Source organism: Medicago truncatula, chromosome 3 (genome assembly GCF_003473485.1).
Source record: "Medicago truncatula cultivar Jemalong A17 chromosome 3, MtrunA17r5.0-ANR, whole genome shotgun sequence".
In the NCBI taxonomy this organism is placed as follows: Eukaryota; Viridiplantae; Streptophyta; class Magnoliopsida; order Fabales; family Fabaceae; genus Medicago; species Medicago truncatula.
The window spans coordinates 22,270,621-22,400,369 of record NC_053044.1 but is presented as its reverse complement, the minus strand read 5'-3'; the positions used below and the strand labels follow the sequence as shown (position 1 = coordinate 22,400,369).

At 35.3% G+C, this 129,749-nt stretch overlaps 4 protein-coding genes and 1 pseudogene across 4 annotated transcripts; 3 read left to right on the top strand and 2 right to left on the bottom strand.

The window, feature by feature from the left end:
• Positions 1–20,062: 20,062 nt before the first annotated feature.
• LOC25488939 (receptor-like protein EIX2) lies at positions 20,063–22,758 on the bottom strand. Its single transcript, XM_013604226.3, has one exon. It carries the CDS (start codon positions 22,738–22,740, stop codon positions 20,353–20,355), a length of 2,388 nt encoding a protein of 795 aa, XP_013459680.1. The 5' UTR covers positions 22,741–22,758; the 3' UTR covers positions 20,063–20,352.
• Positions 22,759–32,512: 9,754 nt separating this feature from the next.
• On the bottom strand, positions 32,513–33,970 carry LOC11406410 (receptor-like protein EIX2). Its single transcript, XM_024777831.2, has 3 exons — positions 33,346–33,970; positions 32,791–33,183; positions 32,513–32,641 (listed from the first exon to the last, which is right to left on the bottom strand). The coding sequence occupies exons 1-2, from the start codon at positions 33,923–33,925 to the stop codon at positions 32,807–32,809; spliced, it is 957 nt and encodes a 318-aa protein (XP_024633599.2). The 5' UTR covers positions 33,926–33,970; the 3' UTR covers positions 32,513–32,641; positions 32,791–32,806.
• A 5,611-nt stretch (positions 33,971–39,581) lies between these two features.
• Positions 39,582–59,220, top strand: LOC11407959 (probable disease resistance protein At4g27220). The gene is made up of 5 exons (XM_003599850.4): positions 39,582–39,671; positions 54,365–57,271; positions 57,619–58,164; positions 58,665–58,803; positions 58,889–59,220. Exons 1-5 carry the CDS (start codon positions 39,582–39,584, stop codon positions 59,218–59,220), a joined length of 4,014 nt encoding a protein of 1,337 aa, XP_003599898.4.
• Positions 44,525–111,631, top strand: LOC25488934 (uncharacterized; annotated as a pseudogene).
• An 8,905-nt stretch (positions 111,632–120,536) lies between these two features.
• LOC120579705 (uncharacterized) lies at positions 120,537–122,902 on the top strand. Its single transcript, XM_039832391.1, has 6 exons — positions 120,537–120,666; positions 120,748–120,837; positions 121,016–121,179; positions 121,333–121,437; positions 121,791–121,893; positions 122,024–122,902. Exons 1-6 carry the CDS (start codon positions 120,540–120,542, stop codon positions 122,704–122,706), a joined length of 1,272 nt encoding a protein of 423 aa, XP_039688325.1. The 5' UTR covers positions 120,537–120,539; the 3' UTR covers positions 122,707–122,902.
• The last annotated feature ends 6,847 nt before the right edge of the window (positions 122,903–129,749 follow it).

Here is a 129,749-nt window from a genome sequence, read left to right as displayed (position 1 = left end):
GTTTGATATGTTGGTCCATTCAACATTTTGAAGTAATCTAATAAGCCTTGTGCTTCGTAGAATCTTCTAATGTCACAGCCATGAAACGCTAAACACTTGAAGTCTACTGGATTTTCCTTTGAATCATTAAATCCCATTCTTCCAAAGACACGGTTCTTCCTTTGATTTCATACACAGGAGCAGCTTCTTGCATGTTAGATGATTCTGGAACTGAACTTGCAGTTGCCATAAATGAGGAAGATTTAGGGTTCTAAGGATTTTGAGTGAAGAGGAATGATCTTACTTCGCAGAGAACAGAGGAGAATAGAAAGTGTAGGTTGTGAAGTGAGTAGTATGTGTTTTGAGTAAAAAACGATTACACAGAAGGGGCAAACAAACACAACATTAATGACAATTGGGGGTGCGAGATAATACATTCAAAGCTAAAAATCATCATTGCCCTTTTAAGTCAAACACCAATACAGATAAACCACGTTAGAAGCTTTTCAGAGTAACTACTAAGTTAGTGGGACATATGTTACTAAAGAATAACTATCAACGTTTCCACTAACTATGCTATTCAGGAGCAAAGAATTTAGCTTCTGAAGTTAAAGTGTTGGCGTCATCTTCAGAAGCACATTTTTCTCAGAATCTCAGTTAAGGACATCAAATTCTCTCCCAGGAACTGACAATTACCACTGGTTGATTTTCTTTCAATCCTATCACCAGTATAATCAGCATCACAAAATCCAACCAACTGATAGTCTAGGGATTTCCTATAGATGTAACACCCCGTTACCCAAAATCAATTAAATAATAAATAAATCGTCAGAGTAATAACCAAACGGGCATATCACACTACACTTTCAAAATTTCTTAAATAGAATATAAAACAATTTAATAAACAACCAACTTTAATCATTTCATCAAAACTTTGCAGCGGAATATTTTCAACTTTAAATAACGACAACATCCAACATATTTAATCTCCAACAAATAATCTTGGCATAAAAGCCTCATCAAAGAAATTCAAACAACAATAGAGCTACATCATCATGTTCCAAAATTTGATACACAGGAATGAAAATAAACAATAAAATCTCATCCCGTACGTATCAGAGCCCTAGACACTTGAGCCACCACCTACTACTCAGGATCACCTGCAAGTTACCCATAGGAAGGGCAACATTTTCAAGCAGAAGGGGTGAGATTCACAACAATAAATATAGATAATAAATTCATCAATTGAATCTAACACCCTAACATAATAATAATTCATCAATTTATAAATATATCATCATTAACAACATCAACAACAAATGGTAATTAAAACCAACAACATCGACTCATGCAACTACTCAACGACTACACTAAGACTCCTCAACAATGCACATGCATGTGGTACCATATTAAGGGCCGGAGCCCTCACTGCTAATTGAATGGTTAAAGCATTCATTCAGGACATAAGTCCTCACCACTAATCACCGCTTTGAACAACAAAGTGTTCCACCGCTTTGAACAACAAGGCGTTCCAGGGTCGGGAACCTCCCGCTTTCATGCTTATGCAACTGACTCCACTTGTGTATATCTACATACAACTTAACCATGCATATGTTTTCATATGACTTACAACTCCGCAATTCAATCAACATGTATGATTTAATAAATATAACATGCATTATAGTCATCAACAGATCATCATAAGTAATCCAACAATCCAGAACATACACAATTAATTATAATTATGCTCATACATCAATTTCATTCAACATCATTCAACCAAACAACAAACAGTTCTGAAAACTGGGCTACTCGCCTCGCGAGCACAAGAAAACGGGTAGCTCGCCGTGGCGAACTCAAGGCGAACTCAAAACAGGTGCTCTCGGGAGTTTTGACATTTTTCTCATTAAATCTTCATTTTTAAGTTCCCTATTCATCTTTTTAATCTGAAAATTGTCCCAGACCTCTCTAAAATTATCTAGGCACTTAAAACTATCCATTTTACAGCTTATAAGAACACTTCAAAAATCATGATCTCTCAGGTACATACTCGCCATGGCGAGTGGTTCTGCTCGCGAGGCGAGCCATGAAGTTGCTCACTCGCGAGGCGGGAAAGTCTACTCGCCTAGGTGAGCGATGAATATCAGCACGACCAGAATGCAGGTTTTTCCCCAAAAATCCAATTTTTTCACTTTCACTCCCCAAATTGGTTTACAGATGTGAAATAACTTGGTGTATGCGCTCAGAACCTATTTCTAACATCAGAACAACAATCTCTATGCCCAAAACCCAATAATTCAACAATAACCTAAAATTTCCAATTCTAACATAAACCTGTTAAAATCAAAATCAGAATTAATCATCTACACTATTGAAGTAAACCTCACCCTTACCTTAGTTTTGCAGAAAAAATACACAGCAAATCGATTCCCTTGGCTCCTCTCCCTTGTTCTTGGTTTTCTCTCCCAAAGCCTGGTTTCACGTAAAAGCAGTTCTAACTCTTTTCTTTCCTAACTCCCCAATATTAACTCCCCTTTAATTCATTTACTCCCCCTTAATTCTATTAATTAAAACATAACCCCAAAAACTCCAATTAATTCAAATTTCCACTTATTATTATTATTATTATTAAAATAAACTATATAATAAAATAATACACACCACATAAATCACCAATATTATTTAAAATCATTTAAAAGACTCTAAATAAATTAAAATAAATAAAATAACGACTAGGGCGTTACAACTCTCCCCAACTTAGAGAATTTCGTCCTCGAAATTTTACCTCAAACAAACAACTCTGTATACAACTCTCGCATCTTACTCTCCAGCTCCCAAGTCAAACTCTCACCGGTTACTCCACCCCAAACAACCTTCATTAGAGGTATATCCTTGCCTCTCAATTTCTTCACCTCACGGTCTTCGATCCTCAACGGTAAGGTCTCAACTGTAAGGTTGCCTCTAACCTGCACATCATCTCTTGGAATAACATGCGAAGGATCCGCTACATACTTCCGAAGTTGCGACACATGAAACACATCATGCAAGTTTGAAAGATGTGGTGGCAAACCAACTCTATAAGCCACTGTTCCAACCCTCTCTGAAATCTGATACGGACCAATGAACTTTGGAGTCAACTTCCTCGACTTCAAGGCACGTCCTACACCAGTCATAGGAGTAACTCTCAGAAATACAAGATCACCCTCCTGAAACTCAAGGGCCTTCCTACGCTTGTCATGATAACTCTTCTGTCGACTCTGCGACGCTTTCATCTTCTCTCCGATCATTTTGACTTTATCTGTAGTCTGATGAACCAAATCCGGTCCCAACACAACACTCTCTCCTGACTCAAACCAGCATAAAGGATTCCTGCACCTCCGACCATACAAAGCTTCGAACGGTGCCATACCAATACTCGAATGGTAACTGTTGTTGTATGTGAACTCTATCAACGGTAGGTGACTATCCCAAGCTCCACCTTGCTCAAGTACACACACTCTCAGTAAATCCTCCAATGATTGGATCGTCCGCTCCGACTGACCATCTGTCTGAGGATGATAAGTTGAACTCAACCTCAACTTCGAACCCAAAGTGTCCTGCAAACTCTTCCAGAATCTATAAGTGAACCTCGGATCCCTATCCGACACAATACTCGACGGTACACCATGTAACCTTACAATATTATGAATGTAAATCTCCGCCAACTGAGCTACCGGATAACTGATATTAATCGGAATAAAGTGCGCCGAATTCGTCAACCTGTCGACCACAACCCATATAGCATCATGCCCTCTCGGAGTGTTTGGTAAACTCGTCACAAAATCCATTGAAATGCTATCCCACTTCCACTCCGGCACATCCAACGGTGTCAACAACCCTGCAGGCTTCTAATGTTCAACCTTAGACTTCTGACAAGTCAAACATGCATACACAAAATGAGCGACGTCACGCTTCAAACCGGACCACCAAAACAGCTTCTTCAAATCATGATACATCTTTGTAGCTCCTGGATGAATACTTAAGCTACTCTTGTGACTTTCTTCCAAAATTAACTTTTTCAACTCGTCATTATCAGGAATACTAATTCTTCCTCTGAACCTTAACACACCCTGATCATCAACCTTAAAGTCACTATCCTCAGTTTCATTACCAACAATCATCAAATGAACAAACTTCACATCTACTTGCTGCGCTTCTCGGATATTATTCAAGAAATCACTGTTAATCTTTAGCATCGCCAACTGAACACTATGAGGTGTCAATTCACAGACGAGGCTCAAGTCTCTAAACGGCTCTAACAAATCAAATTCTTTTACCATCAAAGCAGACATATGCAACGTTTTCCTACTTAAGGTATATGCAACCACATTAGCTTTACCCGGATGGTAATTCATGCCAAAATCATAATCCTTCAACAGCTCTAACCACCTCCATTGCCTCATGTTCAATTCCTTCTGATCAAATAAATATTTTAGACTTTTGTGATCACTGAATACTTCAAATCTGGAACCATACAAATAAAGCCTCCAAATTTTCAAAACAAAAACCACCGCAGCCAACTCCAAATCATGCGTAGGATAATTCTTTTCATGTATCCTCAACTGTCTAGAAGCATACGCAACCACCTTACCATCTTGCATCAAAACACCACCCAAACCCAACTTAGACGCATCACAGTAAACCACAAAAGGTTCTTCCGGCTTCGGTAAAATCAAAATAGGAGCAGTCGTCAACCTCCGCTTCAACTCATTGAAACTGCTCTAACACTGAGCATCCTTCACAAACGACTTACCCTTACAGGTTAACTAAGTCAACAGAAGTGCTAACTTCGAAAAACCCTCAATGAACCTGCGGTAATAACCAGCCAAACCTAAGAAACTTCTAATTTCAGTCACTGACTTCGGAGTCTCACATTGTGATACTGCATCAACTTTCGATGGATCAACTGCAATACCACTACCAGAAATAATGTGGCCAAGAAAAGTCACTTCACTTAATCAGAACTCGCACTTCGACAACTTAGCATACAACTTCTTTTCTTTCAACACTTGCAACATAATCCTCAGATGTTCCGTAAGCTCCTCTTCAGTCTTTGAATAAATTAGGATATCGTCAATAAACACAACCACAAATTTATCCAGGTAAGCATGAAAAATTCGGTTCATATACTCCATGAACACACCAGGCGCATTAGTAACACCGAAAGGCATCACCTTGTATTCGTAATGACCGTATCGTGTCCTAAAGGCCGTCTTTTGCATATCCTCATCCTTCACCTTAATCTGATGGTAACCTGACCTCAAGTCAATCTTACTGAAAACCTTTGCACCCACTAACTGATCCATCAAGTCGTCAATCCTCGGAAGTGGATACCTGTTCTTAATTGTAACTTTATTCAATTAACGATAGACAATGCATAACCTCATACTACCATCCTTCTTCTTTACCAACAATACAGGCGCTCCCCAAGGTGAGACACTTGGTCTTACAAACTTCTTATCAAGCAAGTGTTCCAACTGTTTCTTCAATTCAGCTAACTCAGAAGCTGACATACGATAAGGTGCCATCGACACCGGCTTCGTTCCTGGAATAAGGTCAATTGAAAATTCAACCTCCCTTTCTGGTGGCACATTTGGAATCTCATCCGAAAAAACTTCAGGAAACTCATTCACCACTGGAAACCTGTCAATCACAGCTTGATTTTCTAACGACAAATATGCCATCATAGAAAACATAAGAATTCCATCACGCTCCAATTGATTCAATTGTTTAGTAGTTAGCAACTCTGCTCCACTCTCTTCTTCCGCAGAAGAAAAATGCACCGTCTTGCTAAAGCAATTGATATGAACTCGGTTATACTCTAACCAATTCATCCAAAAAATAACATCCATACCCGTCAACGGTAAACACACTAAGTCGACTTCATAGTCTCTACCAAACATAGACAACAGACACCTTAGACAAACAAGAGAAGTAGTTACTGAACCCTTAGCTGGAGTTTCAACAACCGTTTCCCCTTTCATATCAGATACAACCAGACCCAACTTATAAGCACATTCAATAGCAATGAAACAATGAGTAGCACCAGGTCTATAATAGCAATTAAAGGAGTACTATTAAAGAAACAAGTACCTCTGATAAGTCGATCCTCACTAGTGGTTTGCGTACCAGTCAGAGTAAACACTTTACCACCGGTTCTAACCTTCTTCAGTTGAGTACACTGCGAACTAATATGACTTTCCTCATTGCAGTTATAGCACACTACATCCCCACGCTTACAATTAGCTAATGCGTGTCCTTTCTGACCACACCTGAAGCACTTCTTCTCATCTTTATCACAAACATTACTCTTGTGGCCTTTCTCGCCACACTTGTAGCAATCAATCTCAACAGGAGCATCTCTCCTCTTGGGCCTCCTCTCATTATTCAGTCTCTGTTTTCCTTTGTCAGCAGGAGCACTATATGGTTTAGGACGACTCTGCTGTCCTTTACCTCTCCGTTCACTCATCACTTTGTAATGAGCTTTAGTGTCTTCTTCATATATCCTACAGCTACTCACCATATCAGAGAAAATTCTTATCTTCTGATACCCAATGGCTCTCTTGATGTCAGCTCTCAAGCCATTCTCAAACTTGATACATTTGGAGAACTCAGCTGTCTCCGTGGTATAGTGGGGGTAGAACTTAGCAAGTTCCACAAACTTCGCAGCATATTCTGTAACAGACATATCCCCCTGCTTCAGCTCCAGAAACTCAATCTCCTTCTTGCCTAGGACATCCTCCGGAAAGTACCTATTCAGGAAATCTCTCTTGAACACAGCCCAAGTCACCACCGCACCGTCCTGTTCCAGCACAGGTAACAGTCTTAGCCACCAGTCATCAGCTTCCTCAGCTAACATTTGCGTTCCGAACCGCACCTTCTGCACCTCTGAACACTGCATGACCCTGAAGATCCTTTCAACTTCCTTAAGCCACTTCTGGGCCCCGTCAGGATCATACCTTCCTTTGAATGCTGGTGGATGATTCCTCCAAAAGGTCTCCAGCATCCTCACTTCACCGTTACCAGCAGCAGCGTTCGGTTGCTGCCCTATATCTTGAGCAACAGCCTCAAGTGCAGCAGCAATAGCAGCATCATTACGACAAACCATTTCAGAATTCTACATAAGAAACAATAGCTCAGAACAACAACAAAGACAACATTAGAGTTGACACTCTATCCTAGGTGGCTCAACACGACTCTACTACTTGGCCGGACGGACCAACCTGCTCTGATACCAATTGTAACACCACGTTACCCAAAATCAATTAAATAATAAATAAATCATCAGAGTAAGAACCAATCGGGCATGTCACACTACAATTTCAAAATTTCTTAAATAAAATATAAAACTATTTAATAAACAACCAACTTTAATCATTTTATCAAAACTTTGCAGCGGAATATTTTCAACTTTAAATAACGACAACATCCAACATATTTAATCTCCGATAAATAATCTTGGCATAAAAGCCTCATCAAAGAAATTCAAACAACAATAGGGCTACATCATCATGTTCCAAAATTTGATACACAGGAATGAAAATAAACAATAAAATCTCATCCCGTACGTATCAGAGCCCTAGACACTTGAGCCACCTGCAAGTTATCCATAGGAAGGGCAACATTTTCAAGCAGAAGGGGTGAGATTCACAACAATAAATATAGATAATAAATTCATCAATTGAATCTAACACCCTAACATAATAATAATTCATCAATTTATAAATAACACCCTAACATAATAATAATTCATCAATTTATAAATATATGATCATTAACAACATCAACAACAAATGGTAATTAAAACCAACAACATCGACTCATGCAACTATTCAACGACTCCACTAAGACTCCTCAACAATGCACATGCATGTGGTACCAAATTCAGGGCCGGAGGCCTCACCGTTAATTGAATGGTTAAAACATTCATTCAGGACATAAGTCCTCACCACTAATCACCGCTTTGAACAACAAAGTGTTCCACCGCTTTGAACGACAAGGCGTTCCAGGGCCAGGGCCCTCCCGCTTTCATGCTTATGCAACTAACTCCACTTGTGTATATCTACATACAACTTAACCATGCATATTTTTTCATATGACTTACAACTCCACAATTCAATCAGCATGTATGATTTAATAAATATAACATGCATTACAGTCATCAACAGATCATCATAAGTAATCCAACAATTCAGAACATTCACAATTAATTATAATTATGCTCGTACATCAATTTCATCCAACATCATTCAACTAAACAACAAACAGTTCTGAAAACTAGGCTACTCGCCTCGCGAGTACATCTACTCGCCACGGCGAGCACAAGAAAACGGGTAGCTCGCCGTGGCGAACTCAAAACAGGTGCTTGATGAGTCATTTAATATATATTTTTATATGTTATTTAGTTTAGTTTTAAATAGATTTTATTTTATTTTATATTAGTATTATTTTCTTTTTGAGTTAGTTTACTACAAATTGCATTTTATTATATTTCAGGAACGAATATTGGATGGATTGAGTCTTGGAGCAAAAGAAAGGGACTTGGAGCTGATTTAGTACGAAAATACGAAGATTCAGAGGCAAAAATATGTCTCCCCAAAGTAAGAAGCTTGGCACGGCCCGTGCTAGCATTGGCATGGCCGTGCCACCCTCTAGAGTCACTTTTGCTGCTTTTGCTTAGATTTTAAGCTACTCTATTTTAGCCCGTAGTTTCTTGTGGAACATTCCAGTAATGTAATTGCTTAGATTTTAAGTCGAATGTATGCTATAAATATAGTATCTATCCATCACAAATATTCATCTTTTCTTGGAATTCAATAAGTGACAATTGATTTTCTAATAAAAGTTCTTTTCTTTTCTTTTACTTTCTTGTCATTTACTTTTATGCCTTCTCTCTTCTTCTCCATGTCTATGATGAACATGAGTGAGTAGATTTCTCTTTGTCTTGGGATTGTTGGATAAGTCTAAATGACATAATCCTAATCAAGCCAAGCTCTAAGCCTTAATCTTATATAACCCTAATTTATTATCTAAATTTACCGCTTTAACATGGATTAACCATTATCAAACTGTGGAAACGAAAGTGGAGGGGTTGACAATTGTTTATCCATCATCTCAAATATCAATTCATAAAACGAAAGTGGAGATTTGATATTCGAACAACTGAATTTAGACAAGGATTGCAAAGGCAGCGAAATAGTCTTTGCAAATCTTTGAGACACATAGTTTCGATCTTCTAGGGAACTAATAATGATCAAGTCAGCAAAATAGACTTGGTTGTTAGAGGAACCAAAATCTAATAGTAATCAAGTCAGCGAAATAGGCTTGGTTGCTAGAGGAACAAAAGAGAAACTGTCTTGTGAAATTAGGTCTCACATAAAGTTATAAGCTTATAGTTTGGTTTGTGAAGGACTCGTCATTTAGATGAACCAACGATCCCAAGGCTCCTTTTATTATTATCTTTCAATCGCTTGAAAACCCCAACTTACAACTCAATTCTCCTCTAATCATTATCAAAGGTTAATTGAATTAAACTACTCCCTGTCGGAACGATACTCTTTTCATACTACTTCGGTAAGACCGTGCACTTGCGGTTTTATCTCATTAGTGCTCTCGGGAGTTTTGACATTTTTCTCACTAAATCTTCATTTTTAAGTTCCCTATTCATCTTTTTAATCTGCAAATTGTCTCAGGCCTCTCTAAAATTATCTAGGCACTTAAAACTATCCATTTTACAGCTTATAACAACACTTCAAAAATCATGATCTCTCAGGTACATACTCGCCATGGCGAGTGGTTCTGCTCGCGAGGCGAGCCATGAAGTTCCTCACTCGCGAGGCGGGAAATTCTACTAGCCTAGGTGAGCGATGAATATCAGCACGACCAGAATGCAGGTTTTTCCCCAAAAATCCATTTTTCTCACTTTCACTCCCCAAATTGATTTACAGATGTGAAATAACTTGTTGTATGCGCTCAGAACCTATTTCTAACATCAGAACAGCAATCTCTATGCCCAAAACCCAATAATTCAACAATAACCTAAAATTTCCAATTCTAACATAAACCTGTTAAAATCAAAATCAGAATTAATCATCTACACTATTGAAGTAAACCTCACCCTTACCTTAGTTTTGCAGAAAAAATACACAGCAAATCGATTCCCTTGGCTCCTCTCCCTTGTTCTTGATTTTTTCTCCCAAAGCTTGGTTTCACGTAAAAGCAGTTCTGACTCTTTTCTTTCCTAACTCCCCAATATTAACTCCCCTTTAATTCATTTACTCCCCCCTTAATTCTATTAATTAAAACATAACCCCAAAAACTCCAATTAATTCAAATTTCCACTTATTATTATTATTATTATTAAAATAAACTATATAATAAAATAATACACACCACATAAATCACCAATATTATTTAAAATCATTTAAAAGACTCTCAATAAATTAAAATAAATAAAATAACGACTAGGGCGTTACAATAGAGGTGTCCAAGATTTGTTGTTCCTTTCAAATATCTGAAGATTCTCTTAACAGCAGTTAAATGAGATTCTCATGGATCTGATTGGAATCTTGCACACAAGCATACACTGAATAAAATATCTGGTTTAGATGCAATGAGGTACAACAAAGAACCAATCATACCTCTATACAGCTTTTGGTGTACCTTTGATTCAGTATCTTCATTGCTTAAGGTACAGGTTAAATGCATTGGAGTGTTCATCACTTTAAAATCTTCCAGCTTGAACTTCTTCATAAGCTCCTTTGTATATTTTGTTTGATGAACATATACTTCATCTTTGCTTTGTTTGATTTGAATTCCAAGGAAGAACTTCAACTCTCCCATCATACTCATTTCAAATTCATCCTGCATTAACTTAGAAAATTCCTTGCAAAGAGATGCATTAGTAGAACCAAATATTATATCATCAGTATATATCTACACAACAAGAATGTCTTTCTTAAGAGTCATTCTGAAGAGCGTTGTGTTAACTTGACCTCTTTTAAAATCATTTTTAATCAAGAAATTACTTAGTCTATCATACCAAGCTCTAGGAGCTTGTTTCAAGCCATATAGTGATTTGTTTAGTTTATAAACATGGTCAGGATGTTTAAGATCCTCAAAACCATGAGGTTGTTTGAAAAACACTTCTTCTTCAATGACTCCATTAAGAAATGCATTCTTGACATCCATTTGATATAATAGTATGTTGTGATTAACTACATAGGATAAAAGTAACCTGATTGCTTCCAATCTTGCAACTGGAGTAAATGTTTCAGTGTAGTCAATGTCTTCTTGTTGACTGTAATCTTGTGCAACAAGTCTGGCTTTGTTTCTGGTTACATCACCTTGTTCATTCAACTTGTTTCTGAACACCCATTTTGTTCCAATAATGTTCTTCTACTGAGGTTTGGGTACCAGATCCCACACATCATTTCTTTGAAACTGATTTAGCTCTTCTTGCATAGCTAATATTCATCCATCATCTGAAAGTGCTTCATCAACTGTGGCAGGTTGAATCACTGATAATAATCCTATCATAGACTCTCCTTGTCTGAAGTATGATCTTTTTCTTCTAGGACTATCTTTGTTTCCAATGATTAGATCCTCAGGATGTGAAAACTTGTGTTTGAATGTATTCTTGGATTGAATTACTTGTTGAGAGCCATCTTGAGTTTCTTCAAATAGCATTTTCATTTTGTGCTTCTATGGTTGGTTCAGCTTCTGGAGTGGGTTGAGCTTCTGGACTTTCTTCATATTCAGCTTTCTGATCAGGTTCTGAAATGTCTTCAGTGACCTGTATATCTGCAAAACTTTCATCTTGCTCTGGAGTTTCACTTCCAGACTCTTTGTCATCAAATTTAACGTGCATTGATTCTTCAACACAGAGTGTCTCTGAATTATACACTCTGTATGTCTTTGACCTTTCAGAGTAACCTAAAAAGATTCTCTTTTGGGCCTTGGCATCAAATTTCTTTAGGTAGAGCTTGTTATTTAGAATGTAACAGGTACATCCAAATTGATGAAAGTAAGAAATATTGGGTCTTCTTCCTTTAAAGAGTTCATATGCTGTTTTCTCCAAGATAGGTCTGATATAAATTCTATTTTGGACATAACATGTTGTATTCACTGCTTCTGCCCAGAAATGTTTAGTCAAATTGTTTTCATGAATCATGGTTCTAGCCATTTCTTGTAAAGTTCTATTCTTTCTATCTATAACCCCATTTTGTTGTGGAGTTCTAGGAGAAGAGAATTCATGGACAATTCCATGTTTTTCACAAAAACTCATTTTCAAATTCACCACCATGATCACTTCTGACTTTTAAAATTTTAATTTTTTTTCCAGATTGTATTTGAGTGCAGAAGCTACTTAATACATTATATGCATTATCCTTACTTCTTAGGAATTATACCTAAGTTCATCTGCTATAATCATCAACAATGACCAATCCATATTTACTTCCATATAAGGATGCAGTGTTAATTGGTCCAAATAAATCAATATGAAGTAATTCTAAGGGTCTACAGGTTGAGATAATGTCTTTTGTTTTAAAAGATGATATCACAATTTTCCCTTTCTGGCATGAACCACAAAGTGTATCTGAATGATAATCAATGTAAGGTAAGCCTTTAACCAGTTGTAACTTACTAAGCTTAGAGATTAATCTTCAGTTAGCATTTTCCAACCTTCTGTGCCACATCCATTTCTTATCATTCACTGATAGAAGGCAAATTACCTTCTGATCAACCAGTTCAGAGAAGTTAATTTTATAGACATTATCTACTCTCTTTCCCTTGAATGTTATGGATTTGTCATCCTTTTTTTATTACTGTGCAGCTGGTCTTTCCAAACATACATCATAACCATTATCAAAAAACTGACTGATACTTAAAAGGTTATGTTCAAGACCATCTACCAGCCACACATTATTAATAGAGATAGAGGAGTTACCAATAGTTCCTATACCAATGATCTTGCCAAATTGGTTGCCTCCAAACTTCACATTTCCTCCTTCTTTCATTGTAAGGGTGAGGAACATAGACTTCTCTCCTGTCATATGCCTTGAGCAACCGCTGTCTAGGTACCATAATTTTTGCTTTACTTTTGCTCTTAGACATATCTACAATATTGACATTCTCAGATTTAGGTAGCCATTGTCTTATGGGTCCTTTGAGGTTAGTACTGGAAGTTTTACTCATCGCTTCTTGTACCTTGTGATGTGAGTTTAATTGCTTCTGGTTACTCATTGCCTTAGGTTTAATACCTTTAAGTTCTAAGTCCCAAGTAGCAACAACCGTTTTCTTCCTCTAAGACTTAGACTTTAAGGTACCAGCTTCTGACTTCATCAGACTCTGAGGAATAGGTTATGATCTCTTCATAATCTTAATCTTTGAAGTCTTAGAATCAGAAGTTATCATTGCCTTTGGCTTAGAGTTCTTTGGCTTTGAAGTAATCGTAGCCTCAGAGCTAGTAGCTTCAGGTTCTGACTGAACAACAGTTTCACTCTTAACACCTTCAGGTACAAAGACGGTTTTCAATCCTTCCTTGATGCATTCACAACAGGCTTTAAGACTGATTTCATTTGGTTTCCCTTCTGAAAATCCAATCCCTTTACCATTGTTTCTATAAATGTTATAAATCATGGAAGCAACTTTGATTCTGTCAATACCAGACATAATATACTCCTCAAGAGCAATTTATTCTTTACTTAAACACTTTCCATTAAACTTTTCTTGTAGCTTCTGACAAAGATGCTTGAGTTTTTCTTCATAAGTTCTACAAATGAAGTCAAACCCTTTAAGTTCTTCTTCAGAAGCTTTCAGATCCAATAGAGTTGATTCTTGTTGTTTCATCAAAGCAACATATTTTTATTTTAAATCCTTCAACTCATTGGTTCTATATTCAAAATGTGTAAGAATTTCTTTAAGAGACTAAATCGGTTCTTTTCTGGAAAATTTAGAATATACCTCATTTTCATCTTCAGAATCAGAATCAGAATTTGCTTCTGAAGTCACAATAGCCACTAACCCAACAACTACTTTAGCATCTTCAGAATCTTCCTTTTCAGAGTCCGAATCACTGTCTAAATCTTCCCAGGTTGCCATTAAAGTCTTTTTGATCTACTTTTTGAATTTCCTTGTGTTGAAGCTTGATTTCTTTGACTTGTCCTTTGATTTCTCCTTCTGAAGATCAGGGCAATCAGCAATGAAGTGTCCAAGCTTCTTACAGTTGAAGCATCCATTCTGATCTTCTTTCTTAGAGTTCTTATAGCCACCTCTCTTACTTAGAAACTTCATGTTCTTCTTTGCTAGATACTCAAGCTTGTTGGAAAGCATAACCATCTTCTCAGTAGGATCTTCATCAGAATCTCCATCAGATGATTCTTCTTCAGATTCAATAACTTTAAGAGCTTTTGATGACTTCCCTTTTGATGGTAGAGCAATAGATTTACTCTTCTTAGAAGGTTCATGTTCATTAAGACTTATCTCATGAACTTTGAGAGAGTTAACAAGATCTTCAACACTTAAAGTGTTTAAATCTTTAGCTTCCTCAATAGCAGTCACCTTTGGTCTCCATCTTGCAGGTAAGCTTCTAAGTATCTTGCTCAGATGATCAGAGACTACATAACTTTTCTTCAGTATTTGAAGTCCAGAAACTAGAGTTTGAAATCTTTAGTACATTTGCTCAATATTTTCATCGTCTTTCATTTTGAACAACTCATACTGATGAACAAGCATAAGAGCTTTTGCTTCTCTGACTTTCTTACTACCTTCACAGTTAGCACAAAGAAACGCAAACATTGACATAGCAGTGGATTTGTCACTCATCTTCATACACTCTTCTTTAGGTATTGCTTTGACTAGTGCTCCTCTGATTGTGTGATGCTTCTTGTAGAATTCTTCTGAGCAGGAATATGTTTTCTTCTATCAATAGCAAATCCTTCTTCATCAACGACCAAGTCACCAATACCATCTTCTAGTATGTCCCATAGTTCTTCATCTAAGCCCATGACATGACTATAGAAGTTAGTCTTCCACAAGGAAAATTCTTGAGGATCTCCATTGAACTTTGGCATTTTTCCATAGTCAGATTTCTTATTGCTACCACAATCATATGGAATAGCAGTGCTCGTACTGGATTCAGGTTCCACACCAGACATCTTTTTCTCAGATATTTTTCTGTTACACTGTTAAGTCTTTTGACAACAGACCAAGGCTCTGATACCAATTGAAGGTGAGAAAAACACAAGAAGGGGGGGGGGGGGGGTTGAATTGTGTTAGTTTTTTCTCCTTTTTCTCCTACGCTGAAAACACTGATCAGGAGCAGATAGAGTTCTACTTCTGAAGTGATGTTCAGGACTAGATGCAACAGATAAAAACAGAGAGAGAGAGAGAGAGAGAGAGAGAGAGAGAGAGAGAGAGAGAGAGAAGAAAGACACAAAGCAATTATAAAGGTTCCTTCCACAAATCGAAAGTCAGTTTTGTCCCCGTTGCACTTCCAAGAAGAGTTCACTATGTGATATCTGATTACAATTGCTCACTGCTAAAACTATCAAGAGACCTCAAATTGCTCAAGCACAATTGCAAGAGACTTCCTATGCTCCTGAACTCAATCAAGAGACTTCTATTCCTCAAGCATAACTGCAAGAAACTTCTAAATTCAAACAGAATTACAAGAAAAATGTTTGAGGTTGAACACTTGATATACAATCAGTGGTGTTCGCAATAAAAATCAGATGCAGACTATTAAGACTTTAGAATTTCTAAGATATGAAAGTTGATAAGAAATTCTAGGTGAACTTTTGAATGCAGAACAATTTCAGCAGAGTTTTGGCACTTGTAATCATTGATGTTGTTCTACTCAAAACTCTAAGTCTTCACTCCTTTATATAGAGGTGTGAAAGAGACGTTGTGAATTGTCAGCACATCAAAATAGAGTCGTTTGAAGCTTTTCAATCACCAATGATCTTTTGCCTGATATGGTTATTGTCCTATGAAGGATCAATTTCAAATTCATTCCAATTGAGAGGGAACAGATAGAGTTGTTTTTCTTGTCTTGTAGCAGAGACAAACACAGAGTAGTGGAGGTAGTGGTTGTACACTTCGTACAATTGTACTTTGTAAACGCTCTTTGAAGAAAAAGCATTCAATGCCTTTAAATCCTTTCAAAATAGTTGTTGCTTCACTCTTCCAGTCTTCTGCAATGCTCAAACGAGATTGAATCCATTGAACAACCTTTGAAGCTTTAAATCTTGCATCTCCTGATGAACTAGAGCTTCTGGTGATCTTTAGCTTATGATGAACTTGCTTTTGATGAACTTGCTTCTGATGATGTCACCACGTCAGGAGCACTTTGTCTTCAGGAGCAGTTCTCTTCAGACGCTTTAAGCTTCATTTTTGTTGCTTCATTTGCTCTCTATTGTTCTTCCAGAACCTTTTTAAGATGTCAAACTTTTGTCTATGGTCCTGTATACTTTTTTTTTTTTTTTTGAACTTCAAATGCTAATATTATAAGCAAATAGCAGATAAAAAAGATGGCCAGTCCAAGGCATATAGGGCATTCCCCACCCATGAACGGTTACCACAATGTTTTGCAGCCTGTGCCAAGACATGAGCTGCTGAATTACAATTACGGTTCACAAAACTAACAGAACTACATTCTACTAAAGATAACAAGTTCTTACAATCTAAAATAAAATGATCAATAGCAGCTATGCTATGCAAACCATTCACACAGTCCACCACCAGCTTTGCATCCATTTCAAAAATTACCTTCTCAAGAGCCAAGGCTTTTGCTTCTTGAATACACCATCTCAGTCCCAAAACTTCTGCTGTTACGGCATCCCCACTCAAAGTAGTCTTTTGTGTTGCTGCATACACCACTTCAGCTGATGCGTTTCTGATCACGAGTCCCCAAACAAATGTGCCATCTTGGGATATACCGGCATCAATATTAGCCTTCATCCACTCTACGGGGGGAGGAACCCACTCTGCCCTGCTGTCAACAGCAACAGGCATAGTTGACCGCCTGCTCAGGCCACTTAATTCTTGCACACACTCATGTGCATCATACGCCACAATCAGTGGATCAAAAACAACATTTTCAAAGACTTTTTTGTTTCTAAAAAACCAGATTTTCCACAAGGTGATGCAAAACAGTTGAACACCAGTGACATCAGAACAAGAAAGCCAATCATGTAACCATTTGTTTATATCATCTATCAACGGAACACGAATGCCTAGAGGGGAAACAAACCAAACCTGCAAGACTAGAGGGCAATGCATGAAGATGTGGGAATCCTCCTCCCTCTCTTCGAAACACAAAGGGCACACTGTATCAACCTCCAACCGTCTCTTGAGAAGATTGCATCTAGTTGGTAAAATCCTCTTTGAAAGGCGCCAAAGAAAATTGCGAACTTTGTTGGGAACGGGAGCCTTCCATATCTTACGCCATAAATTACCTTGGGAAGAGGATGCTTCAGGTTGATGAAGAATTCTTTGAGTTGTTTGCATATGATAAGCTGAGCGGACCGAGAACATACCATCTTTTTCACTATGCCAAAGTTGTTTATCATCCGGAAGGCTCCAAGGGAGAGAAATGCTAAGAATCTGTTGCGCTTCGAAACTATTGAAAATCTGATTGATCAAAACCGGCTTCCACTGCTTTAAGTCCACATCTATTAACTCACTTACTAACGCATCAGCCCCCAAAATAGAGACTGGGCTGCAAACTTTGAAACCAGCTTGATTTGGCAGCCAGTTAGCTCCCCAAATTTTGATCTTCTGCCCATTCCCCACCCTCCACCGCATGCCTTGTTGAACGAGAGATCTGGATGACAAGATACTTCTCCATGCGTAGCTGGGCTGAAAACCCGAAGTAGCATCCAGAAGAGACCCCCTAGGGTAATACCTGCTCTTAAAAATCTTCCCCATTAGAGAATTCTCATCAGTTAACAGACGCCAACATTGTTTACCGAGAAGGGCTTTGTTGAACTCGCAAAAACCTCTAAATCCCATTCCACCTTTGGACTTAGAAACTGACATCTTCTCCCAACTCAACCAATGCATCTTTTTTGTCCCTTCCCCCGAGCCCCACCAGAACCGGGCTATCAAATTCTCAATGTCCTTGCAGCATCCGTCCGGAATTTTGAAACAACTCATAACATAGTTCGGAATAGCTTGGGCCACTGCTTTAATTAAAACCTCCTTTCCCGCTCTAGATAAGCACTTCTCTTTCCATCCCTTCAATTTCTTCCAAACACGGTCCTTCACGAAGGAGAAGATAACCTTTTTTGACCTCCCGAAAACAACAGGAAGACCAAGGTATCTATTCTGAGAGTCCACAGTCTTTGCTCCCATCATGTTACTGATTATATGCCTCTCGGCTTCAAGCACATTTCGACTAAAGGTGGCTTCAGATTTGTCCATGTTCACAACTTGACCAGAAGACTTTTGATAGATGTCCAGAATATTCAAAATGGATGTTGCTTCCCCTTGACTAGCTCGGGCAAAAAGGAGGCTATCATCTGCAAATTGGAGATGCGATATATGAGGCGCGCTTCTAGCAACTTTCAGCCCATGAATTTGTTTCCCGTTAACCGCTTTGTGAAGAAGACCAGACAACACGTTAGCGCATAAAATGAATAAATAAGGAGATATTGGGTCACCTTGACGAAGGCCTCGCTCCGGGGTAAAAGACCTACTAGGCTTGCCGTTGATTAGGATTTGGTACGATACTGTTGAGATACACTTCATGATGGTTGTACACAACTTTGCCGGAAATCCCATGGATGAGATGACCATATGGACGAAAGGCCATTCTATCCTATCGTACGCTTTTGACATGTCTAATTTCAGCCCCATCATACCCTTTTTCCCTTTCCTCTTTTTCTTTAACCAATGAAAACACTCCATAGCAATCAACCCGTTATCAGTTATCAAGCGGCCTTGGACAAAACCACTTTGCTCTTCATCAATAATCTTTGGGAGAATCACCTTAATGCGATTTGCTATTGTCTTGGTGACTATCTTCATTACCACATTGCACAAACTGATTGGACGATAGTCTTTCGGCGTCTTTGGGGTTTTTCCTTTGGGAATTAGAACAATGAAAGTCTTGTTGATTGGCTCGGGTGAGAGATCATCATTAAGTATGCCCAAAACCAGCTTCTGGACATCACCACTAACAATGTGCCAATACTTTTGATAAAAGAGTGCCGGTAAACCATCAGGACCTGGTGCTTTAAGTGGATGCATTTGTTTGATCGCAGCTTCAACTTCTTCGCTTGTAAACATGTCACTGCACCAAATCTTATGTTCTTCTGAGAGTCTATCTTTAACCACTTCACAAGTCTGCTCTAAATTTATAGGGTCTGAAGAAACAAAAAGCTCGGAGAAATAATTCACAAGCAGGCTCTCTACTCTGTTATACTTGAACAAATATTAGCATATCCAATTGACAATTTTTAATACTTTGTTATCATCAAAACTTTCAAAGGGTAATGTTAAACGCGTTTTGTTCCAATATAATGTGATTCCGATGCAGTGTCTTACTAAATTTTCATAAAATCGCCGCATATCTTACAAAGTGACAAAACAAAAGCACTCTATTTGACAAATCACCTTTCTGAATAATTTTTCTCTTCAATTTTCATATAAAAGAGGGAAGAAGTGGAATTGTCGGTTATAAACCTATATGTAAGATTGTCTAAAATCACAATATTTGGAACAGTTGACAACATGTATCCATTCATTCCCAAACTTGTATAAAAACAGTCCAACAGTTGTACAGTATTTGCTCAGTTTCGAAAACTATATCCGCGAATTGCAAAGAAATGCAGAATCTTCTACATTAATAATCACCTAATTAAGATTGAAAGCCATTGAAAAGGATCAACTATTCTTTGTTTGGATATTTCTCATTACAAAGCACTATTTGCTGGTAAACATGATTTTGTGGAATGTGTTTGCAAATAAAAGTATAAGGAAATAATTACAATTTTTGATTTAAAAGTGGACATAATTGATTGATTGAAGTGACAAACATCCAAACAAGACTAAGAAAAGGCAGGAAAGACTTGGAATTGTAACCGTTACTAATTTTTTTCGTTTGCTCTTTCCTTCTGTAATGAAAATCAAATTTCATATGGGATTTAGCTATAATGTAAAATTATAAGCAACAAAGTTTCTGCACAATTTCTTATTCTGCAACTATCCGCATAAACTAATATATAGAGAGATATACATAACATGAGCAACATTAGAGAGTACAACCCCAAGAAGAGTAGTCTAGTCACACATGACCTCATCTGATACAGCTCTTAACTAACCTCAGTTTCAGCGAAAGCTATTTAACTTTACGATCAAAGTAACATAGAGATAGTCACCCACTCTATCAACTAACCGAAAGTACGCATGCCTCCATTTCCTAATAAGAAACATAGAACCACAAATCCCCCAGAAACCTACTGCAAATCCCACTCCCATGCCTAGATACAATGACTCTCTTATAGATTCATCATCTTCATTCTCTGTATTTCCAGGATTTTCTTCTTCCGTGGTACAGTTATTAAGAGGAGCGCCGCATAATTTTGGATTGCCAATGTAGCTTGATGCATTAAAACTTTGAAGTTGCGTTGCTATTGGGATTTTTCCGTCAAAATTATTGTATGATAAATTCAAATAACCCAAAAAAGTTAAGAGAGACATGCTCTGAGGAATTTCACCACAAAGCTTATTATTAGAAAAATCGAGAGATTCCATATTTTTCATGCCTCCAATCGTCTTCGGTATAGTTCCAATGAAATTATTGTGAGATAAGTTTAATGTTTGAACTTTAACAAGCCGAAATAATTCCAATGGCACTTTTCCAGACAAGTTATTAGCTGAAAAGTCAATAGTTCGCCTATCTGGTTCGATTTCATACACATAATCTTGACCTTTTGTAAACAACTCAATTGGAGCATTATTCCATTCATCCACAAAATTAGAAGTAACCATATGAGTCAAGTTATAAATGCACTCCGTTATAGATCCTGAAAGTTTGTTATGTGCAAGGTCCAAATGAAACAAATTAGTGAGATTGAATAATTGTGTTGGAATACTCCCTTCAAATTGGTTACCTCTCAGTATGACTACTTCTAAATATTGTGGTATGTTCAATGGTATGGTTCCAGAAAATTCATTTTCTCCCAAGTTCATGAATTGCAATTGTCTCCAATCGGAGAGGTTTACTAGAACCTCACCAGACAGTCTATTACTCCACAAGTTAATGTAAAATAAATATTCCAAGTTCTTCCAACTATGTGGAATTGATCCTGAGAAGGAGTTGTAAGACAAATCAATTCCATAGGCAAATGACAATATGTTTGGGAGTCCTCCTGTGAAATTATTGTGATCCAGCCTTACCACGTAACCAATTAGTGATAGGTTTGATATGTCTTCAGCAATTGAATTGTTTGACAAATAAAGTTCAACCGGTATTCTTTCTATAAGGTTCAAGAACTTCTTTCTATCTACCAATGAAATTCCCGCGCTCGATATGTCGAGATATTGAAGTGTCTTCTGTGTATATATCCAAGATGGAAAGTTTGGGCCTTGATATGTATTTCTCAAAGACAGGTGGGAGAGTTGAAAGGGAGGAACCCAATCCAAATCAATCTGGATTACAAAATCTGAATTACGCAAGTCTAGATGATCTAAACTAGAGAGTTTGGAAAAATGTAAATTTGAAATTTCACCAGAGAAATTATTAGAGCCAATAGATAAGTAATTTAGGGAAGAGAGATTTCCTAGAGTTGAAGGAATAGATCCTTGTAGTTGGTTTTCAGAGAGATCAAGTTGTTGAATATGGGCAAGTTGGCCTATTTCTTCTGGAATTGATTCTTGTAGTTGGTTATAGGAGAGATAAAGGTCTCTCAAATTTTGAAGGTTTAGCAAGCTTGAAGGTATCTCACCATATATATTACTCTGTGAAAGGTCAAGATAAGTGAGATCTTTGGTAAGATTAAAAAACCCATCAGGTAAATGAGAGGTGAAGTTGTTTAAAGAAAGATCAAGAGTTACAAGTAAAGACAAATTCAAATACTCAACAGATGGGAAGTTGTTCAGGTTACAATGACTCAACTGTAATTCTAATAGTGAAGGAAGTGTATTCACTATTTGAAGCCAATTGGTTTCCTTATGAAGATGAATTCCACTAAGGTCGAGATATTTCAAGGAAGAATGTGGAGAAAGCCAACCAAGATTATCCATGTGAAGAGGACCGTGATCATGATAACGGAAGGGGGATAAGTCAAGGTGGAAAAGGTTAGATGAATGTGTGAGGTTGTGTTGAATGGATGGAAATCTTATCACATCAAAATCATTTGAGCTCAAATCCAAGTAACTGAGAAACTCAAGTTCTAGAATACAAAGATTCATCTCACCTTTCAAAAATGGCTCATTGTCAAAATTAGATTTTCCAGTGAGATCAAGTTTTGTAACTCTTCCGGTAATGTTCTCACAGTGGACTCCTTCCCAAGCACAACAATCTATTTCGGTTGACCACGTTAATATCCGACCAAGAGTGTCATTGATTCCTTTTTTGAAGGTTAAGAGTGTCTCTCGATCTTTCTCATTGCATCCAACCACTGTGTGATTGCTGCACGAGCTTTTGTAGAATGTGGTTATAGATAAAAGTAAAAGCAAAAGAAGTGAAATTTGTGTAGTAAGAATGGTCATCATGAATGATTGTTTGAATCAGAGAAGAAGATGTAATTCAAATGAAAATATGATTTGGTATGAGATTTTAATGTGCTTATATAAGATATTGAGTTATGGGAAAGCTTATAAAAAAAAATTGGAAAAAAGTTTGCTTAAAGTGGGGGTCTGATTGTTAGAAAAATGAAATGAAAAGGCTCCAAAACTACAAGACTTTGAAAAGGCCGAGAAAAAGTAAATGAATGTAATTGATCATTGTTAGAAAGACGATGGCTTGCATAAAGCAGTGGAAGACTTTGAATTTTGAAATCATTAATTTGAATGGCTTGGTATGTGAAGTCAGTGACATGACATAACTGAGTGAGTGAGTTTGGTAGGAAAATAAAAGAATGTTAGCTATTGGAAAAAACAGTGGAAGACTTTGAATTTTGAAGTCAGTGATATTATGAATGTTTGAATCTTATGTTTTAATATTTGCTTTTTCAAATCGCCTTAAAGCCTCTACTTGTGATACTGCTTTTTCAAATTGACTTAGTTGTGGAAATTACAATCTGTCAGCAAGTGATGTAATTTTAATGAATTGAGAGTAATACATTTATTTTTACCATAGGAGGTTTTTCTTTATCTTTTATCTCCAGCTAAACTTTTTCTTTCCTCTTTCTTCCAACTTCACCTACTTGTTACTGTGCGCCAATTCGTTGGTTTCAAGGAAATTATAGGAGAATTTGTAACATTAATCGGTACGGAAGTATCAATTCACAGTTCGCAGCATATCAAGAGAATTATGTGACTATGATACTTTCGTGGCATAGAGATGTAATATGAAGATTTTAATACTAAATATTATCACCATTGATATTTGATACAGGCGCTAGATTATCATAAAAATGTGGAAATTATGTAACTAAGATTTTTCAAGCATCTATATATTAATTATCAATATGTGAATGCAGACTTCTCCATTTTATCTTATATAACAATATTGGCCTTTTCACACAATTAAGAGTTGTAAGAAGCAAAGTTTGACTCACGGAACTGATATGCTGTTAAAATTTGCGGCTAGAAAATTAAATTTTGGATCGACGGATGGGTAAAATTGGAGCCATTCATGCACATTTTTCCCATATTATATTTGGTCGTTGCCAACAAAAACTTGACAGTGGCAGAAGTGGGTTTGTGAAATGATGATTCATGGAACTGACAGCTACCTTGGCGACGATCATTATTTAGTTGGGAAGAAACTATCTGTATATAATTGTGATTATGTTGACTGTTATTTCTTTGATCAAGAGAGAAAGTGACACATATGTGTGGAAATACGACGTGCTAGGTGGCTATACTGTTAAGGCAGGTTATTCGGCATTACACCAGAACGCGTACAGCTTGGAGTATGATGATGAAGTGGGCAGGGTTATTATGTGTGTCTGGTGCAGCGCTGTACTATCAAAGGAGAGGGTGTTCGCATGGAGAATGTTGCACGATAAGCTCATCACTAGAGTAGCAGAATCTTGTCAACATCTATTTTTCGAGTGTTCTTTCTCGTATTCGATTTGGAGCTCAAGGGCGAACTTGTTGGAATAGATTCACGAATTTTACACTGTTTGGTAAGAAAAAATTTTAAAAAAATATACGTGTTATGGCTGGGGTCAATGTGAACTGCCAATAGACCATAAGTAACAAGCATAACATATATTAATATTTTAATATAAACAATTTGAATTTTAATGTATGAAATGATTGATAATAATGATCCACAAGACACTAATTTAAGGAAAATGCAAGTGAGTTGTAATATCCGCATGTGAGATTCAGTTAGATATCGATACAAGTTATTTTATCCTCGGAACTTTCAAGTGAAGAGCAAAATAGTAATTGCAAGTAAGACTTTTCATGACCGAATTATATGATTACAACGGATTACGGGGAATGAAATATGCCGCTTAAAGTTTTTACCGTATTTTTTTATCAGATAAATTAAGTTAAGAAGACCAAAAAGGGTAAAATGGTCATTTTCCCTAAGTGGGGTATATATAAGACAAAATATACAAAAAAAAGTTTCCACACTTTTCTACCACATTCTCTTACCCAAATCAGATTTTTTTCTTCCTCTTCTTCTCCCTACCTCACGCCCCTTTCCCTCTTCTTCCCTAGTTCACCAAAAATCATCACTTTTTATGCAATCATCAAGTTTTTGTGTTTTTCTTGAATTATTGTAGAAATGGAACCTTTAGACAACTCAATCTTTCTCTTATCCTTTCCTAAGAAGTTCATACAAGAGACTCATAGCATGGGTTTAAGAGGTTAAAGTGTGTTGGTAATCATGTACCAAAAATTTGAAGCTTTATGTTGTGTTTTGAGCATTAGAGGCAAGTTTGAGCAAGATTAATGCAAGACACAAGAGCTAGGGTTTTGGCTTGGCAAGAAGATTGAGGTGAGGGCTGTTAGTAGCTTAGTATTGTTGTTGTTGTTGTTTGGAAAGAAAAGCTAGAGTCTAAAAGTCATAAGTTGTTCCAAAAGCTTTCATAGTTGATTTTTGGAATTAATATTGTTAGGATTGGTGTAGAAATGGATTAGGAGCTGTGTATACATGTTTTATTTGATTCTGGAAAATTTGAATTGAAATGGAATTGTTTAGAGGTCATAAGCTGTCAGTTAAGCTGTTATGGGAATTTTGTCTTAAATGACTAAGTTGTTGATTAATTTGCTGTAAAAGTGATTCTTAGGGCTGATTATACATTTTGGAACTGTTGTGTTAATGGTTGGATCGAACTTAATTTGATAGAAGCATAAGTTTTTAATTAAGCTGGTTGGATAAAAGCTTAAGTTGGAATTTGAGCTGTTTCAGGTATAGTTTTGTGATGACCAACTTAGGGGAGGTATATTATATTGGTATATGAGTAACGGTAAAATGATAAGCTGTTTTATTAATGACAAAAGTGCTTAAATGGTAATTAAGCTGGTTTGGAAGTGCTTAAGTGGCCAAACAGTAAACTTCTGGTGCAGAGACTGAAATGAGAATTTTTGTACATGGTCGATGAAGTAAGAGTGGAACACAAGTGAGTTGAGATGTTTCAAAAAGGGTAAAAACTATAAGCTAAGGCATAAGTTGTTTTGGAAAAGTGATTATGGAGTATTGGAGATCGCAAAAGCTGCAGATTGTTGATCAGATGCTTTGCAAGCATTTCCAAAAGTATTTCAAGGTGAGTTCCTTAGTTAGTTAACTCTCCCTTTGGATAGTTTGAATCATGTCATTGAAATGGTGCTATTTACTTTTACTCAATACAATCGAGGTTTTAATGGTTATGCAAAGTCATGATAATGTGAATGAAATTGTATATGATATGAATGTTATGAAAGTATTAATCATGTGAATTGGTTCTTGCAATAAAACACTAAGCAAGACAATTGATGTATATACAAATATAAATTATTTGAAAGAAAAATTGAAATGAGTAACATGCTCAAAGAAAAAAAAAGAGAAAAGAAAAGGAAAAAAAAAATAAAACAAATGCGAAAACTCCGTTTGCTACAACGAAGAGATAATGTAGCCTATGAGGTACGGCTCATAGTAAAAAATGTGAAAACTCCGTTTGCTACAACGAAGAGATAATGTAGCCTATGAGGTACCGCTCATAATAACAAATGTGAAAACCCCGTTTGCTACAACGAAGAGATAATGTAGCCTATGAGGTACGGCTCATAGTAACAAATGTGAAAATGTTACCGTCGCTACAACGAAAAGATAATATGATCTATATGCACATAGTGAAATATATAATTAATGACATGAACTTTAATTTAAGAATTTTGATTATGATTCTGATTATGATTATAAGTATGTGTATGAATAAGAATATGAAATTATGATAGAATCGTGATAGTATTCTAGGTAGTGATCCTAGCTATCCCTGATCGTTAAATTATGTAGCAAAAAGACTGTATAAACCTGAAATGGGTTGAGATTAGAACAGATGGCGATCCTAGGTTCCCTGATATTGCCTACAACCTAGGATAGGTGGAACTCACTGAGACATCATGTCTCACCCCGATCCCTTTTATTTATTTCAGATATTCAGGTTACTATACGACATCATGGTTCGTGATGAAGAAGCAGAAGTCGATGGACCATACAAAGTTCACGCCAGTAGTGTTATTTCAAAGGTATAAGACGAGAATTTTCTGTATCTTATTCAAAGGAAATTTTTGTTGTTGAAATTTTAATGTATCCATTGCCAAGTTTAACACTCATGCTAGATATCCTAGGAAATTTCTAGTAGGGGTGTTACATGAGTTATCGCAATGATACTCTATTGACAAATTTGACTGAGTTTGGAAACTTTGTCATTGCTTCATGCACAAATGTACCCTGTTATTAAAAAAAAAAAGGACTATTTAAAAATGCATTGATGCAGAAGTCAATCTATGAAATATATGAGTGGTATAGATATTTGAACTCGAGGAAAATCAAATGGACATTAAATTATTAAGAAAACTGGCAGAACCTTCACATACAAGATATAAAACTGTTCAATGAGCAAAAACTTAACACCAAGTGAAAAATGAATTCTTTATCATATATCACTTTCTGAAAATTCTGAAAATAGTTTTATTGATGTTACTTTTCAGGACAATTAGTTTTTAAAAATTAGAAGAGAGACCAAACTAATACCTCTAGAACAAAAGAAAGCAAACACAGTACAACAATATTACTTTTTTCTTTTCTAATGCAATCAAAGTTTCTACATAAACTCAATATTCCATAATCATCTACATAAAACCCATAAACTGAGAACATTATCCAAAATCACTTTATTTAACAAAAAACTTAATGACATGGATGCATTGACCAGTTGACAGCCTGAATGAAACCATTAACTAACTTGTATAAAAACTTACAATTCAACAAAAACATTACAACAAGTGATACTCTATATAAAAACATTACAATTCTTGTATATTAACACTTGGCTCTGTTTGAAAAATTATATCAACGATTTGCATAGCAGTGTAGGATCTTCCACATACATAATCACTTGACAAAATATGAAGCAAACAAATTGGATATAAGTTATGCATAGAATTACAAAATAAAGAAAAATACTCTATCATGATCAATTCAACTTAAATTAGGTTCACTAACCTTTACTAGCAGAAGCTCAACTTCAGCAAAAGCTATTCAACTTTACCATCAATGTTACATAGAGCCTGTTACCCACTCCATATATAAAACGAAAGTATGCATGCCTCCATTTCCTGATAACAAACAAAGAACCACAAATCCCCCAGAAACCTACTGCAAATCCCACTCCCATACCAAGGTACAATGATTCTTTTATAGATTCATCATCCTCATTCTCAGTAATTTTAGAATTTTCTTCTTCCGTGGTACAATTATTAAGAGGAGATCCACATAATTTTGGATTGCCAATGTAGCTCGATGCATTAAAACTTTGAAGTTGTGTACCGACTGGGATTTTTCCATCAAAATTATTATATGATAAATTCAAATAACCCAAAAAGGTCAAGAGAGACATACCCTGGGGAATTTCACCAAAAAACTTGTTATTAGAGAGGTCGAGAGATTCCATATTTTTCATGCCTCCAATCGTTTTCGGTATTGTTCCCACAAAATTGTTGTGAGATAAGTTTAATGTTTGAACTTGAACAAGCAGAAACAATTCCAATGGCACTTCTCCAGGCAAGCTATTGGCTGAAAGGTCAATAGTTCTCCTTTCCCATCGTACATCAATAACATAATCTTGACCTTTTGTAAACAACTCAATTATGATATCTACTGGCAATTCCTCCGCATCAAATGTAACCATATGAGTCAAGTTATAGACACACTTTGGTATAGATCTTGAAAGTTTGTTTTGTGCAAGGTCCAAATGAAACAAGTAAGGAAGAATGAATAATTGTGTTGGAATAGTTCCTTCAAATTGGTTAGCTCTCAATATGACAACTTCTAATTTTTGTGATAAATTGATTGGTATTGTTGCAGAAAATTCATTTTCTCCCAAGTTCATGATTTCCAATTGTCTCCAATCAGAGAGGTGTCCTAGAACTTCACCAGATAGCCTATTACTCCAAAGGTTAATGTAATGTAATTATGACAAGTTCTTCCAACTATGATGAATTGATCCTGAGAAGGAGTTGTAAGAAAAATCAACTCTATAGGACATTGGTGATATGTTCGAGAGTCCTCCTGTGAAATTATTATGATGCAAATATAACTCGGTACAATTTAGTGATAGGTTAGATATGTCTTCAGCAATCGAATTATTTGACAAAAAAAGTTGAGTTGCTATACTTTCTATAAGGCTCAAGAACTTATTTGTATCTACCAACGAAATTCACGAGCTCGATAAGTCAAGCATCTCGAGAGACTTTTGTGTATATATCCAGAATGGGAAGTTTGGACCTTGATTTGTATTTCTCAACGAAAGTTGGTAGAGTTGAAAAGGAGGAACCCAATCCAAATCAAACTGGAATACAAAATTTGAATTACTCAAGTCTAGTGAAAATAAAGTAGAGAGATTGGAAAAATGTAAATTTGAAATTTCGCCAGAGAAATTATTAGAGCCAATAAATAAGTGCTTTAAGGAAGAGAGGTTTCCTACAGTTGAAGGAATGAGACCACTAAACATGTTCGCGGATATATCAAGGTATTGAAAATTTGGTAGTTGGGAAATTCTATCTATAATTGATCCTTGTAGTTGGTTATTTGAGAGATCAAGGTGTCTCAAATTTTGAAGGTTTAGCAAGCTTGAAGGTATCTCACCATATATATTATTCAGCGCAAGGTCAAGAGAGGTGATATCATTGGTGAGATTGAAAAACCCATTTGGTAAATGGGAGGTGAAGTTGTTTTCATCAAGATTAAGAGTTACAAGTGAAGACAAATTCAAATATCTGATAGATGTTCCAATCAAGAAGTTATTAAGGTTATAGTCAAACAACTGTAATTCTAATAGTGAAGAAAGTGAATTCACTACTTGAAACCAGTTGGTTTCCTTATGAAGATCAACTCCACCAAGGCTGAGATATTTCAAGGAAGAATGTGAAGAAAGCCAATGAAGAGTTTTATCAAAAAAAAGGCTGATAAGTCAAGGTGCGAAAGGTTAGATGAATGTGTGATATTGTGTTGAATGGATGGAATTCTTATGACATCAAAATCATTCCAGCTCAAATCTAAATAACTGAGAAACTCAAGGTCAAGAATACAAAGATTCATCTCACCTTTCAAAACTTTAACGGACGCATATTCAAAAAAATAAGTGCTGAGATCAATTTCTGTAACTCTTCCGATAATGTTGTCACAGTGGACTTCTTCCCATACACAACAATCTTTTTCGGTTGACCACCTTGAAAACATGCTAAGACTATTATTGATGCCATGTTTGAAGGTTAAGAGTATATCTAGATCTTTCTCATTGCATCGAACCACTGTGTGATTGCTGCACATGCATTTGTGGAATGTGGTTATAGAAAGAAATAGAAGTAAAATAAGTGACATTTGTGTAGTAAGAATTGTCATCATGAATAATTGTTTGTAATAAATGGGATTATGATTTGTTATGAGATTTCAATGTGGTTATATAAGATGCTAGGTCCTGGGAAAGCTTAAAAAAAGACAAATTGGAAAAAGTTTATAAGAAAGTATGTGGACAACATTCAAACGGAGGGTCTGATTGTTAGAAAAAATGGAATAGCTCCAAATTAAAACTACAAGACTTTGAAAAGGCAAGAAAGACTTGGAATTATAGAATTTCTTTCAAACCTCAAAATTTTAAACTTGGTGCCAAATTATTTGAAACTTTGGTGCACAACAGTTCTGTTATTATTTGAACTTTTTTGATATGACAAAGGTAATTGCTATAAATATATATCGTATAGACTAAAGCTAAGCATAGAATCTACGAGTGTCATCGATTGACAATAATATATGAAAGTAAAAGTGATTAAATATACTTGTATGTATTGGTGTAATTTTGTTGGAAACCAAAAATATATATTTGTCTATGAGTAGCCTGATTACAATAAACATTTTGTTAGTAGTTGAGTCACATATATGAGCTATTGTTGTTTTATTATATAAAGAAGACAAGATATTTTTGCTCATCAGAACACTAAAAAAATTTAAAAAAAATTAGAAGCTCCAAAAAAGAGGACTTGGAATTTTGAAGTAAGTGATACGAAATATGTGGATATTAGTCTTACAATTTCAGCTAGATTCAGATAGAAGATTAGTTGCATTCAATCAATTGTAAATGGACATTTCAAGGCGTTGCAAGTCCTTTCTCTCAGATGATTTCATGTTTAATACTGTCTTGTGCAATGATTTTTATTAGTGAAGAGTAATTCAAATGGTAGAGAGCTTAGAGGTTACACAAATGATGAATTGTCGCTCTGTTACAAAAACAGATATACTACTCACCAAGACTGAAGGAGTACTATGGCTTAAAATCTTTCAAGTGAGACATTGGATTAGAAATTTGCAATTAAGTGATTAACTGGCACACACCATACTACAGTTCATGTTCCACGCTTACTAAAACCAACTTTATATCTTTATTTTTTTTCGACATTTTACTTGTCTGCAACACCTATTTTTTTGTTTTGACTGAGCGAAAAGATTACTTTACTATTGCACAATAATTAAAAGATTGGTGATGATGATATAATATAGCATTGTTGTTCACAATATTATTCACTATGTTGCAAGCTCGGGTTGTTTACGACAACCGTGTTACCTATATGTTTATACAACATAGCAAGCAATGTTTGCCTTGTGATCACTGTGAGACACAATAGTAATGCCACTAGCCTTCTCTTCTTCGAGTATCAAGACTAATTGATGTAAGAGTTGTTCTGATTTGAACGAGCCTTCATTTAAATTAAAAATTGAATAAGTTTTTGCAAGTAATGAACAATCAATGAAATTTGTTGTATGATTTGAACAATCATGAGTTTCTGCATAATGATTCTCATTCACCTTTCTGCATAATGGCTTATGTAATGATATCTGATTCAACGAAAAGAGATGAAATTTCTTGAAGTGATACAGAATCTTCATCATGGAACTGATAATGATGCTACTAGCACTTTCAATGAAATTCTTTCAAGATAGATTATGATTTATCATGCCTTCAATTGTGTTCTGTATTGTTCCAGTCAACTTAATATGAGATATGTTCAAAGTTTGAACGATTCAAGATAAAATAATTCAACTGGAACTTCTACAAACAAGCTATTAGCAGAAAGATCAATAGTGAAATCCTAAACTTGTAAAACTATTGTGATAGCTATTGTCTATACTGTCTGTTCAAGATTCTAGGTGAAATTTGTGTACTTCAGGTAGAGTAGATAGATCTAGAATCCTATACTTGAGATATCAATAATTGTGGTGCCAAAAGGATAATAGCAGGTGATTTTGTAGAAGTTCCAATGCCTAGCTTTTTGCTGATAGACATGATTTTGTGGAATGTGTTTTGCAAATAAAAGAATAAGGAAATAATTACAATTTGTGAATAAAAAGTGGACATAATTGATTGATTAAAGTGAAAAATATCCAAACAAGAAGACTAAGAAAAGGCAGGGAAGACTTGGAATTGTAACCGTTACTAATTTTTTTCTTTTGCTCTTTCCTTTTGTAATGAAAATAAAATTTCATATGGGATTTAGCTATAATGTAAAATTATAAGCAGAAAGTTTCTACACAATTTCTTATTTTGCAACTATCCGCATAAACTTAATATATAGAGAGATATACATAACATGTGTAACATTAGAGAGGACAAGCCCCAAGAACAGTAGTCCAGTCACATATGACCTCATCTGATACGGCCCTTAATTGCTGGTATCGACAATTATGTCCACGATTAGATTAACATTAATAATGCCCGATCGTCACATGCATAATCACCTGATAAAATATGAAGCAAATGCAATTGATATAACTTTTAAATGGAATTATACAATAAAATAAAATACTCCATCAACTAATCAGTGGATTATGAATGATTAAATACTCTGTAGTCAAATCAACGAAAATGTGAGGTAAAATTAACTAACCTTAACTAGCAGGAGCTCAGTTTCGGCGAAAGCTATTTAACTTTACGATCAAAGTAACATAGAGATAGTCACCCACTCTATTAACTAACCGAAAGTATGCATGCCTCCATTTCCTAATAAGAAACATAGAACCGAAAATCCCCAAGAATCCTACTGCAAATCCCACTCCCATGCCTAAATACAACGACTCTCTTATAGATTCATCATTTTCATTCTCTGCATTTCCAGGATTTTCTTCTTTCCTGGTACAGTTATTAAGAGGAGCTCCGCATAGTTTAGGATTGCCAATGTAGCTTGATGCATTAAAACTTTGAAGTTGTGTTCCGGTCGGGATTCTTCCGTCAAAATTATTATATGATAAATTCAAATAACCCAAAAAGGTTACACTACTAAAAAACAAAAATTAGTGAGGGAAATTTTGTGAGGGAAAACATGAAATCCCTCTCTAATTCCGTCACTAAATTTTGCGACCATGGAATTTGTGAGGAATTTAATTTTTTCCGTCAATAATTTCCCTCGCTAATTTTGCTTTTTCTAGTAGTGTTAAGAGAGTCATGTCCTGAGGAATTTCACCAAAAAACTTGTTATTAGAGAGGTCGAGAGATTCCATATTTTTCATGCTTCCAATCGTCTTCGGTATTGTTCCAATAAAATTATTGTGAGATAAGTTCAATGTTTGAAGTTGAACAAGCCGAAACAATTCCAATGGCACTTCACCAGACAAGCTATTAGCTGAAAGGTCAAAAGTTCGCCTTTCTGGTTGGATTTCATAAACGTAATCTTGACCTTTTGTAAACAACTCAATTGTGGTAGTAAACAAAGAAGTTTCATGAATAGTAACCATATTAGTCAAGTTGTAGACACACTTTGGCATAGAACCGGAAAGTTTGTTATGTGCAAGGTCTAAGAAAATCAAATAAGAGAGATTGAATAGTTGTTGCAGAATTGTCCCTTCAAATTGATTGGCTCTCAATATGATCACTTCTAAGTTTTGTGACATACCTACTGGTATAGTTCCAGAAAATTCATTTTCTCCTACGTTCATGGTCTGCAATTGTTTCAAGTTAGAGAAGTACAATGGAAGTTTCCCCGACAACCTATTACTCCACAGATTCATGACTCTCAGTTCTTTCATGTTCTTCCAACTATGAGGAATTGTTCCTGAGAAGGAGTTGTAAGACAAATCGATTTCAAAGGCCATTGGTGATATGTTTGGGAGTCCTCCTGTGAAATTATTGTGATCCACACTTAAAAACAAACAATTTAGTGTTAGCTTAGATATATCTTCAAAAATCAAATTGTTTGACAAAAGAATTTGAAAGGATATTCTTTCGATAAGGCTAGAGAACTTCTTTCTATCTACAAACGAAATTCCCGAGCTCAATATGTCGAGAACTTGCAGTGACTTTTGTGTATATATCCAAAATGGAAAGTGTGAGCCTTGATTTGTATTACTCAATGACAGGTGAGAGAGTTGAAAAGGAGGTACCCAATCCATATCAAATTGGAATACAAAATTTGAGTTACTCAAGTCTAGTTCATCTAAACTACAGAGTTTGGAAAAATGCAAATTTGAAATTTTACCAGAGAAATTATTAGAGCCAATAAATAAGTAATTTAAGGATGAGAGGTTTCCTAGAGTTGAGGGAATTGATCCTTGTAGTTGGTTATAAGAGAGATCAAGGTGTCTCAAATTTTGAAGGTTTAGCAAGCTTGAAGGTATCTCACCATATATATTGTTATCGCGAAGGTGAAGATAGGTGAGATTAAAAAACCCATCATGTAAATGAAAAGTGAAATTGTTTTCTGAAAGATCAAGGGTTACAATTGAATACAAATTCAAATACTCAACTGATGGGAAGTTGTTCAGGTTACAATAACTCAACTGTAATTCTAACAATGAAGGAAGTGTACTTACTACTTGAAACCAGTTGGTTTCCTTATGAAGATCAATCCAACTAAGGTTGAGATATTTTAAGGAAGAAAGTGGAGAAAGCCAGTGAAGACTATCCATGTGCAGAATAGGATAGTTGTAGGATAAGTCAAGGTAGACAAGTTTAGATGAATGTGTGATGTTGTGTTGAATGGATGGAATTCTTATCACATCAAAATGATTCCAGCTCAAATCCAAGTAATTGAGAAACTCAAGTCCAAGAATACAAAGATTCATATCACCTTCCATGTGATTGTAGATAAGATTAATTTCTGTTACTCTCCCGGTAATGTTGTCACAGTGGACTCCTTCCCAAGCACAAAAATCTTTTTTGGTTGACCACGTTGAAATCCGACCAAAACTATCATTGATGCCATGTTTGAAGGTTAACAGTGTCTCATGATCTTTCTCATTGCATCGAACCACTGTGTGATTGGTGCACATGCTTTTGTGGAATGTGGTTACCGATAAAAGTAGAAGTAAAAGAAGTGGCATTTGTGAGGTAAAAATTGTCATTACGAAAGATTGTTTGAATCAGAGAAGAAGATCTAATTCAAATGAAATTATGATTTGGTATGAGATTTAATGTGCTTATATAAGATCTTGAGTTATGGGAAAGCTTAAAAAAAAAAAAAATTGGAAAAAGGTTGATAAGAAAATGGGGTCTGATTGTTAGAAAAAATGAAATAGCTCCAAGACTACAAGACTTTGAATAGGCAGGGAAGACTTGGAATAATATAATTTCTTTGAACCTCATGTTTTAAACTTGGTGCCAAATTATTCAAAACTTATCATATTACGATTGGAAAATGTTTAATTGATACTATTTTGTGGACAACAATTATGTGGATCACCCTGTCATCATTTCAACCTTTTTGATATGACAAAGGAAATTGCTATGAATACCGCACAGATTTGGCAAAATTAAATTCCAACTTTGTGATTTAAAATTAACAAAGTAATACAAATTGAAATTTATCAACTTCCCAGTTAAATGAACTAACGCCTTGTGTGAACCACCACCATCTGATATGGCAGAAATGGAAGTATCTCAACATTCTTCTATTGAAACTCATGGGGTTATTTCACAGAAAGGTGATTGTAGTGTTGCTGTATAGAGTGCATACCTTACATTATTTGTAGAGAAGCAAAATGCAAATAAAAAACGATCATTAATTTTTTTAGGCAGACTTAATTTTATGAGAGGTGTGACTTGCATTTTCCTTACATTAGTGTGTAGTGGATGATATAGAAACGATCATTGCATATATTAAAAACAGGCAACTTTTTGGTCAGAATGCTTTTCACACAAGGAATGCCAAAATAGCAAAAGGAAAACAGAATCTTGCACCTTAATGAAGCATGAGTAGATGACAGTCAAAGTTGTGGATTGTCGATTACTTCCATTTGATTACACGAAGGATCCATCCCTAAAATTTGTAGTATAAATTATCCTGGTAATTAAAAAAATAATTTAGCCGAGGCTCTCTCAAGGTTCTGCTGAATTTCTATTTGTAATCTCAGGTAATTTTCGTTAGTTGCTAACTTAGTTTGGATGAATTTAGTGTTATGTGATGGCTGCTCTTTTTATTTGACAGTAGTAGCCCCTCTCTCTGTAAGTTATTTCTATTGTAGTGGTTTGATTGGTGGGAGTCTTGGTGATTTATTTTAGTTCTTGTTGTTCCTGCATGGTGTCCCATTTTCATAATATTATTTAGAATACAACATATAATAGAAATGGAAAATAAAAGGAAACAATTTCATCAATAACCTGTAATTATTGGCACAAGCAAGGAAATCACTAATTGAAACAATGGGCATTCTTGAAACCATGTATAGATGAAATGAGGTGATTGGTAACTATGTATGTTGAAAAGAGAATGCATGGAGAAGGAGTTTGAAGAGGTTTACTGTGAGGAAATGTAGCGGGCGCAGCAGTTCAACATCGAGTCATTTTTGGGTTATGGAAATATTTTACTGAAAATGGTATAGTGAAAATAAGAAACGTTTCACTATTGAATTTGATATTGTAATTGACATGATGATGATCAGAAACGGTGAGTTTTGCAAGCCGACCAAAATCAAACTTGTGACATTGAGAGGAGCACACTCCTATGTCCCAAGTCAACACGACATTATTATCTTTGACAGGATATCAAAAAATTATATTGAAGTTATAGTTGATCTCTTTTTTTTTTACTAAAGAAAACTCAGCTCATACAATTAATAAAAAAAGATTGATTACAATGAGGTAAAACCTCAAAATTTGGAAATTAATTAGTCCAAAAAATATCCACCATTACAATTGGGCATGAGCAATCAAATTAATAAAACAATTAACAGCATTTTAATATCGGAGACTGTAGAAACGAATTCACTAGCATCACATTTGTTGCAAATCAATTCATATGACATCTTCACATAACATATTGTAGATTTGGAGGAAGCAAAATGTTAATAACTGAAGTTGCGGATCCTATTCAAGGTGCCTTGGCAGATGCCTCAGCTGCGCAACCTGAACCTCCCAAGGCCAGTGTGAATTTGGCTCATACAGCTTGACAACATCCTGAAAACAACACATATATGTTCGACAACTCCTTCCACTTTGCTATGAATAATGTGACTGATGAAATAGAAAGGCCTACATCTGAAATTTTGAAGGAAATGCGAGTTTCGGAGATTGTTACATGCGACCAGCAAGAGGTAACGTTGCAGGAGGCTGACAGTGATGTACATGCTTGTCAACATCCTGTTTTTATTTTTAATAAGCATCGTTGTCCGATTGTTAACAAAAACTTAGATATCATTCAACAAGCTTTAACAGACTCAAGCAGTAACACAGAAGAGCCTTTCACTCCTCATGTATCCAAGGCTTGTTGGAACAAGAAATATACTACTCATCCAAACTGTAGGTGTGCTATCATTTCAAATCTTTCACGCCCAACTTTGGATTGGAAATTTGCGATAAAGTGAATTGGCACACGCCATACTAAAGTTCATGTTGAACACTTAAACCAACTTTATATCTTTATTTTTGTTCCACTTCCACACCAGTATAGTAATTAAAGGATGAGTGTTGATGATATAACATACCATCACTTTTCACAATGTCTCAAGATCTGCTTGTTTACGACAATATTGTTATCTATATGTTCATACAAAAACATAGCAATGTTTTCCTTGTGAACACCGTGAGACAAAACTGTAATGCTGCTTCTCTTCTTCCTATATTGACTAGTTGATGTAAGAATTCTTCTAATTTGAACGGCACTTCATTTAAATTGATAATTCAGTAAACTTTTGCAAGTAATTAACAACTAGTGAAATTTTTGTGTCTGTTTTAGGTGTTTAAGCAAAGCTACAAAACATAAACAAAAATGCATCTATCTGTCACGTCATTTTCAGAAACACGCAGAAATACATAAAGCACATTGTGAGAGTTAACTTAAAATCAGGTTTCTGCAAAATCGTGGCACGATGGCTGGGCAACGTGGCACGATTGGAGGTTTCAGTTTTGAGGCAAGACACTGGAAAAATCGTGGCACGATGGGGTCGCATCGTGGCACGATGGTGCGCTGGCGGCGAACAATAGAAACGTATTTTTGGGTGCAGATTTGTTCCAAATTTTAAGCGAGACTTTTACTATAATATAGACCTTGTATCAGAGTAAACTTGAGAGATAGAGGGGGCTGAAACAAGGGTTTAGAATGGCAACAACAAAACTAGGGTTTGTATAGAGTTTGTCTCTTTGGAACAAACACTAGGGTTTGAGGGTTGATTCACCTTGGGAAACACTATTAGGATTGAGTCTCTTGGTTACGGGAAGAGGCTGGGACTTTGGGTAGAATTAGGCGGGAGACTTATTCTTGTAACCCATTGATTTCTCTTTTGTAACATTACTCATCATATAGTGGAACGGAGGGCTGCTCTCTCCCCTAGACTAGGTCAATATGGACCGAACTGGGTCAACAAATTCTTTTGTGTTCTCTTTTCTTTCTCTCTCGCTGTTGTTTTCTACTTTTGGCTTGTGTTTACAATTGTTCCATACACTTTGATTTTTGTTGCTTGATTATCCCTTGCTCCACACATCAAGTTTGTTATTGGTGTGATTTTTCATCGAATTCCCAACAATTGGCGCCCACCGTGGGGCAAGGGTCAAAGGATAATCAAGTACCATGGGTTCGAAGTGGGATATTGAGAAGTTTACCGGAGATAACGATTTTGGGTTATGGAAGGTAAAGATGGAAGCGGTGTTAATACAGCAAAAGTGTGAGAAAGCTTTGAAGGGTGAAGGTTCGTTACCGGTCACCATGTCACGAGCGGAGAAGACCGAGATGGTGGACAAGGCCAGGAGTGCCATTGTCTTGCGCCTCGGGATAAAGTTTTGAGAGAAGTAGCAAAGGAACCAACCGCGGCATCAATGTGGGCAAAGATGGAATCTTTGTATATGACAAAGTCTTTGGCTCATAGGCAATTCCTAAAGCAACAACTCTACTTATTCAGGATGGTTGAGTCAAAGGCCATCATGGAGCAACTTACGGAGTTCAACAAAATCCTTGATGACTTGGAGAATATTGAGGTGCAACTTGAGGATGAGGATAAAGCTATACTCTTGTTGTGTGCTCTTACGAAATCTTTTGAATCGTTCAAAGATACCATGCTCTATGGCAAAGAAGGCACTGTTACCTTGGAAGAAGTTCAAGCGGCTTTGAGAACCAAGGAGTTGACCAAGTCCAAGGACTTGAGAGATCATGAACACGGTGAAGGCCTAAGTGTCTCAAGAGGGAATGGTGGAGGTAGAGGTAACCGGAGAAAGAGTGGTAACAAGTCAAAGTCTGAATGCTTTAACTGTCACAAGATGGGTCATTTCAAGAAGGATTGTCCGGAGATTAATGGTAACTCCGCACAAATTGTCTCTGAGGGTTATGAGGATGCGGGTGCTCTGATGGTGTGGTGTTGTTTGGAGGATGAAGAAGGTGATGTGTCTCACCTTGAGATTGATGTCTAGTGGAGCGGTGGTCGTCTAGAGAGACGTTAAACACTCAACATCAGCCTGGAGAGGCGGTAGTAAGAATACTCATGATCAGTCTGGAGAGGCGGAGGCAAAAATACTCATGATCTACCTGTTGAGGTGGAGTTTGAAGGTTGAAGACATAGTGGGATGTACGCATTTTCTAGTTGAGGTAGAGTACGCTCAGCATGAGGTGGAATTTAACACACCGGTAATGGTACGACTATGGAGGACCTTGGGTGCCATGCTCTATGGTGAGCAAGGGATTTCTTCATGAAGACGGAAGGCATTCTGGAGGTTGAAGAATGTATAGCACGGCTTGCGGGATTACCCTAAAAGAAGGCCAAGGGTGATTGGATGCAAGGCGATCTTCAAGGGAGCGGGAGATGTCCTGTGTTGAAGATATTATGGTGAATGCTTGTGGAACTACATAAAACTCCTAGTGTAGTTGGACTGCAAGGACTCTTCGAGAAGACGGAAGACGTTCCGATGGCTGAAGAGGTTAAGGTGAATGCTTGTGGAACTACCTAAAATTCCTAGCCTAGTTGGACTGCAAGGACCTTCGAGAAGGTGGAAGACATTCCGATGGCTGAAGGGGTGGAGGTGTAAACTTGTGGAGCTACTTGGTGTAGTGGGAAGCAAGGGAAAGAGCAGCAAGGTGGTTGATGATTGGCATCATCCCTGATTTAAAGTCAAGGTGGAGAATTGTGAGAGTTAACTTAAAATCAGGTTTCTGCAAAATCGTGGCACGATGGCTGGGCAACGTGGCACGATTGGAGGTTTCAGTTTTGAGGCAAGGCATAGGAAAAATCGTGGCACGATGGGGTCGCATAGTGGCGGCGAATAACAGAAACGTATTTTTGGGTGCAGATTTGTTTCAAATTTTAAGCGAGACTTTTACTATAAATATAGACCTTGTATCATAGTAAACTTGAGAGATAGAGGGGGCTCAAACAAGGGTTTAGAATGGCAACAACAAAACTAGGGTTTGTATAGAGTTTGTCTCTTTGGAACAAACACTAGGGTTTGAGGGTTGATTCACCTTGGGAAACACTATTAGGATTGAGTCTCTTGGTTACGGGAAGAGGCTGGGACTTTGGGTAGAATTAGGCGGGAGACTTATTCTTGTAACCTATTGATTTCCCTTTTGTAACGTTACTCATCATATAGTGGAACGGAGAGCTGCTCTCTCCCCTAGACTAGGTCAATTTGGACCGAACTTGGTCAACGAATTCTTTTGTGTTCTCTCTTCTTTCTCTCTCGCTGTTGTTTTCTACTTTTGGCTTGTGTTTATAATTGTTCCATACACTTTGATTTTGGTTGCCTGATTATCCCTTGCTCCACACATCAAGTTTGTTATTGGTGTAATTTTTCATCGAATTCGCAACACACATAAATTTCCAAGCTTATATTAAAGTTTCTTCCATTAATTTCTTCAAATACTAATAGTGGATGTGAAGTAATTGTCATCTCTTTTTCTTAATTTCTTATAAAAGTTTTAATATTATAGATGTATCATCATTGTAAACTAGATTATCTTGGACAATCATCCAATATATTGTAGCAAGTTCTAGTTTAACTTAATATGACAATATTGGTTTTTTCTTCACGTAATTTAGATTTCGAGGAAGCAAAATGTTGATTATAGCTCTGTTAAAGTGTGATTAGATATTAGCTCATAGTCTAGTAACGAACTAACTAACTGTTTTGACTGTTATGGAAGTTACAGTTAGTTATAGTTAAATAACTAACTATAGTTAAGCTTATATATAGTATAAATAACTCTATCTCAGTATTGTGAAGACTCAGATTTTGTGAATAGATATACATCATTTTCAATGCTTTGTTTCCATGTTCATGAGGGCAAAATTGTCAATTTGTATGTTTAACCCTCCAATTTGGGGGAACTTTAAAATTGGACAAATGAAGCCCTTCAAAACCCCCCAAATCCTTTCCCTTGTTTTTTTTTTAAACTCGCAAACAAAGGTTTACCTCTCCATAAACCTTTCCTTCCCCTCCCTCCCCCTCCAAAACCCAACTCGCAAACAAAGCCTTAGATGTACCGGGTCCTCCACTTTTTTAGAACTATAAGCTATGTTATTGGACAGATTTTCCTGCTGCATCTGTGTTTTTAGTGCATAACAGAAAACAATTGCAGATGCTTTGTTGTCGGAGATGTAGACACAATATTGAAAACCTCATTTTCTACAAAAACTCTATTTCCGCCACCATCTGCATAAATTGATATATAAACTAAGATATAAGCGATCCACCAAATAGGAATTGATAGTAGCATGAACGACTTTTGGTCTTGTGCCTTTACGAATTACAGGTAATATCTGCCTAAAATCTCCACCAAATACAATGACTTTACCTCCAAAAGGGATGTATTTGTTTCTCTTGTCCATCTCCTTCGTAACATCTCTGAAAGAACGATCAAGTGCTTCAAAGAAAAATTTGTGCATCATCGGAGCCTCGTCACATATTACTAATCTTGCTTGGACTACCAATTGAGCCAACGGGGTATAAGGTTTGACATTACAAGTGGAGCATTCATCGATAATAAAGGGAAGGCCAAATCTCGAATGTGCGGTTCTACCTCCTGGTATTAATAATGCAGCTATACCACTTGAAGCAGCTGTGAAAACTATTTCCCGTCTTGACCGTATCGCAGCTGACAAAGGCAACAAGATAGGAATGAAATAAAGGCATGAAATTGATTTTAAAAAAAAAGTACAAAATATTGTAAAAAAAAAAGGCATGAAATTAGTGCAATGAATTTGTCTAGTATTGTGTACAAAATATTGTCAAAAAAAAGGCAAAAGGATAGGAATGAAATTGGTGCGATGCATTTTTTTAGTATTAAACAAGTGTACAAAATATTTCATTAAAAAAGAAAGTGTACAAAAAATTGTCAAAAAAAAAGTATAAGATAGAAGGCATCAAACGTGATCATTGATATGCTCATAGTTTCGAGACCAAACGTGCAACATCAAATAAGTGTAAAAAAAATTTCCTTAAAAAAAAAAAAGGCAAGAGGATATGAATGAAATTGGTGCGATTCATTTTTTAAGATGGAATTTGTTAGGTTAAATCATTGCAAACCTAATAAAGCAAATGAGCGGGAAAAAATTAGGTTAAATTGATGCAGACCTAACAAAATTAATAAATAAGGAAGGATGCATTTTTTTTAGTATTAAATAAGTGTACAAAATATTTCCTTAAAAAAGAAAGTGTACAAAAAATGGTAGGAGGATATGAATGAAATTGGTGCGATGCTTTTTTTTATATGGGATTTGTTAGGTTAAATAATTGCAAACCTAATAAAGCAAATTAGCGGGAAAAAATTAAGTTAAATTGCTGCAGACCTAACAAAATTAATAAATAAGGATTAAAGTTTAACTTGGATTATTAGGTTTGTTGAGTGTTTTTTTTTTAGTTTGATGGTGAAGGCAGATGATGAAGTAGATGAATTTTCTGGAATTTTGGGTTGGATGCTGAATCTCATGAAGGGAAGGGAGGAAGATTAACATTTTTTCATAAAACTTAACATAAATGATTTATTTGGCTAATAAGTTAAAGGACCAAAATGTAACCTCATTTAATTAGGGGACTAAAATAAAAACAACAAATAAGTTAAGTGTTCAAATATACAATTTAACCTAAAATCTATAAATTTTGTGTATTTTTTATTCTGTATTTTTTTCTTATTATAACTTTGACTATTTTTGGACATATTATTGATAAAACAATAAGTAATATTGTGCTGATTTTTTGTCAAAAAAAAATTATGTTGATCTTTAAAAACAATAAATAAATGAGAATATTATTCTTATTGACAAGTACAATAAAAAGAAAGGAGAGAAATAAAAATCTGCGTAGTTCTTTAAGTTTGACCATTATTCTAGATTGGTCCTTTAACAAGTTTCGGTTCTCAAGGAAAAGGGCATAGGTAATCCAAACTTAACTCGTGAGGTCAATACAGTTTGATCAAGAATTGTTCTATTCAAAAATTAAACTCGAGTTTTTCCAAACGACGTTTCCTTCATTAAAATTCATTGACCACTTAATCCAATTATTTGGTTGTAGCCACATTTTAATAATGATAATATTCACAAAAAGATGTACACTTCGCTTCTCTCTTAACTTATTCTTCCTTAAATCTAAATTCTCAAATCCAATAACCTTAAAACTAGAGTATTTAATACTCTCTTCGGTCACATTTATAAGCAATAAACAAGTTTTTAGGTTTATTGAATAATTAATGTATCTGACCTATAAATGTGACAAGATACATTAATTATTCAATGTATTTAAAAATTTGTTTTTTGTTTATAAATGTGACCGGATGTAGTATTTCGCAACAATGTCCATGTTCAAGAGCAATGTTTCGAATTCGTAAACTCAATATTGAGTTATTCATCTTGAATGTAAGGCGTGATGTAAAATTTGTGATTCATATGGTCATAAAATGTAACATAAATGATGACAAATTACAACAAAAGCTATAAATCAAAGGCTAACAACAAACTGTAACACTAACTCAGAAAAAGTGAAACATAAATTACCAATCCATAAAAGGATGGTTAAACTTAAAGAAGTTCTGTCGGCCTTTTAAGATTTATAATTTGATTCTTTTCTTTTCTTTTCAATGTACTTTACGTCTTGTAATAATATACTAAGAAGGTTGCTTACAGGATTTATATTTATCTTTATTCCATCGGTTCTTCTTCTATTTTTTGGAGTATAAATTTGTCTGTACAAGAATTATTTTTATAAAGAAAAAATCAGTTGTAAGAAATCAAAAAAGAAAGAAAAAATTGTTAAATAATCTCTGCTGCTTTTGAACACTGCAGAACTTGGAATTTCAGATTGGAGAAAGGGAAAGATTGTTCATACGCTGAAATAAGGTAACAAACAATTATATTATTTTTTTTTATTTTTTATGATTGATCAAGTTGTAGCTTTACTTTACACGATCCCTTCTTTTTCTTTTGGACCATAAATTTTTCTGTTGCTTTTGCTCCCCTAAAAAAGTAAAAAATTATTTGCAGCCAGCTCTTAAGATATTGTATTTTCTTCCCCACCACACCAAAATTTAGTACTCCCTCGTTTTCTATATAAACTCTATGACACATTCTAATACGTTGCTTAGAAATAATTATCTCTTTTAAAACCTTTAAAAATTTAAATGAAAATTTTTAAAACACAAAAAAAATATTAAATCTCTATTATAATTATCAAGATATAGATAAATTAAATGCCAACAACATAAGTGAAAATCTTTCAAGCTGCAAAAGTTGGGATGTTACAACACTTGACGTTCAATTAAGCAAAGTTACTATTATAACGACTTTATTGTGTTGACAACAAACAAAATCAATAAATAAACAGTCATGAAACAATTATTAAGTTTAAACATAGATTATTTTTTCTGTCAAAAAAATAAAAACATAGATTATTTTTGCCTTTAAAGCTTACACCAACAAGTAGATATTAGAAGGGGTTTGAAACAGAGGACCCGTTGGCTCCTTTTTAGTTCATCTTGATACTCTTATGAATAAGACAGTGTCTCCAGACTACTTAAAAGTATTTTACTTTTAAGGTGGGGAATTGGAAAGATGTGGTTTCATATCTTCAATATGCAGACAATACAATCTTTGTAAGCAAGCTTACCTATACTTTTTAAACCAAATGAATTCAACCCTCCTTTCTCTCTAATTTGGAAGGCCAAGTGTAGAGACAGAAATAAATACATTTGTTTTGGACGCGTAGAATACTACTTTTTATTTGCCAATTTTTAAATAAAATTTATGACTGGTATTCTAAAGAAAAAGAACTAAACACGTTATACAATTTATATTTTCGACAAATAAATAAAAACGTCTGAATATATTATGTATTTTATGTAAGCAAGTTAAGTTTAAAATCATATTAAACTATTATGAATTATGATTGATCTATATATGTAGTCTCTACATCTTTTTGTTTTCTGCAGAACTTGATTTGAAGTGAGCACTCATTGGAGAAAGAATAATTGTTCATTCAACGTGAGCATACGCTGAAAGTACTGCAAATAAGGTAAAAAACAATCATATAGTTTCCTTTTATTTTATATTTTGTTTTTGCTTATATATCACCTTAGAAATGTATCTTTAATTAGTGCTTGTTTTATTATGTAATCTATGTAATAACACCACATAAGTTTATGAAAGTAATACATAGGTTCACTGGACGATGAATCTTTGCCTCCTTGATGTTTACGGCAGCTCCTAGCCCTCTAGAATATATTTTATCAGCTTTAGATCATAAAAAAATATGTATTTGTGAAGAAAAGGTCGTATATATTTATAGATCCAAACTCCCTCAATATCAGAAAACGGTTATGTGCGTCGCGCATGACCTTGTGCTCATCGCGCATCACTACTAAAAAAAACAAAAATTAGTGAGGGATATTTAGTGAGGGAAAACATAAAATCCCTCTCTAATTCCGTCACTAAATTTTGCGACCAAAAAATTTGTGAGGAATTTCATTTTTTCCGTCACTAATTTCCCTCGCTAATTTTGCTTTTTTTAGTAGTGCATGAAGACGTAAATGGTAATCTGATTTGCTCCCAAGTTGCGTGATGTGCAGCTTTTAGTGGGCGTCACACATGAAGAAGTAGATGAATCATATGCTTTTCTTCATTATACTTGTCCCATTTCTCCTCACTCAAATGTTTGTAGTGACTATACCCCATGAGATCACTTGATACATCATGTAATAAGTATAGTACGACCACAAAAGTGTCTAGTTTGGGTCATCTGTCGTCCCTCTAAAGCCTTTTGTGCACTTTACTACTTCCATGTTCCTTCCTTTCATTTTTTTCCTTCCATGTTCCTTCCTTTCATTTTTTTTAAAAAACAACTAAAATCATAGATACATGTTAAAATGAATGCAAAATGACTACTAAAAGTCACTAAGAAGATAATTTGATGATATGTCATCACAACCCTACACTTGAACTGTTGTTTACCCTTAAGTAACTAACTTTTAAGATAAAAATTTACCGTAAAAGAACAAACCTCTTTGAGTGAGAGAAATTCCAAAAAAGTCTTTTGGTAATGGAGTCACCGGTTTCTATTGCATTTTCCTGCTTAGATAACCTTTAGCTTTCTAGACTTCAATCCAGTAGGTCAAAAGAAATGATCACATCGATGATAGATAAACACATTTTTTTTCCAACATCATTGATCCTCTCTTCATTCAGTAAGAGTGATCTCTTATTCTAAACAAAGAATCAAAGTTAATACAATACACATTTTTAGAGTACTTTAAGATTTTTTTTTTTTTTTTTTTTGAGGTAGAGTACTTTAAGAATTATAACATGAATTAGTTAAAGGATGGATAAATTTGAGAAAGTAGGTGAAAGTTGGATTTAGATATCCACTATAAGAACATCCACAACAGAGAGCCATAAATTAGGTGCTTACATTTATTTCGTATGCCCACATCGTTCATTTTACGGTAATACTTAATAAGTATCACTTTTCTCCAACCCAGCACCTCAAAATAAATATAATTATTAACTAGGTCCCACAAATAATTTTATATCATTCCATTTTAACAACATTTATTTATTTTATTAAGATTTATTAAATGAGACCCATAAAAAATGATGAGAGAGAGGGTGCTTCCATAGGCACCCATATATTATACATAACAATGGAGGTGCCTATTTAATGTGGTGCTAAATAGATGAAGCATCCACCATTGTGGATGGTCTAAATCCTTATATTCAAAAGACCAACAATTACCGTGAAATCACGCCATTCAAATTGGGTGCTAAAATAACTATATAATTCTTGAAGATACCATAATTTGTGGTGACAATGGTTCTATCTTTTTCATTTTGTCATTTTTTTTAAAGACCGATTCAGGTACATGTCTCTTAATTCTCTAGTACCTCACCCCTAAATTAGGCTAATTCTAGAAGCAACCACAAACTTAAAGTCTAACCATGATAAGTAATTTAATATTTATACCTAACTACAAAGAGGATAAACATGATTTAAAACTTCAAGTCAATTTTTCTTATAATGTGAATTGTCGCCAAAAAAAAGAGAGGAATGTGTGAAGGCTCAAAGGTTTAGCAAAAGATGATTATGGGCAAGGGTGGCTTAAAAAAGGCTCTTTACCTCAGTGTGTGTGTATAAAACCGATAAGCTATTAGAGAATGAATGCAAACTAAAGAAATTAAGACATGGATGGTTACATTCAACAGAATCAAAACAGTAAACAATGGATAAATTTTTTAGGCTTAAGTATCTCACCGGTCATGATTTAACGTAAAGTAATGATAGCTAGTATATGAGATGTTACTAAATAAACCAGAAAATTTCATGGAACAAGCAATATTTATTGAAAAGTAAAAAAGGTCACTAGTCACATCACATAACCATGGCAACATAAAATTGTCTTGGAGAAAATAAATTTTAAAATTGTTGAAAAATCAAGGGTTACCTCCCATGCAATGCTTATTTAACGATTGTAGCTTGACGCTTGATGATTAAGCCGTATCAGTGCACTCTTCTTTGTTCTAGCTCTTATTTGTTGCACCCTTCATTTTTGCCTCCCTCTTCTTGTGTTGTTATTTTGGTAATTAGACATATCGCATCATTTTTAGTCGCACTTAGAGCCTCTGCACGTATATTATAAACATCGATAAGAGCTTTGCAGTGGAAAAAAAAATCTCCGAATAGAAATTTTGTATCACTTTCATCTTCTATTTCCAAAATATTGTTGAAGTCGACTGGAAATTGAAGTGTACACCTGTAAGATTACATCTTAAACTTTCCCATGTGGCTACACAATAAATCCATAACATTAAAGTATGGAACACTAAAGAATCCGGGATCTAATCTCTCCCATAAATCTACCCCCAATGCAGCATGAAACACTAAAGCATCATGGATTGAATTTCTTTTATGGGTTCCTTTGAATGGAAACTTGGTGTCTTCTATTGAACTATAGTCACTCCTCCTCCATTGGCTCAAGTCTCAGTTGAAGTAAATTCTTCAGAAATTTCAAATAGTAACGATGTGGGCGATGTGGACTCCTTTAATTAAAATTGATCTCTCTCGGAGATGCTAACACTCACAAGAATATTTGGTAGTCCTTCCATACTTTCATTTCATCAGCGGTCACACCATCTTCGACTGTTCTTCTTAGTTTAACGTTCCTTGATGACTCTCACTCTCTTGGTTCTCTTTTCATAGTCATCATCATAGGTCTAATCTTCACATTATCTTGATTATTTCCACCTAATGGTCCTTTCCTTTCATCAATGAAAAGAATATTGGGCGATTCCATTATCGCTCTCTTATTATGTCCTATGAAATACAACATGGTCATTATCTAATATGAGTGTAATCTTCCATAACGCTACATTGATGTTTTTTTTCTTCTTATGGTGACAAGAAATGGCAACCACAAAATAAGAGGACACTTTGTTTCCTTGTCCACATTTGCCATCAAAGGTTCAAAGCATCGCGACTATCTAATACCAGGATATGTTTCTTCTTTGCACCATTATCTTTAAGGGCATGGTATATTCATTATGGGTCATGTATTGAAGTAAATCCTAGACTTCCATCTCAGACTTGGTCTTCATAGTTTCTCTAGCTGAGGCATCTAACAACATCCTAGTTTGAGCCATCAGCCCTTGGGTGAGTATTTTCATTAAATTTTTCTCATACGCCACAAAGAGCTTTCACATAACCGTTCCCAACATTGGTTATTTTTAACCTCTTTTCCATAAACTTGGTAACTACAAAGAACTACTCTAGAAATTTCTCTTATACCTCGTCCCAAGTTTAAATAATCCCACTTTGGAGAGCCAACTGTTGGATAATAAAGTATTGGGCTTAAGCTATTAGGCCTTTATATTAGTAAGTTAGAGTCCATTAGGTTTATTATATATTCTCTCATAACATTTTGTAATAGCAAGCTATTGACATTCTATGAAACCCTAGCCGTTTTGTTTTCCCTATTCTCTCTTTCTCTATTTTGTATTGGTATTTTTAACACCAACAACCACAACCTTGCTTTTATATTAAATTAATACATTTAAAAAGTTGAAGCCTCTTTTGATCTTTTGTGATTCCATATCTTGGAAGCAATATTGGCAACTTTCGTAGAACATCACATTTATAGACCTTGCATCATCGTGCTCAAAATTTGTTATCTCTGCCCTCTTTTCCATAAACTTGGTAACTAGAAAGAATTGCTCCAGAGTTTGGATATCATCACTTGGTAGAGCCAATATCCAGTTTCTTTCTCTTCATATCAAAGACACTAGAAAAACGTGAAGCCTTTTTAATCCTTTGTGATTCCCTCTGCGTAGAAATTTTGAAAAGTCTCGTAGAACTTGCTTAATTGTTCATTTGGATCGTGTAAACTCCCTATGTCGTTCTAGTTGTCCTTCAGGTCTATGAGAAAATTTCTATTGATGTCGAAGTCTATGCAGCTTGCTGGTTGGAACCTGTGTGTTATCTTCCCCCAATTTGTCCTTCACCCATTAGAACTTACTCCATATTGGATTCGAAAAACAATGAATGCAATTGGGTTTTTATTGTAGTCCTTTCGATTTCTTCATCAAGGAGCAGCTTTCTACTTGCTCTTTTAATGCGCATACACAAATATATACCTTAATATCACTGCACAAAATCAAGACAATAAGAAATTGTTCCTTTTTTAAAATTATAATTCCATGTTTTTATGAAAATAAAAGACAATAATCAAAAGACAAGAAGTTAAAATATAGAAAAATTGAAGTAATTTAAATCTTAATCTAAATCTCAGTTGCCTTGTTGAAATTAACCTATAATATCCAACAACAGAGAAAAAAAAACACGATGGCTGGCTTAGAAAGTTTAATAAACGGGCATCTGAGTCATAGTATTTATAAGTTTGTATCCATAAGAGGATAATGGGATTTCTACTCAACAACACGATTCTAATTAGGTTATGTAAATCGGGGGAATGCTCAGGGATCAAGTTGATTTACTATTGATGAAGAAAAATTGATAAAAGAGATTATGTTATGTTTGATTAACTTCTCTTTCGCTACTAAGTAATTGTGTCCACAACCTATAGTTATTTACTTAGATTCAAGACATTTGAACAAAATAACCATGACCTATTTCCTTGTTCATATCCCTATTTGCTTATTAAAATCCCCAATTTTCTTAGAAGAGTTCGTGACCATTGAATGTTTGATTATGCATTTAAAATATTGTTACAAAGGAGGTAATAGAATAAGTCTAATTAAATCTATTATTGATTGAACATTTAATCTAGGATTAATATTCATTCAAGACCTAGATCCATTTACAAACATTAATTTGTAAATGCATTAAAATCATTAAGAGCAAACATTAACTAAAAAAAACTAAACAATCTTGTGGTACTCAAAGGTACTCAACGGATTACATGATTCAAACTAGACAGAAGTTAGAAAACTAGCTATTAATAATAAAAATAAACATAGACAAAAGTTTGAAAAGCATTACATGAATATGATATCACCGGGTGATCACAGTCCATGCCTAATGGATGTTTTTGGCCGCTCCTAGCTCTAGAGAATCAATTTCCTCAACTTCTGGTCGTCAAAAAGTAAGCAACCGGGAAGAAAATGTCACAACTGTATATAGATGCATGCTTTCCTAAAATTTAGTAAACAATTATGCATGAAGTAGAGGACCTTTCATGCATCGCCCGTGAAGATGTAATTGGACATCTGATTTTCTCCCAAGCTCCACGACGTGTTCTGGTGTGTATCGCGCATGAAGACATAGATGGCTACTCTACTTTTATTCATTCCTTGTCACATTTCTTGTCACCGAAACGTGTGTATGACTATATCTTAGATTGAGGGTTTATGAGGGGATGGGAGGGTAAGGCTCACTATTATTTTTTAAATTACTAACAATGTAAATTGTTTTTTTTTTCTCAAATAAATTAAGTGTTTTTGAAGTATTTTATGATCATTTTATTATGTTGTTAATTCAATTTTCTAAAAAACATTTTATAATGTCTGTAATTTAAAAAAGAAAAGTAAGCTCTCCCTCCCTTCATCTCCTAAATCCTTCACCCAAACATATCCTAAGAGATCATTGATACACAATGTACAAAAATATAACACGACCACATATATAGTTATCTATTTTGGGTGATTTGTCATAGTTCCAAAGGTCTTGTGTGCATAATAATCTTTCCATAATCCTTCCTTTGAGTTATCACAAAAATCGACTAAAATATTGCTAAAATGTATGCAAATCGACTTCTAAAAAGTACTAAAAATATGTCACTAAAGAATGATTAACAAGAACACAGAAATATAAAAGCTCAAATGGTTATATAAGAAAATTTTCAGAAAAATTTGTTGTTCCTATTTATAAGAAAATATCACAATTTTAAGGTGTAGTTATTATTTAAAGGGTAATGCTAGATGGTACGAAATATTTTCGCACAAGTCACACGAAAGCCTGTATTCTTACTATACCGCCAAGCATGATAACACAATTAAAAGCAAGTTCCTTACAAATCCGCAAGTGAAAAAGCATGAACACCAGGTTACTTCCAAATCCATAAATTATTATATTTATTATTCCTCTCAAAAAATTATTATAAATATTAGGATAAAATATTTTTTAGACCTGTAAATTACAAGTTTTTAAATTTAATCCCTATAAAATTTTAATGATTATTTTAGTCATTCATAATATTGTAACTTTTGAGAACAACCTCGATTTTGAAAACTTTTTAAGAAAATGTATATTTTTAGTCCTCAACATAGTCCTTATAAAACGTAAATAAAGGGAATAATTTTTTTCGAAGGATTAAACGTGAAAGCTCATGATTTTGTACAAACTAAACATGTTTAACTCTTAGGGTCTGTTTGATAAGACATGATTTTAAGCTTATAGTTTATATCTTATAAGCTCATTTCACCGAAGAAAGATATGTTTGATAAATGTCACTTTATCACGAGCTTCTAACTTATTTTTTTTAGTTTATGTATGTTTTTTGATAAGTTAATTTAAGAACTTATACTTTAAAGATTGTATCTTATCATTATTTATCTCAACTTTACCCCTACAAATTTAATTGAAAAATAAAATTAATTAAATATATCAGTTTTATGTCATTTTATATTTATAAGTTAATTCAATCGTAATTTTACCAAACACTGCAAATTCAATCAGCTAACTTATCCGCTATCATCTATAAGCTAGTTTATCAGCTATCTGATAACTATAAAGTCATCCACAATAAACTAATGTATCAATTGTTCTCTATTTTTAACCAAACAAGCTTTATTATTATTAATATTTGTATTATTATTCAATTAAAATAAAATAATTAAAACCTTATGAACCATATCCAAATTATCTTCTCTGAACTAAAGTATAAATAACACCGAGTACACCGTAAATATTAACAACACTCAAATAAATCTACAAGCTTTTTTTTTTTTTCTTTCCTGGTGCATAACTAAGCTAATTTTTATCAAAACAAAAATATATAACAATTGTGCGTACATCGGTACATGTTTCGCGTGAAATGTGCGAAAGTATTTTGCACCATCCAGCATTTTTCTTATTTAAATGACTTTTCTACTCCATATTAGTGAGTGTATTTTTTATTTTTTTTGAAATAATTAGTGAGTGTATTTAATGCTTCACAATTTTTAGGAGTGTGGTTAGGATACCAGAGAAGTACGGTTCAGGAGAGAGAAAGAGCATTTCCATCGTTTGGAACAATGTTAAACATAAAGTTTTTTTAACTACCAAGTTTCTAAATGAATAATTTTGGATACAAACCAAACGAAACAAATAAAATAAGAGAAAACCAAACATAACCTAAGTGAATCAAACAGAACCGATCAAACTGAGCTAAATTAAACAAAGCAAAATGAAACCAAACAAAATAAATAAATGAGCAGCCAAACAAAAGAACCAATAGAGATAGAAGGAACCAAACATAAGAATAAATAGAGTAGGGATCAATGAAACCAAAGAATCAATAGGAAGAAGAGCAAACAAATATCAGAACCAATATGGAAAGGTGCAAACAAACTGAAGAACCAATAGAGAGTGGAGTAATAAAATACATGAACCAATAGGGAGAGGAAAAAACAAACACAAGATAACCCGTAAGTGGAAGACAGTGCAAACAAACTGAAGAACCAATAGGGAGTGGAAAAAACTAACACAAGATAACCCGTAAGTGGAAGACAGTGCAAACAAACTGAAGAACCAATAGGGAGTGGAAAAAACTAACACAAGATAACCTGTAAGTGGAAGACTAATCGGAGAAGCACCAATCACTAAACACAAAGACAAAAAAAATCAGATGAAATAGCGACCGAGACACAAACTACAACCACACATGATACATTGCTTTTTTCAAGACTAAGGTGTTTTGAGAGGGGAGGGTTTTGAGGGGTTTAGTTTTCTTCACAAATACAAAATCTATTTAATTTGGAGAACTCAAAAATTGTATTAATTTTTCAAATCTAATCAATGTTGTTATAATATTCTTAAAATGAATAATATTTTAATTATAACATTAACTTTTTTGGCAGACACTTATGGGGAAATTATTTAGCAAGGCAATAGAAAAATCACGCTATGTATTTTGCTTCACGTGCATTATTAAGGAATTCAACAAAGAAAAGGTGAAGTTGGAAGCAGAAATGACAAATATTCGATTTGATGCTAAATCTTTACAAGAGCAGGTGCATAAGCTCATTGAAGAGAACACCGAGACAAAGAAGAGATGTTTTTTTGGATTTTGTCCTGATTGTATATGGAGATGTAAAAGGGGAGAGGAGCTGACAGGAAAAACAGAGGTGATTGAAAAACTGATAGAAACGGCAAAGAAACTAAAAAGTGTTGAATTTGGTCGTCGTCTTCCAGAAATTGAGTTTTATTCTGGAAATTACACTTCTTTTAAAAGCAGAGAGTTGAAATACAAAGAGCTTTTGGATGCAATAAAAGATGAGAATAACTATATAATTGTATTGCAAGGAATGGCGGGCATAGGTAAAACTACATTGGTAGAACAAGTATTTAAACAACTTCGCGGATCAAAGCATTTCGAGTATGCCATCTGTGTAACTGTGTCATTTTCTCCTGATATAAAAAAGATTCAATGTTATATTGCTGAATTCTTAGGACTGAAATTGGAGGATATCAGTGAATCAGATCGGTGTAAAAAGTTGTTGACCAGATTAACCAATGGTCAGAAAATTCTTGTGATATTAGATGATGTGTGGGATAATCTTGATTTTGATGTCATAGGGATTCCAAATAGTGACAATCACAAACGATGCAAAGTTCTTGTAACCACACGCAATCTGGAGGTATGCAAAAAAATGGCTTGTAAAAAGACAATTCAACTTGATATCTTAGATGAAGAAGAGGCATGGATCTTGTTCAAATGGTATGCCCGTCTAACTGATATTTCCTCCAAAAGAATTCTAGACAAGGGACATCAAATTGCATCTGAATGCAAAGGATTGCCAATTGCAATTGCTGTTCTCGGGAATAATTTGAGGGCCGAATTAAGTCGAGAAAAGTGGGATGTTGCTTTGAAGTCCTTACAAAAGGATGCGTCCATGGATGATGTTGATGATGTTTTGGTTGACATTTATAAATATTTGAAGTTAAGCTATGATTATCTAAAGGATGAAAAAGCTAAAGAATTGTTCCTCCTATGTTCTCTATTCGTAAAAGATGAAGAAATTTCAAATGAAATTCTAACTAGGTTTGGCATAGGAGTCGGCCTTTATGGGGAAGGCTATGACAAATACAAAGATGCTCGAAGTCAAGCAGTTGCAGCAACAAAAAAACTCCTAGATTCAATTTTATTGTTGGAGACAAAAAAAGGTGATCTGAAAATGCATGGCTTGGTTCATAATGCAGCCCAATGGATAGCAAACAAAGCTATTCAAAGAGTAAATCTTTCGAACAAAAACCAAAAGTCATTGGTTGAAAGGGATAATAATATCAAATATTTGTTATGCGAAGGGAATCTAAAGGATTTATTTTCATCTGAGTTTTATGGGTCTAAACTTGAGATTCTAATTCTCCACGTGAACATGTGGGGTACTGTGGACATCCCCATTTCATTCTTGGGAAGTATTTCAGGGCTTCGTGTTTTGAATTTATCAAATAAAAGTATTAATCTGGAGCGGCCAACTCTATCATTACCACAATCAATTAGTTCATTGATGAATATTCGTTCTCTATTAGTTGAAAGAGTCTATTTGGGTAACATCTCTATTTTGGGAAGCCTGCAAAGTCTAGAGACTCTTGAATTGGATCACTGTCAAATTGATGAACTTCCATGTGAAATTCAGAAACTGAAGAAACTGAGACTGTTGAACTTGGAAAAATGTGAAATTAGAAGTAACAATCCTATTGAAGTTATCCAAAGATGCACATCACTTGAAGAATTGTACTTCTGTCATAGTTTTAACAATTTTTGTCAGGAAATAACCTTACCTGCATTGGAAAGGTATCGTCTCTCTGATGGTTTCGGTATGATGAATGATTCACTGTCAAAATGTGTGTCTTTTCACCATGATCATTTCACAGAAGCAACATTTAAGCATGTGATGCAAAAAATAGAGCTTCTTCGGTTGGAAAGAGTTAAGAAGGGATGGAGAAATCTCATGCCAGAAATTGTTCCTATAGATCAAGGTATGAATGATCTAATTGAGCTTCATTTGAAATATGATTCACAACTACAGTACCTCATATACATTGAACATATTGATTCTCAAGTACCAACTGTCTTCTCCAAGTTGGTTGTACTACATCTTGAGGAAATGGAAAATTTGGAAGAATTATGCAATGGTCCCATCTCAATTGATTCAATGAACAATTTAGAGGAGCTAACCATGGAGTGCTGTCAACTTTTGCAAACATTGTCTAAATGCAGCCTAAATCTTCGCAATCTGAAGAACATGACCCTAAAATCATGTCCAACGTTGGTTTCTGTTTTTGACCTGTCAACATCTCGAAGCCTGCTGCTGTTGGAGAGCTTGGAAATAATTGATTGCAAAATATTGGAAAACATAATTACATGTGAAAGGAGAGTGGAATATGACACAAGGGAAGAAATACTGGATGGTGATATAGATAACAAGAGTTGCAGCTCAGTGATGTTTCCAATGCTGAAAATTGTCAATATTCAGAGTTGTCCCAAATTACAATTTATACTTCCATTTATCTCTGATGGAGACCTTTTGTTACTAGAAACTATCACAATATATGGTTGTCACAAGCTGAAATGCATATTTGGCCAACACCAAGATTTCAAATTTGCTTCACTAAAAGAAATGATGATTGGTGATTCTCCGAATTTCATTGATATTTTTCCAGAATCTTATCATTCCACACTTTCATCCATTGAAGGGTCATCTAATTCCATTTCCATGCGACAGCCACAACTGGAGCCTATCGAATCCAGCATATTCTCATTGGTAACCATCTCATATTTTTCCGTTATCCTTTTATAATACTTTTCAACTACCCCAATTTTAAAATAAACTAAGAGTTTTGTTTTAGAGAAAATAAAGTAAGAGATAATAAACATTCAAAATTATTATGGGAATATTCAAATAAATTAATCAGAAACGGTGAAATCGGTATATTTCACTTATATGTGTAGATAATCTTAAACAAGCACATAAAATGGTTTGATCATTAAATTGATTGTGTTTATTCTAAATTGTGAGAGAAAAAAAGTTGTATGTTTGCATTCAATTCATTACACTAAGGAATTATTTAGCTTGATTTAAGTTCCTTTTTTATTTGGATTATATGATAGGAATCGATTTCATACTGTCTTAACATATGGGAACATGCTCAATGGCTTTCAAGACCAACATCATATATCGCATGTCATATTAAAGTGATGACACTGGTGAATGTTTCAAAGATAAAATCAGTGCTTATTTTGTCTATTGCACCAAAAGTATTGTGGGAGATCTTGACTATTAGAAGTTGTGATGAACTGGAGCAAATCATATTAGACGTTGGAGATAGCATTGGTGGAGGCAATGTCTTTCCAAACTTAAAAGAGCTCAACGTTGAAAATTGTGATAAAATGGAATACATAGTTGGACACATTAAAGCTAGTGATGATCATCAAAATCACAATGAGGTGACCCGTATTCATTTTCCAGCTTTGGAATGTCTCAAGCTCTGGAGTCTTCCAAGTTTAATCGGCATGTGTACCAAACGTTATCGCACAACATTTCCACCTTCGGCGGTACTTAAACTCGATGATTGCTTCGTGGTTGATATTAAACCTATTGGTAATTTCACTGTTCCTTCTTCTATTTCAAGATATCATGACCGTACAACCATCAAGGTACCCCTCTTTTCTATATATTTTTATTAATGTTTGTGAAATTATTAATATAAGAAAATGTCGGATGAACAAAAATTTATGTATTTGATCAATATATACACACACTATATACACAAACACACACTAAGCGGAGTACCAATGAATAAGGAGAGACAATAGTTTTGTTCCTTTCTTTAGGCGATGCGTGCAATTCAACTTAAATTGTTTCTTACACAGAGTACCAATAAAAACTCTCATGTTGGAAATGCTAAAATTGTTCCTACATTATTGAGCTTATTATCAGATGAAATAAAGGAGTTGTATTCCACTTACGAAACTTACTTGTATAGGGAGTTGGTACGGTTCAGTATCGTTTAGTAGGATACTGTTTTTGTTAAAAAAAAAAGCTTGAAACATTATTATTTATATCTTTAATTTTGTTTCTGAATTCTTTTTGCCTCATTTTATAACCATGAATTGAATTATACTACAGTCTTAAACATCCTTCTAATTTTAAGCAGGTTAACGAAATAAGTGTTGAAAAAGGAACTTCATCGGCTAATGCCAAGACAATAACATCATCAAATCATTCAAAATCAGTCAATTTCAAAACACGACCCTCTTCTATTACATGTCAGTTTCCTTCAAAGCCTTATGAAGGTATTTTATTTCTTCGTTTTATTTTTAAATAATTCTCCTGTGCTCAAAGAGGCTTAATTAATTATATTCTTTCATCTACTTTCAGGGGACTCTTCTCATATAGAAGAAGATTTAAGTTCTTCTTTGCTTGTCGCGAGGGAGCTTGAGAAACTAGTCTCTGAGAAGTATTTGAATTATGAGAACTTTTCTTTGTTGACTGATTTCTTTGTTAAGAATCCTTCAGTTCTCTTAAAGGACACTTCATTGAGTAACAGATACAAGGGTTATGCCTACAATTGCCTAGCTGAGCTATTGAAATTCCTCCAAACGCATAATGTGTTGGATGTGTTAGGTTCAAGCCATTCTGAATTTGTTGAGTTATTACAAGATTGGATGGTGTTGAAAAGATTGTTGGACTCAAAACACATTCCGACTTAAAACTCTAAACGAATGTTATTTATTTCTAGGATAGTTTCTCCTTTTCTCATCTCAAATGAAATAAACCAATATAACTGAATGTGTATTTATAAAATTCCTATTCATTGTTGTATGTTATGTTCGTCATGAAGTATTAATTTCTTATTTCATTAATAAATCATGTGAGTTGGACGAGCAATGTGATTCTGAGTTATTTGATATATGGAAATACATCATTATGCGAAGTGATTTACAATTGTTTTCTTTTATATGATTTATGTCTTGTTTTCTTAAATTGGGGTTGAATTTGGATGCTATGCAGCAACTGCGTAACACAATTTTTGATTTTGATGGTCTGATTGCAAACCAGTTATAAAGATGATTTAATAATGGCTATTGAAGGTGTAATATGAGTCGGATAATCTCAAATCGATAGGCAATATCAATTAATGTGTATAACTGCACACTTTTTCTACTGGAGTGGATCCAATGGGTTATGAACTTATGGTTGATGTCTCAATGTTAAAATTAGAACTGAAGTTGACCCTTAAACGTATATTTGAAAGACTTTTCATGATAATTGATGTGGGGTGTGAAATTACTTAAAACCGTGGTTCGAACTTGCAGGTTTCTGACAAAAGAAATTGCTAGTGGAATGCTATATATTTTTCTAAAGATGTTACCAATAAAGAGTTGGGCACGTCAAATGTTAGAGGGTCTTGTTTATCTACATGAACATGATCCACGGGTAATTCATAGGAACCTCAAACGTGATATAGTATTTGTCAATGGACGTCTTTGACAAGTGAAAACTGTTTACTTAAGTCTAGCAGGGATTCTCCATGGTTCATAGCCAGCACACAGTGTTATAGGTACTTGTTTTTATGTAGCAGGCCGTGAGCCAAACTAGTTATTGCACGTTAACCTTTTCTGTTTGGTGCAAAGAACCCCAGAGCTCATGACACCAAAATTGTAGGAAGACGAATACAGTGAACTCGTTGAAGTGTACTCATTTGTTAGGTGTTTTGGAAATTATTACATCTGAATTTTTAAATTACACTGTGATGGATAAACTTCAATTGAGAAGCGATTCACTTAGGACTTCAATGTCAATAATTGGGAAGCTAATCCTAAAGATGAGTAAGTATCGCCAAAAATTATTCAGGAATCGAACTTGAAACTTAATAAAATACAATGAAGTAATATAGTACCACCTCATTGTGTATTAAAGATAAAAAATGAAACATTTAAAGAAATAAATATTACTTCAGATACTACTTCAAAATATGTTGCAACTAATTTACGTTTTCATTTTATGCAAGAAAGGAATGAGCTTCAAAATATGTTGAAATGAAGGGTTCAACATTAGAAAAAGTGTAGCATAAACTTTGTCCACCGTTTCAGAAACAGAAAGGAATGAGCTACCTATACAATTAGTCGCTCCTAAACAAAATACATTCTCTCTCAATTTGTTTGTATTCTTTTTGACTCTTTTTCAAAGCAAGAATTGAATTATACTACAATCTTAAACATCCTTTTTATTTTAAGCAGGTCAACGAAATAAGTGTTGAAAAGGGACCGTCATCGGCTAATGCCAAGACAATAACATCATCAAATCATTCAAAATCAGTCGATTCCAAATCACGACCCTCTTCTATTGCATCTCAGTTTCCTTCAAATCCCAAATGCATATAATGTAATATACTGCCACATCATTGTGCATATTATAAAGCTAAAAAGATATGAACTTTACTTCAGTCTTCATCGAATCCGGCAACCGCTGCGGTCAGAGGATCAAGAATGTTACGGCATTGATCTTCCAATTTCAGCTCGAACGTCCTAAAGAATGTTTCCTTCGAATTTGTTTCTGCTAGCAACACCGCTCAAAGTAGCACCACCGTTTCAGAAGCCTTGCAGAGAGCATGTATAAAAGAGAGGTGCACGAAAAGAAGAAGTTAAGGAATGGAAATATCTATCATGATCCAACCATAAACACTGGATTTGGTTTCAGTGATTCTCTCTTGAGTTTTTCATAATTTGAATCAATAAAAGAATTTTTTGTTTGCCGAAAATGAGTTTTGGTCCCCGTATTATTGCATAATTGCAATTTAGATACTTCCGATTTGATGACGTGAGAATTAATTAGGTGATTTGACATGAAAACGAATAGTCTAATTGCTAAGAGTTTTTAACAATATGGTATTAAAATAAATCGTGATCATACAAAATCAAAAGAAGATCAATTGAAATGATAAAAAAGACTTGAAGTGAATTGTCAGTCATCTAATTGAATTGTCAAAATTATGTGTTGGTTAAGAATTCTGAAATAGGAAACTAAAATTGCGTAATTAAAAATAAATGAACCAAAATTTCAGTTTTTTTAAAATAGGAGAACCAAGACAACATTTAAGCATTTTTTATGATTTGGCGGGAAAAGAGATAAAGTGAAAATAATGGGATTTAGATTCTCTTATGGCGATTTGCTCGTCTTATCTACCCTAAAATATAATAGTCCTTCAAATGTGTTTTTAATTATGATACATGAATTAAAAGTTTCACGAGACGTAACAATGCAGAAAATACACAAAGCTTAAACTGCAGAAGATAAAGATGACATGATTGATAAATATCAATGAGAAGAAAATAAGTGAAACTTAAATATTTGAAATTAAAGTTGCAGATAACATAAACATTGAAATTGAAATGAAACTAAAGTTAAACTGACATAAAAAACAAGTGGCATACTTGAAACAAAGATAATCGACGTCGTTTCAGTTAGACATGGATTTCTGAAATCAAGTGGTCCTTAGTATTACAGAGTTACATTGCAATTGTACATTTTCTACAGCTGACTGATTGTCAAACGTATGTTTCCTTAACACGTCTTTTTCCTTTCGTTGAACATCAGTTGATGTTGAAGAGCTTCATGTTCCAATTTGGATCTTTCGTTACTTCTTCATTTCATCACAACACGGGTGTTTGACTCTTTTACCTTTTCAAAATATATAAATTTGTCATCCAACAGTAGTCAAACATATGCATATGAAATCAAAGTGTGTTCAAGGCATGAAACATGGTGATATGTTTGTGGCAGATATCATAAACATTAAAAATTGCAGATTAATATACCATGGTGATGTTTCAAGGCATGAAACATGGTGATATGTTTTTGGGAACAACATACCAAATCCCTGAAAAGCAGTTGAACATCACTTTATTAAAAAGTATAAAAGTGGAGATTTCAAGTAGCACTATTTTATTAAAAAAGCAGTATAATTTGGTAGAAAAAAGTATAATTAGTTTAGAAACAAATTCACGCACCATTCCTTTGTGATAAACAAATGAAAAAACAATTTTGAAAGTTCTTTTTTTGGCAAAACTGTTCTTATACTTCCCAACATCAAGAATAGAGGGACATTAACGAGGCCATTTATCCGTTTTTATTGACAAAGAACAATAAAATAGTAAAAAGAAGTGGTATTGGTGAATCAAGTTGTTTTGTATGCTAAGAGTGTCATTGTAAGGAATAAGTGTATATCTGTGGGAAAAATTGTCAAGGAGGAGTGTGGCTACGTAATAAGTTTCATTGAAAAATAACTTGAATCCTCATATAGGGATTGAGTGTTAGATTAATTGCGTAATTGGTCTTAATGTATTCATGTGCCTCGAATCACCCGAGCTTAAGGGTATATTCACATGCTTAATTAGCTTCTTTAAGTTTCATTGAATAGACAAGTAAACATATGGGCGATTCGAGGCGTGACTGCATTGAATTGAATGAGTATATAAATAGGACCTATGTACTACTTAAATTATAAAGATAAATAAGTAAAAGTAATACAACTTATTTTTGACAAATTTACTGTTACTATACTTTTTTTAATACCCGTAAATTTTTAACCAAATTAAAGTCATTCTTATTAGGTGACATAAATTTGCAATAATTTGGACTTACAATGAACTGAGCCAACTCGAATAGAGTTCGAGACTCGATTTGATAATTAATTCGTTGAATTTGTTTCATGAACTAAATGAGTTGAATTTGAACTGAAAATTAAGTTCGTTAACTAAATGAGCTGAAATTGAGCTATATATAATTCAACTTGTTTAGTTCAAGAGTTGACTTGATTAACTTTATATATAATACTTAATTTTTTTCATTTTGAAATTTTAATAACTGACTTTATATTTTAAATTCTAGTATTCTAGTATTGATGTACGTTGAAGTAGCAGCAACAATTTAACAAGTATTAATTAATACAGGAGGTATTAATTTAACAATTTAAAAAAAACTACTATTAATTTGATTAACTATTTAACATTTTTTTATGCGACTATTTAAAACAAACAATTTAACAAGTAAAAATTCTTAAAAGTAGCAGCAACATGTGTGCTCTAGTTGAAGTATACAATACCTAATAGCAATATTAGAAACACGCATAATAGCATATTATGTCCCACATCATTTGGTTGTAAACAATAGAGGAAGAGTTCATCTATAAAAGCAGAAGCCTAAGACGGAGGAAAATAAAAGCCTAGTACTCGCCAATCAATTTAATTTGCATTTTCAATGTTGTTTATCGAGTGTGGCTATTAGTTTAAAATTCAAGGGTTTTGCTAACCAGTGTCCGCAATGGTTAAAGATTGAGCAAATAGGTAATGTAATTGTAAGTTTCATCAATTATCCTCTGAAATTAAAAAAACTTCAATTATCCTCATGAAATTGCACAACGTTAATCAATTTACCTCCTCCGTCAAATTTTTCTGTTAGTGAACATGACGTTTTGCAAATACCCCCTAAAGTTTTTCACTTATGCGCAAAATGCCCCTCAAACTTAAAAATTTATATTATTTTTTTTCTTAAAGGCTAACAATTAACAGTTAAATATTAAATTATAACCACGTACTTAATTAATTTAATTATAATCTAGGTAGTCGTAAAATGCTCTTTGACTCGGGTTCTTCCGAATGACTCGTCTTTTGGTGAAGTTCATTGACCAATTAAGTCTAATTATTCAGTTGCACGTGTCAAGTTTCAATATTAGGTGTGATGAAACAAAAGTTGTGGTTAATACGGTCATAAAATAAAATATTACATTAATGATGACAAATTACAACAAAAGCATAAATTAATTAAAGGCCAACGATTCAAACAAACTGTAACACTAACTCAGAGAAAGTAAACATAAATTACAAATGCATAAAAGGAAAACCAGCTCATATTTTCACCAACTGTAATTTGATTCTTTTCTTATCTTTGTAATGTACTTTACGTCTTGTAATAATATACTAAGGAGGTTGCTTAAAAGATTTATATTTAACTTTATTCCATCGGTTCTTATTTTTTTTGGAGTATAAATTTGTCTGTACAAGAATTATTTTTATAAAGAAAAAATCAGTTGTACGAAATCAAAAACGAAAGAAAAAAGTTGTTACATAATCTCTGCTGTTTTTGCTCACTGCAGAACTTGAATTTCAGATTGGAAAAGGGAAAGAATTGTTCATACGTTTGAAATAAGGAAACAAACAATCATATGCTTGTCTTCTTTATTAAAAAATGTAATTTATCAAATTGTTGCTTTACTTATACCATCCCTTCTTTTTCTTTTGGACCATAAAAATGTAAAAAATTATTTGCAGCCAGCTCTTAAGATGTTGTATTTTTTTCCCCCACCACACCAAAATTTATTACTCCCTCGTTCTATATAAACTCTATGACACATTCTAATACGTTGCTTAGAAAGAATTATCTCTTTTTTAAAACCTTTAAAAATTTAAATGAAAAATATAAACTCTATGACCCGTTTGGCCCCTTTTTAGTTCATCTTGATACTCTTATGAATAAGACAATGTCTCTAGACTACTTAAAAGTATTTAAGGTGGCGAATTCAAAAATTGTGGTTTCACATCTTTAATATGCTCACAATACAATCTTTGTTGGGGAGGCTTGTGTGAAAAATCTTTGAGTGTGAATGCAAGTAGTACTTTTTTTGGAGAAGGGGAATATAATTTCTTCCAATGTACCCAATCGTTTACCACTTATTTGGGGCTTCCATTGTGGGAAAATCCCAGAAGAGTTATAACTTGAAATCTCATGGTAAATGTTATTGATAGGTTGCATTCGTGGCGGAATAGCTATGTGAGTTTAGGAGGTCGAGTTATATTCATTAATTTGCTAGGATGTGGCGGTTGTTAGCTGAAGATGATTATCAATGGAGTCTAGTCTTGCATGCTAAGTATGGAAATGAATTTGTGGTGAATCTGGTTTTATATATTGCTCAATTTCAAAAATAAATAAATTTGTGACTTTAAAAAAAAAAAATTATACATTTGCGATTGTTCAAACAGTCGCAGCATATTAAATTATATATTTTTAATTAGACATTTGCAACAGTTAGCAACCGTCGCAACACCTATTGTGTTTGGTTCGACTATTCTATGAAGGGTCACAAGAGACACTTGCGACCCCAACATCCGCGCCTATTGAGGAACAATCACAATTGTACATTTATGACTTTCTAACAGTCGCAATCAGCCATTTTAAAATTCGCAAAATGTAGTTTTTCTTATAGTGTAAGTCCATATTTCTGTGGTTTCAAAAGTATCTCATATTTCTGTGGCAATCTTAAAATATGAAATTCTAAATAATTCATCCATCTTCCGAGCAGATGCAAGAATACTTTTGGCCTTTTTGTCATATAGGACATTTTTATGATCATCATCATCTCACGATGTTTTTGGTTTTAGTGTACTTGTACCATTTACAACGGTAACAGGAATGTGAGGACCATTCTGACCGTATTCCAGATTTTTGAGTCTTGTGTTTCAAGAAATATCTGCATGCACGAATTTTCCAGAAATCGTAATTTTTTAAGCTTTTTTTTTTTTTTTTTTGTGAAAGATTTTCAAATATTCTTCTTCTTTACAACTACAAATGTTAAATTCTCCGTTGCTTTTCATTACCGTTGAACTTCAATACCTTATTCTTTTTGTAGATTATAAAAAGTGGAAAATTATTCATAAGACTTGAGCATGCACTGAATGTACGGAAACCGAGGTAAGAAGAATATCCATATGGTTGCGTTTATCTATTTACTTTTTAGTTTTTACTGCCGTAGATTTTATTTAGAAACATAGAATAAGAGATTATATATATATATATATATATATATATATATATATATATATATATGCTGTTCTCATATGATCATATTTAGTACAGTGAACCTTTCTTAAAAAAAGAAAAAGTACAGTGAAACTTATATAGTCATTGAGAACTATTAACTAGTCTAACTAACTAGCTTAAAAAAAAAAATAGTATAACTAACAAGTATGACTAATATCTGTATCTAACAAGATGCAATGTGCTTACTACATTTCTAGCCTTAAAAATACAAGAAAATAATTGTAAAAAGAAAAAAATAGTATTAACTAACTACTATGGCTAATATTTGTATATATATATAAAGCATATAAAGTGTGAGCAATATTTATTTCGAGAGATGAGAAGAAAAATTAATAACCATCCGATTCAAATCAACAGCTGACATTAAATTAGTCATTACAGTTTTAACGTGCACACTAGTGATTCTCAATCCCTTCAATCTTCATTGCATGTTCATTTTTAACCCCTTGTTTCTTCAACTCACGATAAGCAGCCACCACGTATTTTTTTTTTTTTTATCAAATCCAAATAACAAGTCCAAACCTAGTTTGGTTTTCTAAATTATAGACCCTTAATTTTTTTTCTCTTCAATTCCAGATCGGGAATCTGTGATTTATTTCTATCAAGTTGAAACCCATTTATTATGATTTGTAAACAAAGAAAAAAAATAAAGAAAAGAATAAATAGGTTTGTTTGCTCATGCAAATCTTCAACAAGCATATTCTAGGAATATTGTTCTATATGTGCTTCCATTAATCATTGTCGTCGAGGAAAAACACAGTCATATTCCTTTTATTTCATTAACACGTCTTTTCTTGTGGTTTTCTCAAACAAAACATACGAGGAAAACCCCAAGCGATTAAGAGGACGAAAACAGACCCATACAAGCCGCCACCCCCCCCCCCCCCCCCCCCCCCCACCCAAATGCAAAAGTGCCAAATCCCTTGAACATTTAACCACCAACAATCAATATTTCCCCCATTCACGATTTCAACTCCGACAGACAAATAGGAAACAGAAACGCAACACCATCAACACACAACAAAAAACCACATTCATCTATTTCAGCACACTGATATGACATAATTTTCATTCAAATCAAGCTCCATCATATAGATAACACTTTATTTCATCCACCATTCCTTCAACCTTATTAACCCGATTGTTGTAAATCCTATCATTTCTTGACCTCCAAATTACCTAAATGACAACATGTCAAATTAACCACTGCCCCTTTTTAATCTCTGCTTCTTAGTCTTATCCAACCAACAAGTGAAATCCATCCATCTCATCACCTTTTGTCAAACCTTATCCAATAGGTTACAAAGTAAAACGAGGTGAGTTGAAGTAGTAATAAGTTCAAGTAGCATAATCCAAGAGAAAGGTACAACTTTTGAGAGAGCTGGGCTCCTCCAAATGAACTCAAACACTTGTTTCTCCATACCATTCAAACATCCATCGAGAAGCAACACATCCTCTAAAACCTTGTAAATCGAGCTAACCGAGAACTCACAATCCTCCTCCGGACTCCATAACCATTTATCCTCCACCTCCACGCCTCTAAAACTATTAATGGTAGCAAGAAGATTATTAATTTATTCACATCCCCACACAAACGGAGTTCTCCAACAAATTAACCACCACGTTCCTCCTATTTCACAATTCTCCAAAATTTCTCCCACCTTAGTCTCCCTTTGATTTTAAATTAAGAAAAGTCTAGAAAACCCGGTGAAAAGTAGAAAACCTTTTAAATTATTGTTACACCAATTTGATCCCACCACCTCTTCTAAAGGCATTATATCCTTCTTTCCACCCTCTACCACCAAGTTACCAATATTCTCCCCATATTTAACTTAGAGGAATTATTTCCACAACGGCTTACCATATTGGATTAACCTCCATCTCCATTTTACTAAAAGGTTCAAATTAACCACCCTCAAGTTTTTAACTCCCAAACCCTTTTTCATCTTTTGGTTGACACACTTTCCTCCAACTAACCCAACAATCTTTACCGCTCACCTAAATAGGTAGAAAATAGGTACCTAAACTCACATATTTGTTCCCCCATGAATTTAAATTCCTCATTAATTGATCCAAGAACGGTTCCCAACTGGCCAATTTTCTTGGATTTGCACCAATCGGAAGACTGAAAAAGAAAAACGGTATATGGAACCTTACTTGCAATTCAAAAAACTACATGCCATCTCCAGAAAAATTCATTGCACATTAACTACCATCAAACAACTCTTGGAAAAATTGACTTTAAAACATGACACCATCTCTAAGACTCTGAAAAAAGTATTTAGTATCCAAATATTTTCCACCTTTTCCTCGCCTACACAAAAGTGTCATCGATTCGACATATTGAAGATGAGAGATAATTCCACTAGTAAAAAATTTAAAGCCTTTAAACAAATTCCGCTTCACCGCATTTTCCATCAACCCACTAAAGCCTTCGGCCACTAGAAGACACAAAAAAGGTCTCAATGGGTCTCCTTGTTTGAGACCCCTTTGAATATTAATCTCCTCTATGGGAATTCTAATGACTAGGATAGGCGCAGTACCCCCAAAAACACAAGCCTTCATTCATTCCACCCATTTCTCACACGACCTCACTCTCCTCATCAAATACTCCAAGAAACCGCAATTTATCGAATCGTAAGCCTTCTCAAATTTCACCTAAATAATCAAACACTCGTGTTTCCTCCTTTTAGCTAAGTCCACCACCTCATTAATACTTATGACCCCATCCACTAAATTACGACCTTTAAAAAAAGCCGATTTGGATTTAATATCATTCATAACCCTGGAAAACCTTGCCACCAAAACTTTGGAAAGAAGCTTATACAAACTCCCAAAAAAATATATATACCAAAACTCTTTCAAAGTGAAGGGAGACTTTACCTTTGGAGCCAAGGCCACAAAGTATGGCAAAAAACTCTTTGGAAGCCTCACATTACCATCAAATTAATCAAACAAAATGTGTATCTTGTTCTTAAATAAATATCAAAACTCCTTGAAAATAGCAAAATTAAAATAACCCGGACTTGCGCTCTTATTCCCATCACTTTCCGTCACATCTTTGACAGTACTCCACCACGACCCTCTCCTCAAATCACTAGGATTTACAGCCCAAACCTCGTCACTTTTAACTCGTTTATCAAATTTTGATGAGCTCTAGCTTGAACACAACTATGAAAGTATTTTGAATTTGCATCAACTTGTTTGAGCCAAGTTTCCCCCGCCCTGTAAACCATGCTGGTATTCTTGATCTTCAAAAGTCTTCACAAATTCTACAAGCTTTCACTTTCTAATTTCAACCTCTTCGGTATTTAATTCCTCTTCTTCCCCTTTACATCCAACTCCGCTATGTCTTCCAATTACTTTTCTATCTTCACCTTCATAGTCTCGTATCCTCTCTTACTCAAATCTTTAATTTCCAATTTTAAACCCTTAAGATTTGACTTCAAAACCACTCTCATCCTGCCATTAGATCTTTGACTCCTCCAAGCTTCTTCGACCACCTTTTTGAACTTTCGATTTTCAAGCCAAAAGTTATTAAAATGAAATGATTGTGAGCCCTAATCAACCTCACAACCCTATAGGACTAACGAATGATAATATGACACGTCTCTTGGTAGAATCCAAAGCTTAACATTCCCCCATTGTAGGACCCATTCTTCCTAAATAAGCATTCTTTATATTCGACTCATGGCCCTTCCATTTGTGATACCAAGTAAACTTCCTCACCAAAATGTTAGCATCCGCCACCTCTAATTATTTTCAAAATGTATTAAAATTTCCAAGAAAGCACCACACACCATCCCCCAAACCACCCTGCACCTCCACTAACGTATCCCACAACCTCTTTGCCAATAAATCACACATGGAATAAATATTAACTACAAAATTCATCTTTTTGAAAACTCCATGTTCCAAACAAACCCCCACAAAACCTTCTCCAAAAAATAAAAAAGGATATTAGAATTCTATTTTCACTGTATGAATAGAATTCCCCCACTATTTCCTTCAGATAGAAGGTACATCCACGAAAAAATCGTCATTCCACCAAATATTCTAACACAAGCTATTTGTTACTACTTCAAATTTAGTTTCTTGAATTGACATAAAATTCACACTATTCGAGAATCAACTCCTTAACCTTCTTTTAATTCACATGACCCCTAATTTATGCACATTAAAGGAGCACCCTATAATTAATAAATAACCCTCCATCCTCTTCCTACTATCCTCTTGTAGTACCTCAATATCTTGTAATTCCTCTAATTTATCGGCTATGGGCCCCTCACTTTACCCCCCCTACTGCCATCGCCAATTGAGTGTATCTTGGCACTCCTAATCCCATCAACTGTTTCCTGTTATGTTTTTACCGACTTCCAACAAGAAAATGACTCCCCTCCTCTTGAGAATTGGAAAATGAGCTTTAGTCTCTGTTTACTCAGAAAGATCAGAAAACATAAGCTTATTAAAATTCTGATTGTGATTTTTCTACACCCGCTTTTTAACTCTAGTTGGATGAAATTTGCAAGTATACCAAATTTGTAACAAGTAATAAAGTAGTAAATTTATCGTTCTCCATAGGGATTGTCGTCAACTTAGTTATTAGTAAAACTTATTCAAAAGAATGAAATAAAAAACGTGAATAGAATTGAAGGCTTGAATTCCCCTGACCAATGCAAGATTAGATTTGTGATTTTAGATAAATAACGGTGATTAGGGAATCCTTGAATCCCACCTTCATCTTTGTTGGAAATTAATTTAGAAAACAATCGGTTATGTAGTGTCTACTCATGATTTACTGAAAATAATATTTAAAAACTCGATTAAAACATCTTACGACAACATATTTTCCGAGTTAACCTAGTTTACCTGGTTATACTTCGGCGTTCCCCAAAGAAGAGAGTAAAAAACTTTAGAATACAAACTTGAATTTCAATTACATAATTATGAAATACGTAATTAGAACAGCCATAAATGGATAAAGAATATCGGGTTGTCAATCCTAATTTTAATCTATGGATCAATTTTCAAGATTACGACTCGAAGATCTCTTTTTAAAAAGCATTAAGAGTAGACAAGAACTAATTTAAATCGGACACAAGAAAAGAATAACTGAATGAAAACTTTAAGGGGTTCATAACCCTAATCAAAGAGGTTTAGTTGCTCATGACAATATACGTCATAACAAAACAATAGAAAAAGATACTCTATAGAGAACAAGAGGAGGAGGAAATCCTACTTTGAACCTATGATGCTTGAGCATTGCCTTGAACTTCTAGCTTTCTAAGTTTTGTTTCTGGACGCTTCTAGGTTCAGGGAGCCTATAGCTAGATGCAGGCGCAGGGGCGATTGTGCCAGCCCCTCCTGCATGAATTCTTGCGTTTTCATCCCGTTCTCGAGCGTTCTTTGGTTTGGAAACTCCTAGGAAGTTGAAATGAATTTTCTTCACTTTGTATTTTCTTCAAAAAACTTTCTAAGAACCATTGGTCTTTAATTCCTTGTCATTGATCCTTTATGTGATGTCTTGATTTGTCTATTTACATGATTTCTTACTACAAAACACCTATATGATTTAGGATAAAAGTGAATTACGACTCGAGTGAAAACAATACAATATGTTTCTCAAACCATTGACAACTCCCATTTTGTCTTTAAATGCAAAGAATATTACCAAAAACATAGCCAAAAATGTCACATAATGCCCCGTCATCAACTCCCGTACTTCCATCAACTATAGTTTAAAAAATGCTCACATCAATTTCGCCATGGCACAAAGGAATATTTTTAGAACTATTTATTTGGGCTTGCTTAAATCCAGGACAATGCATAAACCTCTAAAGCCACCTCCACGCTTGCATGGTCAACACCTTTCCCCACATTACGCACGTGGTCCTCACCCTAGCCCACATAACATGGAGCCTCCTGCTCCTCCGACTTCTCCATTTCCAAATCCTTTCCAATCATACCAGAAGACACTTATCTCTCTCCCATGTGCTCATCCAGGATTGAGACACCCTATTGGCCCATCCTATCTTGGGATCCTACAAAAATGCTAGTATCACTTTCCTGTTGAGCCCCACATATATCCATTGACCCTATGCATAGCCCTTCTCCTTCCATTATTCCACGTATGGATTTAGATGACATATCATTGTCATCATCTTCAATCAAGTTTCTCTCCCCCTCACTAGAAGAATCTCTGGCCACCGCGAAAACCCAACTATTCTCGCCAAAACACAAAAAAAATTTCTCCCTTCTCTCTTCTAGTTCTTCCTCCACTCAAACCACTCCCACTTTAGTATCTTCCACAACCCAGATTTGTAGACTATCCCAAAATCTAAATTGAGACCTAATCATCAATTATCCCCATTTTAGTTGTTGAAATTAGAAATAGAGCAACATAAAATCTCTTCCTCTCTATCGTTTCTTCATTGAAATCTAAGACAACGCCTAAAAGTGATATAAACAGTTTAAAGAACCCATTATTCCATACATGGAGAAAGAACCCTTTTAGTTGAACCCAAACATTTCTCTTCCTTGTAGCCAATTGGGGTGCCCAGAGATTCAACACCTGGAACGTTGAAAACTACTGCTCCCTCTTCTCCTTCCTGGCTCTAACAATCTCCCTAACCGTACTTCAGCAAGCTTAGCCTCCATATCCTCCACATCTAGCACCTCTTTAAACTAAACAAAGCCAAACATACTCCCCCATTTGTCCACCTTCTTTTGAATGAAAACATCTCTAATTATGTTGTATCTAGCAAAGAGTTTCAAGAGATCCCAAAGTCTTCACATCATTATGGAAACTCTTAAAGAAGAAAGATGTTGTTATATTATTTCAATTTTTTTTTTCAAAATATCAACTTTGATGATTTTTCTTTTCTTTCAATTTTTGAAAATATATCTTTATTTGGCATGAATATATCTATCCACAAAATAATTAATTTCTATTTTTGAAATTCAAGCGCACTTGTTTTAATATATGTTATGTACGATGTTTAAACGTTTGTAGTGTTCTGTTTAATATTTCAACATCACGAGTTATAACAGAAATAAAAATAAGAAAATAAATGACAGGAAAGTAAAAGACACAATGAGTTTGTTAACCCAGTTCGGTGACAAACACACCTACTCTAGAGGCTACCAAGGCAGGAAGGAAATCCACTAGTGTAGTCCTTATTCTATAGCTCTCAACAAACTCCTCGTTTACACTAAAGACCTAGGACCTAACCGTATTGATTTCAACCTAGGAACTCCTAGATCTGAGATCTCATCTCACTATCTAATGGTCAGTCACAGCCCCTGCGACCTATAAGACCTAAACAAACACAAAGTTGAAGTTACCTTCGAACAAACAACTAACACCGTGTTTCACAACTTTGGTGTAGTACACATGAGTATCAAACTCACACACAATCCTAAACAAGTAGCACAAACGATACAAGAAGGAACACAATAAGAGGTTCTAAACTTGCATCACAAACGATACATGAGTAGAGCACATAAAGACTCAAAACCGTAAAAATCTAAACTTTTTAGTATGACGGCTTGAATGAACAATTAGGTATTGAAGTCTTCCTTATATACTGAAGCAGCTCGGGCCAAATATTCTAGTTGGGCTTCAGCACAAAGCAGATCGGTTTAGCTAATCTGCAAAACAAGAATTAGAGACAAATATGGAAAGTCCTAAAATGTCGAAACATCTTTAGAAACGTCCAAAACAATATTAAATATTTCCTAAAATATAAATACTACTTTAGAAATATTCCTCAGCTGATTCTGTAGAAATATGCGTGTTGCTTGGTCAATAAGATAAGGAAATATTGTTTCCTTAAACAATGAAAGGCGCACGTACATATAGGCAAGAACCAAGGCACACTGAACCGTGCCAGGATGTTGGAACGTCGTATCCAACATCTTACAAAGATGCCTAATCATACGTTGAAACATTGGTTCCAACACCACATACAAGGATATTTGTTTTAGCAACTATGTAACCAATACAAATACGCAACTGTTATCGCGATTTTCGGGTGTCAAGTCATAAATTAGGCTTGAACCTTTCAATCTTTGATATTCTCTATTTTTTCTTGGGAAGGGCAAAATTGAGAAAAAACCCTTAGATTCTAAGTTCGGGGGTCGTTTTCACTACGGGAAGGTGTTAGGCACCCGCGGTGACTATAGTACTCTATAGGAGCCGTTCTCTTAGTTTATGTCTACGCTTTATTTTTAGTGCTATTTATGAAAAAGGAAATTTATTTATGTTAAGAATGGGGGGAGAAAGTGTTTGAGGTTTTATTTTAGTGGACTTGGAGAGGTTTTGACCTCATGCCTACATACCCATTTAAGGGATCAAACTCCATGTAGTTCTCTCTCAAAAAAAGCTTTTTATGTGTTTGGTTGATTTTAATTTTTGTTGGAAAATGGTTTTGAAGAAAAGAAAGAGGCCTTAAAGGCATAAGAGAAGAAAATGGTGAATGGTTGGTTCAATTGTTATTAAAAAAAGTCTAAGTAGGGATTAGGATTCATTTGGATTTGTTTAAGAAAATAAAGGAAAAAATTCAATGGAGTTTTGACTCCAAGGTTTGTTTGGAAAAATTTGAGTGATGGAATTGGTTTATTATTTTTTTGAAAATTGACATTTGTCTAAAAATTGCGTTTCCTAAGCATACATCTAAACGGTAATCATGCAACGTGTGTGCGTGTCGGTGCTTGTGTCGGTGTACATCACTTATAGTGTCCATAGTCCTTTACATTGAGTCCTAAATACATGCTATGGTCTTGCAAGGAATTAAAAAGGGAACTAATCTACCTAAAATTATTACAAACCCATTTGATATAGAAATGAAGAGAAAAAAAAAAAAATAATGCCTAAACTATGAGATGGATGAAATATGAAATGAAATGGTTAGTATCATAAAGCATAAAAATGGTAAAAAAGGTAAACAAAATTGAATAGAATAGCAAAAAAGAAAAGAGCAATGAAATGAAATAAAATGGCAAAATATACCTAGAATTAGGTATAACACTTAGACATGCATATGGCTTATAATTCCCTCATCATAGCCATTTTTAAAAGAGATTTGATTTTAAGCTACAATGTGAGAATCATAAGAACACACACAAGCAAAGCATCATACCATATTCCTAGAGATATTTTTACACATTATTTAACATGTAAAAAAAAATAAAAATATCACAAAATGCCAAAAAATGCACCAAGAACATATAGGAATTTAATGAGCAAGAATTGAAAAGAACAAATGAAGAAAATAAATGCAAAAATAAGCAAGTAAATTCTAACATTTAGAGAAAAAATTAAAATGATAGGGAAGAATTTTTTTAGAAAATTTTTAGGAGCATAAAATGCCAAGAAAGTGTAAAAAAGTATTTAAAACACAATAAAAAAGCAATTAAAAAAAAACTCAGCAGGATATAATCTGGACCGTTGGATGAATCCAGAGGTCCAGATCTAACTCCCAAGATCTCATCACAGCCACTGGATCAAAGATCCAAGGGTCCAAAAAAAAGCACAAAAGATAGTGTAAAATTGCAGGAAGCACAATGACCGTTAGATCAAAGATCTAACGGTTCAAACAGAAGATATACCATATTTCACACAGAAGATCACACACATGATTCAAAATCAAACACACAGCAGCCATCAGATCTTGGAACAATCCAGATCTGATGGTTCACAGAGCGAGGGAACACCACAGAAACATGCACGCGCGCGCGTGGGAACGGAGGGAATATATATAAAGGAATTTTCACACAAAAAACACATAAACCTCTTCTCCTTCTCTCTCTAAAACTCAAAATCACAAAATGCTCTCCCTTCTCTCTAGAAACTCGCCGCCGGCGAGCTAAGTGGTGGTGGTGGCCGGAGCTGCTCCGGCGCGGTGGCCGGCCGTAGCGCCGCCGCGTCGGAGCGTTTTTTCTTTTTTTTTTTTTTCGAAATTTTTACATCAAAAGTTCCGTCACCACCTCCTCTACACAAATTCGGCGTTAGTTTTAGCGAGAACGGAGCGATTCGGACTAGATCTACGTTTTTACTTTAAATTTTTTTTCACACTTTTCGCAAAAAAAACTACGGATCTAGATATCCTTTTCTCTATAGAGTCCGAATCCGGTCTCGGAATTTCTAAAATCCGAACGTACAAGCCTAGATCTACAAATACATATCCGTAACAAACTTTTTCACACTTTTTCTACACTATATGCGCGCGCGAAAATGAAGAAAAAGAGGAGAGAAATGCGTTACCTCTGTCGTAGAACGGAGAAAAATCTTCGGAAAACTTCGAATCTCCTTTTTTCCCCCTCCGTGCGCGCGCGTTTCAACTCTGTTTGTGGTTGTTTTTGCTCAAAAATCCGGTACGTTTTGGTATTGATGTGATGATTCGCGGTGGTTTTGAGTGAATCCGGTTCGGATTTGTTGATTTTGTGGTGATTGGAGTTGATTCTGAGCAGATCCGGTTTAGATCTGTTGATTTTGGTGACGATGTGTTCTTGGTGTTCTTCCTCTTTTTTTTTGAGATTTTTCTGTTTTGATTCTGTTATGGATGAGAGAGAGAAAAAGATTCTGTTTGAGACTGATTGTGATTGATTCTGATTTTTTTTCTGACTGATTGTGATGGATCTGACACATTTACTATTTATAGCCTGCCATGTGTATTGGAGACCCAATGGAAAATTGACACCTGGACTGTTTTGGACTTAAGGACTAATCTGCAAAAAAGTTAATATGAGGACTAATCTGCAATAAAAAAAAAAGACTAAAAAAAATGCAATTAAAAAAAGTATTGGACAAAAATGCAATTTTGGGACTCTTTTGGGGGACCGAAATGTAAATAAAAAAATAAAATGAATTAAAATTGGTAATTGGTAAAAAGGTAAAGTGAAACGAAAAATAAAATCAACAAACGAACTAAAACGAACAAATTACCGACATGAGGTATTTTAAAATACCTCTCTGTCGAAATTTTGACAGAAAAAGACCAAAATGCCCCTAGGGACTAAAATGACCCAAACTGACTCAAATGCAATTTTGAAATGATTTTAAAAAGAGATTCAACAATGATTTGTACAGACAGATTGAAAAGACTCAGAGGCAAACACAGGGACTAAAATGGGTTCCACTGCAGGAAATGACCAAAATACCCTTTTGTATGATTTTTTGAAATAAAATGCAAGAAAAGTAAAGCGACGTTTCAGAGAGTTCTTAAATGACTTGTAATGTCAGAAAAGACAGAGGCAGTAAAATACGTTTAAAAAGAGAGTAAAGGTTCAGAGTAAAATAACAGAGAATTGACAAATATCAGTGTTAAAAAAAGAAATTTGAATGAGTATTTTTAGGTCCAAAATCAGGGTATAACAGCAACAATCTCCTCCTTTGACAAATTTTTGGCTAAAACAAATTAAGGCCAATACTTATAAAGCAGAGGGATACAAAAACAACCATTTCTTCAATCAGCATGAACACATCCTTATGAAGAAACAACTAGCACACAAAATCTAAAAAAACAACCTTACATACACTTCCTCAAGTCATCACGAACACATATTCAAGAAGAAGGAGTAGCATGATAGTATCACTAATGAATTAACAGGCGTGTGCGTACAAGAGTACCTCAAGAGTCTTCAATTACAGCTTCAACTGTTAGAGGTATTACACTTGATCAGAGACATGCAACAACGGATAAGATATATGCAAAGTCTCACAATAGCAGATGAAAAATAAATTCCTATGTTACAAAGAGGGAACATGAATCCCCACAAAAATTAGAGAGTGATAAATTCTCACAAGAGCAGAGGAAAAATAAATTCCTTTGCTACAGAGTGGAAACATAAGTTCCCATACACATTGGATGTTCAAACATCCTTCACCACAAAAGAGAAGAGGAAAAATAAATTCCTAAGCTACACTTAGGAAAAATGAATTCCCCCATACTGGATGTTCCAACATCCTTTAGCACAAAGAGCAGAGGAAAAACTTCCTATGCTACAACCAGGAAGATAACCTCCCACAGACAGTAGTACCTGCCACACATAGAGGTAAAGAGAAAATAAATCATTTTCTATACCTACAGAGTACTGTCACATACCAACCATAGAAGTAAGAGAAAAATAAATTCCCACACTTACAAGTGACATACATGGATGTCTTACATAGTACTGTCACACAACATAAAAAGAAGCATGGGAAAAATAAATTCCCATACTTACATGTGACAGACATGTATGTTTAAACATCAGACTTGACATCCTATCAACCAGCTTGAACTAGCGCAAGCAAACAAAGAAGTATCACTCCCCCTGAATATGAGAACATATGAGTGACTACTTATAGGAATATTCCATTACTCCCCCTGAACACATGCATACAAATATTCTAAACAATCATAAACTCCTAATGCATAGATAAAGAATATTTCAGGTCCTAGGCATAAAATCTTTGAAGAAATATTCAGTAACTAGCAAAACTAAGCTAGAAGACCTATCAAGGTCACACAAACAGACATAGAGATGTTCCAATATCTTATAGCAGCATCAGGGAACATGTACACTTAAAATTATGAGAAAAATAAATTGTTCTTGGATTCGAACTGGTCACTCGACCGGGGACATAGAAAAGGTAGACAGGTACGAGTTGTTCTTGATTCGAACTGGTCGCTCGACTGAAAGCAAAGGCAAATAGACAGGTGCGAGCTTGTTCTTGGATGCGAATTGGTTACTCCACCGGAGACAAAGACAAAATAGACAGGCGCAAGCTGCTCTTGGATCGAGCTAGCCACTTGAGCGAACAGAAACAGATAGACGGGTACAAGCTGTTCTTGGACTTGAACTAGCCACTTGACCAAAATCATAGACACATAGACAGGTACGAGCTGTTCTTGGATTCGAACTGGTAACTCGACCGATAACATTGAAAAGTAAACGGGTACAAGTCGTTCTTGGATGCGAACTGGTAACTTGACCAAACAGAAACATATTGACAGGTACAAGCTGCTCTTGGATTGAGCTGGGCACTCGACCGATAACATAAGCAAATTGATAGGTACAAGCTGTTCTTGGACTTGAACTAGCCACTTGACCGAACAGAAACAAATTCACAGGGGATTAGTTTTTTTGACAAAATATAGGTTGAAATTGACTTGACGTCAATTTGATTTGAAAGGTAGAAATTGACCAATATTATTGGCTCACAAGGTTTGGACAGAGAACCCGACATGAGTATTGAATTGAGACTGATGTTGACATTGGAAATGCAACATGCATGAATGATATAACAATTTCATTAAATGCATGGGCACGTAATATGCATGATTATGCATGTATGAATGCTTGTAATGCATGACTGTTGGCGATTTGTAGACACAGTTTCGCAGAGACAGACAAGACATTGGAGTATTGGGCACGTAGTGGCTCGTGCTATATTACACATTCTTGGAAATCCTCTTTGGAGATGACGTCGTTGGGAGACGTATCGGGACCATGGCTGAGGGCAGGTAGCTATGCAACTTGCTGGGGATAGAATCTCGGGAGACTCTACTGGGAATAATGCCGGATGTATCGTGGACGTCGCATCTGTGGTCAATGCTTTTTGCATGTTATTTTTTCAATTTTCATTCATCATTATTTTTTTTGCATCCCATTTTTTCCTGGATCGCCCTTTCGGGTTTTCGATCCACCAGGGAAATAAATTCTTTTCAATGCCCCATTTTTGCCTGAACTGCCCTTTCGGGTTGTCACTCCAGCGGGGTGCTCCTTTTTGCCTAAGCCGCCCTTCCGGGTTTTCAACTTAGCGAGCCTACTCATTTTCATGCATTTTCATTCTGTTTTTTCATTCTTGCCATTGACCACAGACTATCCTGGGGAAGAGCCTGCTTGTAACACATATTGAAATAGACATCAACATACACTCGCTCATGCATGTTTCATTTGAATGTACCCTGTTGCTCAGGTTTGCTTTCAAAAATAGACAAAAACTTTTTCAATTTTCAAGATGTTTGTTTCAAGCATTGTCATTATCAAAAATAGAAGGAAAATGTTTTTGTACATAACTTTGAAAGTAAAAAGAAAGCAGAGTTTCAAACAAAAGCACGGGCTCAAATTGATGTATAAGAGTGGTGGTCAGCCGAAGGCGTGACTCCACGGATTTACAAAGCTTGGAAAATGGTAATTTTTATTGGTTGGTGGTACATTGAACACAGCAATCATTACATTTCCTAGAAACTTTGAATTCGCAAGCGTAGGAGCTTTTGATGAAGATAGTCATTAACAGCTGCAGATGCCCCAAGGGGGACGGTGGTTGGCCGGATATAGTTACTTGCCTTTTGTTTTAATCTCATTTTTGCATGAACCGCCCTTTCGGGTTTTCGGCTCATCGAGACGCTCATTCTTGCCTGAGTTGTGTACAATCTCAGCGAGCTTTTCATATATATTTTTTTTGTCACTTATTTTTGCCTGGACCGCCCTTTCGGGTTTTCGATCCACCGGGAAGCGCATTTTTGCCTAGGCCGCCCTTTCGGGTTTTCGACCTACCACGCTGTTCTTTTCATATTTCTAGGCAAAGTATTTCTTGACTATATCAGCATTCACTGGATTTGGAAGTTCTATACCATCCATGTGTGTAAGGATTAAAGCACCACCGGAGAAGGCCTTCTTGACAACATAAGGACCTTCATAGTTAGGCGTCCACTTGCCCCTTGGGTCGGGTTGCTGGCTCATCCTCCTTTTCAATACAAGTTCTCCTACCTTGAATTCTCGAGGATGGACTTTCTTGTCAAAGGCAGTCTTCATTCTTGCTTGATATGACTGTCCACGAGCCATGGCATCCATACGTTTTTCCTCAATCAAATTCAACTGATCATACCGGCTCTAGCACCATTCAGCCTCAGATAACTTTGCTTCCATGATCACACGGAGAGATGGGATCTCCACTTCCAAAGGAAGAACTGCTTCCATACCATATACAAGAGAGAAAGGGGTTGCCCCGGTTGAACTGCGCACTGTAGTACGGTAGCCATGCAGAGCATAGGGTAACATCTCATGCCAGTCCTTGTAAGTGGTTACCATCTTCTGGACAATTCTCTTGATATTCTTGTTGGCGGCCTCAACTGCACCATTCATCTGAGGTCTATAAGGAGAAGAGTTATGATGTTCAATTTTGAATTCTTCGCAAAGAGCTTGCACCACATTGTTGTTCAGGTTTGTACCATTGTCGGTAATGATCTTGCTGGGAACACCATACCGACAGATGATGTTATTCTTGATGAACTTAGCTACCACTTGCTTGGTCACATTGGTATAAGATGCTGCTTCAACCCACTTGGTGAAGTAGTCAATTGCCACTAAGATGAAACGATGACCATTTGAAGCCTTCGGTTCAATTCTTCCAATCATGTCGATGCCCCACATTGAGAACGGCCATGGGGATGAAATAACATTGAGAGCGTGCGGAGGCACATGGATCTTATCAGCATAGATTTGACATTTGTGGCACTTTCTGGCGTGCTGGTAGCAATCATGCTCCATGGCCATCCAGTAGTAACCTGCCCGTAGCAACTTCCTTGACATAGTATGCCCTGTAGCATGGGTCCCGAAGGTACCGTCATGTACATCATGCATTAACTGCTCTGCTTCATGTTCATCAACACATCTTAACAATACCATGTCATAGTTTCTCTTGTACAGAATATCTCCATCTAACAGGAATCTACTGGCCAATCTTCTCAAGGTCTTCTTGTCTTGTTTGGAAGCACCCGGCGGATACTCACGACTCAGCAAGAACTGTTTGATGTCGTAGTACCAAGGTTTATAGTCAACCACATTTTCGCCAGCCTGATCGATCACATCCCCAATAGCAAACACATGTGAAGGTCTTTCAAGGCGTTGCACTTTGATTAATGGCACATCATTCCAATGGTTTACTCGAAACATGGAGGATAGAGTAGCAAGAGCATCAGCCATTTGGTTCTCATCACGAGGAATATGGTGCAGCTCAACCTTTGTAAAATATGTCAGCAGACGTCTCGCATAATCACGATAAGGAATCAACTTAGCATGGTGGGTCTCCCATTCACCCTTTATCTGATTGATGACGAGCGCAGAATCTCCATAGATGTCGAGGTGTTTGATTCTCATGTCAATTGCTTCCTCGATCCCAAAGATACATGCTTCATACTCAGCCATATTGTTGGTACATTCGAACAGAATTCGGGCGGTAAAAGGAATGTGATGCCCCTGCGGGGATACAATGACTGCCCCAATTCCTTTACCATAAGCATTGACAGCACCATCAAAGACTAAACCCCACTTGCTATTGGGATCTGGACCTTCATCAATCAACGGTTCTTCGCAGTCTTTTGATTTTAAATACATGATCTCTTCATCGGGGAAATTGAACTCAATTGGTTGGTAATCATCAAGAGGTTGGTAAGCAAGATGATCGGCAAGAATGCTACCTTTGATTGCCTTTTGAGTTTTGAACACAATATCGTATTCAGACAAAAGCATCTGCCAGCGTGCAATCTTCCCAGTAACAGCAGCTTTCTCAAAGATATACTTTATCGGATCCATTCTGGATATCAACCAAGTCGTATGATTCACCAAATAATGACGCAGGCGTTTAGCGGCCCAGACCAGAGCACAACAAGTCTTCTCAAGCATTGTATACCGAGTTTCACAATCGGTGAACTTCTTACTTAAATAGTAGATAGCATGTTCTTTCTTTCCAGTCTCATCTTGTTGACCAAGTACGCATCCCATGGATTCATCAAATACTGCCAAATACATAATCAAAGGCCTTCCTTCCACGGGTGGGACAAGGATAGGTGGTTCCAGCAGGTAATTCTTGATGCTATCAAAAGCTTCTTGACATTCATCATTCCATACAATAGGCTGATTCTTTCTGAGTAGCTTGAAGATCGGCCCGCAGGTTGCGGTCATATGAGATATGAATCGGGAGATGTAATTCAAACGCCCGAGGAAACCTCTGACTTGCTTCTCGGTCTGTGGAGCTGGCATTTCTCAGATGGCCCGGACTTTATCAGGATCGACTTCAATGCCCTTTTGGCTGACAATGAAGCCTAATAACTTCCCGGATCTGACGCCGAATGTACATTTGTTGGGATTCAATCGAAGCTTGTATTTTCTCAACCTTTCAAACATCTTTGTCAAATATTCAACATGTTGCTCCTCATCTGTTGACTTCACAATCATATCATCCACATATACTTCGACTTCTTTGTGAATCATGTCCTGAAACAGAGTAGTCATCCCTCTTTGGTAGGTAGCACCAGCATTAATTAGACCGAATGGCATCACTTTGTAGCAGAAAGTACCCCATGGAGTGATAAAAGACGTCTTTTCTCTATCTTCAGGAGACATTTTGATCTGATTGTAACCGGAGAAACCATCCATGAAGGAGAACACCTTAGACTGAGCATTATTATCAACAAGCACATCAATATGAGGTAATGGAAAGTTATCTTTTGGACTAGCTTTGTTCAGGTCTCTGAAGTCAACACACATCCGGACTTTACCATCCTTCTTTGGCACAGGTACAATATTGGCAACCCATTCAGGGTACTCAACTGTCATGAGGAAACCCGCATCAATCTGTTTTTGAACCTCGCTCTTAATCTTGAGAGCCATATCTGGATGAGTCCTTCTCAATTTCTGCCTGACGGGAGGACATTCAGGCTTGGTGGGGATCCGATGCTCCACAATCTTAGAATCTAGGCCTGGCATATCTTCATACGACCATGCAAAAATATCCGGATATTCCCGGAGGAGCTGGATGATCTTCCTTTTAACCCCTTCCTCTAGAGCAGCACCGATCTTGATTTCTCGCTTGTTCTCCTCGGTACCTATGTTGATAAGCTCAATCTCTTCCTGGTGAGGCTGAATGGCTCTCTTTTCTTGCTCAAGTAACCGAGTGATCTCATATGGTATGTCACCACCTTCCTCATCTTCGGTCTCATACACTGGGAATTCAAAATTCGGAGGGAATGCAGGGTTACTGTGCCCAACGGGTTTATTATAGTTCAATCTGCGTAAAATGATTGGATGATTTTAGAAGGAGGTTTTTTTTTATGCAGATTTTTAAAATTAATAAGAAAATATAGATGTTTTGGTTTTTTTCTGGCATTACCATTATTTCCAAGGGAAAAAGCACTAAAAAAGCAGTCGTGGAAGAAACGACAAATTTTTTATTAATCAACGGCAATGCCGAAACAAACATGCCCTTACAGAAAATATCACTCTCGCTTTGGGCAGAGCGAGAAGATTGTTATTTTGAAAAAACAAGATACTTAAGCAACAACGTATATTACTCAGAAACATGCATGGTTGAGGGAATGTCAATGGCATCCCAATCTCTCGCAATGCCTCCTGGTGTAACAAATATAGGCCTCGGGCCAAATCCAGTTGCTTCTTCTGTGATTGCGTTGACAAACCCAGCACTATAGAATGCCCCTGTGGAAACTCCTGAAGTTGGGGAGAAGCCAAGACCTTCCTTATGCTTGTTCTCACGAAGCTGTATTAACCTGCCCCAGCCGGCAGCTTGACCCTCTTGGACGGCTCTCTGTGCATCTTTCAAAGAAGCCATTGCAGTTCCATCCCTCTTGGGCTCCGTACCTTCGACAGTTAATCCTTGAAAAGCGGTCCCCTCTGCAGACCCTGCCTCTATGCAAGAGAAAGATGATAGCTGGCTAACCAGATATGCTTCCTCTCCATGAATGGTAACAAGCTTTCCACTTTTTGCAAATTTCAACTTTTGGTGCAAAGTAGAGGTCACTGCTCCCGCGTCGTGTATCCACGGTCTCCCCAGGAGACAGCTGTAAGAGGCAATAATATCCATGACCTGAAAGGTGATTAGAAAGGTTTCGGGGCCGATAGTCATTGGCAAGTCTATCTCCCCGAGAACACTCTTGCGGGTTCCATCAAAGGCTTTGACCAGAAAAGTGCTCCTCCTCAAGGGAGTTCCGCGGTAACTCAGCTGATCCAGCGTTGACTTGGGCATCACGTTCAAAGATGAGCCAGTGTCTACTAACACATTTGAGATCATGTCGGACTTGCAATTCACGGAGATATGCAAGGCCAGATTATGGTGCTTTCCTGCTTCGGGCAATTCATCTTCACTGAACCACAGATTGCTGCAGGCGGTAATGTTCCCCACTATGCTACCAAAGTGATCCACAGTTACTTCATGATCCACATATGCCTGCTCCAATACTTTCAAAAGGGTATCTCTGTGGGCAGCGGAACTCAGGAGTAGAGACAAAATGGATATCTTCGACGGAGTTTGCAGCAGCTGATCTACAATCTTATAATCACTTCTTTTGATCAACCTCAAAATCTCGTCCAGATTAGAATCCTCTATAGACCGGCCTGGTTGGCTCGCGTCTCTGTTAACGGGAGAAACATCAGTCGGGGTTGGCTTGTCAATGGGTGGCACGGTAGGCGTAGCTGCCTTCTTTTGAAACAACGGTGGACGGACTCTTCCGCTTCTAAGGGCTGCTGAAGTTCCTTCGGCGGTATTGTTCATCACAGCCAAGGATACCAGAGGCACTTCTACTCCGTTTTCAATTATGGTAGCATTATATTTGTACGGGATAGCCCTATCTGAAGTATACGGTATCGGTCCGGGTAATCTTATCACCAGAGGCTCAGCACTCTCCTTCAAAGGCAAACTCTTGACAGGCGGATCGTGAAAAACTGGCACAATCACGCAGACATCACTAACAGTCAAAAAATTATCATTCATCAAGCTTTGGATGTCATCTTGAACGGTGTAGCAACCCAAAGGATTACGAAGGCATCCTAGGCAATTGACATGATCATGGCTAAACAGAGAAGCTTTGCATAGCTTGATGTGTAGAGGCACCAGAGGAGTTGCGATATTACGGACATCAAGTCTAGGAGCTTTCTCACATACTTCAATCATGTTCACAGCGGCATGATTTGGAAGAGGATTGTCGAGGACATGCGGGACATTATTCTCAAAAGTCAGCTTTCCTTGATCAATGAGCTTCTTCACGATATACTTCAAAGCATAGCACCCCTCGACATCATGACCCAGGGCGCCTTGATAGAAATCACATTTGAGATCGGACCTGAACCTGGGAGGCAGCGGATCAGGTGGGGGCTTGCCCTGTCTGGTTGTACAATGTCCTCTATGGAGTAAAGTCGGAAGCAACTCAGCATACAACATCGGTATCGGAGGGAAAGTAGGTCTAGCTTGCTGATTTTGTTGTTGTTGTTGAACTGGCAACTGTTGTTTCATCTGTTGAGCGATTGCATTAACGGGTACTTGAGGTTGACCCGGTGGCAGAGGGTACTGATGATAGAATGGCGGAAAGAAAGGATGTTGAGAATACGGCGCATATGGGTATGACGGAGGCATTTGGGCTGCATTGATAGGAGCAACAGTAGCCATGGATTGACCGGCTCCAGCTGACACCATCCCTACTTCCGTTTCTTTCTTCTTGTGGTGTCCATTACCATACCTCTTTGATGCATTCACAGAGGATTCAGCTTTCTCGAACACAATGATTCCTTCCCTGACGGCTTCCTCCAGACGGGTTCCCATGGTGACCATCTCCGAAAAGTTATTCGGGGCAGCAATGATCATTCTCTCAACATAATCCTTCTTCAAGGTCTTTAAGAATGTCTGGGTCATTTCTTCTTCATCAAGAGCGGGAGTAATGCGGGCAGCTGCCCCCCTCCATCTCTGTGCGTATTCACGGAAGCTTTCCTCCTTCTTCTGGGAGAGAGATCTGAGGAATTCCCTGTTCGGCTTCAATCGGGTGTTAAACCCATAGTGGCTCTTGAAAGCAGCGGCTAATTCATCAAAGGTATGGATGTCATTTTTGCTCAAACTAGTATACCACTCTGCAGCATCTTCCATCAAGCTATCTTGGAAGCAGTGGATCATAAGTGAATCATTGTCTTTGTAATTGCCCATCTTCCAGACATACTTGATGATGTGGTTCTGGGGACAAGGCAGCCCATTGTATCGGTCGAAATCCGGGATTTTGAACTTCTTAGGGACATCCACCTTTGACACCAAGCAGAGATCTTGAGATTTGAAAGAGTCTGCATTCCCTCGATTGGCTTTGATTTCATGACGGAGTTCTTTAGCAAGTTCCTCCATCATCTCTTCCATGGTTTTGATCACGGGGATGCTTCCGTGCTGTGTGTTGATGTTAACACCTTGGGGTATGGCATGCACAAGAGGCTCAGTGACAGCTGCCGTTGTTTGTGGCAAAGTAGTATTGATGGAGACAGCATTTGTTGCAGGAATCAGAACATTGTTAGCAGTGCCAGAAGTGCCCGCTGCAGTAGTGGGAGTGAAGAACGGTGGAAGCCCATACGGAAACCCAGCTGGCATAGCGAAGCGAGCGTCTGTAGATGCAGTTGGGAGCATGCTTGTAGTCACCGGTATAGCTGTGGCTATAGGGATAGTCGTGGCTGATTGTTCTTGAGCGGCTAGCAGAGCAGTCATGACATCATTAGCTTTAGCCAATTCTTCCCTTAGAGTGGCTAACTCGGTACGGAGCTGAGCATTCTCTTCTTCCATGGCTGCCGAATTCTTCTTTCTGTAGAGTCTAGTCCGGTGTATTCTGTCTGGTTCGTAAACTTTCCGAGCACGAGCCACCTTTCAATCTGTGGCAGACGAACCAGGAGGCAGTGAGCACTTGGAAATCTTTTGTGACTTTGATGAATGATGCACATGATGCATGATATGCACAGATGCAAATGCAAAAGCCTTTTTTTGGACATCGAAGGATTTTTTAGACAAATTAGGAGTTTTGTAAACAATATCTAAACAAGCAAAACAAAACGAAGTGTTTACAAGATGAATCCCTTTGAAATACTAAGCCAAGGGAAGACTTTTGAAATATAAACAAATAAAACTCTCAAGCATAGGAAGTGGTGGGATGATCCTCAGACTCAGACTCCGAATCCGAACCGCAGTATCTAGCATAGAAGTTGCGTCGTCCTCTGGCTCTCTTGGAGTCCCGCATAAGTAGCTCATCCTTTTCTTCAAGTTCCCTTCGGACCTTAACCAATTCCTTCTTCAACATCAGGTTCTCATGAGTCTTCTGCTCATCCTTACCATCCAAAGTCGTGATTAGATTCTCAGCCTCATTGTATCGGGCTTTCCACATTTGTTTCTCACGACTTTCCATGGCCAGATGCTCCTGATACATCTCCTGAGTTGTGGGAGGTAGAGGTAAAGGTATAGATGGAGCAGATGCAGCCACATGTCTCATAGCAGGGTATGGCATACCAATCTCTTCAGCTCGGTTTATTACCCACTGAGTATAGGCCTCATGAGCAATACCAGATCTTACACCCAAATGCTTCACACTCTTCCTACGGACCTTAGACCAAGCCCTTGTGAAAGCCTCCCTTTGTCCGGTGGGGGCGTTCGAATAATAGAAGAACTCCGGAGATGTGGCAAGATTGATGGGCTTTGTCTTCATAGGGAACCCAAACTGTCTCATAGCAAGCTCCGGATTGTAGTTGATTACCCCACGGGTACCAAGAAGAGGTACATTGAGAAAGTCTCCACAACCAGTAATAATTTCCTTAACCTGAGCGGCGGGAGTGATCCAGACCACCTCGTTAGGAGAGAGAGCCATCATCCGCTGTGAGTAGGACCAATCCTCCGAGTTATCATGGAAGGAGCTCGGAAGGTGAGAAATAAACCACCTATATAGGAGAGGCACGCAGCAAAGGATATACCCACGACCTTTGAGAGTCCGGTCATGGATAGCATGATATGTGTCCGCTAGCAAGGTAGGAACCGGATTCCTGGAATGGAAGATCTCAATAGCATTAATGTCCACAAAGTTGTCGAGATTCGGGAAGAGAATGAGCCCATAGATAAGCAATGCAAGAATAGCCTCGAGTGTGTCCTGACAAGTAGTTTCGAGATTAGCTTGCTCAAGTAGATACTTTGAAGTGAACCCTCGGATGTGAGACTTAGTAGTAAGATGCTTGGAGACATCGGAAGTCTTGAGATAGAGATCCTTAGCAATAACCAGAGGAGTAAGAGAAGTCCCGGGACCGGTGAAAGGCGTCTTCTCGGCTATAGGTGAACCTAATAAGTGGGAATAAGCCTCAAGAGTAGGGACCAACTGGAAATCCGGGAAAGTGAAGCAACGGAAACTCGGGTCATAGAATTGCACTAGAGTGTGCACGAGCTTCTCTTCAACATTAGTCCGGAGAATAGTAAGCAAACCACCATACCGGAGTCGGAAACCTGTTTGGTTCTTAACCTTGAGTGCCAATTCCCTCAAACTAACCAAATCAACTTCCTTGAACTTGTAGGATTTAGTCTTCTTCATACCTGTAATGTTTACAAAGTTTTTAATTTGTCCAATCCTTCGATGAATGCATGAGAAAAATTTATGCATGAATGCATGTATGCATGATTGTTTTTTCAATTACAGAGAAAACATGGAGGGTTGAGATTAAAGTCGAGGAGCCACGGGCGGACACGGTGCCCGGTAAACTAAAGTTTAGGATAATAGTAACCAAGGTTCTAATCAAGTTCCCAAACTGCAACCTCTCTTACGTATATCATGGTAGCACGGGACAACATCCGTTCCATGTTTATTCGAAAGAAGGTCTAGTTTGAGTGTAGTATCGCGTGACGACTAAAACTCGAGACAACACTCGGTTTAGCCACCGCACTACGACCTAAAAAGGCCAGGGATGGGTTTGGTAACTACGGTTCATAGCATCGTCGAACAATTGAAAGCAAAGTGCCTAAGCATGACAACACACGCCGACAATATTACTTCCAAAATGCCTCAGCTATGTGAGATTGATCGCATAACCCAATACACGAGGCAACCCTCGGATCGAATTGTCGATTATATCTCTACCTATTCATAAGTTCACTCAGCCCGGGTATAGGACTTTTGATATTCTCACCCCACACGTCAAATGAAAATAAACAAGTATTCACATATGTAAGCAATAAAAAAAGCGTAAATATAAACTAAGGAAAACTAGGCGTGACCCGCTTAAAAAGGTCCCCAGTGAAGTCGCCATTTCTGTTATCGCGATTTTCGGGTGTCAAGTCATAAATTAGGCTTGAACCTTTCAATCTTTGATATTCTCTATTTTTTCTTGGGAAGGGCAAAATTGAGAAAAAACCCTTAGATTCTAAGTTCGGGGGTCGTTTTCACTACGGGAAGGTGTTAGGCACCCGCGGTGACTATAGTACTCTATAGGAGCCGTTCTCTTAGTTTATGTCTACGCTTTATTTTTAGTGCTATTTATGAAAAAGGAAATTTATTTATGTTAAGAATGGGGGGAGAAAGTGTTTGAGGTTTTATTTTAGTGGACTTGGAGAGGTTTTGACCTCATGCCTACATACCCATTTAAGGGATCAAACTCCATGTAGTTCTCTCTCAAAAAAAGCTTTTTGTGTGTTTGGTTGATTTTAATTTTTGTTGGAAAATGGTTTTGAAGAAAAGAAAGAGGCCTTAAAGGCATAAGAGAAGAAAATGGTGAATGGTTGGTTCAATTGTTATTAAAAAAAGTCTAAGTAGGGATTAGGATTCATTTGGATTTGTTTAAGAAAATAAAGGAAAAAATTCAATGGAGTTTTGACTCCAAGGTTTGTTTGGAAAAATTTGAGCGATGGAATTGGTTTATTATTTTTTTGAAAATTGACATTTGTCTAAAAATTGCGTTTCCTAAGCATACATCTAAACGGTAATCATGCAACGTGTGTGCGTGTCGGTGCTTGTGTCGGTGTACATCACTTATAGTGTCCATAGTCCTTTACATTGAGTCCTAAATACATGCTATGGTCTTGCAAGGAATTAAAAAGGGAACTAATCTACCTAAAATTATTACAAACCCATTTGATATAGAAATGAAGAGAAAAAAAAAAATAATAATGCCTAAACTATGAGATGGATGAAATATGAAATGAAATGGTTAGTATCATAAAGCATAAAAATGGTAAAAAAGGTAAACAAAATTGAATAGAATAGCAAAAAAGAAAAGAGCAATGAAATGAAATAAAATGGCAAAATATACCTAGAATTAGGTATAACACTTAGACATGCATATGGCTTATAATTCCCTCATCATAGCCATTTTTAAAAGAGATTTGATTTTAAGCTACAATGTGAGAATCATAAGAACACACACAAGCAAAGCATCATACCATATTCCTAGAGATATTTTTACACATTATTTAACATGTAAAAAAAAATAAAAATATCACAAAATGCCAAAAAATGCACCAAGAACATATAGGAATTTAATGAGCAAGAATTGAAAAGAACAAATGAAGAAAATAAATGCAAAAATAAGCAAGTAAATTCTAACATTTAGAGAAAAAATTAAAATGATAGGGAAGAATTTTTTTAGAAAATTTTTAGGAGCATATAATGCCAAGAAAGTGTAAAAAAGTATTTAAAACACAATAAAAAAGCAATTAAAAAAAAACTCAGCAGGATATAATCTGGACCGTTGGATGAATCCAGAGGTCCAGATCTAACTCCCAAGATCTCATCACAGCCACTGGATCAAAGATCCAAGGGTCCAAAAAAAAGCACAAAAGATAGTGTAAAATTGCAGGAAGCACAATGACCGTTAGATCAAAGATCTAACGGTTCAAACAGAAGATATACCATATTTCACACAGAAGATCACACACATGATTCAAAATCAAACACACAGCAGCCATCAGATCTTGGAACAATCCAGATCTGATGGTTCACAAAGCGAGGGAACACCACAGAAACATGCACGCGCGCGTGGGAACGGAGGGAGTATATAAAGGAATTTTCACACAAAAAACACATAAACCTCTTCTCCTTCTCTCTCTAAAACTCAAAATCACAAAATGCTCTCCCTTCTCTCTAGAAACTCGCCGCCGGCGAGCTAAGTGGTGGTGGTGGCCGGAGCTGCTCCGGTGCGGTGGTCGGCCGTAACGCCGCCGCGTCGGAGCGTTTTTTCTTTTTTTTTTTCGAAATTTTTACATCAAAAGTTTCGTCACCACCTCCTCTACACAAATCCGGCGTTAGTTTTAGCGAGAACGGAGCGATTCGGACTAGATCTACGTTTTTACTTTAAAATTTTTTTCACACTTTTCGCAAAAAAAACTACGGATCTAGATATCCTTTTCTCTATAGAGTCCGAATCCGGTCTCGGAATTTCTAAAATCCGAACGTACAAGCCTAGATCTACAAATACATATCCGTAACAAACTTTTTCACACTTTTTCTACACTATATGCGCGCGCGAAAATGAAGAAAAAGAGGAGAGAAATGCGTTACCTCTGTCGTAGAACGGAGAAAAATCTTCGGAAAACTTCGAATCTCCTTTTTTCCCCCTCCGTGCGCGCGCGTTTCAACTCCGTTTGTGGTTGTTTTTCCTCAAAAATCCGGTACGTTTTGGTGTTGATGTGATGATTCGCGGTGGTTTTGAGTGAATCCGGTTCGGATTTGTTGATTTTGTGGTGATTGGAGTTGATTCTGAGCAGATCCGGTTTAGATCTGTTGATTTTGGTGACGATGTGTTCTTGGTGTTCTTCCTCTTTTTTTTGAGATTTTTCTGTTTTGATTCTGTTATGGATGAGAGAGAGAAAAAGATTCTGTTTGAGACTGATTGTGATTGATTCTGATTTTTTTCTGACTGATTGTGATGGATCTGACACATTTACTATTTATAGCCTGCCATGTGTATTGGAGACCCAATGGAAAATTGACACCTGGACTGTTTTGGACTTAAGGACTAATCTGCAAAAAAGTTAATATGAGGACTAATCTGCAATAAAAAAAAAAGACTAAAAAAAATGCAATTAAAAAAAGTATTGGACAAAAATGCAATTTTGGGACTCTTTTGGGGGACCGAAATGTAAATAAAAAAATAAAATGAATTAAAATTGGTAATTGGTAAAAAGGTAAAGTGAAACGAAAAATAAAATCAACAAACGAACTAAAACGAACAAATTACCGACATGAGGTATTTTAAAATACCTCTCTGTCGAAATTTTGACAGGAAAAGAGATTCAAACTGACTCAAATGCAATTTTGAAATGATTTTAAAAAGAGATTCAACAATGATTTGTACAAACAGATTGAAAAGACTCAGAGGCAAACACAGGGACTAAAATGGGTTCCACTGCAGGAAATGACCAAAATACCCTTTTGTATGATTTTTTGAAATAAAATGCAAGAAAAGTAAAGCGACGTTTCAGAGAGTTCTTAAATGACTTGTAATGTCAGAAAAGACAGAGGCAGTAAAATACGTTTAAAAAGAGAGTAAAGGTTCAGAGTAAAATAACAGAGAATTGACAAATATCAGTGTTAAAAAAAGAAATTTGAATGAGTATTTTTAGGTCCAAAATCAGGGTATAACAGCAACAATCTCCTCCTTTGACAAATTTTTGGCTAAAACAAATTAAGGCCAATACTTATAAAGCAGAGGGATACAAAAACAACCATTTCTTCAATCAGCATGAACACATCCTTATGAAGAAACAACTAGCACACAAAATCTAAAAAAACAACCTTAGATACACTTCCTCAAGTCATCACGAACACATATTCAAGAAGAAGGAGTAGCATGATAGTATCACTAATGAATTAACAGGCGTGTGCGTACAAGAATACCTCAAGAGTCTTCAATTACAGCTTCAACTGTTAGAGGTATTACACTTGATCAGAGACATGCAACAACGGATAAGATATATGCAAAGTCTCACAATAGCAGATGAAAAATAAATTCCTATGTTACAAAGAGGGAACATGAATCCCCACAAAAATTAGAGAGTGATAAATTCTCACAAGAGCAGAGGAAAAATAAATTCCTTTGCTACAGAGTGGAAACATAAGTTCCCATACACATTGGATGTTCAAACATCCTTCACCACAAAAGAGAAGAGGAAAAATAAATTCCTAAGCTACAAGGAAAAATGAATTCCCCCATACTGGATGTTCCAACATCCTTTAGCACAAAGAGCAGAGGAAAAACTTCCTATGCTACAACCAGGAAGATAACCTCCCACAGACAGTAGTACCTGCCACACATAGAGGTAAAGAGAAAATAAATCATTTTCTATACCTACAGAGTACTGTCACATACCAACCATAGAAGTAAGAGAAAAATAAATTCCCACACTTACAAGTGACATACATGGATGTCTTACATAGTACTGTCACTAACATAAAAAGAAGCATGGGAAAAATAAATTCCCATACTTACATGTGACAGACATGTATGTTTAAACATCAGACTTGACATCCTATCAACCAGCTTGAACTAGCGCAAGCAAACAAAGAAGTATCACTCCCCCTGAATATGAGAACATATGAGTGACTACTTATAGGAATATTCCATTACTCCCCCTGAACACATGCATACAAATATTCTGAACAATCATAAACTCCTAATGCATAGATAAAGAATATTTCAGGTCCTAGGCATAAAATCTTTCAAGAAATATTCAGTAACTAGCAAAACTAAGCTAGAAGACCTATCAAGGTCACACAAACAGACATAGAGATGTTCCAATATCTTATAGCAGCATCAGGGAACATGTACACTTAAAATTATGAGAAAAATAAATTGTTAGAGCAACATAGAGATGTTGTAGCACCAGTGCTAACATCTACACAAGTCTTCTTAGACATGTTCCAACATTCCAGTGAACATCAGCAAGGAACATGTACACAATACAAGCTGAGAAAAATAAATTTTCAGACATCATAAAGATGTTGCAACATCAGTAACAACATCTACACATAACCTGAAATAGTTGCAAAATAAATGCAACAACATGAATATAGGCATAACAGCATAACATGCATACATAGCTGCAAAATAAATGCAGACACAAGATATATGCATAAAAGCACATATACAGGCATACAGAGAGTATAGATATACCATTTTCTCCCCCTTTTTAGCCAAAATTTATGCCAAACACTGATAATTCAGAAGCATATAGAATTAAATTCAGATAGTACCAGTAGAGTACCAAGTAAAACAAAGTGCAGAGTACTTTGGTATTACAAACCAAAAATAGGTACACGAGGTGCACAAAATATTCAGGGCATAGCCCACACAAACTTAGTACTGAAATAAAGATCATTCAGCTTCTGAGCTGCTGCTAGAGTCTTCCTTGCTTCCTGCATCTCCATCACAAGTTATTTCTGCATCATAGTCCTCATTTTCTTTCAGATCTTTCTCTACTACAGCATCCTTTCTCTCTAAGGAGTGAATTATAAGCTCAAACTGAGCTTTCTTTTCATCCATCATGACACATGTGTCTTTGAGAGCAGCTATAATCTCCTGTGTTGTCATTATCCCTGCATCAGATGCTCTTCCAGATGGTCCAACAATGTCAGGAACATGATCTGCACTAAACAATATAGGGTGCAAGGTGAGGGAAGACTCCCTTTTCTATGGAATATCAGCATCAATGAGAAGATTGGGGTGTTGTTCCAGCATAATCCCACATAGCAAGGTAGCAAACGCTATGGGACACTTTACAGCATCAGTTTTAGCATGCTTGATAATTTGTTCAAAGACATACTGTCCAAAGTTCATTTTAGTCTTAGTGCCAACAAAATAAATAAACTTTTCGAAACTTGTAGCAATGTTTGATGAGTGTGTGGTTGGGACCCAACTGATAGCACCTATCCGGTTGAGAATGGCATACTTTACTGAGAGTTTTCCAGAAGAAATCTTACTTTGCTTAGACCAAACTTTCACTTGGTTAGCAGTGATTTCCTTGCACACCTAGTTCTCTGTCACCTTTAGATCAGTAGCATTTGCTTTTTTAATCCCTAAGAATCTATTGATAATGTTGGGAGAGAATTGAACACATTCTCCTCTAACATATACCTTCTGATACTCCTGACTTATGGGATTGTCGCAATGTTCAGAGATATTCACCAAGTACTCTTTCACTAATTTTTCATAGCAATTACCTAGATTGCACACAGTGTTTAGCAGCCCTGCTTCTTTGATCAACTCCATTACATCCGTGTGCTCGTGATTTTCGGATATCAAATCATTAATTGATTTGAATCGTTAATCTTTGAACTAAAAATGAGTAAAAACCCCTAAGACTTTGGATTCGGGGGTTGGTTACACGAAGGGAAGGTGCTAGCACCCTAAGCGTCTATGGTATTCCATAGGAACCTCTTAACTAAATTATCTTGTGCTAAATTGATTTGCTTATTTGAATATTATTACCTAAAAATCTAAGTGAAAGAATGGAGGGAGAAGAAGCATGTTCTTGGTTATTTATATTTGATTTGGAAGGATTAACTCCCTTGCCTACATACCCTTAAAGAAAGGGATCAAAACCAATGTAGTTCACCTAAAAAGTTTTTTTTTGGTGGGTTGGATTGATTTTAACAATTTTGTAAAAAAAAGGTTTTAAGAAGAGATTAGAGGCCTCAAGGCATGACAGAGAAAAATAAGGTGAGGTTGTTCAAATTTTAATTACAAGAAAAATCAAGTCTAATATGAATATTAATTCAATTAAGCATTTGATTAAGAAAATAAAAAGGAAAACATTTGGGTTACGAACCAAGGTTTATTAAGAAAATATTTTTGAAGTTTTGCATATTTGATTTTTTTGGGAAAATGATTTTTCTAAACTAACGGTGAAAACTAACGTAACGGTGTAACGTAACAAGATATAAATGTGAAGTCTCGGTGCATATTCTCATTTATGGATATTTACAAGGGACCTAGATACATGCTAAAGCCTCAAGAGAAAATAAACGACAAGAAAAATAAAGTGCACAAATTAAATTACATCAATTCCTAAATACACACTAAAAATAATAACAATAAAATGACGAAAATTAAACATGCATGAGTTGATTCAAAGTACTATTACAAATATACTATAACAATAATAAAAAAAAACAGTAAATAAATGATTAACACAAAGTAAAATATTTTTGTAAACTTTTAGAAATTTTTTTGTAAGTGAAACAGGTGGAGAAAGTAAAAACAGAGGCGTAATTAACAAAACAGTAGTGAATTTTAAAAAAACAAATGGCTCAGGCAGATCAGATCTGAACCGTCTGATGAATCAGAAGGCTCAGATCTGATCTCAGAGAGATCACATCATAGCCACTAGATCAAAGATCCAAGGGTTTAAAAAAAGCAGGAACACGATAGTAAAACAGCAAAGGCGCACCAGATTAAAAGACAATTTCAACAATAGCCATCAGATCGTGGAACTATCCAGATCTGGTGGCACAAAAACATGAGGGAGCATGGTAACAGGAAACAGGAGCGAGCATAGGATTAAGAGGTATTATATATATGTTAACACCGCCGATTCAAAAACAGACTACCTTTTTAAACATCCTTTTTCCTCCTCTTTCCAAAAAATCTACTTAGTTATCACAAATAAACAACCAAAACTTCTAGATCTAAGTTTAAACTTTCGAAAATCTTTTTGAAACAAAACCTACAAAAGTCCGGATCTAAGCTTCTAAGCAAAGAAGAACACGAAATAAACGAAAGAAAATCCTTACCTCTTTGGATCGGTTAGGATCTGGAGATTATGCTTCTGAAACGAACGAAAAGCTTCGATCTACTCTCCTTCACCTTCACTTTATACGGATCCGACTCTGTTTGAGTTTTCCGCTTTGTTTTCTTCATGTTTTGCTTGATCCGATTCTGAGTTGTTGTGACTATGAAACTGAATTCGTGCTTGACGAGTTGTGAATCAACAAATCTGAAAGTTTGTGTATGAAGGTTTTATGGCATTTTCACGGATCTGGAGACATTTCAGTGTTGTTCTTTCATTTGATCTGAAAAGAAACGGGAGAGAATTGGATTTTGGTGTTTGCTGGAATTTTATGGATGAACATTCATGAAATGTTCATGAGTTTTTTTTTTGTGATTTTTGACTTTTGATTCGGAAAAGTGGAAAGAGAAAGGATTTTTGTGTTTGTGTAATAATTGCTGCAGAAATTCTGAATGATTTTGACTCTTTTTTTTTTAATGATTGGACAGTCTACTTATAGTGACAAATTAGGTTAAGACTAGTGATTGGATTGGACAAATTACCCTCTCAAAGGGTTCCTATGCTACTTGGACACCAAGACACTAATGATATTTGGACAAAAAGTTTTAAAAACAAAGACTACTAATAAAATATTAAAAAGAACGAAAATGACTTTTAAAAAGTATAGAAAAAAGGATTAAAATGAAATAAAATGCTAATAAATAAATTAAAAGATGTAAAATTAAAGTAAAAGTAATAAAAAAAACTAATAAAATAAAACACTTAAGGCTGTCCCTTTCCGAAACCAAATGAGGTACTTTCGAGTAATCTACCTGCTGAAATTTCGTCTGAAACAACGATCCTTCTCGGCGTTTAAAATACGAATAAAATGGGTAAAAAGCGAGAAAAGTGGTCAAAATTTGGGGTATGACAATCCGCCATCTTTACAGCTTCCTTCCCCAGTTCCCTTTCTAAAGCTAGTCTTCTATGGAAAATGAATTTCCATCTTTGTACATTCTTAGGTAGGTGGAATGATACTTTGTCAATGGGTACATCTGCAACAACCTGAAAAGCTTTCTTCCTAGCAGACTTCCTTGAAGTAGACAGAACAATGTTTGAAACATCCTTCTCAACATCATAGTCGGGTTCACTGGATGAGACAACCTTCCTCTTACTTGTTTTTCCAGCAGTAGTTTTGACTTTCACCTTGCTCCATCCTCTCTTAGGCCCAACTCTAGCATTTTTTGTTCTTGTTATTAGAGTAACCTTCCCAGAACCGTCACTTTTCTTGAGAGTTTCATTGGCAGATGGTACAACTTTACCTTTACTATTTCTCAATCTTTTGGAAACACTCTCACTAACAGCCTGCACAAGAGGAATGTTAGATTCCATATCTTCCTCATCTCCTACATCTATCTCCATATTATCATATTGGACTTCCTTAGGAACAGATTCTTCTTCAGTCAGTTTCTCATGTTCATAATCATGTTCAATTGTAAATTCAATATCATTGCTTTGTTCTTCCTGTTGTTCTAAAGATGGTTCAACATCCACCTCAACATCCTTTCTATTATCAACCTTTTCTGCGGTCAATTTAACAGAGTCTTTGTTTAAACTTTCATCACCAGTTTTAGAATCTTGAATGCCCATGATTTCAGAATTCTCAAGAGCATCATTTAAGTCTTCTAGACCTAATTTTCTACAAGCTTCTGACACACCTGGCGGTAGGGTTTTGTTCGAAATACCCTTTTCAGCAACGGAGGTTGCAACATCTGAAGCACTTCCTGGGATTTCGTCAGCATTTGTAGCCTTGGAATCTTTCCGAGACTCTCCATAATTTGGTTCGACCACAGTGGATAAGAATGGATTTTCCTTTTCATATAGATCAACCATACTCAACGGTGTCTTTGATTCACCCTTTTCGTTTTAGGAGCCTTTTTCTTCTTTGAGACCGACTTAGACGTGGTTATCTTCTTAGATTTTGGTGAAGAAACCGTTGTGATGGGTTCAATCATCTTGGGATTGGAATTATCTTGACTCTATTGATCAGCGGGGTTCTTCTTCTTAGAGACAGAATCATTAGTTTTGAACTTCATGGTGATGTGAAGTTGTTGGTACTGATCAGTAACAAACAGGGGTTGATGATTTATGGTTGAAAGAGTATGAATGTGCTTAGTCTTTGGAGGTTCAAGGAAAATCCGACAGTAACTAGGGTTTTGGACCAAACGATTGTATTCACTTGGAGGTTGAGTGAAGATTATAAGGAAATCTCCTGAATTAGCATGCACCAATGAGATAAAAGACACACAAAAGGGTGTAGCACTACTAAGATACAATAACTGTTGTAACTTCTTAATATGAGAAATACCTAATTTTTCCTTAAAATCAAAAGGCTTTATATTAAACATTCCCCAATATGTGCTTACAAATGAGTCTTTAGAAAACACCATACCTTTATAATAGGATTATAAGAGCAAAGTTGAGAGCTGGTCTGATATCGTTAATCAAGAACGAGCCTATTCTTGAGGTCCTTCCATCACCACTTATGTTGTCACACTGAGAAAGATCAAGTGTTTCAGAGTTTTGTTGATGTTTCAACATTGTCTACAACATTCTGGTCTGTTGTACATTTTTCCTTTCTAATAGTGAAACCCACTCATAGCATTTTTCGTTAGTTTTGATGCTTCTCATTAGAATTTCTCCATTTTCCTTGGTCACAATGCATTCTACATTTTTGAAGTTCACATTCATCCCTTGTTTACATAGCTGACTTATTGTAATCAAATTAGAGGTTAAGCCTTTCACCCATTGAACTTTATCAAGTTTTGGTGATTCATCATTGATCAACTTTCCTGAACCAAGGGTCTTCCCTTTTGTTCCATTTCCAAATATGACAAAGTTGTTGGTGCAGGATTTCTCAACATTAAGAAGGTCTTCAAATCCACTGTCAAAATACCATTTTTCCCTTGAAGATGATCCTAGAGAAATGTGAGCCATTAATCCTACATTGTCTACTTTAGGTTTCCATACTTTCTTGACCTTTGTCAATTTTGGCTTTTGTGCCTTTTGATAATGTATTTGTGGAAGTCCATACAACTTATTGTACAAAGGTCTTATGTGCCCCTTTTTCTTACAGAAGTGACATATCTTGAGGAGAGATACTTTTTCATTTTTAGACATCTGATGTTCCTTAGTATATTGCAACATATATTTACCTTCAGTTAGATCATTTGTTCTAGTGGAAGCCACAAACTTTATATTCTTGATAGGTTTCTCCTTTTTAACCATCCCATACTCTATTATGGCCTAACCAAAGGTCTTGTATTGCTTGTTCTGGTTCGGATGTTTGGAGATAAACCCTATCCCATTTGGTTTCCCTTTAATTTGCTCTTCCAGAATCTCATCCAGAGCATCAGTCCCAATAGTCATCATCTTTACTTGCTTCATCACATTGCTAATTTGAGAATTCAGCAGCCTTACCTCACTAATGAGTTCATCATTTTTTTTTAGATAACCAACCATTTCCTCTTCCAGTTTGTTGGTGATATTTTTCTGCTCCTCAAGTTATTTGCATGTGTATGTGTTTCTGTCATTCAGCCTTTTATAAGACACAACTAACTCATCATACCCCAAATCTTCACTGTCAGATTCAACATCAGAGAAAACTCTGCCAGTCAATGCAGCAACATGTTTGGTGGATTCACTCTCTCCATCTTCTTCAGATTCATCATCATCAGACCAGGAAACAGTTAAGCTTTTATTCTGTTTCTTTAGAAAAGTAGCACATTCTGTTCTAATATGGCTGTATCCTACACATTCAAGGCATTGGATACCTTTGTATTGAGAGTTCTTCTCATCAGACCTTACAATCTTCTCTTTACTTGTTTGATTGTCAATGTTGAGTCTAGACCTTCTGACCATTTCCAGAGACTCTATCATATATCCATCATCTTCTTGAGTTTCTTGTGACTCATCAGGCTCTACACTAGATGCAAAAGCAATCCCCTTGCCCTTTTTATCAGTCTTGCTGTTAACAGTTATTTCAAAATTTTGAAAAGACCCTATCAATTCATCAACCTTCAAACTTGAGATATCTTGAGCCTCCTCAATAGCAGTAACTTTCATGTCAAACCTCTTAGGAAGAGATCTGAGAATTTTTCTCACAAACTTTTCATCAGAGATTTTTTCTCTAAGAGATTCAAATGTATTTGCAATATCAAGAATATTCAAGTGATAGTCTTGAATGCTCTCATCCTCGAGCATCCTCAAATTTTAAAATTTAGTGGTAAGGAGTTGAAGTTTTGCACTTTTTACCTTGGTTGCACCTTCATGTGCTGTTTTGAGAATCTCACTCACATATTTAGCAACATTGCATTGCTTGATCATTCTGAACATATTATTGTCAACACCATTGAACAGAGAATTTAATGCTTTGGAATTTCTAAGAGTCAATTCATCTTCAGCAGCAGTCCATTCTTCCTCTAGTTTCAACACATCTGTCCTGTTACCATCATCATTAAGTGTCACACGATGTTCCCAACCTTTCAGAACTGCTTTCCATGTGCTGCTATCAATATACTTAAGAAAAGCTTTCTTGCGTGATTTCCAATAGTCATAGTTCGACCCATCCAACAGAGGGGGTATGTTTACAAATCCACCTTCCTTGTGCATAAAGTTAGAATGAAACTACCCTGGAGCTCACCCTAAAACAATCAAGGTGCTTGCTCTGAAGCCAGTTGAAATTCTAGCGCACTTGTTTTAATATGTTTTGTACGATGTTTAAACGTTTGTAGTGTTCCATTTAAGTTTTCAACATCACGAGTTATAACAAAAATAAAAACAAGAAAATAAATGAGAGGAAAGTAAAAGACACAATGAGTTTGTTAACCCAGTTCGGTGACAAACACACCTACTCTTGAGGCTACCAAGCCAGGAAGGAAATCCACTAGTGTAGTCCTTATTCTATAGGTCTCAGCAAACTCCTCATTTACACCAAAGACCTAGGACCTACCCGTATCTATTTCAACCTAGGAACTCCTAGATCTGAGATCCCATCTCACTATCCTAATGGTCAGTCACAACCCCTGCGACCTATCAGACCTAAACAAACACAAAGTTGAAGTTACCTTCAAACAAACAACTAACACCGTGTTTCATAACGTTGGTGTAGTACACATGAGTATCAAACTCACACACACTCCTAAACAAGTATCACAAACGATACAAGAAGGAACATAGTAAGAGGTTCTAAACTTGCATCACAAACAATACAAGAGTAGAGCACATAAAGACTCAAAACCCTAAAAATCTAAACTTTTTAGTATGACGGCTTGAATGAAAAATTAGGTCTTGAAGTCTTACTTATATACTGAAGAAGCTCGGGCTAAATATTCTAGTCTGGCTTGTGGGAGAGAGAGATTCGTACTCTATGTGATTTCGTAAATAATGGTCAATTTTTGTTGTTATTCTGGTATAGGCCAGAACGCAACAATAGTAAACTGCCACGGAAAGATTTAACGAGCGGTAGTTATCTGCTGCGGGGACGTTAAAATAAATCTTTTGTGCTAATGAGCAAAAGTTAATGTGAAGACAACCGGTTTGAAAGTTTTTCCACGGTTTACACGGTTTGAATATTTAGTTTTGGGATTAGTTTTTTGGGTAGGAATTCTATTATTGGAATATTATTTATCTCCCCAAATGTCTTTGCTAATTTCTTGATATTCTTATGAATCTTTATTTTAAATTCTCACAAAATATTTTTTGTTAATCTAACTTAGATTTAAAACCAAATAATGTTTATTTTAAGCTGGTAAATATTTACACATGCGTAAATTTCTTTTATTGAATCAACTTAGATGACGAGTATCCTTGAGGACTTGGGGAAGCAATATTTGGAGAAATTGATAAAGAAAGCAGTAAAAGAAGCACGTTTCTGTTTTGCTTCACATGCATTGCTAAGGAATTCGAAGAAGAAAGGGCAAAGTTGCAACCAGAAAGGGAAACTTTGGAGCAACGTATCAAAGAAGCAAAAGGAAGAAATAAAGATATTACAGCTAATGTTGTTTCTTGGAAAGAGGAAGTTGATAAGCTAATTCAAGCGGACACCAAAACAAAAAAGACATGTTTCTTTGGACTTTGTCCTGATTGCATATGGCGGTATAAAAGGGGAAAGAAATTGGCAAATGATACCGAGAAGATTAAAGGACTAATAGAAAAGGCAGATAAATTTGGAAATATTGAAGTTTCTCGCCCTCCTCCAGGTGTTGAACGCAATTCATTACAAGATTACATTTCTTTTGAAAGCAGGTTGTCTAAATATAATGAACTGTTGGATGCACTGAAAGATGACAACAACTATATAACCGGATTGCAAGGGATGGGTGGCACCGGAAAAACTACTTTGGCCATAAAAGTGGGTATAGAACTAAAGGAATCCGGACAATTCACTTATGCCATTGTTACGACAGTGTCATCTACTCCTGATATAAAAAAGATTCAAGATGATATTGCTGGACCCTTAGGATTGGAACTTAAGGACATCAATGAATCAGACCGGCCCGGAAAACTATGGGACAGATTAAGAAATGGTGAGAAAATTCTTCTGATATTGGATGACGTGTGGGATCAAAACCCACTTCTTACTTTTGATGCAATTGGGATTCCAAAACGGGACAATCGCAAAGGCTGTAGAGTTCTTGTAACCACACGTAGTAAAATAATGAATTTTGACAAGAGTATTGAACTGGAGCTTTTATCTGAAGATGAAGCGTGGAACATGTTCCAATGGTATGCCGATATAAGCAAAAGTTCCCCAAAATATGTGATTGATAAGGGATGTAAAATTGCAAAGGAATGCAAACAATTACCAATTGCAATTGTAGGTATCGCCAGCAGTTTAAAAGGCCAACAAAATCGAGTGGATGAATGGGATGTGACATTAAAATCCTTGAAGAAGCCTGTATCCATGCAGGATGTTGATCCTGATAAGGTTGGAATTTTTAAATGTTTGAAGGTTAGCTATGATAATTTGAAGAATGAAAAAGCCAAGAAATTGTTCCTCCTATGTTCTGTGTTTCAAGAAGATGAAGAAGTTTCTATTGAAGATTTAACCACTATTTCCATTGGAGCAGGTCTTTTTGGGGAAGATTATGACACCTATGATGATGCTCGAAAAGACGTAACTGTAGCCAAAAACAAACTCCTAGATTCTTGTTTGTTGTCGAAGGTTAGAGAAAATTTTGTTAAAATGCATGATTTGATTCGTGATGTGGCTCAATGGATAGCTAGAAAAGAGATTCGAGGAGTAAATTTGTCTAACAAAAATCAAAAGTCATTGATTGAAAAGGAAACAAATATCAAATGTTTATTATTTAAAGGGAGTTACAAGGATTTGTATTTTTGTAAGTTTGATGCTTCCAAACTTGAGACTCTAATTGTCATCGAGAATAGTGAGGAAAATTACTACATGATGGAAATCCCAAATTCTTTCTTTGAAAATATTGTGAAGCTTCGAGTTCTATATTTATCAAGTTATGGTAATTATCGATCACTATCTTTAACTAATTCATTTCAGTCATTGAAGAATATTCGATCTATGACGGTTCATAATGTGGATTTAGGTGACATATCTACTTTGGGAAACATGCAAAGTCTTGAAACTCTTGCATTGGTTGGTTGCCAAATTAATGAATTGCCAAGTGAAATTGAAAAACTGGTGAAATTTAAATTGTTGAAGCTGGAATCTTGTAATATTGCAATGCATAATCCATTTGAAGTTATTAAAAGATGCTCATCACTTGAAGAGTTTACTTCGTGGACAGTTTTAATCATTTCTGTAAAAGATGCATAACCCTACCTGAGTTGCGAAGGTATCATATTCGTGCAGGGTGGTATAGCATTGATGATTCAGTATCTAAATATGTGAATTTTAATGGGGATTATGGGTATTTTACAAAAGGAACACTCAAGTATTGTATGCAAACAGCAGATGTTCTTCTGCTAACTAATATTAACAGTGAATGGAAAAATTTGGAGCATGAGATAGGAACACTCAAGTATTGTATAGAGAATGGTTTTAATGTTCCTGTTGAGCCTCTATTGGGAGATGATTCACAACTGCAGTGCATCACAGACACTGAATACAAGTATTGTAGGAAAACAACAGAGGATCTTCGACGAACTAAATTTGAGCGTGATTTCGGACATCTCTTGGCAAAGATTGATGAACTTGTTAAAGATGAACCTGGTGAACATTACATTTCACAACTGCAATGCCACAAAGACTATGAACCCAAGTACTGTATGGAAGTACAAGAGATTCTTCGGCGATGTCAAATTAACAGTGGATGGAGAAATCTCATGCCAGAGATGGTTCCTATAGAAAATGGTATGAATGATCTTCTTGAGCTTCACTTGGAAGATGATACAGAACTGAAGTTACTCATAGACACTAAACATATTGATTCTCAAGTACCAAATGTTTTTTTCTCCAAGTTAATTGTACTAAAGCTCAAGGGTATGAAGAAATTGGAAGAATTGTGCAACGGTTCAATCTTCTTGGACTCTCTGAACAATTTAGAGAATCTATCTATCAAGGAGTGTAACATTTTTCAAAGCCTGTTTAAATGCAGCCTGAATCTCTGCAAGCTAAAGGAACTGACTCTAGAATCATGCCCAACATTGGTTTCTGTTTTTGATCTAACAACTACTCAAAGCCTGGTACAGCTGGAGAGCTTGGAAATAAGTCAATGTGAGAAATTAGAAAACATATTTACTGATGAAAGGAGAGTGGATATTGACAAGATTGAGGAAATAGACAATGGTGATAATGATAAAATGAATAGTTGCAACTCAATGTTTTCAAAGCTGAAAGTTCTCAAAATCTTTGAATGTCCCCTATTACGATCAATATTTCCATTTCTCTCTGCTCAAGACCTTTTGTTACCAGAGTCAATCATGATAGAAAGTTGTGATAAGCTGGAATACATATTTGGTAAACACCAAGATGTCCAACTTGCTTCACTAAATGAATTGGAGCTTAATGATTTGCCAAACTTCATCGACATATTTCCAGAATCTTATGATATCATGCCTTTGTCCATTTCCAAGGCACAAACACAATTGGAGCCAATAAAATCAAATATATTCTCTTGGAGCCATATCTGTTGTCTTAGATACAAATTGAGGGGCCCCACAAGTACTGAAATCTCATTGGTTTCTGAGGGTCAACCGAAAGACTTCTCAATCTCATTGGTAACATCCTCTCATATTTTCATGTATATTTATTTATTGGCAAGCAAGAATGCGCAATCGCATTGATAACCATCTCATATTTTTCTATTATCTTACACTACATGTATCTTATATTTATTTATAATTCATGTGCATATCAATTATCAAACATCGCAAACTTGAACCCATTAAATCACAACTTATTAAGATGTAATATAAATCCATTAATGCATATTTTTTTCACTATCACTAATATTTGTCGTTTTAAAAGTTAAAGTATAAAAAATTAAAGTTCAATGTATATTTATTTTTAAATGTTCGATTTTGAGAAATTTTTATTACTATTTATATGTCATTTTCAAAGGTAAAAATAAAATTAACTATTGTGTTATAAAAAATTCCCTTAACCTTTTAATATAAATATAGAAATAAGTGAAATGAAACAACAAACATTCAAGTGTTTCATAGGAAAAAAGACCATCAATTTCATAAAAAAAATAATAATAAAACCTTTCAATTTTCTTAATTTGTAGGTAGCATTAACTGTAAGAGATTAAAAACTTGGGTTATGTTAACTTGGGCACATGTTAAGGAACCTAAAAAGAGTAACTTTGCATTGGAAAATATAATATTTTGACTTTTAAGAAATTGAATGCACGACTTTTCGTACATATATTTCTTTATTAAGTTCCTTAACATGTGCCCTTGAGGGCATAAGTTAACATTTGCCTAAAAACTTTGATGCATTATAATTATTTTTTAAAACTATGTATCCTGCCCAAAGACCGACTTATGCATTCTTAACTTGATTATGTGTTCATTCATCATTGTAGATTATATGCACATCTAGTGTAAGAGGATTAATGTTTGCATTGCATTCACTTAATTTTTTTGCACAATAAGGGATTATTTGGTTTGATTTAAGTTTCGTTTTATTCGGATTACATTTTAGGATCACTTATGGGAACGTGCTCAATGTCTTTCAAGACTATCACATATCATGTGCAAAATTAAAGTGATAACACTGGTGAACCTTCCACGGATAAAATCAGTATTTATCTTATCTGTTGCTTCAGGAATGTTGTTGGAGACCTTGACTGTTAAAAGTTGTGATGAATTGAAGCATATAATAGTAGACATTGGAGATGGCAGTGGCAACGACAATATTGTCTTCCCACAATTAAAAGAGCTCTACGTTGAAAATTGTGGGAAATTAGAATACATATTTGGGCACATTGATGATAGTGATGATCATCAAAACTACAATCCTCATCTTCCAGCTTTGAAATGTCTCAAGCTTTGCAGACTCCCAAGTTTAACTGGCATGTGTACCAAAAACTATCGCACGACGTTTCCACCTTTGGCGGTACTTGAACTCATTAATTGCACCCAGTTTGATATTAAATCTATTGGTGATTTCTTTGTCAAGGTATCCACCTTTCTTTCTATATATTTTTATTAATGTTTCTGAAACTATTAATCTTACGGGAAGAATATTGGTATTGATGTAGAGATATTTGTTAGTATGAGAAAAAACAATATTATTAAGCAGAGTAATGTAAGCCAATATACAAGATTACCCTGTCTATATAAATACACGATACATCAATAAAAGTAATGATAGCAAAGTCAACAAGCCAAGGAGTACAATATTACTAGTCATAATTGAAAAACCATGGAGGATACCGGAATTCTCCGTTCTCTCTCTTCGGTGGCTCTTTTCCAGTGACATCTAACCTCACCGGTGATGTCACGGTGAGGTTTTTTTTTTTCTTTCAGTTTTCAGGCTTGCTTCTTCCGTTTGTTTTGATAACTTCACTCTCTACCGTTTAGTTTGTTCACTTCGACTTTTCGTCCGGTGTTGTTCGTGCATCTCCGGGCTGTTTTCTTTGTTCTCAACTGGCTTATCTCTCTTCCGGCGAAGGTGTTATCTTTCCGGCGAGATCAGGGTTGGTTTTCCGACGAGCTCAAGGTCGGTTTGTTCACTTAGCAGCTTCAGTTATTGCATCTTTTGGGTTTGTCACTCTCCATTGTAGCGGATTCTCTGAGGTGCGATATAGGTGGGTTCTTTGTTTTACTGGTTTGTGGTTTCTATCGAGTTTATCTTCGCAAGGACTAGACGAAGAGCTCTTGTTTTCTGGTAGAGTTTCTCCATTGTGGTTCATTGCTGGTTTTTGGTTTTCTGTTCGGCCCCTTGCTCCAGATCTATGATTTTCCCGTGGACTTTCCTTTCCTCGTAACATGGTGGACTTAGCCACCTCTCTCCTTAGGATCTTTCCTTTATAGGGATAGATCTAATTTTTCTTTTCGCAGCTTATACACTTTTTGACTCTGTTGTATTGGTTCAGGCATCTCATATCTTTTATATTTTAGTGCTTTGATAAAAAAATAAGTCTAGGAGTAACTTCAATTTTTAATATTTTCAAGTAAAATATATGATGGTTTGTAGGGGTTTCTTAGACATTAGATGTAAAGCTGTCATGGTGAGGTAGAATATAACTTGTCACATATTAGCTAAGGTCTTTTCTTTGAACACCAACATCTTGTATTTAATTTGTTACGTTGATCCCTAGTGTTTTATAAATCATATTCCTACAAAATCGAGCCCTTTATTAGATGAAATAAATCAGTTATCTTCAATTAAAAAAAAAAGTTAATAGACCTTTACCCCCTGCAATACAGGTCACTTTTGGTTTTCCTGTGTAAATTTTTTTTTATCAGATTTCATCCTTGTAATTTTTTTTTGTTTTGGAATACCCCTAGGCCAACTGACTGTGTATTTTCACTGATGTGGCACGCTGAATCATCTTTCTCTGATGACGTGGCACGCTGACTGTATATTTATTTTTTCATTGTGCACATGTGGCATTTGTGATTTTTTTTTTTAAAATAAAAAAAACGAAAAAAATCTAGAAAAATGAAAAATAAAAAAAAAATCTGGAAAAATTAATATGTATCGAGATTTTCGAAAAAAATTATAAAAAAAAATCTTAATTAAGTTCCTGAAAAATTCTAAAAAAGATCACTTTCCAGAAAAAAAATTTGAATTTTTTTTAAAAACTTTTGAAATATATTTTCTTATTATTTTAAAAAAAAAATCGAAATAGTTTAAGTTCCAGAAATTTTTATAAGAAGTGTTATTTTGTATTAGAATTTTTATAAAAAAGGGAAAAATTCAGGAATTTAAAATATTTCAGGAACTTAATTCAGATTTTTTTTTTTATAATTTTTTCGACAATTTCGATATATATTAATCTTTTCCAGATTTTTTTTAAATTTTTACAGACTTTTTTTTCATTAATTTTTCTAGAATTTTTTCATTATTTTTCATCCTACCTGATTTTTTAAATTTTTTTATTTTTTCAGCATTTGTTTTCATTTTTATTTATTTTTCTATAATTTTTTCAGATTTTTTTCGTTTTTTTTTTAATTTTTAGTTTTTTTTTGAAAAATGCCACGTACACAATAAAAAAAAAATTATAGGGGGAAACCAAAAGTGACCTATATTGTAGGGTAAAAGCCTATTAACTCTAAAAAAAATTATATGCTATATTATGCTCAAATTAAACAGAAAAGTTAAGCTTATTTAATATCGGTTGTTTATGCATGTTGAGCAGTATATGGATGTTTGTTATATTATTTAAGTGACTTAGTTCTACCGTTTCTTCACTCTTATTTCATGCATTTGTAATTTATTTCCCATTCATTTGTGGCAGGAATGGAGTGGGAATGTGGAGCATTTTGTCGCTTTGGAAAGGTTGCTGGTAGGTAATTCCAATGTTGAAAGTATATGTTGTCTCAATGAAGTAAGTGAGCGGAAGATGAACTTGGGATTGCAAAACATTGAGTTGCGTACTCTGCCTACAATGACATGTCTTTTTAAGGGTCTCAAAAAATCTTTTTCCCTCAAAAACCTTACAATGATGATAATTGTGGGATGTGAAAAATTGGAGATTATTTTCTCTATTTCTATAATAATGTGCCTACCGCAGTTGCATCATATAAGAATTGAAGATTGCAAAGAGTTGAAGCATATTATTGAAGATGATTTGGAGAATAAAAAATCCTCAAACTTTATGGTTGCAAAGACTGTATGCTTCCCAAAGCTAAAAACACTTGTTGTAGTAACGTGTCATAAGTTGAAAAATGTCTTTCCAATCTCCATATATAAAGAGCTTCCTGAGCTAAAGGTTATAATCATAGTAGAAGCAGAGAAGCTAGAGGAAATATTTGTATGTGAAGTTGATCAGGAAGTCAATATTCCAAATCTGAGATATGTAGCATTTCTCAACCTACCAAGCCTCAGCCAGACCCAAAGAATTCATTTTCAGGCAGTACAAAATCGTTCTATACTACGTTGTCAAGAACTCTCTCTGACATCAGCAATGAGAGAATATGACGTACTTGGCTCTCTTATTTGGGAATTTTTGCCAGGTACACACTGTCATACAGTAATATTTACAAAAAAAAAACATACCAAGGACTAGATTTATGGATGTTTTCTTTTAAAATTCATCTCTACATTAAACCCTTTTGGCTTAATTAAAGATAAGTTATTTGTTGGTTACATTTTAGTCCCATAAGTTATTAACGTTACCATTTAGTCCCTTTAAGCCATCTTCTGTCAATCAAATAAATCTCCACCGTCAAAACCGTTAATCCAATGTCTAAGGTGGATACACATTGCAAGCTGTCACGTCACCGTTCACATGTTCTTATTTAACGTTTTGGCAAAATATTGACGGTGAGGATTTATTTAGTTAACAAATACTAACTTATGGGACCAAAATGTAACCAACAAATAACTTAAGGGACCAAAGCATTAATTAAGCCAACCCTTTTTATTATCAAGATAAAAGTATGTTTATGAATTACTATATGATGATTTACGGTTGAAAGTGGACATTTTGTTTTATTACTATGCTCATGAATTACTATATAATGATGTTAATCTCTATAATATTTTACTGTAGATTATGAATGGTTTTGGGGTCCTGCACATGGTATATTAAGAAACTTGACCTTATATCAAACCGGTTTAGCATCAGAACACGTGTTGACTTCTTCACAGGTCAATCCAATTCCATTTTTTCAAGCATTATTTCTTGAAAATGTCAAATTCCCTTCAAAGTTCCTATCCACAAAACTCATTCAATTAATGTTCATGATTTTGAGATACTATCAGTGGCAAAATTACCGACAAATTCAGAAGTAATTTGCAGGATAATGAGAATTCCCTTACTTAGTAATAGATAAATCAGCAACATTTTCATGGAGAAATTGATAGCACCATCAAACCTTCTCACAGAAATAATAATTTCATATAGTACCACCGAATCTTGCATATAAAGCTAAAAATGAAATATTTAAGAAAATTTATTTTATTCTAACAACTACTTAAAACTATGCTGCAACTAATTTACATTTTCATGCTATGCAATCAGTTGGCGAGTTCACCATCAGAAAATGAGCCACATGTACCAGTCATTGATCATAAACAAAAGGCATTTCCTCTATTTTGCTCGTATTCTCTCTGAAACTTTTCCAATGCATGATTATACTACAATGCTAAACATCTTAATTATCCTTTTAATTTTAATTTTAAGCAGGGTATCGAGATAACTGCTGAAGAAGGAACTACATTAAAATCCTCATCTCATTTAAAACCAGCCAGTTCATCGTCAGACCTATTAGCTACTTCTAAGCATATAACAACTTCACAGGTGAGTTTATTCTAGGCTTAATTACTAATTTGGTCCCTTAACTTATTTTTTGGTTTCGTTTTGGTCCCTTAACTATTAAAAGTTTCGTTTTGGTCCCTTAACTTATTTTTTGGTTTCGTTTTGGTCCCTTAACTCTTCCTCCGTCAACCACTTTGGTCCTTTATGCTAGGATGAATGTATTAGAGTTAAGGGACCAAAACGAAACCAAAAAATAAGTTAAGGGACCAAAACGAAACCAAAAAATAAGTTAAGGGACCAAAACGAAACTTTTAATAGTTAAGGGACCAAAACGTAACCCAAAAATAAGTTACGGGACCGAAACGAAACTTTTAATAGTTAAGGGACCAAAATGAAACCAAAAAATAAGTTAAGGGACCAAATGAGTAATTAAGTCTTTATTCTATGCAACAAAGCCTGCAAATTAACATGAAAATGGCAGCGAGTAAGTCAAACGTTGTAGAAAAAATAAAAAAAACATAAGAAGGAAAGAAAGAGTTTATTGTAAACATATATTTGATGCAATAGGAATGACCAGCGAATATCCTTCAGGATACTATGAGTTTTTTATGTGTATTGCACAATCACACCAAGCGTATCTGTTAACAATATTTTACAGATTTATTGTTCTAACAATTCATTCATGCATTAGAGAATTGATGAATGATTTAGAGTAAGAGAATGAGGGAGAATTATGTTGTTAATGTAACAAAATTAGTATCCAAATTGATGACCAAATGTCAAGCATTTATAGTGCATTATATGACCCTTCACATGAGAGAAAACACCTCTTTACTAAAGGTTATTATAATATACATCAGATTTTTAACTTGAATCAATGTTATGGTTTATTAAACACCCTTTTGCCAAAGATTATGATTATATACATCAAATTTTTGGCTTGAATCAATGCTATGGTTTAATATCTATCAGTAAATAATAATGTTCCAATGTATATGATTGATTCCTATGAAGAGTTACAACCTTTTGGTGATTAGTTACAACTTTTGGTTATAAAGTGATTCCATTATTTTGGAAATCACCAACAACCCACCAACATTATTTTGGAAATCACACGAACAAGTGTGCATAACTTACACATAGAGTCTCGGTACCGTTTAAAGAGAATTTTCAAATGACACGTTAAGAAGACATCATATCATATATCCCTTTTCATGTGAAATTAAGAGTCAAACATTCGAACTCCGTGAAGTGGCTAAACTTCATTCTCACATAGGTAGACTATATCGGGAATGCCCCATAAGTATGCATTGCATAAAATATATGCTATATGTTCATTAAGAGAAAAATCTCATCTTGCTCTTTTTAACATTATGGTACAAGTACTTTTAATCATTTATAATGTATTATATGACCTTCACATGAGAGAAAACACCTCTTTTCCAAAAGTTATGATCATATACATCATATTTTTTACTTGAATCAATGATATGATTCATTAAGCACCCCTTTACCAACGGTTATGACCATATATATCTAATTTTTGACTCAATGCTATCTATCAGTAAATAATAATGTTCTAATATATATGAATGATTCCTATGAAAAGTTGCAATTTCTGGTAAAGACTTACAACTTTCAATTCTAAAGTGATTCCATTATTTTGGAAATCACCAATAATCGATGTTAAAATTAAGAATTGTAGCTCTTCACTTCTCTTTCTATAACAGCTTTGGTGCTTTCCATTCCACAATTGGATAATCAATCGAAATTTCAAAGATATAAATTTTCCTTAATGAATTCTCTTTTATTGTTCCGTAGAAGTAATAGAAGAGATCCATATTCATTATTTCATTGTATCTTATTAGTTGTATTAAGTTTTAAGGGTCAACACTCTTATATATTGATAATGAGAATGTTATGTTTACATTTAAGATAGCAAGAGCATCCACAATGAGTTAATTCACCTATTGAAGAGTAAAAGTTTGGGTTGCGGATGGAGAATTGTTACATGTTAATATTTAATTTAATTATCATTAACTATAACCTATTAGTTAGCCTGCTTATTAGTATTCTATTCAATTGTATTTATACATGTTGATTAGTCTTCTCTTTATTTTAGTGTATAAATAAACCTGTCATGTACTGTTACATGTTAATATTTAATTTAATTATCATTAACTATAACCTATTAGTTAGCCTGCTTATTAGTATTCTATTCAATTGTATTTATACATGTTGATTAGTCTTCTCTTTATTTTAGTGTATAAATAAACCTGTCATGTACTTTTACACACAGATCAATGAGAATTATATATCACTTGTCTTTCTATTTTCTACTGTGTTCTAAATATTAACATGGTATCAGTTGTGAATCTCTTCATCAATTTCTCTTGTTGATCGATTCATCTCAAGAATCCTCTTTATTATTCAATTTCTGAATTTTTATTTTCAGTTTTCATTCCGCTGTTCATTTGATTCCTTGATTATTTGATTTCTTTCATCTCTATGGAGAATCCACCATTTTTTGATTTTGCAACCAATCCTTCAAATCCTTACTACTTGCATCCTAATGAAAATCCATCACTTGTTCTTGTTACTCCATCATTGGATAACAAGAATTACCAGACTTGGTCGCGATCTATGCGGGTCGCCTTAATTTCCAAGAACAAATTGAAATTTGTTGATGGAACCCTAAATCCTCCTCCTGTTTCAGATCTCCTTCATGAACCATGGTTAAGATGTAACAACATGGTTCTGTCTTGGCTTCAACGATGTATTTCTGAAACCATTGTGAAATCAATCATTTGGTGTGATCGAGCCTCCGTGGTTTGGAAGCGATTGGAGAACCGTTTTGCACAGGGTGATATTTTCAGAGTTGCTGATATTCTTGAGGAATTGGCTAAATTTCAACAAGGTAATCTTGATATCTCCTCCTATTTTACACAATTAACCACTTTGTGGGAAGAAATTCAGAACTTCCGGCCAATTCGTGATTGCACTTGTGCCATCCCTTGCACTTGTGGTGTTGCTTCTGATCTCAAAAAGTATAATGAGCAAGACAAAGTAATTAAGTTTTTGAAAGGTTTGAATGAGCAATATGCACATGTGCGCTCTAAAATTATGCTAATTAATCCTTTGCCTGAACTGGATAAGACTTTTTCTCTTGTACTTCAACAAGAAAGACAAACACATATTCCTGTTTTTGGTGAAATTCCTGTTGATCAACAATCAGCTGTTAATCAAGTTCAGCAAACCAATTCTAACAAAGGTTTTGCTCGTGGTGGTTCTTCTAGCTATAGAGGTCGAGGTAAAGGATCTTATAATGGAACAAGAGGACATAATCAAGGCATTACTCGCACTTGTAGTCATTGTGGAAGACATAATCATACAATTGAGACTTGTTTCCTTCTCCATGGCTATCCTCCTGGTTATCAAAACAAAGGTCCTAAGTCAGCGAATCTTGCGGTTTCTGAACAAAAGTATACTGATGCTGTCCAGAACCAAGGATCTGTTAGCAGCCCTTCACTGAATTCTATCCATGAGCAATATAATCAGATTTTGCAGCTTCTACAACATTCAAATTTGCAAGCTTCAACGTCAAACACCAATGCTACTATGCCTCAGCCTGCTGTCAATTCAGTTATCTCACTTCCCGCAGCTTATACTTCCACATCCACTCCCATAATCGGTAAGAAATCTACTCTTTGGGTCATAGACTCAGGAGCAACTGATCATATCACTCACTGTTTGCAAAATTTTTCTTCTTTCTACAACATTCCACCTATCTCCATGTCACTACCAAATGGTAATAAAATAGTGACAACCATAGCAGGCACAGTATCCTTATCCAATTCACTTATCCTTCATAATGTTTACTACATTCCTGATTTCAACATCAATTTATTTTCAATATCTCAATTTTTGAAAACTTCTAATGCCAGTTTCTTGTTTTCTATTGATACATGTTCTATTGTGCAGATTTTGAATCAGAGAGTGATTGGTACAGCTAAGAAGTTTGGAGGACTGTATGTGTTGGATTCTTCACTGCTAAATAAATCTCAAAATAATGGTTTAGTTTCTGCTTCAATTTGTAATTCTGTTTTTCCAAGTTTGTCGTCTAAGTCAACTGATTCTGCAAATGTTTGGCATTATAGATTGGGTCACATTTCGGATTCCATACACAAATGTATTTCCATTCAGTTTCCCATTGTAAAATACACCAGTACCCACTCTCCTTGTGATATATGCCATTATGCAAAACATAAGAAAACATCATTTCCTCATAGTCTTATTCATTCCACTCAAATATTTGATATACTACATGTTGATATTTGGGGACCCTATGCTACCCCTTCTGTTTCCGGATTTAAATATTTTTTAACCTTGGTTGATGACTTTAGTAGATTTACATGGGTCATTTTTATGAAATGTAAAGGTGAAACAAGAAATCATCTCATGAATTTCATTTCTTTCATTGATACTCAATTCCATAAGAAACTTAAATGCTTGAGAAGTGATAATGGACTTGAGTTCATCATGCCTTCATTTTATCTTTCTAAAGGCATCATTCATCAAAGGTCTTGTGTTGAGACTCCTCAACAAAATGGTATTGTAGAAAGGAAGCATCAACATATCCTTAATGTGGCTCGAGCCCTCTCCTTTCAATCTCATATCCCTACCAATTTTTGGCATTTTTCAATTCAACAAGCTGTCCATATCATTAATCGAATCCCAACTCCCCTTCTACAAAATAAATCCCCATATGAATGTCTTCACCAACAACAACCTTCTTTAATTCACCTAAAAGTCTTCGGTTGCATTGCTTTTGCCTCCACCATCCAAAGTCATAGAACCAAATTTGATTCTAGAGCAAGAAAATCAGTTTTTCTTGGATATAGAGAAGGCACCAAGGGTTACCTTCTTTATGATCTTCATTCACATGAATTTTTCTTATCAAGAAATGTCATCTTTCATGAATCATCTTTTCCATTTTCTACATTGCATGAACGATGTTCCCCTGATTCCTCTACACCTCATGTCTCCGTTGATAATTCACATCTTTCTTCCTATCATGAACCCATCCAATCATCTGTTATTCCAAATTCTTCTTTTCCTCTCTCTCAAAACCTTGATAATTCTGATACTTCTACAACACATAATTCTACCCCTCCTAATGCTACATCTTCTGCAACAGCTATTCCAGATCAGACCACAACAGATGTACCTATTCGACGATCTGCACGACCTAAAACAACACCGGCATATCTTAAAGACTATCACTGCAGTCTCCTTACTTCTTCTGAATCACAATTACTCTCTGACTCAGGTAAATCGGCATATCCTCTCTCTTCTGTTTTGACATATGATCATTGCACTCCTTCATATAAAAATTTTTGTCTAACTGTTTCTTCTAACCCTGAACCTAAGACCTATAATCAAGCTTGTAAGATTGAATGTTGGAAAGAAGCTATGAAAGCTGAGTTACATGCTCTTGCAGCCACAAATACTTGGTCAATTGTTGATTTACCACCAGGAAAAGTTCCAATTGGATGCAAGTGGGTTTACAAAACTAAATACCACTCTGATGGTTCTCTTGAAAGGCATAAAGCCCGGTTAGTTGCAAAGGGTTATACTCAAATGGAAGGAGTTGATTACTTTGATACTTTTTCACCGGTTGCAAAAATGACTACAGTTAGAACATTACTTTCTTTGGCAGCCATCAAAGGGTGGTTTCTTGAGCAACTTGATGTCAATAATGCATTTCTCCATGGTGACCTCAATGAAGAAGTTTACATGGTGTTACCCCCTGGTCTGAAGCTTCAAAATTCAGATTCTAATGATCTTAAAGTTTGTCGGTTAAATAAGAGTCTCTATGGCTTGAAGCAAGCTAGTAGGCAATGGTATGCCAAACTTTCTGCAGCGTTGGTTTCTCTCGGATACACTCCTTCTGTTGCTGATTCTTCTTTGTTCACTAAGCTAAAAGGTACCAATTTTACTGCCTTATTAGTTTATGTGGACGACATAGTTTTATCAGGAAATGATTATGCTGAAATTCAGCATGTTAAGCAGTTTTTGGATCAAAAATTTCGCATCAAAGACCTTGGGAAGCTAAGATTTTTTCTTGGCTTGGAAATAGCAAGATCAAACAAAGGAATTTCGGTGAATCAACGCAAATATACTCTTGAGCTTCTTGAAGATAGTGGTCACATGGCTGTTAAGCCTAGTTCCACTCCCTATGATACCTCCTTAAAGTTGCATAATTCTGATTCCCCTCCATATCATGATAAATTCTCCTTCAGAAGTTTGATTGGTAGACTTCTCTATTTGACACTCACGCGGCCTGACATTGCTTTTGCTGTTCAACAACTTAGTCAATTTGTTTCCAAGCCCCGTGAAGTCCACTTTCAAGCTGCTACAAAGATTCTGAAGTATCTCAAGAACTCTCCAGCCAAAGGGTTATTCTATTCATCTTCATCTCCCGTCAAACTTGCAGGTTTTGCTGATTCAGATTGGGCTAGCTGTCCCTCTACTAGACGATCTGTCTCCGGTTTTTGTGTGTTTCTTGGCTCTTCCCTCATCTCATGGAAGTCTAAGAAGCAAACAACTGTTTCTAGATCCAGCTCTGAATCTGAGTATAGAGCCTTGGCCAGCCTTACTTGTGAATTACAATGGCTCTCCTATTTGTTCAAGGATCTTCATATCAACTTTCAACAACCAGCTTCAGTATATTGTGACAATAAATCAGCCATATATCTTGCTCATAATCCAACATTTCATGAGAGAACAAAACACATTGAGATTGATTGTCATGTTGTGCGCGAAAGAATTCAAAGTGGTCTCATTCATCTCTTTCCCGTGCCATCTTCTTCTCAAATAGCAGATTTGTTGACAAAACCACTTCTGTCTCCAGCTTTCAATTCCTTGGTTTCCAAGCTTAGCCTATGTGATCTTCATAGTCCAGCTTGTGGGGGGATGTTACATGTTAATATTTAATTTAATTATCATTAACTATAACCTATTAGTTAGCCTGCTTATTAGTATTCTATTCAATTGTATTTATACATGTTGATTAGTCTTCTCTTTATTTTAGTGTATAAATAAACCTGTCATGTACTTTTACACACAGATCAATGAGAATTATATATCACTTGTCTTTCTATTTTCTACTGTGTTCTAAATATTAACAAGAATGATGTCTTTTTAAAAGAATATCTCTCTTCATTATTTTGTCTGCTCCACTAAACAAATTAAATTAAAATAAATTTAAATTTTCTAAATGTAATTAGATAAAGTTTTCTTAAGCTGCTTAGTTGGAGGAAGTAAGTGATACTTAGATACTAACATTAATTATTACAAATGAGTTCTTTTACATGGGAGACATGCTTAGGAATCCAAATGAGTTGTTGAAATATGTGTAAACAAACTAATAACAAACTATAAACTAACTAAGAAACATATATTATGAATTAATTTATACTTTAAACGCTTTTAAGATACATGCTGTAACTTATTTACATTTTCAGGATCAAAGAACACAAAATGATCAAAGGTATAAACTCAACGCGTGCCAGGATTCTATGTCAGGAACACAAAATGATCAAGATATTCAATTACCTCTTAAACAACAGGCATACCCCTTTTTATTCCTTTGACTCTTTTTCAACATAGCAATTAAATTATGCTACCCATTTAAATATCTATTTTTCATTTTATGCAGAGTGTAAAGTCAAATTTTGAAGATGTTGATCTTGGAGACTCCCAGGAAACAACCCAGTCAAATTTTGAAGATGTTGATCTTGAAGACTCTCATGAAACAACTCAGACTAATAATAATCAAGGTGAATACATTTTGGATCAACATTGTTTTTCTTATGCTACACCATCACCCTTTTGATTTTGAATTTTCATATGTTGTTCAGTTTCTTTAAATGATGATGCCTCCAAATCTGAACCCTCTTCCTCCACCACATCTCCTATTGCGTCTCAGATTCCTTCAATGCCTTCTAAAGGTATTATTATTCATTTCTTATTATCTCAAATAGGCATTATTATTCTTTCTAATTCATTCCTATACATTCAAGGAGTCTGCCCTAATAGCAGAAGATTTAAATCCTTCAACTATTTCAATTAAAACTCAATTTCAATATTTGCTATAATGATGCTAATCTATATAATATTTTGCTATAGATTTTGATTTGAATTTGCACATGGAGAGTTTATATCGACAATTTCAAGAAGATTCTAAAGGTCACGGTTATGGTAATGAAAATCAAAATGCACGAACCACTAAAGAATTTGCAGCTTGGGTTGAAGCTGAAGCAGCATCATGGCACGCGTTGACTTCATCAAAGGTCAATACTACTATGTTTATTCATAAATGTACTTCTTAATTTGGAGTAATGTTCTACATGAGGAAAAGAAAAATTGTTTGAAGCGTTATAAGAATTAAATTTTCTACCAAATTCTTCTTACAACTTATTTACATTTTCATGACATGCAATTAGTTGGAAGGTTCAACGTTAGAAAACACAGAAGCAGCAACATTTTCCACCATTTCAGAAACAAAGAATGTGCCACCTATACAATTAGACGTTGCACCTAAACAAAAGGTATTTTCCCTATTTTGCTTCTACTCTTTTTTTAAAATTTATTTTTTAAGAATATGGCTTGATGACATTCCAACTATGTAGACATCCAATCAAATCAACAATTATCTAGAACACCCTAATTAAAAATACTATTGATAGGAAATGAATAAAACAAAATGATGGGGGGAACATCAACCCATTAAAACAAACACCAACCCATCGATAGGAAATGAATAATACAATTTGGCAATGAATCTTAACAAATTACCTCATTACATTGAAAACCTGTATTGGCCAACTTATCAGCAGCACAATTGTTGCTTTCCTTATTTCGGAGATAAGGATATCATTTGTTTATTAATTTCAATTGCTAGGAAGTTGGTGATGGAAAAACATGCATACCCTCTTCTTCAATTGTCAATACAAAGCTTCCTGCCAAAAAATATGATGATATTGGAGACTCCCATAAAACTATTGGTGAGTTTTATTTTTCTTCTTTGTATTTTAAGGTTTCTTCTCCCACCTTGCGTTTACTTTTATAAATTAAATGATAATGCTTTCATGATGGTAATAAGCTGAATATAAATGAATAAATGATCTCTTGTAGAAATGGAAGACATTAACATACTGATCGAGGAGGACCCAATTCTTGCACTTGAGAAACTTCTGACTGGAGTGCAAAGTTTCTCCATTGAAACTTTACTTCAAGAATTGAAGACTTTTATGGAATCATTATCAGACCTTGACCATCTTGTATCTAACCAAGAGTCTAAAAAGAAATTGATTTCGCTTTTTCATGGATTGAATCTGCATCAAGGACTCTTACCTTCTGATGTGAAGGAGTACGTTGAGAAAGTGCAGAACTTCTTCAAGGACAACATTATCAAACATGCCACCTCTCAAGAAGTGATAGAGAAGCACAACCAACTTCTTGATTCTAAAACTGATCTCATGAACAAACTTTTGAGTGCAAAGAGTTCACAAACTCACATTGACGACAAAACTTCAACTGCCAAAGCTAAAATACAGGAGCTCTCTTTGCAAATTGATGAACTTAGGAAAAAGTTGGCAGACCTTGAGAATCAAAGAGATGATTTGAATTCAGTATTGAACCAATGTGATGTTCAGATGAAGAAGTTGAAGGCTGAATGTTCTAAGTGGGCCCAACAAAGTGAAGAATTGCTTTCTGCACTTGCTTTGTCAGAGGTCAATGCCAAAGAAATTGAACGTGCGAGGACTTTGGCAAAAGAAGGCTTTACAAATTTAAAATCTTTGTTTCCTACATTTTAGGGCATCCCTAAAATCTAGGAAATGAAGGTTGTACATTATGGTTTTTGTTAATCTCATTTTGTTTCTGTATGTTTACTATTGCACTCTTTTTTCCTTCACCTGGTTTTATCCCATTGGGTTTTACAGGCAAGGTTTTTAATGAGGCAGTTGTCCGACATTATTATTCCCTTGTGTATTGATTGGCCTAGTCCCCCATTATGTATCTTCTTTTCTTTCGTTATTTTAATATTATTATTGGAGTGCTCTAGATGATATGTGGTAGGATTGCGGTGCCAACATAGATGATATGTGCCCGATTCAATTCAAAATTAGTTTTTCTATAGTATAGAGTTAAACAACAATTTTCTAATGAATTTATTTGCCATCAACACAAAACTCTATCACAAAACAAAAGCTCAGAAATCATTTTAAATATTGATTTGGTAATACATTATTATGCAGCGGTAATACAGTATTTATTGTGCAGCGGTTGTTCATTTGACCTGGAAAACTTATTATATGAATGGTGAAAATTGGATAAGACAAAAATCTGGTTGTTAATTGGTTTTGTCAACGGAATTTGATATTTTGTTAGAGGTATAATTGTATGTCTAATGTTCATACAAGGTTATGATAATGACGGTGTTCTAATTGGTTACTGATAGAAGAGTTCAAGGCCAATTTTTTTTGCCAATGTATTATCACAATTCAATGCATACAAAATGAAGGCCTTGTTTCCTAAACAGAAATAGCATGATTCTGTTAAGAGGTATAATTGTATGTCTAATGTTCATACTAGGTAAGGTATGTTTCACATGACCTACAATTCTCACTTTTTCCAAATGATATTTACTTTCAAGTTTACCTTCTTAAATATTTACTATGTGATCTGGAGTATGAAAACCGTATGGATAAGTTAAGAAGAAATGCAGTGAAAAAGTTCAGTGATCCTTATTGTTTTTGTTGTCACATGAGAATAGAGAGCATGCGTTTTGACATTCATTTTGGAACTTCTGTTTTGTAGTGGAACTTCTGGTTTTAAGGCTTTCCTGTTTTGATTTGAGGTGTCACAAAGAAACATGAAATCTCTGAAAGAGAGAAACAAACAAGTTCAACTAGCAGATTAAGGAAGCAAAATGAATCTCATTTTATGAAAGAATACAGCTAGTTCATATTAAATAAGTTTATTACTATGTCACAGTCATTTCATACTCCAATTTTAACAAAGCCAACGAACATCGATGTCGAGTCTCTTGGAGCCACTGAGTTTAGAACATAAACCAAATTGGATGAGTTAAAAGCTCAGTCTCTATCTGCCAAAATTAACAGAGGAAATCAGCAGAACTAATCGGGGAAAAAAACTCAATAATAGTTAAGTAATTTGTTTTGGATTTTTACAAATAGAAGGACCAAAATTGCATTTAAACTTCTCTATCTATCTCTTAAGTCTAATATTAGTAATAGTCATCACCATATATGATTTACATCTTAATACCCTCCCAATTTTTATTCCAAACTCAGTAAGAGTTCTACAAAACCAAGTCTAGATACCTAATCTTCATGTATTCTTAAATCAATGAATTCTAATTTCTATGAATCAGCAGTATTCTTATCAATGACTTCGATTCCATTGACTATAATTTCATTAGCTTACTATATACTAAAGCAGATATGATAGACAATCCCTTCTCATTTTCTATTACTTTTGATTCACAATTGTCAAGGGTATATAGTTTTTTTTTTTTTTTTTTTGACTCACTTGACAGTGAAGAATTTTGATGACTTGAAAAGAGATTTGACAAACATAAAAATTCTTTAACTAGGTCTCGATTCAAATGCCTCTTCGCTCTATTTCATAACCAGGCTCTGATACCAACTTTGTCACAACCTAATCTCAGATCATGACCCGCGAACAGGCCAACACTATATAAATCACATAAATTTAGCCTGGGAAGCCTAATACATTATGACATATAGACTTTTATAAAATACATTTTACCTAAGTCTTGCGGTATCATAGATTTTCATGACATTCCAAATTGATGATTAGTTATAAGAATAATGTATATAAAAAAAATTATCTCCTTGTTTGTTAAAATTACTATGAGCATGTACCTCAAAGACTACATTATCTCTTCGTTGTAGCAAACGACTATTAACTGAAATTACTATGAGCACGTACCTCATAGGCTACATTATCTCTTCATTGTAGGAAACAAAGTTTTTGCATTTGTTACTATGAGTCGTACCTCATAGGCTATATTATCTCTTCGTTGTAGCAAACGGAAAGCTTTTATAGCGTTATTATCATAAATAAATATATTCATTGTATCAGATGAAATTTGCAAAAACTACTAATTCTTCCTACTTTGCATAACCATTAAATCTCGTTTTTATTATTTAAAAGCAAATAACAAAATTTGGATGAAATAAAATTATCTTTTCTAAACAACGTATGGTTTGTTTTTCCATAATTAGATTATAATTTAGAAAACTTGCCACAAGCTAAATTAGCTGATCACAAGTAACAATTAAGAATCAACCTGGCCTCTAAGTAGAATAGGAGCCACATATAATTTCCATTGAATTTGAGCATAAAAATAATAATAATAGTAATTATTTGAATGCTTTAGAAACATATGTACACCGGTTGAAAAAAAAAATGGATATTACATATTTGCTAAAATACCCAATCGTATTTTTCTAAAGGAACCTCCAAAATTTGAAATTGCATATACTATAACTTATTCTAATACCAACTACTTCCTTGCTCAAAGTCAAATCAGTCCCAAAATTTCCTGAGTTTATAGATTTACCTCTTTCAAGATAATGATGATTCCAATGAATGTGTAGCATTCCTTTCAACCAAAAACTCTAACATTTTGCCCAAGTAAAAAGAAAGGAAGTGAAACATTGATGACAAAATTAGTCTAATAAGGCCTTAGACTAATTGAATGGAGAAGAATTTGATATGGCAGGGAAATTATTTATAATTTGTTGGTAATACTGAAAGGTATCTCTAAATAAAGAATATTTTCAAGAAATTCATGTTCAACAAATTCAAGCTCTGCCTCTTGTATCACGAAAACAACAGCATCTTTGAGTCAAAGACATTTATCAGGGTGACAGTATTCAGGTGTGGATGGATATCTTTAAGAAGTAGATTTGCATATCTTAATGAATCACAATGATATCTTCTAAACTTTCTTTAAACTAAGGTTTGAAAATTAGGTTTCATCTGAATATTTGAATGAAGAATCCACTACTGAAAAAGCAATTACTTCAATCATTTATAAGGATTCCTAACAAAAATCATGTGTAAGAAGATCAGGTGTATAATTTTAATTGTACACTTAAATATTTTACTTATGTATGGAAGACTCTTTTTAACGGTGTATGATACATAACCATGTTTACATATTTCTTTCATTTTTCTTCTACATTCAAATAGTAACCATGTTTATATTTTCTTGCACCTGTTTAAAGGGGAATTCTATCAATTCTATGAAAGGTTTTTTAATGCACTAATTAGTTACTAAATGTTACTTAAAATGAGTTTTAAAACTTGGTTTTTGTGATAGATTTTTTTTGGTGATGGTAAGTTATTTTCTTTATAAAATGGTTATTTACCTCTATACTATAGAAAAACTATTTTCGAATTAATTTGGCATAAAAGCTGTTTCAATTTTTTTCGAAGGTATATATCATTCTCTTATAACAAAAAATTGTGTAAATGCACCAGATAGTAAAAAAAGAGATCCAACGATGTTGGCACCCCAATCCTACCACCTATCATCAAGAAATTAGAAACAACTTGAGGGGGCTAATCCAATCAATACCCAAGTGAACAACAGTGTGATACAATTGCCTCATTAAAAACCTTACCTGTAAAACCCAATAGGATAAAACCAGGTGAAGGAAAAAAAAAAGCGCAGCACTAAGCATACAGAAACAAAATACATTAACAAAAACGATAATCAAGACAACCTAGTCTATTTTTGTGTGGGGGCATATATCTGGTTCCTTCCTAAAATGTAGGAAATGAAGACTTCAAATCTGCAAAGCCTTCTGTTGCCAGATTCCTCGCACGTTCAGCTTCTCTTACGTCGACCTCCGATGATACATATACAGAAATTAATTCATCGCTTTGTTGAGCCCACTCAGTACATTCAGCCTTCAACTTGTTCTTCTCAACATTGCATCTGTTCACTACTCACTTCAAAGCTTCTCTTTGATTCTTAATATCTTCCAACTCTTTTCTATGCTCATCAGTTTGTAAAGAGAGCTCATCTATCCGAGCATTGGCAGTTGAAATTTCATGGTCAATGCGGGTTTGTGTACTATATGCACTCCAAAGCTTGTTCACTAGATGGTTTTTGAATCAAGAAGTTGATTGAGCTTCTTGAGTACTTGTTGAAAAGTGGCGTATTTGATAATATAGTCATTGAAGGTCTGCACTTTCTCAATAAACTCCTTCATATGAGAAGGTAAGAGTCCATGGTGCTGTTTCAGCTGATTAAAAAGAGAAATCAATTTTGATTTCGACTCTTGGTTTGATATCAGATGGTCAAGGTCGGATGATGAATCCATCAAGCTCTTCAATTCCTGAAGTCAAAATCGAATGGAGGAAATTGAGACTTGTCCAGTAAGAAGCTTTTCAAATGCAAGAAGTGGGTCTTCTTCGATCAGCTTGTTAATGTCTTTGGAGGGTATGCTTTTCAAATTATTAAACAAATGATGTCAATATCTCCAATATAGAAAAGACAACAACTGTGCTGGTAAAATATATTGATGGTGTTATTGTGTTGTCATAAGTTGATGCAGTTCATTCAACACTTATCTAGATAACCAACTTAAAATTAAAGGGACATTTAAGATTGTAGCATAATACAATGTCTGCATTAACCCACTTGGGTATGCCTGATAGTGTTGGTTTGGGAAATTGGAGTGTGCTCTATTAAGTTCGATTCTCCCCAGTATCAAAAACAATACAAGCAAACAGGGCAAATACCTTTTGTTTAGGAGCAACTAATTGCATAGTTGGCTTATTCTTTGTTTCTAAAATGGTGGACAAAGTCGTTGCTTCTATTTTTTCTAATATTGAAACCTCCAACTAATTGCATAGAATGCAAATGTAAATTGGTTGTAGTAAAATTTATTAAGTAGTTGATGGGGAATTTATTAAATTGGTTGTAGTCTTTTATGAACTATAAGGTGGTACTGTATTACCTTGTTTCCCTGAGAAGGTTTGATTGTAGTATCAATTACTCCTACTGAATGGTGTGAGTTCATCGAATATTGATGACCCATTGATTCTTCATCCATCAACTCCTGCAATAAGAACCAAAGCATTTACGATATGAAACTAATAATTACAACCAAGGGACTTATGGAGATTGAAGAAATAGATTGGTATTTAATCTCAGCATCAATAGGAGATGTGATGCTAGGACAGGGTTTAGATTTGGAAGCTTTTATATCATCAATATTTGAGCTTACTTTCTTGGAAGTGTCGTCATTCTGAGAAACTAAACAAATTGTGAGAGAAGAATAAGTTCAAAACCAAAAGGGTGATGACTGTTTGAGTTACATATGAACAGAAAATATATTCGAATAGCCTTCACCTTCATCATTGGAAAAGGAAGTCATGATGGCTATTTTCCCATCACCATCAGCCTACACAGGTTCAAGTCAACAAATGATATTATTATATATTTATATATTAATCCTTAATATTTATAGGATCAGCCTCACTGTATTAATTTAACAATATATATTAGTATAGAAGAGCTTGATTTCCTTATACAGAAAAAAAGAGAAAACAAAAGAATCAGTGTTAAGGAATCCAAATCGCACGACAATTATTAATGAATAAAAAAAATGACAACACAACTTGTATATAGAAGAATGTGTTTGAAAACTTGGTAACATACTATAAAAGGAAGAGAGTGTAATTCAATTCCTACATTCAAAATGAGTAAGTAATAAATACAAGCAAAATAGAGGAAATGCCTTTAGTTTAGGAGAAACTAAATGTGTAGTTGGCTCATTCTTTGTTTCTGCTGCTGTGTTATCTGACGTAGAACCCTCCAACTAATTCCATAGCAAGAAAATGTAAATTAGTTGTAACATATTTTTAAGTTGTAGTGATATGAACATATATGAGTAAGTGATAAAAACACGTGCATTAGTCAAGTCCTACAATCAGAACATATTCATATCAGTAGTATGAAACTATTTAAGGCCTTAAGAGTGTGTTTGGATGAGGTAATTTGGAAATTTTAAAGAATTTAAAATTCTAGGCAATTTACCTCAAAGTATTTGAATTCCCTCATAACATTACATTTCCTCAACATTACATTACATTCTCCCATCCAAACAATGGAATTCACCTCAAAGTATTTGAATTACCTCATAACATTACATTCCCTCAAAACATTCCTCCATCCAAATTTGAGGTAAATTCTAAAGATTTATATGTCCAGGTAAATTTGAGGTAAATTTGGAAATTTTAAAGAATTTAAAATTCTAGGCTATTTAACTGAATGAGGTTTATATGGAGAGGAATTCAACATGTCCTGGTATTTATCCGGACATATGAACATATGAGTTAGTGATAAGAACACGTGCATTGATCAACTCCTACAATCAGAATGTATAATTAGTAATATGAAACCATTTATTACATCTATGACTATGTAAGGCCTTAGGATATTTATCTGAATGAGATTTATGCAGAGGAATTCAACATGTCCTGCAAATTACTATCGAATTCATTGATAATATTGTTACTGAAGGTATCTCTAAATTATCATTTTCAACGAATTCATGTTCGACAAATTCAAGCTCTGCATGTGGTTTTTGTTACATGTTTATCTACACTAAAACAATATCATGTTTGATTCAAAGACATTGTCATGGTTACTTTATTCAGGTGTGGATAGCTTGAATAAATATATTAGCGTTGACCTGCGAAGAAGTCATTTCATGTCCTGATGATGCTTGAACCTTACTCCCAACATCAAAATCTTTAGTTGTTTCCACACTTGGATTTTCATTGCCAT

Bases quoted from the DNA above. Each gene is read 5' to 3' on its own strand.
- LOC25488939 (XM_013604226.3), bottom strand. From the start codon at position 22,740: ATGATGACCATTCTTACTACACAAATTTCACTTCTTTTGCTTTTACTT.
- LOC11406410 (XM_024777831.2), bottom strand. From the start codon at position 33,925: ATGAAAGAACTGAGAGTCATGAATCTGTGGAGTAATAGGTTGTCGGGG. The intron at 33,184-33,345 runs TGACTCTCTTAA...AATTTTTGTTTT, and splicing joins TGGTGAAATTCCTCAGGACA to TTAGTAGTGTAACCTTTTTG.
- LOC11407959 (XM_003599850.4), top strand. From the start codon at position 39,582: ATGGGTCATTTCAAGAAGGATTGTCCGGAGATTAATGGTAACTCCGCA. The intron at 57,272-57,618 runs GTAACCATCTCA...ATTATATGATAG, and splicing joins AATCCAGCATATTCTCATTG to GAATCGATTTCATACTGTCT. The intron at 58,804-58,888 runs GTATTTTATTTC...ATCTACTTTCAG, and splicing joins TCCTTCAAAGCCTTATGAAG to GGGACTCTTCTCATATAGAA.
- LOC120579705 (XM_039832391.1), top strand. From the start codon at position 120,540: ATGCAGAGTGTAAAGTCAAATTTTGAAGATGTTGATCTTGGAGACTCC. The intron at 120,667-120,747 runs GTGAATACATTT...TATGTTGTTCAG, and splicing joins TCAGACTAATAATAATCAAG to TTTCTTTAAATGATGATGCC. The intron at 120,838-121,015 runs GTATTATTATTC...ATTTTGCTATAG, and splicing joins TCCTTCAATGCCTTCTAAAG to ATTTTGATTTGAATTTGCAC.